General features: G+C 47.2%; 13 protein-coding genes and 3 pseudogenes across 16 annotated transcripts; 7 read left to right on the forward strand and 9 right to left on the reverse strand.

Annotated features, from left to right (window-relative positions):
- The first annotated feature begins 4,743 nt into the window (after positions 1-4,743).
- On the forward strand, positions 4,744-15,757 carry LOC120659131 (annotated as a pseudogene).
- Positions 15,758-16,318: 561 nt separating this feature from the next.
- Positions 16,319-21,493, forward strand: LOC120659994 (dual specificity protein kinase shkD-like). Of its 3 annotated transcripts, none has more exons than XM_039938310.1 (9): positions 16,319-16,604; positions 16,712-16,743; positions 16,838-18,745; positions 18,842-18,919; positions 19,145-19,297; positions 19,794-20,105; positions 20,269-20,391; positions 20,812-20,899; positions 21,124-21,493. In XM_039938310.1, exons 3-9 carry the CDS (start codon positions 17,039-17,041, stop codon positions 21,309-21,311), a joined length of 2,649 nt encoding a protein of 882 aa, XP_039794244.1. In that variant the 5' UTR covers positions 16,319-16,604; positions 16,712-16,743; positions 16,838-17,038; the 3' UTR covers positions 21,312-21,493. The 3 variants fall into 3 exon arrangements, with proteins under 3 accessions (XP_039794244.1, XP_039794251.1, XP_039794259.1); XM_039938317.1 differs by having other exon boundaries at positions 16,846-18,745; XM_039938325.1 differs by lacking the exon at positions 16,712-16,743.
- A 381-nt stretch (positions 21,494-21,874) lies between these two features.
- Positions 21,875-26,214, forward strand: LOC120659987 (phytosulfokine receptor 2-like). Its single transcript, XM_039938300.1, has one exon. It carries the CDS (start codon positions 22,864-22,866, stop codon positions 25,921-25,923), a length of 3,060 nt encoding a protein of 1,019 aa, XP_039794234.1. The 5' UTR covers positions 21,875-22,863; the 3' UTR covers positions 25,924-26,214.
- A 4,384-nt stretch (positions 26,215-30,598) lies between these two features.
- On the forward strand, positions 30,599-33,354 carry LOC120660016 (uncharacterized protein DDB_G0271670-like). Its single transcript, XM_039938334.1, has 3 exons — positions 30,599-30,897; positions 31,267-32,805; positions 32,909-33,354. The coding sequence occupies exons 1-3, from the start codon at positions 30,856-30,858 to the stop codon at positions 32,972-32,974; spliced, it is 1,647 nt and encodes a 548-aa protein (XP_039794268.1). The 5' UTR covers positions 30,599-30,855; the 3' UTR covers positions 32,975-33,354.
- Positions 33,355-33,772: 418 nt separating this feature from the next.
- On the forward strand, positions 33,773-41,049 carry LOC120660023 (DDB1- and CUL4-associated factor 4-like). Its single transcript, XM_039938347.1, has 11 exons — positions 33,773-33,932; positions 34,040-34,308; positions 34,401-34,531; positions 34,884-35,102; positions 35,217-35,383; positions 37,839-37,939; positions 38,347-38,505; positions 39,097-39,146; positions 39,233-39,290; positions 39,671-39,791; positions 40,288-41,049. Exons 1-11 carry the CDS (start codon positions 33,920-33,922, stop codon positions 40,491-40,493), a joined length of 1,494 nt encoding a protein of 497 aa, XP_039794281.1. The 5' UTR covers positions 33,773-33,919; the 3' UTR covers positions 40,494-41,049.
- A 142-nt stretch (positions 41,050-41,191) lies between these two features.
- LOC120660027 lies at positions 41,192-44,615 on the reverse strand (annotated as a pseudogene).
- A 555-nt stretch (positions 44,616-45,170) lies between these two features.
- Positions 45,171-49,899, reverse strand: LOC120660037 (glutamate--glyoxylate aminotransferase 1). The gene is made up of 12 exons (XM_039938364.1): positions 49,406-49,899; positions 49,188-49,305; positions 48,877-48,958; positions 48,703-48,790; positions 48,441-48,599; positions 47,779-47,952; positions 47,401-47,532; positions 46,797-46,862; positions 46,400-46,464; positions 46,175-46,266; positions 45,920-46,076; positions 45,171-45,556 (listed from the first exon to the last, which is right to left on the reverse strand). Exons 1-12 carry the CDS (start codon positions 49,586-49,588, stop codon positions 45,436-45,438), a joined length of 1,437 nt encoding a protein of 478 aa, XP_039794298.1. The 5' UTR covers positions 49,589-49,899; the 3' UTR covers positions 45,171-45,435.
- Positions 49,900-50,222: 323 nt separating this feature from the next.
- LOC120660047 (GTPase activating protein 1-like) lies at positions 50,223-52,309 on the reverse strand. Its single transcript, XM_039938374.1, has 4 exons — positions 51,951-52,309; positions 51,135-51,270; positions 50,925-51,020; positions 50,223-50,835 (listed from the first exon to the last, which is right to left on the reverse strand). Exons 2-4 carry the CDS (start codon positions 51,243-51,245, stop codon positions 50,551-50,553), a joined length of 492 nt encoding a protein of 163 aa, XP_039794308.1. The 5' UTR covers positions 51,246-51,270; positions 51,951-52,309; the 3' UTR covers positions 50,223-50,550.
- A 2,575-nt stretch (positions 52,310-54,884) lies between these two features.
- LOC120660054 (suppressor of RPS4-RLD 1-like) lies at positions 54,885-63,914 on the forward strand. The gene is made up of 23 exons (XM_039938388.1): positions 54,885-55,113; positions 55,201-55,310; positions 55,895-56,496; positions 56,737-56,781; positions 56,862-56,963; positions 57,046-57,126; positions 57,288-57,354; positions 57,509-57,609; positions 58,136-58,243; positions 59,060-59,130; positions 59,210-59,266; positions 59,926-60,034; positions 60,247-60,327; positions 60,728-60,814; positions 60,893-61,099; positions 61,584-61,885; positions 61,959-62,045; positions 62,197-62,296; positions 62,597-62,688; positions 62,793-62,831; positions 62,912-63,002; positions 63,224-63,321; positions 63,397-63,914. The coding sequence occupies exons 1-23, from the start codon at positions 54,998-55,000 to the stop codon at positions 63,683-63,685; spliced, it is 3,042 nt and encodes a 1,013-aa protein (XP_039794322.1). The 5' UTR covers positions 54,885-54,997; the 3' UTR covers positions 63,686-63,914.
- A 91-nt stretch (positions 63,915-64,005) lies between these two features.
- Positions 64,006-66,180, reverse strand: LOC120660059 (pentatricopeptide repeat-containing protein ELI1, chloroplastic-like). The gene has a single exon (XM_039938399.1). It carries the CDS (start codon positions 66,094-66,096, stop codon positions 64,192-64,194), a length of 1,905 nt encoding a protein of 634 aa, XP_039794333.1. The 5' UTR covers positions 66,097-66,180; the 3' UTR covers positions 64,006-64,191.
- A 452-nt stretch (positions 66,181-66,632) lies between these two features.
- LOC120660068 lies at positions 66,633-69,079 on the reverse strand (annotated as a pseudogene).
- A 1,894-nt stretch (positions 69,080-70,973) lies between these two features.
- LOC120660075 (blue copper protein-like) lies at positions 70,974-72,118 on the forward strand. Of its 2 annotated transcripts, XM_039938428.1 has the most exons (3): positions 70,989-71,061; positions 71,155-71,353; positions 71,435-72,118. In XM_039938428.1, the coding sequence occupies exons 2-3, from the start codon at positions 71,179-71,181 to the stop codon at positions 71,869-71,871; spliced, it is 612 nt and encodes a 203-aa protein (XP_039794362.1). In that variant the 5' UTR covers positions 70,989-71,061; positions 71,155-71,178; the 3' UTR covers positions 71,872-72,118. The 2 variants fall into 2 exon arrangements, with proteins under 2 accessions (XP_039794354.1, XP_039794362.1); XM_039938420.1 differs by having other exon boundaries at positions 70,974-71,353.
- A 2,096-nt stretch (positions 72,119-74,214) lies between these two features.
- LOC120659142 (GDSL esterase/lipase At5g03600-like) lies at positions 74,215-77,232 on the reverse strand. The gene is made up of 3 exons (XM_039937194.1): positions 77,159-77,232; positions 74,866-75,340; positions 74,215-74,757 (listed from the first exon to the last, which is right to left on the reverse strand). The coding sequence occupies exons 1-3, from the start codon at positions 77,230-77,232 to the stop codon at positions 74,215-74,217; spliced, it is 1,092 nt and encodes a 363-aa protein (XP_039793128.1).
- Positions 77,233-104,518: 27,286 nt separating this feature from the next.
- Positions 104,519-106,153, reverse strand: LOC120659152. The gene has a single exon (XM_039937202.1). The coding sequence runs from the start codon at positions 106,151-106,153 to the stop codon at positions 104,519-104,521; it is 1,635 nt and encodes a 544-aa protein (XP_039793136.1).
- A 9,970-nt stretch (positions 106,154-116,123) lies between these two features.
- On the reverse strand, positions 116,124-121,545 carry LOC120659162 (heat shock 70 kDa protein BIP5-like). The gene is made up of 5 exons (XM_039937210.1): positions 120,973-121,545; positions 120,796-120,878; positions 120,280-120,284; positions 117,244-117,547; positions 116,124-117,135 (listed from the first exon to the last, which is right to left on the reverse strand). The coding sequence occupies exons 1-5, from the start codon at positions 121,543-121,545 to the stop codon at positions 116,319-116,321; spliced, it is 1,782 nt and encodes a 593-aa protein (XP_039793144.1). The 3' UTR covers positions 116,124-116,318.
- A 611-nt stretch (positions 121,546-122,156) lies between these two features.
- LOC120660086 (probable inactive purple acid phosphatase 2) lies at positions 122,157-125,943 on the reverse strand. Its single transcript, XM_039938434.1, has 2 exons — positions 125,176-125,943; positions 122,157-123,704 (listed from the first exon to the last, which is right to left on the reverse strand). The coding sequence occupies exons 1-2, from the start codon at positions 125,881-125,883 to the stop codon at positions 122,442-122,444; spliced, it is 1,971 nt and encodes a 656-aa protein (XP_039794368.1). The 5' UTR covers positions 125,884-125,943; the 3' UTR covers positions 122,157-122,441.
- Between the last annotated feature and the right edge of the window lie 13,834 nt (positions 125,944-139,777).

Below are 139,777 nucleotides of genomic sequence, written 5' to 3' on the forward strand. Positions count from 1 at the left end.
TAGGTTAAGCATGTCCTTATCATAAATAAAGTTACACAGAGATTCTGGGTTTGAAATTTTTATGTATGATACATATCTAAATAACTTGCCTACTGTGAAATTTTCAGCCCATTTTATGCAGCCTATTAACCACGAAAAATAAAACAAACAGCTACTGCTGGAAACAAAAACTGAATTTTACAGGTAAAACTATGCAAGTAATGGTAATGAAATTTTAACTGAGGGTTTTATACCTAAAGAGAAGCCTTCCATAAATTTTTCACAATTAAACAAGCATTTTACAGGGCATGAAAAATAGCACAAAGTAATGCTGCATCGATCGAAATTAAATTCCATAGGCTGTTATACTAAGTTCCAGAGCCTCATATTTTACCAGTATGGTTATAAACTCAATTTAATCCGCTAGAAAAATTATCAGAATTTTCTATGCAAATAAACTATTTTTCTTGATTTAGTGTAAATATCTATACTATTAATTAGTTGGACTGGTTCCACCCATCTAAAATTTCTCAAAATTATTTTACAGAAACTAAATATCAAGTTAAAGGCACTGTAAAATTTTGAGCTCAGTAAACCAAGTTAAACGGTATGTACCAACAAACTAATTTAAACAAGGCATAAAGCAAGATTTAAATAAACCGATAGCTAGTCATGTCAAAAGTCTATGAAACTTTTACACAAGGTTATACATATAACATGTACCCAACTGACCAAAAATGGATAACAACTCATGCTTGTAACTTGAGATCTAATATAAAGCACATTTTCTTTGTATTTTAAATGAAGTAAAAACTATTGAGCAAAATAAAAAGTGTTTGTAACAAAAGTTGTAGATCTATTTGCAAAGATTTCAGAACAGTTGAGTTTGCATTTTTATGATTTTTCTACGATTTTTAAACGAATTTACTACTTTGCTGTTTTTCAAAACAAAAAGAAAAAGGAAAAGTAAACTAGCATCTAGGCCCCTGGAAGAAGTGTTTTCCTCGCGGACATGCCCTTGGCCGGACTTGGAGCAGGGGAGGCGGCGGGCGGTCCGGTTCCCGGCGGGGGAGCTCGCCGGCGGTGAGGGGAAGTGGGGGAACAGCATGTGGAGAGCGAGAGCAACCTTGGGACGCCCTTGGTTGAGCTCGGGGTGGCTTGTGGAGGGCCGGCCACGGAGCAGTGGCGGTGGCGGCCGGCGGCGGACGGCGGTGGCGCCGCTCCGGCGGTCCGGGGCGGAGGCGAGTGGTCTGGGAGCTTCACGGAGGTGAATAGAAGCTAGCTAGGAGGTCCATTGGAGGCGAGGAAGGGCGGGGAAGGGGGCTCCGCGGTGAGGTGGTGCACGGCGGCGGCTATGGTGGACGCGGCGGCGTTCCAGAGCGCGGGGAGGGGAGTGGGGGCTCGGTTTAGGATGGAACGGAGAGGGGAGGAGCGGGAACACGGGGTGGCGAATCAAAATGGGGAGGAGAGGGGCTGCAGAGGGGAGTTCGGCGGTGGAGCTTAGGCGGCGGCCATGGCGGGCGGCTGTGGCTTTGGGCGCGCGTGTGCGAGGCTCAGCGTGGCCTTTAAGGCGGCCAGGGAGAGGGAAGGGAGTGCGGGGTGTCGGTGGCGCGCCGCATTGAAGGCCGGCCGTGGGCAACGGCGCGGGCAGGTGCGCGGCCGGGCTTGCTTGTCGCAACGGCGGCGTCGCGGAGCGCCATTGATGGCAAGCAGGGGCGCAGCGAGGGGGGAGGGGCGTGCTGCAGCGGTGATGGAATGGGAGGGAGGGTCAGCGGGCGAGCGTGCAGGCGAGCACTCCAGGCCGGGCATCGAGCATGGGGGCAGCGGCGCAGCGAGGCACCGAGGGCGCGGCACGGCAGCGAGCGCACGCGCGCTCAAGTGCCTGCGCGCGCGCAGAGCAGAGAGTCAGCGAGGGAGAGGGAGAGGGGAGAGAGAAGAGAGTGGAGAGAGAAAGGAATTGTCAACGCTTTGACTTGATCCAAACTCAAAATTTTCAGTTGAAACTTGAAAATTTCTGAACACGAAAGTTGTGCAAAATTAAATTTCCTACAACTTTCCTTTCAGACAAAAATTCAATTGAGCGATGGTTTGAGAGTTTCAAATTTGAATTCCTGTTTACTGATCCTGCTTGTTTTTCGGGGTTAATTCAAATTTTCATGTTAGAACTTGAAAAACTTTGAACACGAAAGTTGTTTATTTTGTCAAACCCTACGACTTTCGTTTTGGGCAAAAGTTCATTTGAGCAAAAGTGTGAGAGTTGACTTTTTGGCGTGTTTAAACTGAATTTCGGCTTTGCAGTAATTGAGAAGTTGGGGGAGGGTTCAACGTGTCATTTGATGTTAATGACATGTTTAAAAAGTGCTAAACACCAGAGGTGTTACACCTAAGGGCGTGGCTGGAGCCTGCCTGGCCAGAGCTCCGCCGCCGGGATGGCGGGGGATGTGGCGCGCCGCCGGGAATGGCCGGGGCGGCGGGGCGGGAGAGAGCATTGAGCAGAGGAGGAAAGAGCCAGCGGAGAAGATGAGGAGAGGACAACGCTGGGAAAGGAAAAAAATATTTCATCCATGTCTGATAGGGGTAGTAACGCCTTTTTCCTCTCATTTAATTTAACTGTCATTCTAACAGCGAACTCATGGAATGGCATTGAGGGGATTGTAGTAAAATTTTAGTGGCAATAAAGGAATGGCTTAAATTTTGATAGTATTCAAGAGATTGGCTTAAATTTTGATGCCATTCAACGAATTAACTCTTTATCCGCTACGCTCCGTCCGTCACTAAAAGTCAACGGTCATTACCGATATGCATCGATTCGGCGAGCCAGTATACTGAAACCAGCATGGTGTCTCGAGAAGCAAGGAATCCTGGAGGTTTTTTTATCCCAAGAGATGCTTGCAACTGTTCCCAAAAGCGTGCAACGAATTGTGTCCCACGATCAGAAATGATTGTCTTGGGTACCCCATGCAAGCAAACAATACGATCGAGATAGATCTCAGCATACTTCTTGGCAGTGTAAGTAGTATGTACCGGAATGAAATGTGCCGTCTTGGTGAGTCTATCCACGATAACCCAAATGGAATCATGCCTCTGGGATGTGTTGGGTAATCCAATGATGAAGTCCATACTTATATCTTCCCATTTCCACGACGGGATAGGTAGAGGTTGAAGCAAACCGGCTACTCTCAAGTGGCTGGCTTTGACTCTTTGGCAGGTGTCACATTCCGAGACATATTTAGCAATTTCCCTTTTCATCCTAGTCCACTAGAAATTTTGCCTAAGATCTTGGTACATCTTGGTACTGCCCGGGTGAATAGAAAATTTGGAAAGATGTGCCTCGTCGAGAATTTGCTTCCGAAGATCATGATTTTTCGGAACAACTAAACGACTTTCAAACCATAGGACTCCCTTATGGTCCTGACGAAAACACTTATACTTCCTTTCTCCTTGAGAGAGTTTCTGTTTAATGATCCCCACACCTTTATCATGTAACTGGGCCATAATGATTTGATCATGAAGAGTTGGTTCAATTGCGAGGTGATTTAATGTGCCTTGGGGAATCATTTCCAACTGGAGCTTCCTCATCTCATGACAGAGGGTTTCAGAATAGGATTCCATGGATAGGCAATGGCAATGAGCTTTGCGACTTAATGCATCTGCTACAACATTAGCCTTGCCTGGGTGATAGTGCACCTCAAGATCATAATCCTTGATTAATTCTAGCCACCGTCTTTGTCTCATATTTAGGTCAACGTGTCATTTGATGTTAATGACATGTTTAAAAAGTGCTAAACACCAGAGGTGTTACACCTAAGGGCGTGGCTGGAGCCTGCCTGGCCAGAGCTCCGCCGCCGGGATGGCGGGAGATGTGGCGCGCCGCCGGGAATGGCCGGGACGGCGGGGCGGGAGAGAGCATTGAGCAGAGGAGGAAAGAGCCAGCGGAGAAGATGAGGAGAGGACAACGCTGGGAAAGGAAAAAAATATTTCATCCATGTCTGATAGGGGTAGTAACGCCTTTTTCCTCTCATTTAATTTAACTGTCATTCTAACAGCGAACTCATGGAATGGCATTGAGGGGATTGTAGTAAAATTTTAGTGGCAATAAAGGAATGACTTAAATTTTGATAGTATTCAAGAGATTGGCTTAAATTTTGATGCCATTCAACGAATTAACTCTTTATCCGCTACGCTCCGTCCGTCACTAAAAGTCAACGGTCATTACCGATATGCATCGATTCGGCGAGCCAGTATACTGAAACCAGCATGGTGTCTCGAGAAGCAAGGAATCCTGGAGGTTTTTTTTAGAGGTTAGGACGGGAAAGCATTGGATCGAGGAGGAAGAAGATGGGCCGCGTGTTTTTTTTTTTAAAAAAAAGAAGATGGGCCGCATGAACGGCTAGCTGTTTGCGCTGCTGGACTGCTTTTTCGTCGGAATTGGGCCTCGATTCGATATCGGATGCCCATTTTCTTCTCATTCATTCATAGGGCATCCGATCGACGACCCAAGAAGAGATTTGTAATGAACGAATACGTTATATACCCGTGTTGCTGCGTTTACTCTTCTTACTTGTTGAGTAATCATTCGATTAAGTCTTAACTCTTAAATGAGCCCCTCTAAAGTTTGAGGCAAATGAACGCATTTATATTGCCTACATAATGCACTACTGCATCATGCCTTAATTATTTTCTCCATCAAATCGATCGGTCGAATAGGAAGAAGCAAGCAAGATATATAGCTAAGCTAGCAGCCCCTGCGTGAATGGAATGACGATGGCGATGACATCGATCACGAGTAGCAGCGGCGCCGGCCGGCTCACCCGCGCCGCCGCCGCAGCTCTGAATCTGATGATGGCCACTCTTCTTGTGCTGCAGCTCATGCGTGCTGGCAGCCGCCGCCACCTGCACCTGTTCATGCATGCTCGACATCTACCTGCGCGTCGTCGTCTGATCTCTCATCCATCTCCATCATCTGATGATGAGCGACCGATCGATCGAGACATGCATCCATGGTAATAGTAGTAATGAATTTTGTATGGTCGTGCATGCATGCATGTAATATGCATGCTGTGTGTTAGTTGTTGCATTGCATGCGGAGTAATCATCAGCAGCCACAATAAATAAAACTCGATGTTGCTGTGTCACACGAGTTTATTATTGCATTGATTACTTTTGTTCTCTTTCTCGATCGGGTGCATGTGAGTGAAACAGAAATTAATAATTAAGATTTAAGAAACCAATGATCACTACCGGAGACCACGAGTTCGCCGTGTGACTTCGCCGACGGTGGCCGACGGCAAAGCGCTCTAAACCCGTGTGCCCGAAATAATGCACACGGCGAAGATTCTGGCACACGGCAAAATACCATTTTCCGGTAGTGGATTGACAGATAAACAAATTATCAATCGACTGATGCGGAGACACTTCCGAAAGAAAGAGATCGGCCGGTCGGAGTGCTAGATAATGGTTATACTGACGGCCGGGCCTGCTGCCTGCGTCACGGGCGCAGTAACAGCAGCCTTGCATAGCTAGGAGCACACAAAGGAAGGAGGTGTGGTCGTGCGTGTCGTGGAGCTGGAGCTCATGGTTACGGCTGCTACACACTCTAGTTAGCTAGCCTATGGAGTATATCAAAGCAAAATACCTACTACATGGCAACAGCCAGCACCTACGTGGCTACCTTTTGGGAAAATTGATGAATTGTGTGCGGCGCCTATTCTTATCGCGGGGAACTTGTCCAAAACAATGAACTACTATATATATATACACACTGCAATTAATACAACGAATTCTGCCATGCATTCAGCATATTAAAATCACAAATGTCTAGTCCAATTAAGGTGCAGTGCCCATAATATAAGAAATACCTACAAGACACGTACCATGAGGCCAGTCTCAATGGAAATTTCATGATATTAAATATTATTATTTTTTTTGACATGGCAAAGAGAGAGAATGATGAAGTTTCATCGGACCATGAAACCATCTGGCACAGCTATCTAGTTCTCAATCTAGGTAACTGTGCCCATAAAACTTCCATTGAATTGAATGCTACCTAATGATGCTATGTATATTCTTCTTGTCACCGTTGAAAGATAAGCTAGCTAGGTGTCGTTTTCTCGCTACACATGAGACAGCTGACCTAGCTACATATGGAACTAATATATATCAAGCCCATGCGTATCAAGTATCTCTAGATGTATTTTACTTCCGTTTCAATCGATTTCGACCAGGCATGCCGCACGTGCTACATATAAAATATACATCAAGCTAAGCAGCTTGCATTGAGCCCCAATATATAGGCACCTCCAGTGTGTCCGCTTTTTCGCACCAGCAATCAATTAATGCAAGTAGCGGCTCAAACAAGGACAAGGAGGCTCCTACTATACGACTATTGCTTCAGGTACTGGATGAAATAAGCTAGTACATCTCTTTCTCTGATATATTATTATTCCTGAAATTCATTTCCAATAATAAACATCTATATATATCCTTGCATACAATTATTTACTACTAGCCTTGGCACTTCTACTAACTAGATCTTGTTCGATCAGCAGTCATCATGGACGACAATGCAGCAACAATAACAACAACAACAATAATTGGGCATACATGGCTCGTGTTCACCATCATTTTCCCTATCATCATCATGATCGCAGCACGAGCAAGAACCATTATTATTCCTCCAAAGCGAAAGAGGCAGCCTCCCGTGGCCGTGGGAGTTCCCTTCGTCGGAGTTCTTCCTGCTGTCCTCACCAAGAGCGGAGGCTTACAAACCGTGATCCGCGAGCAGCACATGAAGCTCGGTGTTGACAACTAAAATTGGCATTCGACAATACCGACCGGTCTGACCGGTACGCCCTAGCGGTCTGACCGGTCAGACGCTGTAGTCCGTCCGGCAGCAGCCGACCGGTCTGACCGGTAGGGTCGATCGGTCTGACCGGTCCAAGTGGAATCCGAGTACAACTAGGGATTTTAATAGATTTAGATCTTGTAATAGGATAAGTCCACCCCACCCTATAAATATAAAGGGTCACGGCCGATTAGGTATCCAATCGATCAAATCAATACAACTTTTATCTTTTTACTTTTCTCTTGCCCTAGCTTTTCCAATCTACTATTTGTTGTTCCTCTGTCGTCTCTACGTCGATTGAGGGCGTTCTAGGTGGCCTGCCGACCCTAGAACAACCCTACGTGCGCCTGCCCCGACGGGTCCTTCCCGGGCGACGTTCGTTGGTCTCACCGCCGATCTGCTCGGCGACAACCGGTCTAACCGGTATACCTGACCGGTCTGAGCATCGGCGCTGCATTGTGCCGTCGCTCGCTGCGCGTTCAAGCGTTTTCGTGTGTTGATCCTGAAAGGCGTCAACATACTTTTTGTTCTAGATGGCCTGCCGACCCTAGAACAACCCTACGTGCGCCTGCCCCGACGGGTCCTTCCCGGGCAAAAGAACCATTATTATTCCTCCAAAGCGAAAGAGGCAGCCTCCCGTGGCTGTGGGAGTTCCCTTCGTCGGAGTTCTTCCTGCTGTCCTCACCAAGAGCGGAGGCTTACAAACCGTGATCTGCGAGCAGCACATGAAGCTCGGCAGCGTCTTCACGCTAAGCTCCTTGGGAATCAAGGTCACGTTCCTGGTCGGCCCAAAGGTTTCCGTCCATTTTTTCCACGGCACCGAATCGGAGATCAGCATCAGCGACGTCTACAAGATCACCGTCCCAATCTTTGGCGAAGGCGTCGGCTACGATGTCGACAACGATACCCGGAACGAACAGCACAGGTTCTTCGCCGAGACACTAAGGCCGGCCAAGCTAAGGAGCCATGTCGGCCTCATGGTTCATGAGGTGCAGGAATACTTCGCGAAATGGGGGCAGTGCGGCACGGTTGATCTGAAACAGGAGATCGACAACGTGCTGATGCTAATCGCCAGCCGGTGCCTGCTGGGGAAGGAGGTCCGGGACCACATGCACGGCGAGGTCTCGTCGCTTTTCCACGACCTCATCGGCGGCCTGCACCTCGTCAGCATGTTCCTCCCGCACCTCCCGACCCCGGCTCACCGCCGCCGCGACCGAGCGCGGGCGAGGCTCCAGGAGATATTCTCCGGGATCGCCAGGCAGCGCAAGACCTCCGGCCGCGCCGGCGACGACATGCTGCAGGGCCTCATGGACTCGAGGTACAAGGACGGGCGGCGCGCCACGACGGAGGCCGAGGTCACCGGGCTGCTGGTGGCGCTGCTCTTCGCCGGCCACCACACGAGCTCCACCGTCACCGCCTGGACGGCGGCCCGCCTGCTCCGCCACGCCGAGTGGCTGCGCGCCGCCACGGAGGAGCAGAGGCGCGGCGGCGCCGGCGCCGTCGTCGACTACGACGCCCTGCTGCGGATGGACGTCCTCCACCGCAGCGTCAAGGAGGCGCTGCGCCTCCACCCGGTGACTCCGATGATCCTCCGCCGTGCGGACCGAGGAGGGCGACGAGTACGAGATCCCGGCGGGGCGCATGCTGGCGAGCCCGCTGGTGGTGAACAACATGCTCCCCGGAGTGTACAGGGTGTTATACTTAATCCCGTGCACATTGATCTCATGATGTAAATAGGAAGTTGCATATTAGTTGCATGTTTACTTTACAGTATGTTTAGCTAGCTGCTGAATGCATGTAACGATGGATCAAGCCAGACCCGTGCTGTGTCCACGGGGCGGCCAGGAATCAGTCACCGCCATGCAGCGCAGGAAATGTTCTCGCGCACAAGGCGGGCACGGCACAGCGTGAGCGCGCATGGCGGGGGATCGTGGGTCTCAGACTCTGTAACCATTGTTGAATAAAGAGAAGAAAACGCCACAGAAAAGGCCGTGACTTTCGGGCGGCGGAAAACCAACTCTCTTGTGTTCTCTCGTGTTCCTGAGCGACGTCGTGAGCGAGAGCGAGTTCGCCGGCGCAAGTGCCGATCGCCGTCGGCGCAGCCACTCCGGCAGCCGGCGCCAACAACTGGCATCAGAGCCACTGGTGCATGTTCTACGGCGAATCCGTAAGTCCGCCGCGTCAACCACCTCGCAAGAAGCTCGCTGTTCCACGGAGATCGCCGTCGAGGGAGATGGGCGGCGAGGGATCGTCATCAAGCGGCTCGGCGCACGGAGTTCGGGAGAGCTCACTCATGTGGCCGATGCTCACCCGCTCCAACTACACGGAGTGGGCAATGTTGATGTAGTGCAACTACGAGACTCTGGAGATTTGGGATACAATCGAACCTGGAGGCGAAGGGGTGAAGCGAGCTCGAGATCGGCAAGCCATGGGCGCACTCCTCTGATCTGTGCCGCAGGAGATGTGGCAGATGCTAGGGGCGAAGAAGACCGTCAAGGAGGCGTGGGCAGCGGTGAAAAGCATGCGCGTTGGAGCTGAACGCGTGAAGGAAGCCAATGCCCAGCGCCTGCTCAGGGAGTTCGAGAACATTGCGTTCAAGAACGGTGAGACGGTGGACGACTTCGCCATACGCATCAACGCGCTAGCGGCGGATCTGCGCACATCTGGTGAGAGCATGGAGGAGATCAAGGTGGTGAAGAAGATGTTGCGTGTCCTTCCCGAACGCTACATGCAGATCGCGGTCTCAATTGAGACCCTGCTCGACCTGAAAACGCTGACGATGGAAGACCTCCTCGGCAGACTCAAGATGGCCGAGGATCGCATGGGGGTGGAGACCGTCACTGACAAGACCGGTAAGCTCCTGTTGACTGAGGAGGATTGGGCGGCGAGGAACCGACATCGCCTGCTGCCGGAGTCCTCATCGTCGACAAGGGGTGAACGGAGATCCGGGAAGCCGAAGAGCAGCGGTGGTGGCGGACGTGGTGATCGCGGCGACAAGAAAGATCACGCCCCCAAGTTCACGTCCGAGGGCACTCCAAGGCGGAAGGGGCGGTGCAGGAACTGTGGCATCTATGGCCACTGGAAGGAGGACTGCAAGCGACCACCAAGAAAGGAACGCAAGGAGGAGGCCCATCACGCGCAGGCAGACACCGATCAAGCCGCACTGCTCCTGGCTACGGTGAACGCCGTGCATGTTCAACCGCGTGACGTCGAGCCGCCGGCCAGGTGCATGACACGTCAAGTCGTGCATCTCAACGAGAAGAAGGTACATCCCGGCGACCGCGACGAAGATCGTGATGTCTGGGTCCTCGATACAGGGGCCAGCAATCACATGACGGGGTGTCGTGAGGCGCTCGTGTCACTGGACACGTCGGTGCGCGGCACGGTGCGCTTCGGCGACGGATCACTCGTCGAGATCGAGGGCATCGGATCAGTGATGCTCCAAGCCAAGAATCATGGGCACAAGGTACTTACAGAAGTTTATTTCATTCCTAAACTGAAAAGTAGCATTGTTAGCTTGGGTCAACTTGAGGAGGGTGGCTGCAAGGTCGTGATTGAAAATGGGTTTTGCAATGTGTTTGATGTTGAGCGCTCACTGCTTGCTAGAGCGCCACGAGTTAAGAATCGACTGTACTTGCTTAAAACCCAGCTTGCTGCACCTGTCTGTTTAGTGGCAAAAGTTGATGATGTGGCTTGGCTTTGGCATGGGAGATATGGCCATTTGAATTTTCGGGCTCTTCGGGAGCTCGGCACAAAAGAGATGGTGGATGGCATGCCATTGATTGACAGGGTGGATGAATTCTGTGATGGATGTGCACTTGGCAAACAACATCGCCACCCATTTCCACAAGTGGCGAGTTACAGAGCTGAGAATCAGCTGGATTTGTTCCATGCAGATTTGTGTGGACAGATCAGACCCAAAACACCAGGGGGTAAGAGTTTCTTTCTGCTCATAGTTGATGATTACAGTCGATATATGTGGGTTGAGCTCCTGGCAACAAAAGATGAAGCTTTCAGATGTTTCAAAAGGGTGAAGGCACTAGCTGAAACTGAACGCGGTGGCAAGCTTCGCGCGTTCCGCAGTGACAGAGGTGGGGAATTCAATTCCATCGAGTTCAAAGAGTACTGTGATGAGCATGGTGTCAAGCACTTCACTACCACACCCTATACACCACAGCAAAACGGCGTTGTTGAGAGAAGAAACCGTACTGTGGTGGAGATGGCGAGGTGCTTACTGAAAAGCAAGAATGTTCCAGGAGAATTTTGGGGTGAAGCAGTGTCCACGGCTGTGTATCTGTTGAACCGTGCCCCAACCAAGAGCCTGCAAGGAAGGACACCTTATGAAGCATGGCACAACCGAAAACCCAAGGTGCATCATCTGCGTACTTTTGGTTGTGTTGCTCATGTCAAGAAGGTCGGGCCTGGGATCAGCAAGTTATCTGACAGGTCAACTAAAATGGTGTTCATCGGCTATGAGTCTGGGACAAAGGGCTACAGAGTTTATGATCCAGTAGCCAAGAAACTCCATATATCCAGAGATGTGGTGTTTGAGGAAAGTCGAGCTTGGATGTGGAATGAAGAAGCTCAAGGCGAATCTGCAGTTCCAACCTTTGATGTTGAGTATTTCTCTATTGTCGGAAATGGAACAGCAGCAGAAAGTGCAGAAAATGCAGCAAGCAATTCAGCTGCTCCAGTGTTTCAGGAGCAGGGATCACCCTCCCAAGATCAGTGGGCTGTCAATGATGACTCTAGTGCTGCGTCAAATCATTCAACACCTCCAAGCAGTCCAGCTGTGCAAGAAGTGGAGTTTGCAACACCACTGTAAGGATCACCGGGGTGTCCGACCCTAGAGGGGGAGGGGGTGAATAGGGTCGCTAATCGCTTTTCTATCCTAGGGCTCAATCTAATTGCATAAGATAAACCTAACACGTCCTACACATGCTAGTTATGACTAAGGTTTATCTATGCTACCCTCTACTTACCCCAAAAGACTTGCAACCTAGCCAATCCTAATCAAACTAACTAGAAAAGTAAAGGTAAGCAAGAAAGAGTAAATGCGGAAACGTAATGCGGTAAGTAAAGCGGTAAGGGAGAGGATATGCAAACTCCCGTGAAGACACCAAGACACACGATTTAACGTGGTTCGGTTAGGACACCAAAGTCCCTCCCTACGTCCACGGCCACTTGCTCACAAAGAACAAGTGTGATACCGAGTCTCTTCGCTTGATCACCGTCTTGCCACGCCTCCAAGGCTCCCGACAAGCAAAGGCTAAGTGACACCAAGTCACAAAGACGAGGTCACCGCCACCGTCTATCTCGAAGCGTCACCACGGCACCGTCTTCACTATCTTGGAGCTTTAACACCAAGTAGGGGCCTCCTTCCCCGCACAAAGTGTCGTTGCCACTCCACACCAAGTCGGAGGGTCACACGACGAGTACAAGTGTTTGCTTGCCGCAGCAAGACTTCTCTCAAGGGAGCTCTCGCAAGAACTAATCCCTAATAAAGCACTAAGCACTCTAACAAGTGTGCTTAAGCCTATATGATGTACAATGAAGCTCTATGGTGGTTGGAGATGATCTTTAGCTCTAGTATACTTCTTTGAACTCCAGCACTCTCAAATGACCCGGCCTTGGGGGTGTATATAGGCAGCACAAGCAAATATAGCCGTTGGAGAAAAGCTGCCAGAAAAACGCTTAACGCCGGTTAATCCGATGCTCCCCAAATCGCCATCGTCGGTTTAACCGGTGATACTAAACTGCCCACTGAAAACTAGCCGTTACGTGTACGGGCAATCAACCGACGCAATCGACCGGTGTATGTAATGTTAGCGTCGGTTTAACCGGTGAGTGCAACTGTCCTCTGATCCTTGAAAAACAAACTCTCTGGACAACTGCACCGACGCCATTAACCGGTGCATCATCGGTTCATCTGATGTATGCATTTTCCTTGGTCTGCTTCTGCCATTGCACCGACGTATTCAAACTTCCTATCGTCGGTTCATCCGGTGCCAAACCCTAGCCCGCAGGCCATCTCTGTCATTGCACCGATGAGTACATTTTGCCTTACGTCGGTTCATCCGGTGATACTAAAACTCCCAGACGTGCTCAAGTCAATGCACCAATGCGGAACCCCCGTAGGGGCGGCCCTTCGGGCCTAGCTTCGCCTCTCTTCTCTTTGTCATCACTTGAACCTAAAAGCCTGAGTATATCATCTAAGCAAACACATTAGTTCAAGTGTTGCGTGTGTCATCAATCGCCAAAACATTATATTGAAATATGGCATGAGAGGCCATTTTCGCTACAACCACCTACAGGAGAATCAGTCGATTCAGAAGGAGTGCCATTGAGATACCGAACTCTGAATAATTTGAATGACACTACTGATGTGATCGGTGATTTTGAGTATAGTGGTGTATGCTATCTTACAGCAGAAGAGCCAAGGAGTGTTGAAGCAGCATTGGGAGAACAATGTTGGAGAAAAGCCATGGAAGCCGAGATGGAATCGATTCAGGCAAATAGGACTTGGGAGCTGTCAGCATTACCAACAGGCCATCGAGCCATTGGACTGAAATGGGTTTTCAAAGTAAAGAAAGACCCAGAAGGCAATGTGGTCAAGCACAAGGCTCGTTTGGTGGCAAAAGGGTATGCACAGCGTGAGGGGGTGGACTTTGATGAGGTTTTTGCTCCAGTAGCAAGAATTGAAACTGTGAGACTGTTAATTGCATTGGCTGCACAAAGAGGATGGCAAGTGCATCACATGGATGTTAAGTCGGCTTTCTTGAATGGTGACTTGAAGGAGGAGGTGTATGTTGTACAACCCCCTGGATTTGTTGTCAAGAGTGGCAGTGACAAAGTACTAAAACTGAAGAAAGCTCTATATGGGCTGCGTCAGGCTCCAAGGGCATGGAATGCCAAATTGGACAGTGAACTGTTGAAGCTTGGTTTTGTGAAAAATCCTCTAGAGCATGCTGTCTATAGAAGATCAGATCAAGATAGTTTTCTACTAGTGGGTGTTTATGTGGATGACCTCATAATCACAGGTTCAGATAAGGCAAGCATTGAACTGTTCAAGAAGGAGATGATGGGCAAGTTCAGTATGAGTGACTTAGGACTGCTCAGTTACTATTTGGGAATACAAGTTGATCAGCAGATGGGAAGGACAAAATTGTGTCAGAGCTCATACACTCTGAAGATCCTAGAACAATCAGGCATGAAGGGCTGCAATCCTTGTGCTGTGCCAATGGAGAACAGACTGAAGTTGAGTAAGAATGATAAAAACCATCTGTTGACAAAACCAAATACAGGAGCATAATTGGGAGCCTAAGATACTTGGTCAACACAAGACCAGACATTGCATATGCTGTAGGCATCGTGAGCAGGTACATGGAAGAACCTAAAGCAAGTCACTGGGCAGCTATTAAACAGATATTGAGATATCTCTCTGGTACAGTATATTTTGGCTGTGTTTACAAGAGGCAAAGTTCAGCTGAACTTGTTGGGTTCAGTGATAGTGATTTGGCTGGCGATGTAGATGACAGAAAGAGCACATGTGGTTCAGTATTTCTGTTGGGGACTAGCTTGGTGACTTGGACATCTCAGAAGCAAAGGGTGGTAGCACTATCGTCCTGTGAGGCTGAGTATATAGCAAGTGCCAATGCAGCCTGTCAAGGCATATGGCTTAGCCGGTTGCTCGGTGAGCTACTGGATATTAAGGCACCAAGGGTGAGGCTCCTAGTTGACAACAAATCAGCAATTGCATTGAGCAAGAATCCTGTACACCATGACAGAAGTAAGCATATCGACACAAGGTGCCATTTCATCAGGAGCTGTGTTGATAGAGGAGAGGTCGACATTGATCATGTGAGCATAACTGAACAATTGGCAGACATCCTGACCAAAGCGCTCGGGCGTATCAGGTTTGTGGAGCTCCGTCAGCAGCTGGGTGTCGTTGATGTGCAGCGGAATTAGGGGGTGATCTGTTATACTTAATCCCGTGCACATTGATCTCATGATGTAAATAGGAAGTTGCATATTAGTTGCATGTTTACTTTACAGTATGTTTAGCTAGCTGCTGAATGCATGTAACGATGGATCAAGCCAGACCCGTGCTGTGTCCACGGGGCGGCCAGGAATCAGTCACCGCCATGCAGCACAGGAAACGTTCTCGCGCACAAGGCGGGCACGGCACAGCGTGAGCGCGCATGGCGGGGGATCGTGGGTCTCAGACTCTGTAACCATCGTTGAATAAAGAGAAGAAAACGCCACAGAAAAGGCCGTGACTTTCGGGCGGCGGAAAACCAACTCTCTTGTGTTCTCTCTCGTGTTCCTGAGCGACGTCGTGAGCGAGAGCGAGTTCGCCGGCGCAAGTGCCGATCACCGTCGGCGCAGCCACTCCTGCAGCCGGCGCCAACACAGGGACCCCGACGCGTTCGACCCGGACCGGTTCGCCGCCGGCAGGGAGGAGGGCAGGGCCGCCGGCGAGCTCGCCTACACCTCGTTCGGCGCTGGGAAGCACGCCTGCACGGGGGAGGGCTACGCGTACCTGCAGATCAAAGTGATACTGAGCCATCTTCGGAGGAATTTCGAGCTCGAGCTGGTTTCTCCGTTCCCGGAGACGGAGAATATGATCTCCATGAGGCCCAAAGGTGAAGTCATGGTGAGGTACAACAGACGGCAGCTGTTGCAGCAGTGCACCTGACAAGATCACGCATCAACCAGTGCAAGTAGAGGGTGAGCTTGTACTCTTGTGGAAAATGCCATTGCAATTGTTCTTGGAAGCTGTACCATTCACATTCTAAACATGATGTGCTCGTGCTGGAAAATGCTACATATGTTCACGGTTCCTACAAAACAATCAGCTGAAATTTTGCAAGTTTTTAGTCAACCGCGACGCAAGGATTTTCCTTCTTTGCTACAGGTGGGCTTTTGGTTGGTTTAGAGTAGAGGCCCAACTCGGCCCAGGCCCAGGCCCAGGCCCAGGCGCAACACTACTGCATGCAGCCCAGAGAGAAAAATGCATGCATCATCATTTGCTTCTGTTAGCTGCAAATATATCCAACCGGATGCCTCATCATCATCTGATACAAAACAACTGGGAAGATTGAATAGCAGCAGCGACGAGGTCGACGAGCTGCAGCCGACAACTGGGCAACGGGCGGCCTTACATTATGCTTGCAGAGGAGTCACCGTCACCGGCCAACACGAGCAACGCCGGCCACATCACACAAACCAACAATGACAGACTGAGACCATGCATTATTAAGAGCCGCCCCTTGCCCCCGGTCATGTGCCAATGCCTCCAATAATCCTCTACACCAATCAATCTGCATTCTTGTATTAAAAAGTACTGTATGTCATTGTGTATACAAGCGTAATTGGTGTGGATAAACAACTATTCAGATTACCAGATGCAAGCAATATTTTGCGAAATAGGATGAACTCCAGAGTAATAAACAACCAAAAACTTACAACAGATGGTGGATGGTGTACCTTTATTCAAAACTGTTGCTCTCCCCCGTCGTCATCCAAGTGCGTGACTGAAGGTAGCCATTGCCGACCCAATCAATGAATGAAATGCCCCTCTCTACTTACAGTCACAGCTGAGTCAGGCAACAACTCCCGTCCACTCTTATGCCCAAAACAATCATCCCAAGCTGACTCGGCTCAGCCGTCCATAGTATATCAGCTCGGCTCCAACACAGCTGAAGCAAAACAGTGTCCCCCATTTAAGGTTTGAGCCCTAGTAGCAGCCCGTCAGCTGAAACCCACAGAGCTCAGTCAGGTCAGTTAACCTCTCTTCTGCTTTCTTGTTGCATGCTCGTCTACTCTGATAATTCCAATAATTTTTTCTGTAACGTTTCGTGTTAATCTTGTGCGCCCAACTCCCAGCCTGAAGAAAATACACAAAGAAAGAGGCACTTGTGAGTTGTGATTCTTCTTTTTGCTACCTTTATCTGTTTTAAAATTTGGTCACTTTGTTGCCTCTTTTTGTAGCTCAGTTTTATGACATGACAGGACTCCAGGTTGAAGATCCTGGACCTACAGATTAAAGGTTCAGACTAGTTTTGCCGTCAAACTCCAGATTTCATGGTAATAAGAGTTAAAAGACATGAAGTGAACTATTGGCTTCAATAGTTCAGTCAGCCTGGTGAGGGATTTTCAATTGAAAGCAAACATAGCCAACCCTTCAGTCCCAACTATCTCAAAAGCAGCGATATGGACTGGACAGGACAAGTATTTAACATTTGTGAACAAAAACTGCAAAAGCAGCTGCCAACATATGCCCCATTCAGTGGCACCAACAGCAGCCTAGGATCACATAAGCCAGTCCCTCCAAACCCTTATCAAGTTCAACCAAGGAAGATAAAGTTTATTTGCAACTTTGGCGGCACATTCTTACCAAGGCCAAGTGACGGAGAGCTCCGCTATGTCGGCGGTGAGAGGCATCTGGTTCAGATTAATCAGGACATGTCATGGCATGAGCTGACCTGCAAAACAACAAAGCTAATAAGGCGGGATCACACAATCAAGTACCATCTCCCAGGCGAGCAACTGAACATGCTCATCTCCATCACCTCTGATGATGACCTTCGTAATATGATTGATGAGTGCGTTGTGCTAGAAACAAACAGAGAAAGGCTGACCATGTATCTTTTCTCTGCTAAAGACGATGAGCACAATGTGCACTTCCTTGTTGCACGCTCATCCAATGCAGAAAAAGAAGCACAGTTCATTGCTCTCATCAATGGACTCACCAGACCAACCATGGCATTAAGAATGCAAAGCCTTGGCAGCACCTCAACTAATGATCTAGATCAGGTAATGATTGGTACCAAAGAGGATAGGCTGCCAGCAGGCACGGAAGAGGAAGATTCACTGTACATCAAAGCTAAGTCCTCACAAAGGGTCGTTGTAGAACCAACCAAAACATCAGGTGGATTGCTGGAGAAGACACTTCCAACTCCAAATTTCATAACACGGATGGCCAAGAAAGACAAGGCACAAAACAGAGAAGGCAACCTAATCACCTCTGGTAGAAAGATAAGTGGTGTTCACTTTAGTCCATCTGTGCAATCTGAATCCATACATGCAGCTCAGAGTGGGGGAGGTAGTGATCAGGGTGTCTCAAGGCATCGGCCAGAACTGCAGCGAACTACTACAATCATAATCGAAAAGGGCCATCAAGTTCCAGGAGCTCAGGAAAAAGGACCACCAAGAAAAGAGATGCTGGTACCACTGGAGAACATCAATGTGAATCAATTATGGTCAAATTCAAACAACAATAGTCCAACACCACACACAGGTCGAGCCGCATATGAAGTGCCTGCATCTTTATCAAGGGGTCCCGAGAAAACAGAAAATCAACAAACAGACTCTAACAATAACAAGAAACCAGGAAGGCATAACAGCCAGGAAGAAGCTATGTCTCATTTAGCACAAGAACCATCAATGAAGAACAAGAACTACCAGTTGCAAAATAAGATGGAGATGCCTGCACATGGTTCTGAGTCTGCAACTCCTATGCAATGCCATGATGATATGGGCATCAGTTCAAACCAGCATACTCTTGAGAAGTCGGTCGCAACCAATAGCAGGACGAAGCAACAGCCAGCAGTTCCTCTCAAGGGTGGTCACAATTTAAAGAAAGGTCATCCTTCAAAGCTTTCCAGCAATAGCGAAGAAACAATACTTTCTAGCTCTTTCACATCTTCAGATAAGACAACTGAGCTGAAACCACATACTCTAACTCTAGTGCGTCCGTCAAGCGAGAGACAACAAGAGCGATCCAGCAGTCCAAGGCCAGATGAATCATCAAAAATGATAAAATCTCGGTCAGTCGGTGCTGAAAGAAATAGTCCTCAGATCATAATTTCATCTCAAGAAGTTAAAGATAGCACTGTGCCATTGATCTCAGAGCTTGAAGTACCTCACTGCATCTTGTTTCATAGTTCTTCATACGCTGACTTTAAATTTTTTTTACCTCACAGCATAACTTCTGAATAATCTTTTTTCTGGTAGGAACATGAAACCAAGAACAGTGAACAGGGTCTTCCTGAAACTGTAGCGTTAGGCAGGGGTCTTACAAGTAACGTCCAGGTTTGTGATTGACTTCAGTATTCTGTAACAAAGCTACTTGAAGCTTAAACTGCACTGGCATGAAAAATAACCGATAGAGTAGAAAGAAACAAGTAACAAAGACAATCTATTTGTAAAACTAGACTTAAAATGGGTGTATCGAAAAGAAAGGATTTATCAGCGAATATCCCTATGTTTCTCATTAAATCATGCAGTACTCATCCTATAATCATGAATGTATATCAGATAATAAGCAACGAGGACCTTGAAGATCTCCGTGAGATGGGCTCTGGTGCATTCGGAACAGTTTTCCATGGAAAATGGAAGGGAACAGATGTTGCTATTAAACGGATAAAGAACAGCTGCTTTATGTTACCATCACCTCAAGCAGATAAGCTGGTAAGCCTATATAATTCCACCAGCATTTTTTAAGTCATAACCAAGGTGTTCCTTGTCCATGGTCACCCCAGATGGGACCAATTTCAGTAATTTTTCAGTTTAGGAGGTTTAAGTTATAGCTTTGTACTCTGGGTAACAGAACATCCTCACAATTCTGCTGTGTATCATGTTACCATTAAGAAAAGCCAGTCTCTGATATTTCATATTAACCGAAAAATAAGATCATTCAAGCTCTTGTTCAAACAACCTAAGCTTGCAGATTATTGGCATGATTACACAGGCCAAGCAGTCAGCTGCTATGTTTGGCCCCAGACATAAGTTACTATGGCATCAATGCAACAACCGTAGTCTGCAGCGGCCACAGAATATTATTTCAACAAAGATTTCAGAATCAGATATTCTATATAAAAACTAGTAATCACTCTAAATTAAATAATGATCAAAATAAGGCATGGAATCTTGCATCATTACAAACTCAACACGTGTAAACATGCAGCTTACAGAATTTTGGAGAGAAGCAGCCATTATCTCAAATCTTCACCACCCAAATATTCTGGCACTTTATGGAGTTGTAAATAATGGACCTGGAGCAACATTAGCTACTGTGACAGAATTTATGGTCAATGGATCTCTCAAGAAAGTCCTCCTTCGCAATGACAAATATCTTGATTGGCGCAAACGGATCATGCTTGCAATGGATGCAGCCATTGGCATGGAGTACTTGCACTCCAAGGACATCGTCCATTTTGATTTGAAATGCGATAACCTACTAGTGAATGTTAAGGATCCGTCTCGTCCCATTTGCAAGGTAAGTTGCAATTCATTGCCGCAAATTTTTGTTTCATCTCAAATTCTAGATGCATTGCTGCTAAAAAAAAGAAATTCAAAATGAAGCATGTCGACAAGATGATTTAAAAGCTATAATTTTGCATACAAATGAAGTTGGACATAACAGAAATCAAGTACTGCAGGTTGCTGATTTTGGTTTATCAAAGATGAAACAAGCCACCCTGGTTTCCGGTGGAATGAGAGGAACTCTTCCATGGATGGCCCCGGAGTTGCTGACAATGAGTGGTACTAAAGTATCCGAAAAGGTAGTATTCTGAGTATTCTTAATGATTGCAAGTGTCGCAGTCTTGCATGGTGCCGACGAAATCATGGTTTATATATAACTTTTGATTTCAGAGTTACAGTGATAGACTTTTATCTAAATATTTAATGTCAAAAAGGATGTAGGTTACATTTCATAAATGGGAGATTGATGTACATGGTATTTGCTCTATAATCATCACAATGTGACTTTATCCAAATTATATCATGATGGCAGAGAAATCTAATTTGCACATTGGTAATTACTATAAATATTAATGACTGCATCCTTCAACAGAAAGCTACAGTGTCCTCACAAGCAATTTGTGAAAACTTAAAGTGGTGAATTAAAGCATTACAGCAAGTAATTCGTCACAGAATTATAATTTTCTAGCCTAAATACATCTTCTTTTGTGTTGATACAGATTGATGTCTATTCTTTTGGCATCGTAATGTGGGAAATTCTCACGGGTGAGGATCCATATGATGGCATGCACTATGGAGGAGTCATAGGTATGCAAATATTAGACAAAAAAAATACAATACCACACCTTTTGTGTTGCTGACTAGAAATATGGGGAATCGGTTTATTTGATGCAAATTTCAAAGTATGGAATTTTGAATGTTAAACTTAGAGTCCCAGAAAGAGGGCAAAGAATATCCTCGCATTCTTAACATGATACATGGTACCTTTTTTGTCGATTCCAGTAATAGTGATTGCTGATGGAGATTTGCAGGGGGTATTTTGAGCAACACACTGCGGCCACCAGTTCCAGCTTTGTGTCCCCAAGAGTGGAGGAAACTGATGGAGCAGTGCTGGTCAACTGAGCCTGAGAGACGACCTTCGTTCAATGAAGTTGCATCCCGTCTCCGCGCCATCCTAGAAGCAAGCCAGAGAGAACCGCAAAGTAATGTGCATGAATAACACTCTCCTCTATCTGCACAGCTTACCTGCAGAGCAGGATCCAAGTGTCAGTATGAATAGAATAAGTAAAATTCCAGTCTCCCCGAAGTTAACTATGGGAAGCCTATATGATATGCATAGTAGTGTGGAATCCACAAGTGCTAGAAGTTGGTATAATAATAATGTCGCCTCCATGTTAGATACGCACACAAGTGTTGAGCAGTTGAACCCCGAAATTCCCTGTCTGTCTGCCTGACCGTTGACGAAATTCAGCCAGTAGCTCCAACCAGTTGGAGTGGTGAGTGTGGTGCGAGCAACCTCGCCTCTAGGAAGCAGGAGTAATGGCAAGGCAGCAGAAGGAAGGAGGACGTTTTTAATCGCTTGGCGTCGCCATGCGTCTTGCCATGTATACAGAGATAGAGGCGGAGAATGGATGGAGGGTGGGAGGGGCATCTCGCCTGAGCCCGGCAATTCGTCGAACATGTTGAGGGCGTGGGGAAGGAAGGAGCGCAGCACTGTTGTGGGGTTGGGTGGGGGGTGCCGCGGCGTGGCGTGGCGTGGCATTGAGCTGCAGTGCTGGGCAGCATCTCACGGGACGCGGAGGCTGATGAGTAAAAGGCCGCGGCAGGTGGTGAGAGGCGACTGATTTGGGCCGCGGGCCGGAAGTCGCTCGCTTTTATTTATTTTTTCTTTTCGGAACTTCGAAAGGATGCCTGATTTGGGCCGGGGTATGAGTTTTGCTCCTGCACCAGGTGAGCAGCGCCAAATGGCACATGCTGCTGCAGTAGTCACTAGTGAATCCCTTGCCCACGCGTAGTAAAAGTGGTTCTGCTCTCAACTCGCCCACACAAACGCGCATGCTTTGCTTTGCTCTCCTGGCTCCTGACCCCCTTTTTTCTCACACTTTCTGCCCACTCCCCATCCTTGTCTGAATCTGTCTCAACTTCATGTTTGGCTTCTCTCTTTTTTTGCACCCCTGCTGCTTTTCCCGTGCAGTAGAAAGTGGCATTTACTAACTAGGGTGGTTTAATTTCACAAGGGTGGGACCACTCAGGCTGCCTGCATTTATGGCTACGGCGTCGGCGAGGCGAGAGACGCATGCATCGAACGGAACGGGGCGGAAACGGACAGGGCACGCCAACCGCCTACGCATTCATTCTCTTCTGTCTTCTCCCTCCTTCCTCCACTGCGCCGCACAGACTGCAAGAGAGAGGAGACGAGACTGCCTGGCTGCCTGCCAACTGACGCAAACCTTTTTTCTCTCTCTCTTGCTCAGCAGCAGCCAGCAACGCACGACGAGGCCGAGGAGTGCTGTACTGGAGTGGACTTTGGAGTCTGGAGTCTGGACACACCCCACTCCAGTACTCCAGTCTCCCATCCCCATCCCCATCCCCCATCTCCGCTCGCACGCGCATCATTGCTTCTTCTTCTTCTTCTTCTTCCCTCCCTCCCACCTCCCTCCCCTCCTCAACCATACAATGCTGCTGCTCACGCCGCATTGCCCCGCCCTCTCCACCGCCGCACCCTGCTACTAAATCTCCTCTTCCAAGTTCCAATTGCCGGCCCCAAATCCATGGCCGCCAAATGCGCGCTCCAGCTCCTGCTCCCACTCCTCCTCCTCCTGGCACCGGCCGCCGCCGGGGCCGCGGGCCCCCCCTGCCACCCGGACGACCTCCGCGCGCTGCGGGCCTTCGCCGGGAACCTCACGGCCGCCGCCGCCCTCCGCGCCGCGTGGTCCTCCTCACCCGCCGCCGCCTGCTGCGCCTGGGACGGCGTGGCCTGCGACGCTGCCGGCCGCGTCGCGTCCCTCCGCCTCCCCGCCCGCGGCCTCGCGGGGCCCCTCCCGCCGGCGCCGCTCGCCGGCCTCGCGCGCCTGCGGGACCTCGACCTCAGCCGCAACGCGCTAGCGGGGCCCATCTCCGCGCTCCTCGACGCCGCGTCCCCCGCCCTCCGCGCCGTCAACCTGTCCTCCAACCTGCTCCACGGCCCCCTGCCCGACCTCGCTGCGCTCCCGGCGCTCCAGGCGCTCGACGCCAGCAACAACTCGCTCTCCGGCGCCCTCGCGCCCGACCTCTGCGCCGGCGCGCCGGCCCTGCGCCTGCTCGACCTCTCCGCTAACCGCCTCGTCGGCGCGCTCCCGTCCTCCTCCGACGTCAACGCCGCGCCGCCGCTCTGCGCCGCCACGCTCCGGGACCTCTCCCTCGCCTCCAACGCCTTCACGGGCGCCCTCCCCGACGCGCTCTTCGACCTCGCAGGCCTGCGGACCCTCTCCCTCGCCTCCAATGGGCTCACCGGAAAGATCACCTCTCGCCTCGCCGACCTCAAAAACCTCACCTTTCTGGATTTGTCCGGCAACCGCTTCTCCGGCCACCTCCCGGACGTGTTTGCTGACCTCCCGTCGCTTGAGAATTTGGCCGCGCACTCCAACGGCTTCTCCGGACCGCTGCCGCCGTCGCTGTCGCAGCTGTCGTCTCTCCGTGTGCTCGATCTCCGGAACAATTCCCTGTCCGGCCCAATTGCTAGCGTCAACTTCTCCGGAATGCCGTTCCTTGCTTCCGTTGACCTTGCTACAAACAATCTCAACGGCACACTCCCTGTAAGCCTCGCCGGCTGCCAGGAGCTCAAGTCGCTCAGCCTTGCCAAGAACAGCCTGACCGGCCAATTGCCCCAGGATTACAGCCGCCTCACCTCACTGTCCATGCTCTCGCTCTCCAACAACAGCCTGCACAACATATCAGGGGCGCTCGCCGTGCTCGGTGCCTGCAGGAACCTCGCCACACTGATTCTCACCAAGAATTTCATCGGCGAGGAGCTACCGGATGATGGCGTTAGTGGGTTTGGCAGCATGGAGGTGCTGGCCCTTGGTGATTGTGCTCTCAGGGGAAGGGTTCCGGAATGGCTGACTCGGTGCAAGAAACTGGAGGTGCTTGATCTGTCCTGGAACCAATTGGTTGGCACCATCCCGTCATGGATTGGCGAGTTTGAGTACCTGAGCTACTTGGATCTCTCAAACAATACCTTGGTTGGGGAGATACCCAAGAGCTTGACGCAGCTCAAGAGCCTTGTCGCTTCCAGGCCGTCACCGGGTATGGCGTTTACTAGCATGCCATTGTATGTGAAGCACAACAGGAGCACAAGTGGCCGGCAATACAACCAGCTCTCCAACTTCCCGCCATCATTGTTTCTGAACGACAACGGCCTCAACGGGACTATCTGGCCCGAGTTTGGTAACTTGAGGGAGCTACATGTGCTGGATTTGAGCAACAATTTCATATCTGGGAGCATTCCTGATGCACTGTCCAGGATGGAGAATCTGGAGGTTCTTGACCTTTCATCCAATAATCTCAGTGGATCAATTCCATCGTCCCTGACAGAGCTAACCTTCTTGTCAAAGTTCAACGTGGCTCACAATCACTTGGTGGGGCAGATCCCAAATGGAGGGCAGTTCTTCACCTTCTCCAACTCAAGTTTTGAGGGTAACCCTGGTTTGTGCAGGTCGGGATCTTGCAACCTAAATATGTCTGTCGAAACTCCTCATGATAAGGAGATGCAACCTGCATCAAGTACCAGGAACAGGAAAAACAAAATACTTGGGGTCGCAATCTGCATCGGACTGGCCCTTGCAGTATTTTTAGCTGTTATTTTGGTGAACATGTCAAAGAGGGAGGTCAGCGCTATTGATTATGAAGATACGGAGGGATCCTGTCACGAATTGTATGATTCTTACTTGAAGCCAGTGCTATTCTTTCAGAACTCTGCAGTGAAGGAGCTAACTGTCAGTGACCTCGTCAGATCAACAAACAACTTTGATCAAGCCAACATAATAGGATGTGGTGGGTTTGGTCTGGTGTACAAGGCCTATCTCCCTGATGGAACAAAGGCGGCAGTGAAGAGGCTCTCTGGTGACTACGGGCAGATGGAGAGGGAGTTCCGTGCTGAGGTAGAAGCACTGTCACAAGCTCAGCACAAAAATCTTGTAACTCTCAGGGGGTACTGCCGCTATGGAAATGATAGGCTGCTGATCTACTCTTATATGGAGAATGGTAGCCTGGACTACTGGCTGCATGAGAGGTCAGATGGTGGTTACATGCTGAAATGGGAGTCAAGGCTGAGAATTGCTCAAGGTTCAGCCAGAGGGCTGGCTTACTTGCACAAGGTTTGTGAGCCCAACATCATCCACAGAGATGTGAAGTCCAGCAACATTCTTCTGAATGAAAATTTCGAAGCATGCCTGGCTGATTTCGGGCTTGCAAGGCTAATACAACCCTATGACACTCATGTGACTACCGATCTGGTAGGTACCTTGGGGTACATACCACCAGAGTACAGTCAATCCGTGATTGCCACTCCGAAAGGAGATGTCTTCAGCTTTGGTGTAGTCTTGCTTGAATTGCTTACTGGCAAACGCCCTGTGGATGTGTCCAAGTCCAAGGGATCCAGGGACTTGATCTCTTGGGTTCTTCAGATGAAGTCTGAAAAGAAGGAAGAGCAGATTTTTGACAGACTGATATGGAGCAAAGCGCATGAGAAGCAACTGCTGTCGGTCCTTGAGATCACGTGCAAGTGCATTAGTGCAGATCCTCGGCAGCGGCCATCAATTGAAGAAGTCGTCAGCTGTCTTGACAAAGTGTGATTATAATTATTATTATGTTGTGTTGATTGGTAGTTTCTTCGTTTTTTATCAGATTAAGGCTATGAGTTTTTGACATAAGAGAGAAACAGAGTAGAAAGCAATCTGAGTAAATTTGGATAATGCTGATGCAGGCTATCTAGTGTACATAGGTGTGGTGTCATGGCATTCTATAGTGAACCAGAAAATAACTTGGGTCGTGTTTTCGTTTTCAGTATCTCAGTGTTGTTGCAGCCTTCTGTGAAAATATAAATTCCCATATCAATGTTCTTGCAGCCATCTGATCAGCATTCAGCGATATTGATGTGTCATGTTTTATCATCTGCCGTTCGCCCAGGCCTTTAAAACTATTTTTTTTTCTTCCAAGGCACAAATAGGGTTTAGGGTTTTGGGTGCCCCTCTGGCTGGCTGCACGCTTTGATCTTGTATTTATATTTATAGGCCAAGGGATTGATTCGGTTTCCATCCATATATGCATGCGTACGTCAGCTTGCTTATTTGTATCATGTTCGTCATATCTTTCCAATTGGGTCATAGTAGTTTATATATGTTATTAGAACTAGCGGAGATACGTATTTATTTTTTCTTCCATCAAGCAACGATGCCATTTTTTCTTCTAAAACTAATACACGTCTTTTTTTTCTTCCATAAAATAATGATGTCAATTATTATTATCTTTCCAAAAACAAATAACGATGTGAATTTATGGGTGAGTGCATGTGCAAAGAAAAGTATAGTGTGCACCAAAGGAAAGTAATATACGAGTACAAGAGGTGAATAGATGAATGCTTGCTTGGTGTAAAAAGTATTAGAATTTTAGTGGAAATATTTTTCTTCTATTAATTTCGTGGGTCTACACCCTTTTTCGTCAAATCTTTGGTCTGACAAGTAGGACCTCCGTGAGAGTAGAATTTTGGTGGAAATATTTTTCTTCTATCAATTTCGTGGGTCTACACCCTTTTTCTTCAAACCTTTGGTCTGACAAGTGGGACCTCCGGGAGAGGTACAGTGTGCCTAATTTTGGTGAAAAAAGATTTCGATTGTTTCAACTTTAATAGTATAGATAGATAGATAGATAGATAGATATAGATATAGATACTATTTTTTAATTTCTTTGCATTGCAGGATATATTAATATATATTAACACGGACATTCTTACTGACATTTCAGTTGGAGTTATTGACATGAGAGAGAAACATAAAATGCAGCATTATATATATAGCGAGCCAGAAAGTAACTTGGGTCATGTTTTGTTTTCAGTATGTCCGTGTTGTTACAGCCATCCGATGTTCTGTGAAAATATAAATTCCCATATCAATGTTCTCGCAGCCATCTGATCAGCAATGAGCAATTAATATTTGATATGTCATGTTTTATCATCTACCGTGCGCCCATTACATCGGGTGTCTGGACACCAATTAAGAGTATTAAATATATGCTAATTATAATTAATTATATAAATAAAGATTAATTTATGATATAAATCTACAACAACATAGTTTTTTCCCCAAGCAAGTTAGAGTAGGCTAAATCTATTTAATATAATTAATCTACCATTAATGTATGTTTGCAGGCAAGGGGATCGACTCAGTTTCCATACATATGTCATATGTGCATGCGTACGACAGCTTTGTTTGTTTAATTGCATCGGTTTCCTCCATACATTTGTTCTCCAGCAAGACCTAGACCCCATTTAGTTCCCAAAAGTTTTCTATAGTACCCGTCATATCAAATATTTGGACACATACATAGATCATTAAATGCAGTTGAAATAAATAACTAATTACATAGTATAACTAATTACGACAAGATAAATTTTTTAAGTCTAATTAGTCTATGATTGGACATCAATTGTAAAATAACAACGAAATGTGCTATAGTACCAAAATCAAAACTTTTCGCGAATTAAACACAGCCATATAATGCAGTTGATTCCGACTAATGAACTAAGAAACATCATATTATTTGTTGGGCGAGGTTTTGGATGGGAGACTATATATCACCGGTGGTACAAATTCAGAATCCATCGCCTCAGAGAATTTATTTGAGTGGCTTGGCTCTAATTAAGCCCAACAATCTGATTCGGTCCAAAATTCTTTCGCTTCTCCACGCACATGGAGCTCTCGTTAATTGTTTTCTTGCATGCTTGCGTGCAGCCAACTCGAGGTCTTACGGTGGTTCATTCTCTCTTCGTTTTTTTTCTTTTCTATTCCCTTCTTTTATCTTTGTCGGTACCCTGTAGCAGGGATACCCACTCTTACCGTAGCAAGGCAGGACCCGCGTAGTTATCCGTAACTACGCGTAAGGACTGAGTAGCCAGACCCCACCGGTCAGGCTCTTTCCTCACCAGGCCAACGGCCCCGGACCCGCTCCCCGCCTGGGGTTGGGTCCGGAGACGCCACGTGTCTCTAAGGAAGGGAAGTTCCGAGCTGGCAGCCGAGGTCTCGGACCCCCCCATAGGGGTCCGGGACCTCCTGCGCCATCCGGACCCCCCCTTTTTCCGTGTGGGGGTCCAGAGCCGCCACGTGCCCCGGTGGCACGGGCGCGGGCTCGTGCGCGAGTCCTCCGCAAGGAGACTCGCCCACCCACCGCATTTAATGCGTATGGTTGAGGCGTGCTCTGTCGTGCTCGGCACGCGGGACAGCCTTTGTCAGGCCTCACTGTGCACCGCGTATTACCAAGGTGCATAGTGCGTCCGCCTGTGCCGCGCCAGCGCAGAGCCCGTCTGCGGCATTAAATGGATACGACGGCACGGCACTTTTCCATCATGCCGCCTACGCCGCTCCCTACACAGCCGTTCAGCTACGTGGCAGGTGATGCCACTAGCTACGTCTGGCATTGTCCCGACAAGACGGCGCCTGGACATGATGAACAAGGGACACCAGGAGCAGGCAAGGGACTACAAAAGAGAGATCCCCGTTGCCTGCGACGCCATGATGTATGAACAGTACGTTAGTTTATACTACACCGTTGGGCCCATTTGTCGGGGACCCAACAGCCATGTAAGCGCCTCCTTTGAGATATAAAAGGGAGGCGCTCGCTGCACGCTCTCGTGGAAAGGCAATACAACACACAGTGGACGTAGGGTATTACGCTCCGGCGGCCCGAACCATTCTAAATCTTGTTGTGTTCATCGTGTTCTTGAGTGAAATCTAACTGGGACTAGCTAACCCCCGAGTACACACCCTCTGGGCTAGGGCGGGTGCCTTCCGCCACCCGGCCGTGGTTGCAGCACCACGACAATCTTTTTTATTTTCCAATTTTTTTTCTTTCTTTCTTCTTCCACCATTTGTTTCACTTCTACTTTATTATTTTTTACTTTCCACTTTCTTCCCTTTTCTTTTTTCTTTCTTCCACTTCTTTATTTTATTTTTCATTAATTTAACTTGGCTTTTTCCTTTTTTCCCCTTTTATTTTCTTTTGTATCTTTTTATTTTTCCTTCCTTCACTACCGCAAAAATGAATTTTAAACCGCATTTGCATGGGCGAGTATGGTAACCTCTTCTACTTTTTACTGCTACAATTAGCTGCATCCATCTCTGTAAACCCATTTCCATGGGAGGGTCATGGCCTCACCTGCCCATGTATTTGCTCTCTCTTTTTCTTTCTTTCTTTCCTTTCATTTTACGATTATATTTTTGTTTACTTATTATTTACTTAGTATTGTTTTATCATTTCTTTTCATTTATAGTTATTTATGTTTCCTCTTCTTCTTTTTTTTCTCTTACTCGTACATCTTACAAGATATTTGTGGATATTCTTCGTGATCCAAAACATCAGAACTATATATTCGTGATATTACACGTCCACATCTTACTATGTATATTTGTTCGTGATATTATATTCATTGTACATTATTATTTATTCATTAGATTTATTTTTATTATAAAATTCATTATTTGTTCATGTTGCTATATTATTTATTCTCATAATCTAAAGTTAATTATTTAGTATTAAAAATATTTTAAAAAGATATCATGCAAATCTAGTCAAGTGTGGTTTTATTTTGAAGATCTTATCGTAAGAAAGATAGATTTAAATTGGATGCTCAATTTAATAGTTATAGTTTTTTTTTAATTTCAAATTTGCACGTATGTGAGTGATGTCATGATCATTATCATCTTGTGCATGCATGCAAATTTTTCTCATTTTCTATTGTCAATATACGTTCATGCGATTACATTGGTGGGCCCATGGCCCATTAATACCGTTCCTTCAAGTGGATTGATAGATTAATCACCGGTACCCCTTCAGGTGATGGTTTGGGGAACCATCACCTGAAGCGATTCATAATTGTGCCCAGTCTTGGAGGCGTGTTTTGCTTGTTTCGCTTTCAGCCAAGAATGTTTTTTAACGTAAGTGATTTTGTTTCAGGGATACGATTTCAGGTTATGCTTTTTCGAGTGATGTGTTTTTTACGATGAGCATGTATTTCAGTAAGAGAGCCATTTCGAGTGATGTGACCCAACAACATAGACTTTAGCTGTGTGCCACACAAGTTGGCGCAGCAAAGGAAACAAATTTTGTTCATGCATAGCCATATGCAGAGAATATACAAAGTTGGGAACTTTGCAAACCAAAAAAATGCACTCTTTCTTTAGCTGGGTATTTTTGCCTGGTGTCTGTCCAAAAGAGAGGAGAAGATGCAAATGGGTCGAACTTTCAGGATTCCCCTATCCAAATCCAACAAAGAGAACAAGACTTGGCCCGACCCCCCCAGCCAAGAAGAGAAGCAGAAGCCCGGCCCCCGGCCCGGGAGGAAAAGGAGCTGAGGTGAGGGGCGAGCCGCCGCCGCCGAATCCGTCTCCTTCCGTCGTGTCGCTCAGGGAATCCAATCGATCCATCTCCTTCCACCAGGTTCCCTTCGCCCTCGTTCCTCCTCTCTCTTCTGCGACTGTGCCGCTCCCGTCCAGGTGCCCTGCCGCCGGAGCCCCATGAAGACCAAGGCATCCGCCAGCAAGAACGCCGCCGAGGAGGTAACCACCGCGACCGCGGTCTCCATCTCTCTCCTTTTCCACTCCGGTCCGGTCCGTTTCTTGAGACCTAGCCTGGATTGCCTACCTGCGTTTCTAGATAGCAAAGCCAAATTGCTACTGTACTCTCCAGATAACCAGATTCCCAATTCTTCTCCACACGACAATCCATCCTGCAGTAACTTTTATTTACCTCGTTTAGGATGCCCGTTCGTTCTTCGATAGATTGACAATTAGAGAGGGCACACCCAAAAAGGGAAAAAAATGTTCCTTAAACTGTCAATTTGAGACGCCAATTCTTGAGCTTTGTATGGCTGTATGTTGCCCAAACACCCTACTGCTAACTGAATTTCCCCTCTTTTTTTTTGTTAGGATGAGGTAGAGCCCAAGAAGAGCCGGTCCTCACGCAGTAACCGCCGCCGAAGACACCGCAACCGCTCCTCCTCCGATTCTGAATCCCCGCCGCACAAGCGCTCCAAGAAGCATAGTAAGAGGATCACCAATAAGAAGAGCAAAAGGAGCAAGATTAGCAGCAGCAGCAGCAGTCGACGCCACCGTCGTAGTCATAGCCCAAGCCGTAGCCTCAGTAGCAGCAGCAGCAGCAGCAGCAGCCCTTCCTCGATGTGCAGCAGCAGCGCCTCTGAGAGGTCAGTGAGCCCAGCGCCTAGGAGCAGGTCCAGAGATGTTAGGAAGAAAAAAGGGAGGGGGAGGGACAGAGAGAGGGATCGCAAGAGAAGGAAGGCACGGAGATCGGCCAGTTCCTCAAGCACTTCAGCAAGTAGTGGCAGTAGCCGTAGCAGGAGTAGGAGCAAGAGCAAGCGCAGGAAGCGAAAGACTGTTGCTGGCACCTCAAGTGATAAGATTGAAATAGATTATAACAATCGCCATGACTCCCAGTCTGAGAAGCACATGGCTGAGGATGATGGCACGGATGAAAACAAACTTTCTATTGCCAAGAAAAAAGAACATGATATCGACAGTTACAAGAAGAATTTGGAATTGGATAGCCCACCTCCAAAGAATGCTAATGAAACACAAGAGATGGCACCTGCTGGTGGTGGAAATTCAGATGCTGAGGATCTAGAGCTGATTCTCAGGCAGAAAGCTCTTGAGAACTTCAGAAAGTTCAGGGCAGCAGGGGTTGCGGCAGGCAAAACAGGTACCAATGGAGCTACAGGGAAGGAAGCACTGATAGATGACCCACAGAGTGCTGGTACAGAAATTGCTGAAGCAAGGTCTTCTGCTGTTACCCATTTCCAGAAGCAGGGAAGCAACCTTGTAATGAAAAATCCTGCTAGGCCACCTAGATCAGAGGATTATGGGAATGGTACAAGTCATTCTTGGAAGCAGGAAGGCAGTGCTGGGATGAGTAGTGGGGCTGCATCACCTGGAATACTTGAGGATGGTGATACCGGTGGTCCAACTCAACAGAAGGGAAGAACAGAGGAGGCAACTCATTCAAATTGTCAGTTTAGGTCACCACAGGATGGTAGGAACAGTCTTAGTGTATTGCAAAGGTTGGGGAGTACTCCAGGGAGTTGTGCTAGTGTAAATCAAAGGTTAGGAAGCAATGCAGGGGTGAGTCATGTGAATGGAGCTCCAAGGGTTAGATCAGTTGTGAGCATACCAACCAGGGAAGGTCTAGATGGTAGTACATATACCACACCCCCTAAGCCCAGTGAGAATTCTGCTCCTGTCGAAAGCACTAGCGATGTTGGGCGCCCTCTGATTGACATTAACAAAGCCGAAAGAACCAATGGAGATGACAGAAAGACAAGTGAAGCTTCAGCCTCTAACGGCTATATTTTGCCACCTGCTGAGGGCAAGAGCCAGGCTAGGACTGAGGATAAAGATGGTGCTCAGTTTCAGAAGAAGACTTTCTCTAGAATGCATGATGGAGAGACGGTAGAGGTGAGGAACAGATCTTCACTGCTGCTTCAGGTGCTTGAATTATCATGCTACAAATATGTTCATTCAACCTAATTTGTTTATCCTTCCTTTCTCCATTTTACAGGTCAGCTACAAAGTGTACATACCAAAGAAAACTCCGGCCCTTGCAAGGAGGAAACTGCAGCGCTGAAAACGTCAAGAAAATCATCAATAGTTCTCATTACTTTACTGTCTCCAACATAGCTTTTAGCTGTGTGTAACTATTTTCTTCTAGCACAAGTCCACCACCGTATACTATGCCTTCTGGATATATTTTCCCACACTGAGATGACCCCAAGTTGCAGTTTTGCTGGTCGACAGAAGCCTGGATATTTGTTAAAACAAGATGTATTTGTTGTCGAACTGAATAAAACGGTTGTACTCTGCCGAATCAACATATTGAGCTGTTAGCAGTTTATGTAGGAAAGCTATTTATTTTTTGGTATTGGACCCTTGAAATCTGCAAACATGCTGCTCAGTTGGTTACTTGGTTATTGCTTCTATTAACTATTGTTGTTGCTTTGCTGCAAATTGTTTCCATATAGTACAGTATAGTGGGTTGTTGGATTGCTGCAGGCAGCTGAATGACAAATACTGCAAACATTGGCAATGCACCACCTTTTGTACTTGAAGTGATGGCTAATATTGTACTGATATACTTTGTATGGTGAGCGGGATGTGATGGTTTTTGTTTTTCATATATATACCTGATTGGTTTGGTTATTTGTCTTTACTGGAATCATTGATATGTTTGTTCTCTGCAAACATTTGCTTCTATTTTTGTTAGCTCTTCTGTCAGGAGTTTGTGAACAAAATCAGTGTTCCTTTCATAAGACTGAATAAGTCTTGCATTGCAATAACGAGAATCTATCTAGCTATTTTCAGATTTTTCTCTTAATTAATGAGATGAGAACAATCAGTTAGCTAGATAAAGATGAGAACTACGCTTGGGCCCTGCCTGGCCTGCTAAGACCAAAACGGGCCCACGTAGACCTAGAACGGTGCGGTGTCTCTCTTTCCTCTCGCCGCTTCCCGCAAACCGCTCCGACGCCGCCGCCGTTCCTCAAGCTTCCGTTCCAAAATCCGCGCCGGCGACATGCCGCCCAAAGGTCTGTCCTTTTTTTTTTGTTCTCCTTATTCTCCTTTTGGGGAGGGAGAGGAAGATCCCTCCCCTTTTCCCCCTCTGATGACCTGGAGCGACGGTGCTTGGTTGCAGAGCTGCCGGGGTTCTACTACGACCCGGGGAAGAATCGTTACTTCCCCATCAGGGGCCCAATCCCAGGCGCCGCCACTCGTCGCCCTCCCCCTCCCGCTCCCCCAACGCCGCCGCCCGCTGCCACAGAGGGATGCAGCAGGAAGAGGGCGAGGCGGCCGGAGCTGCTCAGCGCCAGGGAGATGTACGGCGGCGGAGTCATCTTCTCCAACAAGGCCACCAGGTCCACATTCAAGCAGCAGTGCCACTATCTGCAGGCGTCTCAGCCCATGGTGATTGCTGGAGGGCTTCCTTTGATTCTTTTTTTTTTTTACCCTTGTGCGTTGTACTATAATCTTGGGCTGATCATCATGCTGCTTGGCAGATCTGGAAGTACCAAGCCACGACCTTGGTAGCTGATAAGGCGCTGGAACAATTGAACACAATGGTCCAGACACCACAAGGGCTGAGAGAGTCCAGGATGCTACTGACAGGCAGCATGAATGGTTCCATTCGGTAAGGTTCTTTATTAGTTGCCGTCCCCCCCTTTTCTGTCTTCTGAACAATTATGACATTGTTACCATATATCGCCATAATAAATTACTATAGTTTATCACTTGCCATGGCTGTCATGGTATTATCAGTTCATCATGTTGCGATCGCATTGTCTGCTCACACATATTGTCTTGCATCTTAGACCATTGGTCAATCTGAGACAACGCACGATGTTTATCTATATTTTTAGTCTCACAGGTCTTCGTTCTGTTTCACACATCGATATTCTCTAGTTATCTGCAAGGGTATGAGTTTGTGGCCAAACTAGTGTCTAATGTCATGGTATATATTTTTGTATATAACCTTCCAACAGGTTATACGGATTAGGGAGTGCTCTCAATAACTTTGGGAATGAGATAGAGTTTTTGCCCCAACCTGCATGGACTCCCGTGGGGAAGCACAAGTCAGCCGCACTCCCTAGCGTCTGGTCATCTGAAGCACCCTTCTCAAACTTCTCATCCGGTATAACTTGTATAAAAAAGGTTGGACGTCATGCCTCTGATGCACCCAACACCAATGTTCAGCAAGCATTGTATCCTAAATTTGCTGCTGCTTCTATTTTATATATTGTCATAGCTGCCGTAATTGCACATAATTTCCTTTTTGTTTTCTCCTGGAGCTTGGGTCCCTTGACACTATGAAACATGGTGGCTACTCTTGGGTCGGGAGAATCTGGCGGCTCTGTATATATTATGGATCTTTCTGGTACTATTGACTCGGCAATGCGATCATGGACTGCGTGTAAAGTTGCATCACTTGATCATACAGTGTGGACAGCTGATTGTAGTTCTGATGGCACACATGCAGCTTTCGGTAAGTTGATTGAGTCAGGGCTTAATTGTAGTAATTTCCGTAGTGGATAAACATACTTTTTTTGTCCAACTTGTTTGTGTTGCAACTTTGTGTTACATAACACTATTAAGTTGTCTGCACTGAGAATCTGGCAATATTGCTACCAAATCATCATTTGTGGAACTCGTAAAGGATGTAAACTAGTCGGTTGTGCATTGAATCTACTCCCTCCGTCCCAAAATACTAGTCATCCTGGGATTCAAAATTTGTCCCAATAAACAAGTCACCCTACTCTATTTAGAAAGTGCTTGTGCATGCAAGAATCAATTAGTGCCAAATATGGATATAATATAGGGGCAAACATGGTCATTTTACCTTCTTGTTAATTTGTAGGATGGGCACGAAAGAAGGGGAGAAGGACATTTATAGGATGGCTAGTATCCGCGAGCAGAAGACAAGGGACATCAACCAAATCAAATGCATTAAGGATGGGACAGATCGACTGCTAGTGAAGGATGAGGAGATCATGGATAGATGGAGAGAGTACTTCGACAAGTTGTTTAATGGAGAGAGTGAGAGCCCTACCCTTGAGTTAGATGACTCTTTTGACGATACCAACAGACGTTTTGTGAGGAGAATTCAGGAGGTAGAGATCGGGGAGGCTTTGAAGAGGATAAAGAGAGGTAAAGCGATGGGTCCTGATGGTATTCCCATTGAGGTGTGGAGATGCCTAGGAGATAGAGCAATAGTTTGGTTAACTAAGCTTTTTAATCTTATTTTTCGGTCAAACAAGATGCCGGAAGAATGGAGGAGAAGTATATTAGTACCTATCTTCAAAAACAAGGGCGATGTTCAAAGTTGTACTAACTACCGTGGGATTAAGCTGATGAGCCATACGATGAAGCTTTGGGAGAGGGTTATCGAGCATCGCCTAAGAAGAGGGACAAGGGTGACCCAAAACCAATTTGGGTTCATGCCTGGAAGGTCAACCATGGAGGCGATTTTCTTAATACGACAATTGATGGAGAGATATAGGGAGCAGAAGAAGGACTTGCACATGGTCTTCATTGACCTTGAGAAGGCATATGACAAAGTACCGAGAAATGTCATGTGGTGGGCTTTGGAGAAGCACAAAGTCCCAACTAAGTACATTACCCTCATTAAGGATATGTACAAGGATGCGACGACGTTTGTCCGGACATGTGATGGCAACACCACTGACTTTCCTATTAACATAGGCCTACATCAGGGGTCAGCATTGAGCCCTTATTTATTTGCTTTAGTGATGGATGAGGTCACAAGGGATATACAAGGTGAGATCCCTTGGTGTATGCTCTTTGCTGATGATGTGGTGCTAGTTGACGAGAGTAGGGCAGGGGTTAATAGGAAGTTAGAGCTGTGGAGACGCACGTTAGAGTCGAAAGGGTTCAGACTTAGTAGGACCAAGACCGAGTACATGATGTGCGATTTCAGCGCGACTAGGCATGAGGGGGGAGACGTTAGTCTAGATGGGCAAGTGGTGGTCCAGAAGGATACGTTTCGGTATTTAGGATCGGTGCTACAAAAGGATGGCGACATTGATGAAGATGTTAGGCATAGAATTTCAGCTGGCTGGTTGAAATGGCGGCAAGCTTCTGGCATCCTTTGTGACAAGAGGGTGCCACAAAAGCTAAAAGGCAAATTCTATAGGATAGCAATTCGTCCGGCGATGTTATACGGTGCTGAATGTTGGCCTACAAAAAGGCGACATGTGCAGCAACTGAGTGTAGCAGAGATGCGGATGTTGCGGTGGTTTTGCGGGCACACAAGGAGGGATAGAGTCCGGAACGAAGTTATTCGGGATAGGGTCGGGGTGGCACCAATTGAGGAGAAACTTACTCAGCATCGGCTGAGATGGTTTGGACATGTCCAACGAAGGCCTCCTGAGGCGCCGGTGCGTAATGGGGTCCTTGAGCTAGTCGATAATGTAAAGAGGGGTAGAGGTAGACCTAAACTGACGTGGGTTGAGTCGGTTAAGAGAGACCTTAAGGATTGGAACATCTCTAAAGAGATAGCTTTGGATAGGAGCGCTTGGAGACTAGCTATTAATGTGCCTGAACCTTGAACTTATTTCTTTCGGGTTTCATCTCTAGCCTACCCCAACTTGCTTGGGAAAAAAGGCTATGTTGTTGTTGTTGTTGTTGTTGTTAATTTGTCTTAGAATTTCCAGGATGACTAGTATTTTGGGACGGAGGGAGTATGTAGCAAGGCCGTCTTGTTTTGGTACTTTTTTTCCCACCATAAATCTGTTAAGTTTGGTTCTTGTAATGGCATCTGTGCAATCTAGCTGTTGCATCTGTGGAGGAATTACTTCAGTTCTCATTACAAGTTCTACTCATTCTTACAATGTTTGCTGCAAGAGTCTGCTTATGTTATTAGCAAAATGGACTATCTTTGAGCTTGGGATTCGCTTTTCACGTGTTCATCCTATTTTTAGGTATGGACCATGGTGCTGGTCTGCTCGATTTGGAAACAAATGGATTATCATGGCTGTGTCGCTCTAAAAGTGACATTCTCTCCCAGAAATTTGTGCACTCGGTAATAATGTACACATAAACTTCCTTCACTTAGTATAACAAATTCAGTCATCATTTTATGATGTATTTTCATGAGTTATTGGAAACTTTTGCCAATTCCCTGGTCTGTGATTACCTTTCTCCTTTCCTCAACATTATATCTCCACTTTCCAGTTAGCTTAAATTTATTGTGTCCAATGTGTGACTACATACTTCCCAAAGTTCTGAAAGAAAGGTAATATGTTACTGATTTCTATTGTGTGCAAAACTGAGCAATATGCCTTTATGTGTGCTTGTCGGCAGGTATAAGTTCAATGGGTTTTATACTTGCTTGTCGGCCCTGTATGCGTGTTATGGTTAATTCAGAATTTTCTATGACATGCTCTTCATGTTTCTGCTGTGCCCACTGAATTTACTTGCTCTTTTTAGGGAAAGGTAGTGCTATGTGGTCTACGGAATGGGAGTATAGCCCCTGTTGATGTACGGCAAAAGCATCATGATCATCCTACTGGAGTACCTTCAGCTAGTACTGCTAGGAGGACAGTTCCCATGCTGCGCTCAAAGCACCATGGGAGGTTGAGAAACCAGGTGTGCAATACTAGTACACAGCATCCATTAATACCATGCATACTCACATCGTTGAATTAGTTGATTTGTTTGTTTTAGTGGCTATCTAGGGCACAAGACAGGAGAAGCAAATTCTTTTTTAACATTATTAGTTAGGTCGTGACATCTTTATGTTGTACTTGTCTGTTTTATGTGCTTATGTTACAGTGCCCAACAACTAGGGACATATACACAGAGCAAAATTTCTTTAGAGCACTGTGTTCTCCTAAAAGATAATAAGGACTGGAAGAAAGCAAATTTCAAGCATCAAAACTGCAACCTGTGTTTATTATTGACACTGTGATCCGGCACCTCTTAGACTGGTCAGGTTAGGCTCCTCCCAGTTGTAACAGAACTAGAATAAAAATGGTATGCTGTGAAAAATATTTATTTTGAATGCATATTTGCTAGTTTTAGCCTACCCCAACTTGCTTGGAACTTACAGGCTTTATTGTTGCTGCATAATTTGCTAGTTTAGCTCATCAATAATACATTGCTATTGTTTTCTGATGGAAAACGCAATGGATCATCAAGAATATGTGCTATTGTTTTCTGATGGAAAATGTCATGCAGGCTGATAAGGCTTGTTCAGGATATATTTATATGTCGTCAGCGGTTTGCAGGTAGTACTAATGTCCTTTCCATTGTGCTATTATTTTTTGGACAATGTCTATGTTCCTTAATACTGAAAATTGGCATTGTTCCACAGCTTGGTCACACTGTCATCAGATGAGAACTACTTCTTAGGAAGCTCCATGGATGGATGCGTAAGTTATACTTAGACCATTTTTTAGTGTTAGGGCAAGTGTACAAGTACAATTGTACATGCTAATGTGCTCAGCTTCTCCTAGGATTGATTTTCAAAACTGTAATTGTTTGCATATAGTCCACTTCATTGTAGTACCTATATGTTAACTAGAGTTGTACTTGGCCTTTCTCACTTAGCTGTTGTAATGTGCCAGAACTTGAAACTTCACACTGCACACATCTTTCTTAAAGAACCTTACAGATGTTTTGTTCATCTTAAGAATGTCAGTCACATGTCTTCTCTGAAATTTTTGTATGCAAAACATACATGTACCTCTCAGTGATTAAAAGAATTTGAAGTTTAGATGCAATGGCTTAAGTTTTTTTTTTGGGGGTACAGATCAAACTCTTTGATCTCCGTCTCATTCAGAAGGGAGGAATACAATCATATGAGGGGCATGTGAACTCACACACACATTTACCGCTTGTTGTCGACCCATCTGAGACCTTACTTATGTCAGGTTTGTTCATTTTTAGCTCTAAACATTACTATGTGTATTTGGCACCGAGTGTTTTTGTTATCTATTTTTGCTATATGGTGCTAGGAAGGATGATCTTTTTTATTACTCCTTGAAAGTTGAAACATGTGCAATAATTTGTTATATACACTCTAGATGTCACTCGAATTAGTTATCAGATTGATATAAATACACTAGTTTGTTTGCATCCCCACTTGATGGCCTAAATCTATCCACTGCTGTAGTGTAAGGTTCTGTCTTCCTGCATTGTTGCATCAGGAATCCTCTGATTCTTGTGGTCAAATGCTGGGTGATAATATCACCATGGGGAGGTAAATTAATTCCAAGTTAATGGTTAGTTATTGGTTGGCTAGGCTGAATCGTGATTTGTGGCGTGTACTTGCTGGTTCATATCTCAACATAGCAAATGGTTCCATTTGTCAATGCATGTTGTAAGGGTGTCAAATTCTCATTCACAAATCGTCTTTACCATTGCCAGGTGGCGAGGACTGCACTGTTCGCATTTGGAGCATCAAAACAGGCGAACTAATATTTGCTCAGAGTGTGTGTGACACTCCATTTACAGCACTTTGCTGGCCTGAAAGAAGCCGTGACTTGTGCGGTTCTTCGCCGTTTGATGTAAACCATAGCTGGGGAGCTTGGTTGGGATCTCGTAATGGGCTGTTCTATATGCACGGTACTTGAGTGATTCTGCATTGGTACTGACTTGGAGCCCTAGAGCTTGGTGGCTTTATTCTCACAAAAAAAAAAGTGTTGAGAGACCACTGAACTCTTGTTGCACAGAAGTGGTCAAAGCCTCAAAGGAAGTAGCGCTCGGGCTGCAGCAACGACAAGAGTATACTGGGTTGCTGGAGCTGTTTGCTGAATGAAGAAATATCTGGGAGCCAGACGTTTACCTAGGATATCCAAACTTAATAGGATTAGTCATGCTGTTTCCCTTAGTGATAGGTTGCCTGTATAACTAGGAACTGAATTTTCCTTGAGACGAAAGATGGTAGGGCGCCATATGCTATGTTAAGGACTTGATAGTTGCCCATTGTATCATGCAATGAAATAGGGATGATGTTTAAATATACTCTTTTATGCTGTGTGCCGTCGACCTGTGAGCTTGCTTTGGTGGAAAGATTACTAGTCTCACAATAGCTCTATAGTTAGTAGCTTGCTTTGATGTAAAGGTTTCCTGGGGCTGTCTGTAATAAGGTTTCCTGGAACTCTTGATGAAGAACCATCATTAGGGTAAGTTGCTTCTTCTACTATATATTTGACTACTAGTACTATCTAACTGTCGTGTTACAGTATGATCGGTCATGAGCAAAATCAGACCAATCCGGCCGGTATCTGTCGCAAGTTGTCGCTCAAGGTTCAAGTCAACAAGAACTCAAGCCAAAATACATGACATGACCTTTACACAGCATGCCTTCCCCCCAATTCGATCCTCAGCAGACAAAATCGTTCTCCTTGTTGATCATTGTCAGGTCCAACTTGTCCCAGTCGGTTCGCAGGGTGATGAACAGAAGGACGCAGTTCTGGAAGAGGAGGCCGCAGATCTGGCTCATCCACAGCCCCTGGAACAGCCAACAGCAATCAAAATGAGATGACTGGTGAGTAAAACCGCAATTCAATTCAAAGTCTCCCTTTGATTCAGAAATTCAGAAATGTGCATTCAGCAGAAGGGTCTGCTAGCTGCATGTATATACTCCTACCTTGGTCCGGAAGCCAAGCGTGAATCCAAAGAGGACGGCCAGGGGCAGGCCTATGCCGTAGAAGGCCACCAGGTTGGTCCATGCCGCCAGGTGCTGCCACCCGCACCCTCTAGCAACGCCTGACAGCACCCCCTGCGTGGAGTCGAGCACCACCGAGGCGATGAGCAGCGGCACCATGGACGCGAAGGCGCTCACCACCGCCTCGCTGGTGCTGAAGAGCCTCACCCAGAGCTCGTGGCCAAGGCCCAGGAGCAGGAGGAACGCCGCCCCCAGCAGCAGGGACAGCGCCAGGGACACGGCGAGCGCCTTCTTGGCCTTGGCCACGCCCTCGTGGTTGGACACCCTCGTGCTGATGACGGCGGCGAACCCGTAGGTGATCATGTATGAGATGGCTTCAGTGTTCTCGCTGGAAATGAAAATCGATGTTAGAATTTTATGGAGGATTTGATTTGATTTGAAATCATACACGCGCACACACTTAGTCCTAGCTTCTTACCACATTGCAATGATGGAGGTGCTGAGCTGAGATTGCGGCAACAGCCCGGCCAGCAGCACCAGTATCTCGAAGGACCAGTGCTCCAAGCTGCATGCATGCCAATAATTTCAATTTGTTTTTCGATCGATCAGTAACCATGAATTAATTTTTGTATGCATCCCTATTTGATTATATGTTAGATGGGTGATAACTAATAAGTAGGAGTAGTAGCAACTAACCAGACCATTACTGCGGAGGGGATGGCGAGCTTCATGCCGGGCAGGACATGCCGGAACGCGCCTCGGCGGTGAACCCGCCCCAGGTGTCCCTGAACATGTCCGAGAGCATGACGTACGCGGCGAGCATTAGGAAGGAGAGCCAGAGCGAGACGGAGGTGGACATGGCGGCGCCGGTGAAGCCGAGCCCGAGGCAGCTGACTAGGGCGTGGGTGATCCCGACATGGACGGCCAGCGGCAGCAGCGAGAAGGCCACGAGCGGCATCACCACGGACTGCGTCTGCAGGAAGCGGAGCGTGCACTGGATGAGGCCTTAGGCGAACTGCGCCGGGATGGAGTAACGGAGGAACACGGCGGCCAGCCGGGAGACCTCCGGGTCCTGCCGGAGGAGCACCAGCAGCGGCTCCGAGTAGAGCCAGAGGAGGGAGACGAGCATGGAGAAGAGCACCGACGTGATCATGAACGCCTGCAGGTACACGCCCATCATGCGGTACGACTTGGCGCCGTACCCCTGCCCGCACAGCGTCTCCAGGGACCCGCTCAGTCTAGTCTGATGAATTTTAGTACAACAGCCACATCAGAATTTCTTCTGAAATTTGCAATAATGATAACAATGTTGTATTAAGATCTAGAGTCAAATTTGTTAATCAGGATCCAAAATTCAGAGTTGAATAACCATAGAGATATCTTTCTTTTTTCTTAGACAGATAATATATATTGTGCCCTTAAGTTAAGTCCGAATAAGTTTCTTGATCAGGTCTTCAGCTGTGACCATGACCATGTTCCCCATTATTTCACACTGAAGTCTGGGTCGTGCTTTATTTTTAATGTCATCATTTTTTATTGAAAGGGATTCAGGGTATATGTCCACACTCCACATGAGTATCTATAGGACATGACATATGAGCAAGATATGCATGACAATCTTAAATACCCAACCCAGCTCCCAGCAACTATTTTGCCAATTAATCTTAAACAAATTATTGCCTAGCTAGCTGACTATGCACTTTCCGATGATGGAAAAAGAGTTTTGTTTTTTTTTACACAAACACAGCCATCATATCCTTCAAAGAAAATTTGTCCACCCAACCATTCAACAGTAGCAAGTTGGTTGCTTTTGTCAAATGAAAGGCCTAAGGACTAAAGAGACACTTCTAATTTGTTTGGGGCCCAACATGGAAGGGGAATTGATATTTTTGTCTGGTGTAAGATTCTACTTTGATTTTTGTTGGTCAAAATTTTTATATTATGTCTGAATGTCTGATATCATATTCATAAGTCCACTTTGAATTATTGTCGAAGTTTTAGACACAAGACTAATATTATATTTGAAACATTGTTCACAGATAATTTTGTTTAGATGAAACTGCTTGTAACCTGCACATTTTCGCTATCATGGGTAAAGAATTAACCTTGGAACTTGATGGTAAACTATATATTTGAGGATTTCAGTGTTATGTAAATAATGTTATCAATTGTACTCATGGTGCTCTCACAAAAAAAACACTCATGCTACATTTCTACATGATTACATCGCTGTCATCCAGGAAAAAAAAATTCTTTTGTAACTTCTTATTAATTAGTAACCAGCATCCATCAACTCATGTATCTTAAATTCTGAAACATGTATCGTATCGGCAGTGGGAAGTTGAAAACCCACAGAAAAAAAATGCCAACGCAAAGCACTGATAAACGATAATGTAGTATACATTGGAAGAATTTGCTGGGTATGGTATGGAATGAAAGCGAAGAGGAAACTGCAGGTAGAGCGTCGCTAGCTTGACCGGCCAAGGTCTCTAACTAGATGAGATGCATAAGAAGATCGATGGGCAGTGGAAACTTTCAATAATTAATCTGAGTTCGTTAAGCAGGTTCAGAGTTGAGACCAAGCAGTGGATGCTTGGCCTTTGGATTGACAGGGCGTCAGTGCCCACTGCCCAGTGCTGCCGCACGGCACGGCACGGCCATGGCATCCGGATCATGAGAGGTACGGCACGGTATATGGATGATCTGATGGAGGTAATTACCATGAGCGCGATGCCGGTGACGGTGCCCCATGAGTTGCCGAGCGTGGCGGCGGCGAGCTGGAGGTCGCCGAGGCGGCCGGCGTACATGACGGAGACGAGCGGGATAGCGTAGTAGGCCATGCTGGTGGCCACCATGGGCGCGGCGAAGGCCAGCTGCCCCGCCGCCTCCTCCCAGTCCCAGCCCAGCGTCCACCGTCTGTTTGCCGTCGCCGGCAGCTCCTCCTCCTCCTCTTTCCTGTTGGTGCCATCAATATCATCGGCATCTCCGTCTCCATGGAGGTTGATGTTGAGGTGGACGTCGCCCAGCAAAGGCGCAGCTGCCTCCTCACCCATCTACTATCTCTTGTTAATTTCCTGCTATTACAAGCAGCAAGATAGCTAGAATTTTTGCTTGATTAAGCTTGTAGCTAGCTAGCGCGTGTATGGTGCCGTCTGTCTACTTGTACTCTGCCGGCTCACTGATGAACTGCTGGCACGCCAATGCAAGTGCGCTATATAAAGGCAACGATGGAGGGCAGCTGCGACTGCGAGAAGTCTGGTCTGAGGGCCATATATTCAATTCCAATGCTGCCACTAATTTCTTCTTCGCCTGATCGCCTCTAGAGTGAGCTGAGCTCATATATATCCCCATCGTCTCAGTCTGACTGATGACTTTAGGCGCCGGTCGTCTCTTGAAGCGGCGGACTCGTTCACAAAAACAGACCTGACCCAGACCAGCAGGAGGACAGCTGACCAGGTACTGCAGGTACAGGAGCTTGCAATGGCCAGGTCATCAGAAGGAGAGATGACCTCCAATTTTATGCCTGCTCAGTCTCTAGGAAATTTTCGAGGAGACGCTCATCACTTGGGAAACTTGGAATCGAGAGAGCAAACAAAGCTTTGCACGCATATCACTTGTCATAGTAGTATAGCACGCTAGCTGGTCCAACAACGACATACATCTTCCAGCATATATTACACTACAAGATTTTTTATATATATACGATGGTACCAGTAAATAGCGGATATATTTCCCGCAAAACTTTGGTTCCCTATACATATCAAAGGCAGAAATTGTTTCTTTAAGAGAGTTACAACTAATTAACTTTCAATTAATAATGTCCTTGGAAATGCTCGATCACGGTTCAGACTGAAACCAAGAATCTGACAGCCGATGCTTCCTTTTATTATGCACTATGTTCCTCTTCACATCCTGGAGTAGCTCTCGTATTGCTCCATGAATGAGTCGTTGAACTTCTTGAAGCTCGACATGATGGCAGGGAAGTCTTCCTCAGCAGGAAGGATAGTTGTCCGGAGGTGGAACACCCTGTATTAGTTAGAAAACACATAATCCATCACTTCAGTTATATTAGATATATGCAGCATACCAAACTCAGTAATGTCCTTCCAGATTTCCTACTCCGTTGTTACATATCAATTACATCGCAGGAAAACCAAAGTAGGATGTTATAGAAGCTACTGATAGGTACATAAACAGACCACATGAAGAATACAAGCAGCAGATTTTACTATGCTTCATTATTTCTTCTCTTTCAGGGGAAAATAATAATTCATTTCTCTGGTTTCACATTTGTTGTCAATCGTGCTTCATGTTTGGTTGGGAGTTCTAAGATTAATGAAACTTCATACATCACAGACAAGTTGTCAGAACTATAAGTGAAGCACTTACCCTTCCTTCTGACCAAAACCAGAACCCGGAACAGTGGAAATTCCGGTTGCTTCCAGAAGCTTGAGGCAGTAGAAAACATCTGGTACTTTGCCGGCTCTTTTCGCTGCCTCAATCGCTCTTGGTGGCAGGCGTATTTGGGGGAAAGAGTACATAGCTCCTGCAACAACACAATGCAAGATAATTCAGTTATTAAAAATATATAGTTGTAGTAGTTCAATTGTTGCAAACTACTAAAGTTTAGAATTCTGATTTTACCTTCTGTGAAATTACACACGACATTTCGGCAACTGTTGAAACCATCTGTCATCATGCGTGCTCTCCTCCTCATAGACTCTAGGATGGACTTGCTGCAACATCATTTGGAGCCCCATCAAACATTAAGAATGTACAATAACAGACAAATATTCAGTATCCTGCATAGGCTTATTTTTCCATAAAAACTTGACACGGTAAAATATTTTGAGGGATACTATGCTTAACCTTTCAGCAGCAAACTTCAGGTAAGAGATATCACCAGGTTTTGGAGGGTTAACCATCACTCCCATCTGTAAAAGCCAGGGTTATTCAAAACCATTTTATAACTTGGTAAAGCAAAGTAGCATAAATCCACTTCTCACTACTCACCACACAATTATGAGCATAAAAAATAAGAGAACATTAAGAAGTTTTGATCCATTATCATCTACTTTGACTCTTATCCAATCCATTAAAAACTTTAGAATTTGTTTGATGCTCCATAGATTGAATTCAGTCATTAACATATATTGAATTCTGAGGCCACGGGAGGAATGCAAATGTATGTCATTCCAAAACAGAGTACCAGTTTAAAGAAGAGCAAAAGAATAACGAATCAAACAATGAGCACTGTTTCACTTACAAAAATTTGCCCAGGAACATTCGGGCTCAGTGCTATTGATGCAACCTTGTAGATCTCGTCTACTGTCTGCAAGCTCAAATCAGAAGAGCAGTTAGCACCAGACCATGACCATCATATTCAGGAAGCAAACTTTCAAAATGCCTCTTTGTACAATATAATCTAGCATAAGCCTTATTTAAGTACCTAGCTTGTTTAAATTCAAAATCTTAACTGTCAATTATTAAACGTTTTCAGAGCTTGTTCAACACTACTCTACAGTTTAGACTGCACAGAGATAATGGTTGTAAATGTACATCATGGCGGCATAAATATGTAACTCAAGTGGACGCTATTGATTGCTCTACAGTTTCTGAAAGTTTGACAAAGAAGACTCTGGGCCATTGTGCTAAATTGTATTCTGCAAGGTATCTATAATTAAATAAGTCAAAAGGCAGCAGCACAGCCATGTAATTATGATGTGTGTTTTCTTATTGTATTTGCAGCTGGGCATGAATAATGCAATATTTTCAATTTATTCTAATATCTCATTTACATAGTTAGGAACTTGTTTCTGGCCATTTGAGATAAATTAAAAATTCTGATAAATGCTGTAGAGACATTTTACCTTTGGGGGAAGATTTGTCATTTCAAAGTATCCACCACGTTGTCCACATTCTCCCCAGAACCCCTTGGACACAGTGTGGAAAGAAACAAGCTGAACTTCCCTGCTTAGTGGTGGACCCATGTCAAACAAAACCTGGAAAAAATTGAGAAAAGCTGTTTCAGAAATAGTTTTTGAAATGACCAACAAACTTTTAGTGTACCATAGTAGAGAGAGAATCTTGTATGCTAGCTCTTAATATAGTTGTTTGTTTGTGGTGCTAAGGGAAGATTTAGTGAGCTCGCCTAATACTAGAAAATTGTCGGATGAAAACTGTAGTCTTGGGTCAAGTTGCAACCATGAGTTCATGACAAAGCATCATTTGTCAGAAATCAAAAATACCTTTCTTGCGCTTATAAACGGGCGCTCATCTTGATAAATGTTCTGTTGATACACTTCATCTGCAAGCAGAGCTAAGTTTTCATGGTAGCAAAATTGCAGAAGTTCCTTTATATTTGCTTCACTAAGGCATTGGCCAGTGGGATTTCCCGGATTGATGATCACCATTGCTCGAACCTAACACATCATAGGTATGAAAAAAGAACATCAGAGTGGGATACACAAGAAAGGCAACATGACTGCAATGATGTATAAAAGGGAAAGGAACCCAAGAACTGTGAGAAGCTGATGATGTTTATTAGTCAATATAATTATTAAGACCAAAATTCTACATACTACTTGTTAGTTGTTAGTTAACATGAACCAAAGCTCTCCTGCAAGTTTGCTGGATACGACAAGTTATTAATCCAAGGAGCATGCTTCAAAGCCCATGGTACAAAACACTGATGAATAATTCAACTAAGGTAATTCAGGAAATGGCTTGATAAAACTAGAATCAATTAACAATATGTTATCACCGATGTACTTGATATTGCTTTTGGTATGCCATATATGGAACAGTAGATAGGCGCAGGCAAGCTCGTAATGCGACATACACCAATTGCAGGTATTACATAGCAAGAGAATTGAAATTTGACAAGCACAATGACTCATAAAACACTTACAGTGATTCCCTTTGACCGTGCCTCCGCCACTGTCTGTCGGATACTGACAAAGTCAAGGCCCCAGTTAGCCTCTTCTTCCAAGTAGTACGGGACCAGGGAGCCACCAAAGAGGGAAATGGCAGCAGAATAAAGTGGGTATTGAGGAACAGGGACCAAAATCTGCCACGGCAGGTTCATCGATGAAATTAGTCTTTACTCTTTGTTAAAAGTAGCATCACATCTTGGGGAAAGATATGTTTTCATTTTCAAAGAACAATCATACCCCATCTCTCTCGTTTCTGATAATGGCATTCAACATCTGCATCACACCTTTGCTAGCACCATCTGTCAAGTAAATGAGTTCTGGATCACTGCAGTAAGTGGAGCATAGAAGTGTTAGGAACAAAATGATGCGTAATTCTGATGAATATTCGTCAGCAGACTAGTCCAATCTGACCTCGGATATCCATCACGCCTCTGGATGAAGTCAGCAACCTCCTTCCTAATTCCAGGGATACCACGGGAATCACTGTAAGCACCTGATCAGATAAGACCTGTGTAAGAGTACTCGTATGGCTATGAACCAACAGCAACATATACAACACAACTGATAGAAATCGGTTCTTTTCCAGATTAGAAACATCTCGATATTGATATTTTCTGCTTGTTATCAACCTTGCAGGCAGATAAAATTGTGCACGATATTCTAATTGAATGGACAACTGAACAAGAATTAATTTTTCGACAAGAACAGGTATATTATGTTACCTAAACCGCCGGGAGCCAGGGAGAGGTAGTGCTTGGCCCGCGCGATGGCATCCGCCGGGAACAAGAGGCCGACGTTGGGATCATCGAGCAGGAACGGAGCCTGACAGAGAGCCACCACCTGCTCTTGCAGTCACAGGGTTTAGGGTGAGAAAGCGTCAGACATCAGATTCCATGGGGGATGTGAGCCTAGCTAGATGTGATTAAGAAATGATCTTCACCTGGCGGGGGAAGGTGAGCGGCTTCTGTCCGAGGGCGTGCGGGTTGCCGACGTTGGTGAAGATGATCTTCTTGCCCTCCTTCTGGAGCTCGGAGGCGCGGAGGTAGAGCTCCCCGCGCACCGCGTACTGCACCTTCTTGACATTCTCGTTCAGCTGATCGTAGTCCAGCGGCTTCCTCGCCATCTTGTGTCGCTGCCGTCAATACCTCTCCCTCCGCCGCCGCCGCCGCCGCTCCTCCGGTGGTGGCGGGTGAACTCGATGGGTCACGGGGAGAGAAGAGAGGGAAATGGCAGATGGGGAGGAAAACCAGGAAACAGGGGAGCAGGTGAGGATTTGTACTCTACTAGTGTTTGAGATTTGGACTATCGACTTGTCGCATTGCGCGAAGCGAATAATGTGGAAACTGATGGGTGGATGGATTACCATTTTTCTTGGCACGGCTAATTGGCTCGGGAAGCACGCGAATTTTGGTGGGGAGGGATTGCGAGCTGGGGAGGATAAGAGGAGACGCGGATCAATGGCCACTGGTTGGGTTATCGCCTCGCCCAGTCACCCTGCGGTGGAAAAAGCCCGGCCCTCGGGAAGCAACGGCCGACGGCGACCTCAGCCCGCGGCGAACCGTGGCGCGCCACCGCACAAGAATGAACAGCAAAGCTCCGATACACTTTCTTTCCAACTCGCCAGATCATGCCTTGCACTTCATTGACTCATCAAACTCATCCATCAGCATGAAGCAGGACAATCTTGTCCAGGAAAATCAGGCAAGAATCAGAGTAAACATTGCAGCAATAAGCATTTGGACCAATCCAAACAAGGATATGGTTTTGCCAAAACAGGATCCTACCACTTGAGTTCAATTATTTGTCCAAACTTTACAAATTGTAACCCGGATACATTTCGGCAGCGCTTTATTTTCTCCCCTTTTCCCCCTACCAACATTGACTACCCTGATCCCATTGCTTGTTAAGTTACAATCCGACATTCACAACAGGTGAAAATGCGATTGAAATGGAATGCTTCATTTCCCACATAAACACAGGAAGGCATCCCAACATGTCATCAAAATCAAGCCTTTAGTGCTCATCGATCAGAAGATTCCCATGGCAATGGGAGGAAGAGCTATGATTTCCTTTGGAAATAGCGGATTAATTGGCACCAGAAATGTTTACCCATTGCAGCTGGAGCTGTATCTCTCCACTCTCAACGTTCTTCAGCCGGAGAATCATGTCTTGGACAAACCTACCGTTCCTCCAGCAAACATGGCTCTCATCTGCAAGGCAATTCCGGGTGCTTGGTCGGACAGACTTTATGATGGCGCCGTTCCTAATGTCCTCCGGGTTCATATTTACAACTTCCATCAAGGGTGCTACATCGATCTCTGCGTCTCCCATAGGGTCATCTCTGCTGAAAGTGTCCTTGTCAAACACCTCCTGTTGGCATTGAAAGACAAAAAGGGATAAATGCGAGTACTCACAAAAGGAATAACAACATACTAGGACATGAGAAACAATCTACTCACGAGCTTAAGTGGTTCACTGGAATTTGTGACCGTCAAAGTTAGCTCTTCATGCCAGATGGGATTGACAGATCTCTTCTTCACACTTGTCTTCAGTTTCTGCAGAATAAAACAGAACATTGTCTAGATAAGGACAGTTTATCTACAATCAAATTACTAAGGAACAGTGCAAAATGCTAGATAGATGGAAAGAAAGGATGGAACGACACACACCTTCTTGCCAAGTCGTAGGACAACATATGGATCGCTGCCTCTTGCATCGCGGTAGGCTAGGTTGATCCCACGAACCACCCGCACTTTCAAGAGGCCAGCCAATCCGTCCATAATTGAATCAAGTGTTGTTTAGGTCCTGTGGATTGAAAATGAGTACTATATTACAAAAAGAGAGACAATTGTGGGACGAAGAAGTGCCTAATTCAATAAAAGAATTAGGCGACTTCCTGCGTCCCTTGCCTCTTACTAGAGATCTGTGCTCTCTTTCTATCCCTGTTTTCATCAGCTTAAATAGGTGCCATGGAAATCTAAAATGGAGAGAGGCAGGTTTGTGCCTCAACCGTCTAACTCAAGTTTACCATTTATTCTGTGGCCTGCATTGCAACCACCCTAAAGCTTCCATCTTTACTAATTTTGGGGTGACTGGAATTTTTACCCTCTTTTATTTTTGTGCAAACTATATTATGAAACCTATTCTGATTTCTGACGTGCATACAAAGAATGGGGTTCATTAGATTGCACTGCCTATAAGCTAAACCTTTACATTGGAATTAAATGGATGCAGCAAAGAAAAGAAGGAGAAATAAGAGTTGCACAAATTTACTGGGCGACATTTTGGGGGGAATATATGCTTGGTATGTAAATTTAAGTAGCCAGTGATGTTACTATGAACGCGAAAATGATATGTTACTACAATCAACTGATGAGCTCAAACAAAACAATATTGAAGCTAAAAGAGGCACAAATTTTAGGCAGGACAAACGATGTCTACAGCGAAGCAAATTAAGATGCTGAATGCAAGAACAATACTCTTACACTGCTACAGGTAGTAGTGTACCGAAAGCCCCAAGCATCGCGTCCCTCCGCCTCCGGACGTCACCACCGGGGGGCTCATCTCTTCCTGGCACGGCTCCACGGCGGATCGGCGAGGCCTAAGCGTACCTGGACTGGAATGAGGCGGATGCGCGAGGCCGCGAGCTTTTGGTCCTTGCCGTGGGGCCGGGTGGTTGAAGAGCTGGTGCTAGGGCTTGAGGATGAGGAGGGCATGGATTGGTCGAGCCTTGCGCTTGCAGCGGACACAGGACGGCGGCCCTTGGCGACGGCGGCGGCGGCGGCGGCGGGTCGCCGAGACAGGAGAAGGAGCGGCTGCCCATCTTGGAGGACAGGTGGAGAAAAGGGCTTATTTGTTAATCACCAGGTGGATTTTATAAAAATATCGGACCCAATCCAAATCAGGAGGCTATCTCCAATCCAATAATGTGACTCAAACCCAAATTTTAGACACCTAAACAGACTCTGCATTTTGTGTAGAAGGTGAGAGAAGAGGCAAATTTGCGTCTCTCTCTCCTCGACTCAAATGTGCACAAGTGGGGCGGACGACTTGGCAAGGTGGGCTCGTGACGCAACGACAACAGCAAGGCAGAAGACCGAATGAGGACGGCGAGGCGGGCCTGCGACGGGGATCCGTCGACGCGCCCAGGCGAGACCACAACGGAGGAGGAGGTCTGGGGCTTGTGCCGGCCCCGCTCGTGCTTCCTCTGTGCGACGGCGAAGGAGGTCGTGGCATCGATGGATGATTCGGCGGCAGAGGAGGAGTTGGTGGCGCGGCGGTGGATGCAGACGGAGGAGACGGAGAGTGGGGAGGATGACGTGTGCAGCGGCGCGAAGGCGGCGGCGGCGCTTGCACGGAGGTGGGGATTTGGGGCTTGGTTGCTCGGGGGCTGTTGGAGATGATAAGTTTTGGGTCTTCGTGTCTATGAGAATGGGTCTCGTGTTTGCCTTCTGACTGTTGGAGACAGTCTAACGCAAAACTACCACAAGTATTTTATATAAAACCTCCTAATTTGAGTCACGATTAATAATCCCTACATGCCTTCTCACCCTCTCATGGACGCCACCATGGAAGACAAAGACAAGGAGGAGGAAGACGACATGTACGGGCCGTGGAAAGAGAAGTGCTAATGTGTTGGGGTCACGTGCATGGGTGCAATGGATCCGTCGCAGAAATTCCGTTTGTGTCACTACAAGTGGACCCAGCGCCTGTTCATCTTCCTCCTCAGGACATCGGCCGGTTTCAAAGAAGGGGTTGTCGCTTGTCGAGGGCTAGGATTCCATCCAAACATAGAATAAGAGGGGAGAAGAGCAGGAAGCCCCGGTGGTGGTGGCAGGTTGAGAGGCTGGCGCGGTGAGGCGGCGGGAGTCGGCGGTCGCTTGCACAGCCGGTGGTGGTCTCATGACGGGCTTTTTGGGCTTCAAGAGAAGGAAGAATTCGTGTTCCTGTGCTCATTTGATTTGAAGAGGTCTTGGTTGATCTTAAGGTTCGCCTCCAGCGGCGGTAGGCAGAGCCGTGGAGGCTGGCCACCCGGAGGACATGATTACGGTTTTAGAGCTGACATCCATAAGGATATATGAGGCCGCGCAGATGAGATGACAAGCTGCGAAGCTGCATTATTCAGCGCATTAACCATTTGGTAGCATCATTTCAGGCATCTGCGGCCTGACCTACAAAAGGAAAATGGGCAGCTTCATCAGGTAGTAGTAAACCAACAAAAAACCAACGGCATCCAGAGCAAGGTACATACATAGCAAAATCAAGCACGTCGGCGCACAACGTGGTCGGGCTCGGGCACGGGACAACGGCCAGCACGGCGGCGGGGGCGCGGTGCCGGGCACCGGGTTCGGGAGGATGGCGGCCGGAAAGGCCATCAGCGTGGCGCCCCGCGGCGTACAAGGCGTGCTGGGCCGGCGGGTGCTACAGCGCCGACAACCTGCAGATCTGAACATCTTGGCGGCCATGGAGGCAGCGGTGGCGGGCGGCGACCTCGCGGCCTACTTCAAGGACGGCATGGCCGCGGGCGCCTACATCTCCATGGAGAGGGGCGCCTTCGTCGCGTGCTCCGCCAAGAACAAAGAAAAGCTAAGGGGCCGGCCATATGCACTGCACGTTGGCCAACGGCGCGCCGTGGCTCGCCACCACCATCGACCGCGAGTTCCTCGCCTACTTCATCCTCCGACAGCAAGGGCAGGGGCAGGTTCTGCCTGGCCGGCACGCTCATCCCGGAGGTCACCAGCAAGATCGTGATCTGCGACCGCAGCGCCGTGGACCACGTGGCGCAGAAAGGTATCGCCGCCTATTTAGTAGGAAATGAATGGGCCCAGATTGTCTGCATTGAGCTGATGAGGCCTAGCTAGGCCCAACATTTTCTTGTTGCAACTTGCAAGCAAAAGAAAACAAGTGTGTGATGCAAAGAGACAGAGGAGGGACTGCTCGATCTAAAAGCTCTAGCAGTAGCAGGCTTGTCCATGAGCGCTGCAACTAGAGAAGATTAAATTTTTGCTACGCACACACCAATTAAAAAGATGCATTGCATGCAGGCATCAGCAGGATGGGGGTGTTGTGTTGCATTGCATTGCCGGAGAAGCTAGCTAGCTAATAAGGCAAACCTTGTCGGCCGGACCAGCGGCGGGTATCGTCCTATCCATCGTCAATTCATCATGCCTGCCATATACTATATCCTTGCATCTCAAGCAACGAACAAAATTATTAGATTCCGATCCAGAACACTTCACTCACGTGCATCCAGCAAGGAGATCACGTGCTGCAATTTCCCCGTCATAGTGATACCGGGGACCAATCAGCAACGAGGGCACACAAAAAGAAGAAATTGCAGCAGCAAAAGAGAAAGCAGAGCAAAAGAGGCGCAACACAAAATTCAATAAATCCAGGGACCTGCGCGTAAAAGGCGAACAAGTCAGAAGAGAGGCAGAGCAGCAGAGCCCCAAATCGCAAATCCTCCCACCGCTCGCTGCTGGTTCGTTCGTTTACCCACCGCGCCGGCCGCCGGCGACCGATCGCCGCCGCCATGTCCTCCGAGCGCGCCGAGCTCGCGCGCCTCTGCAGCACCCGCAACTGGTCCAAGGCCATCCGCCTCCTCGACTCCATCCTCGCGCGATCCCCCTCCTCCATCCACGACCTCTGGTATGGCACGCTCCTCCCCGATCCGCGGGATCCCCCCTATCTGCTCTAGCGCCTCTGCCTCCCTGACCCCGCCGGATTCGCTCGCAGCAACCGGGCCTTCTGCTACTCCCACCTCGAGCTCCACAAGCACGTCGTCAAGGACTGCGACCGCGCGCTGCAGCTCGACCCCGCCCTGCTCCAGGCCTACGTCCTCAAAGGTTTGCTTCCGCTTCTGTTCCCCTGTTCCTCGCTGTCTTTTCTTCCTCCGCGGCTTGGCTTAGTTCGGTTGGGGCTGCTGAAAAGGGGGATTTATGTTTGGCTCTGCTCTGCACCACTATAATAGATGTACCTTAAGTGTAATTCTGGATTCAATGCGTTGCGTAGGAATTACTGTTTCCAGATACTGTGTAGATTTTTTATTTTATTTTTTGAAAAGGAGGTACGGTGTAGATACACTGGGAATCACATGAGTGCCATTTTTCTTACTCAAACAAGCATTTCCCGTTTTCTTATTAATGAAAACAGCAAGTTGCAGCTTCCAACTCGTGAGTCCCAGACACCTTTGAAAAACACTAGTTCGCTCAAGATCTGGGATCCTTCCTGGGTAGAAATTTCCACATGCTTTTCCAACTTGACGCAAAGATAAGACTGTCCCACCACGTTTTCTTTAAACACCCGGACACCCCCTTTTTTTGGTAATAAAACATGAATCCCTGAATGGTGCTCTCTCCCTGCAATGTGGACATCATTCTGAAGCAAATATTACCTGTAAGTTTTACACTGTTATTTTTTTTATTACCAGGCAAGGCACTGACTGCGTTGGATAAGAAAGAGGATGCTTTACTTGTTTGGAAGCAAGGATATGAAATTGCAGTCCGAGACACAACGGACTTGAAACAGTTGCTTGAGTTGGAAGAATTGGTTTCTTCTGTTAAAATTTGCGAGACAACTGAGTCTTCAGACCATGTCATGGATGCATCTCCTTGTGATACCAAAGTTGTTATCTCAGAAGATCGTGTTGTTGACAAGTCATCCACTGCAACTACTGTGGCTGATACAAAAACTGTTGTCTGTGAAGAGGCCATTGGTAATTCCAAAGTTTCATCAAATGGTGATACCAAGTTGCCGAATCATAATAACAAAGTGGAAAATAATAAAGTTTCTACAAGTCCACTGAAAGACAACACAGGGACTCAAGCGCCCAAGAAGCCTCCCAAGCAAGATAAGAAAAACAAAGCAAAAGCAGTGAAAGAAATAAATGGCCATGCTGAAGGTGCGGCCAACAGAACAAGTTCTGATGAAAGTGAAACCATATCGCTAGAACAAACTCTCTTTGCAACGAAAATTTCAAAGTCATCAAAATCCATAAGCTTGGATTTCCGACTTTCAAGAGGAATTGCACAGGTTTGTTCCAATTATTCAGTATAATGACATCTGTTGTAGCTTCTGAGTGAATTTTACTTTAAAAATATATTGTAGTTAATACCCTCATCAAACATCTAAAAGCTTGTCAAGGCTGTATTTTCAATTCTTGCTTCAAGATGGTTTTATGCCTCTGACAAAATATTCTGGAAGGTGCTGAAAATATACAGAAAGAGATGCTATATTAATATCTTAAATAATGTCTGAATAACATCTTTTCAGGTTAACGAAGGAAGGTATGACCAAGCGATATCCATCTTTGATCAGGTTTGGATCTATTACCATGATTGTTGTTTCATTATGGCTAAGCACAGAGGGAGCCTGACAATTTGCCATTGACCATCTAGATATTGCGAGAAACTCCTACCTATCCTGAGGCACTGATTGGAAGGGGCACAGCTTATGCATTTCAAAGAGAATTGGATTCTGCTATTTCTGATTTCACCAAGGTAGAAATTTAAATATTGAGTACGTCTCCTGTGTCTGATTGTCTGTTGTGTAAATTGTAAAGTGGCATTACTTTGCTTGCAGGCTATACAATCTAACCCATCGGCTGGGGAGGCATGGAAGCGACGGGGACAAGCTCGTGCTGCTTTAGGAGAGTTCAAAGAGGTATACTTTCTCTATTGTCTAAATTTCAGAACTTGCATTGATTGATTCGACAAAATTGAAGCCTATATGTAGCCAGTGAGAAGAAAAAAGACAATACAGATCATCTGGAAACTCATTTTAAAACATGTAGTTAAGTTACATTTGGATCCTTTACTTTTCAGGCCATTGAGGACTTGACCAAAGCATTGGAATTTGAACCAAATTCTCCTGATATTTTACATGAAAGAGGTTATTCACTTACTCTTGTACTCATGATTGAATTCCTATAGTCCTTATGCTCACTTCATGTATTTTTAGTAATAAAACTGTATGGCTATGCTGCTAGAGCATGCCATCTAGGCATCTACACATTATTCTGATAGCATATCCTGCCCTATGATAGGAATTGTGAACTTCAAATTCAAGGACTACAACTCTGCACTTGAAGATCTTTCAACATGTGTGAAGCGTGACAAGAAGAACAGCTCTGCTCACACTTATTTAGTAAGTAAATGTTTTTCCGCTGAGTATTTCTTTTATTATTCCCTAGTTGATTCAATCAGATGGGAATAATTTCACAGTTGCACACACCATTGCCCTTCCAAAAAAGGCCATTTCAGCTAGAATCCTTTTCCTTATAATTCAGTGTCAAAGTATGTTATTTGAGTTATCAAACTGATGAGACCATAGAACAACATCAGCAGCAGTAAAGCCTTTTAGTTAAGTTATCAAATTGTTGAGACCATAGAACAACATCAGCAGCAGCAAAGCCTTTTAGTCTCAAGCAAGTTAGGTAGATTAGAGATGAAGCCCATCAAGAGCTATCGACAAACAGGATGAAAGAGTGAACAAGTTACTAATAACAATAAAAACAATCATTGTAAGTTTTGTTCAAGACCGTGCAAAGAGTACATTTAGTGTTGGATTTTGTTAGTTTTGACTTTTGAGGCAGTTACTAATCTTTCTTTGCTTATGATCTTGTAAATGGTTTGCTACTATCGTGTAGAATAATGTCCTCTTATTATTATAGGGTCTTACCCTTTCAGTACTTGGAGAGTACAAACGTGCTGAAGATGAGCATCTTGTTGGTATAAAGTATGACGAGAGTTTCATGGACTGTTGGGCTCACCTTGCTCAGGTACATTCCGTTTTCTCTCGGAGACTCCACAGTGTGCATTGGCATGTTTTTCCCACTTTGCTCATATTTACTTTCATCACAAACTATATGAAAGCCACACACCAAAAAAAAACGCAGGAACACACAGTTTTTGGTGTTTTTGTTTGCTTGTGTGTTTATTAGTTTTTTTTTGGGGGGGGTGGGTGGGTTTGTTTGTGCTTTTTTTGGGGGGGGGGGTGGGTTTGTTTGTGCTTTTTTTTGGGGGGGGGGATTATTCAGCATCGTTGTTAGTTCAGCTTTTACGAAAATCGCCTGCGTATTTTTTATGTGAAGATCATGGTTTGCATTGCTGTGGTTAAGTTTTCAAACTACTGGGTGTCCATTGGACTGCTGACCTCTGTGGCTTAGTAGATGATTTTGCTCTGTAGACACAAGGATTGATTGAGAATGTAGCAGCTATGTTTTTAAAGCGGTAAGGCGAGGCGAGGCGATCCACCACCGCCTTATCGCCTAGGCGACGCCTAGGCGGGCTAAGGCGAGACCTTAAGCAAGGCGAGCCGCCACCGCCTTGTCACCTAGGCGACGCCTTGAAAACAGAGTGTAGCAGATCTCTTAGGTAAAATCTAGTGAACATCAATATTATTTACTACCCCAGGATGTCTCATGTTTTGAGAAGAGGGGTCACATATTGGTCGTGGTCTATTGGCGCCTTGAATGGGCTTTAGCATAGGTTTATTACCTTGTTTAGACTGTAACGAAGCGTCTGGTTGTACTTTTGTACTACTAAACTTTTCTGGGGCAACTGACTTATTGCCATTGTTGTTTCTCGTGCCACAGCTTTATCTTGATTTGGCTTATCCAGAAAAGTTGCTGAATTGCCTTGAGAAAGCTATTCAAATCGATTCAAGGTAATCTATTGTTTTTGTCATCTGCCCAACTGGATTTTTCTATTTAGTCAATTATTTAATTTATTTGATTATTTCCTAGGTTTGCAAAAGCATATCATCTTCGTGGAATTCTCTACCATGGAATGGGTCGACATAGGTATCCTTTTAGTTTTTGCTGATTCTTATTTCTCGTTTATGTCAATAGAGATGCCTTCTCCGGGCACTAACATGTGCCACTGTTTAAATGATGAAACATATTAAGTTGTTTTACTTCTCTGTGGCCTGTTTACTGTTAGGCCTTTGCTTAATTGGGTATAATTGTATCGGCATTTTTTAGTCATCACATCCTGACGTTCAAAATGGAATCAGATGCCATTGTTTTGCGCACTTATGGTTGCTGGGTGGTACATGATTTTCTATAGGAGTCCTGTTCTCAATGCAACTGCAATGCTTTACTTTCTCTTTTGTGCTGAAACATCTGGTTTTTAGGTATAAGTTACAGGGCACAACACTAGTTAGAGCCCAAGTGGGATCTTGCAACACGGACACCACTATCTTGGGTTCTATACTTGAATACTTCTATGTTATTTACTCTTCGTGATCGGCATCTTGAATTTTTTTTCCGACATGGAGGCTCTAAATTATCTTACAATACATGCCCAAGCTAGCCCTCCCATCCCAGATTGATTCTTCCTTGCTTAGTGTTAATATCTACAGTTTTGCAGTTTTGCTTGTACTAGTATCCAAGCGCTCATCTCATATGCTGAACTGGTACCTTCCTAAGATGATCCTTCACCTTCTTCTTTTTTTTGGCAGGAGTGCTATTAAAGAGCTATCAATTGCTTTGACATATGAGGGTTCAAGTATAGAGTGCCTATACTTGCGTGCCTCATGCCATCATGCAATTGGAGAATATAAAGCTGCGGTATGTCACCATCTGAGTTGGTGAATTACCATATGTTAATACCCTTACTAGAGACGATAAGGATCTATCTAGGATTGTTTGTATTATAGGTTGCACATCTATATCATCATGCTAGTTTTCTCTTGTTTAAAGTTGGCAGCATGTAGCCAATGTTTTCAGTTGACTTTGTTTTGTCATGATGTTCATATATTTATTTTTTCTTTTTTATGAAGATAAAAGATTATGATGATGTACTCGATTTGGAACTTGATTCCATGGATAAATTTGTGTTGCAATGTTTGGCCTTCTATCAGGTATGCAATTTTCCCCCTTTCAATCCTTTTTCTGTGGAGCTTGTTCTTTGTTTCAGAAGTCAAAACATGTATTTATGTGATAAATTTCAAAGCCATTTAAGAACATGCAGAAATAATTGCTTTCTGTCAATGTTACATTGCTAACTGGGTAAAAGATGCCCCAAGCTACAAAACCTTTGCTATTAACCCACAACTTATCATGAATTGTGATCCTGTAGAATTGCTGTATTAGATGCGTATAATATCACACTTGCAGTAGCCATGTTGAGCTTCGTTTGTATGGAGCCAACTTTTTATTTATGTTGATGATTATATTATCTTCTGGGTAGACTTACCTGCTGTTTTATTACAATGACTAGTATGATCAACTATTGACATTTGTACCTGGTTCTTGTTGCAGAAGGAAATGGCTCTGTATATTGCTTCAAAGGCCAATTTAGAATTCTCTCAGTTCAACGTTGATGATGATATTGACCCACTATTTAAGGTTCAAACTATCTTGTATGCCTGTTGCATTTGTTTTGTTATGCTTGAAACTTATACAAAGCTTCTATATGGGCTACAGGAATATTGGTGCAAACGACTACACCCCAAAAATGTGGCTGAAAAGGTTTATCGCCAGCCACCATTGCGGATCTCATTAAGAAGTGGACGCCTTAATAAGCAAGACTTCAAATTCACAAAGCATCAAACAACCCTTCTTCTAGCTGCAGATTCAATTGGGAAGAAGATTCAATACAATTGTCGTGGCTTCTTACCAAATCAACGCCAGGTATGTATACAAAAGAGAAGTATCTTGTGAAGCGTGCCTTACTTTTTTTTTGGTTTATATATGTAAGGAAGTCATTGTGAGTTGTTCTGCTCCGTTAATGTGGGTGATTGTGTAGAACATTTTTTTTGTGGCGCATTTCTTATTTGGACAAGTTTTGATGAATGGCCCTTTACATCTACTATCAGCTGCCTCTCTAGAGTCTAGACATGCAATTCTGGACTGCATAATGGTGGCTAGTGATGCCCATTGCTAAATGCTTCTTTCCCATCATGATATGAATATTAGCGTTTATACGAGAGGGCTCCACAGCTTTGGAATTGTGGAATGTCTGAGTTCCTGTACATTGATTGTTTCAGTTGTTCTTACAATTCCTAGTTGTCATTTTGTGCATTCTATAATATTTTTTATTCTGATACTAATGTCATATTGGTACATTGTGGTTGAAAATTCCCTGCTTTGCTAACATTCTATTTTTCTTTTGTAGTACCGCATGGCCGGGTTGGCTGCTATTGAGATTGCTCAGAAAGTGTCCAAGGCTTGGCGCTTTCTGAGGAATCCAAAGAACATAGCAAAGTTAGTTAGGAAAAGGGATAAGCTTAACATGAGCCAGAACAGGGGAGGTTATTGTAGCACCAGCACTTTGTCTGGATCGCCAACTTCTAGCCCAAATGAAGACAGGGTCTTCTCTGGGATCTCTATCTCCTGGCAGGATGTCTATAACATTGCTGTTAAGTGGAGACAAATTTCTGAACCTTGTGATCCAGTTGTTTGGGTCAATAAGCTAAGGTGAGCTAATTGCTTTTACAGTGAATAAATTGTTTAACAATTTTCTTGCTAAACTTCTTTTCTGTTTTACCAGTGAAGAGTTCAATTCTGGATTTGGTTCTCATACCCCAATGCTTCTTGGTCAAGCAAAAGTTGTTCGGTACTATCCATATTGCCAAAGGTTGTATGATTTTCATCATAAACTCTGCTATTTGGTTATTTATAGTCAGTAATGGTCTACCTACCACAATTTGCTGGGACTAAAAGACTAATTTGTGTCATCGTCATTGTATAGTCACTAATGGCCTTATCTTATTTTCTCTCATATACAGAGTTTTGGAAGCTGCAAAGAACATAATGCTTGACTTGAAGTATGTGAATAATGCAGAGGACCGTGCAATTTTTCTTACAGATATTGAAAAGTTGAAAAAGGTAAGCTGTGCAGCAGTCTGTCGAGTGCCATGAGATCATGACCATAGCAGTCTCCTTCATTTAGGGTGTTCATGTAATTCTGATATGTTGAGATTAGTGATTACTAGAAAAAAAAAAGTAAGATTCAAAACAGATTTGCCACATCAGGGTGGTATAGTATCTGTTTATTTGCTCCATTAGATCTATATCTTTCTGTACCTCAGGGTCTGATTATGTGTTGAGTAAGATGGATTGGAGTTGATTGATTCTCATAGTATTTGTTGTCATAGCTTTTTGTTCTCATGAGAACTACTCCTGCAGATAGAGGTTGCATCGTCATGCTCAGATTTGTACCATATAGTTGGTGAGACCTATTGGGTTGCTACAAGATGCGACAGTATGGCGTTTCAGGGGTAAATATCTCAATTTACCTACATCAGACTACAGCTATAGTACTTGAAAAAACAGTATGCACTATCCTTGTGCTTGGATACTAACATAAAATGTGCTCTTTCAGGAGGCGTCTTGAAGGGACAAGAATTACCACTCAAAACATGCAAGTTGCCTAGACACCTTTTTGTTGCTTTTTCGCTATATTCTGCTGCTAGCCAGCTTACTTGTGTGATGGTATTGCAGGGGTAAGACAGGATTTGACTTTGCAATACGAACACCTTGCACACCATCAAGATGGGAGGAGTATGATGAAGAAATGACTGCAGCCTGGGAGGTACAGTTTTGATTTATTAAAAGTTTTTTATGACCATAAATATTTGCTAAGAATTAGAGAAGGCTTGATGTGATTCTTTCTTTGATCACATTTCTAGTACCTCGAACAGTTGCAGTGGAAAGAGTTTAAGTTGTATCAGACCACACGAATGCTTACACTTGGATAATACTTGTAGTCTATGATAAACCTTAAGACCTTTGTGGCGACCTTGTGATCTGCAGGCCATTTGTGAAGCATATTGCAATGACACAAACCCCACACGTGACCCGGGCACACTTGATGCTGTGAAGGACGCGATTTTGCGAATGACATATTACTGGTAATGATTGCAACTTGTACTCTCCCTCTCTCTTGACTACAAAAAAAATCCAATCCGTGTGGGGCCTCTTTGCAGGTACAACTTTATGCCTCTTTCAAGAGGATCGGCTGTTGTTGGCTACATAGTGCTGCTAGGCTTATTCCTGGCAGCAAATATGGATGTTACTACAAGCATTCCACCCGATGTCCAAATTGATTGGGAGGCAATTCTGTCACCGGATCCTGAAACATTCGTTGACGCAATCAAGCCTTGGTTGTACCCATCCATAAAAATAAGCAGGTGCTTGAAAGATTACACGGATGTCAGTTGCTCTTTCAGTACAACAGGATCCGTTGTGGCAGCACTAACTTCTGTTGACCCATAGGTTACAGAATAAATTTGAGCAAATGTTATAGGTTGCTTCAGTTGTTGTTTGACCATACTTCAGCTTTGCCTAGATTGTCAGACTCTTGTGCGGTTTGCTTTCAGTTTGTATGCTTCAGGGTTGTATACAAGTTTGCTGTAATGTTGTACGTTGTAACTTCTACAAAAATAAGATCATTCATTTTCATTGGAACAATGTTTGTGTAATAAACGCCAATAATATTTCTTGAGACGTTTGCACAAAGAAAGTCTCGGCTTATGTATTGGACGACTTTGTGTTCTTGTACGTGTACTTGGTTCATTTATTTTTGACATTGTCGGTTAATAAACACCAATAATGTATTTGACCCGGAAATCCGTGGTTTAAGAGCTGTTCATGTTAATAATATGCTGTACAAACCGAGTACAACTCTATCTAATCGAATAATCAATGCAGGCTGCAACCAAGTCGATCAACTCCCCAAGCTGCTCATTTCAAAAAAAAAAAAAAACTCCCCAAGCTGCTCCTCACCAGTAATCCCCGCAGCTGCAGGCCCCGTCGACGAAATGGTGGAACCTGTTCCTGTCCCGGAACACGATCTTCCTGCCGGTGATCTTGGACACCAGCTTCAGCACGGCGTGGCAGTCGGCGCAGGCCCGGAGGTTCTTCACGATCTTGATCGCCGCCCCCGGCGGCGAGCTGATGAGCCCGAACGCGACGGCGAGCTTCTCGCTGTGGACTGCGAGCGCCTTCTCCTTGGCGGACTCGTCCAGGTCGTGCAGCACCAGCTCCGTCTGCGGGACGTGCCCGTGCTCCTCCACCAGGCCCTTCATCACCTCCTCCAGCTTGGCGTGGATCTCGTCGGTGCGCGGGTGGCTCGTGTCGCCGGCCACGAACTCGGTCACCTGCCGCCCGATCTCGATGGCGCTGCACCCGGGCTCCTTCTGGATGCCGCTCGCCTTCATCATCGACCGCACCCGCCCCACCTCCTGCCACTTCCCGACCGCCGCGTAGATGTTGGACAGCAGGATGTACATCCCGGAGTTGGCGAGGCCATTGGCCACGAGGTAGTCGGCGATCCGCTGGCCCAGCGCCATGTTCTTGTGAAGCCGGCAGGCGGCGAGGAGCGACACCCACATGACGGCGTCAGGCTTCATCTTCATGCTCTGGACAAGGTCGAATGCCTCTTCTATGAGCCCTGCTCGGCCGAGGAGGTCCACCACGCAACCGTAGTGCTCGATCTTGGGCTCAATGCCGTACTCCTGCTCCATTGACTTGAAGAACTTGCGGCCTTCGTCAACCAGACCGGAATGGCTGCAGGCATTGAGGATGCCGAGGAACGTTATGTCCGTCGGCCACAGGCCCTGTGCCCGCAACTGATCGAACATCTCAATTGCTTTTCTGCTATGCCCGTGCATTGCATAGCCGTTGATCATGGCGTTCCACACGACGATGTCCTTGTCATTCAGGCCATCGAACACTGCAACGGCATCCTCCAAGCTCCCGCACTTGTAGTACATGTCGATGAGCGCCGTGCCGATTCTGGCATTGAGACGAACTCGAGGACTGTTCTTCACGAACGAGTGAAGCCACTTCCCGGACTCTGTCGTGCCGAGCTGCGCCACCGCGGAGAGCGCGAGCACGACTGAGACCTCGTCGGGCTCGACGCCCGACCTCAGCATCCGCCGGAACAGCCGGAGCGCCTCGTTCGGCCTCCCGTGCTGCGTGTACCCGTCGATCATGGCGTTCCAGCAGATGAAGTCCTTCTTGGGCAAGCCGTTGAACAGGCTGCGCGCGTCGTCGACCGCGCCCATCTTGGCGTAGCAGGTGAGCATGGCCGTGACGGACACCAGGTGCGGGTCCGGCTGCATCTCGTCGAACAGCGCGCGCGCCGCCGCGGCGTCCCCCGCCCGCGCGTACATGCCGAGGAGCGCGGTGGCGACGTAGGAGTCGCCGGAGAGCGCCAGCTTGACGGCGTAGCCGTGCAGTGCCCGGCCGACCGCGAGGCCGCCGCGGCCGTTGCAGGCGGGGAGGGAGGCGGAGAGGGTGTGCGTGGTGGGGAGGAGGCCCTGGGACAGCATGTCGGAGAGGAGCGCGAGCGCGGCGAGGTGGAGGCCGCGGGAGGAGTGCGCGTGGATGGTGGAGGTGTAGAAGACGGCGGTCGGGTCCGGCGAACGCCGGAGGAGCGCGACGGCGAGGTCGAGGCGGCCGGACGCGGCGTAGGCGCGCTGGAGGCGGAAGTCGACGGCTTTGTCGCGGTCGACGCCGGCGCGCACCGCCGCGGCGTGGAGCTCGGAGGTGCGGCGCGCGGACGCGCAGCCCGCCAGGAGCGCCGCCGCGCGGTCCGCCGTGAGCGTGGCATGCTGGCCACCGGAGGACGAGTGTCTGGTCGGGGCGGGGGAGGGGAGCACGGCACCGGCGGCGGTGGACATGGGAAGCCGACGCGGCGAAGTGGGAGCTGCTCGCTCGAATTGTATCTTATCTTCAATTCAGTTCAGCACCGAGCGCAGCAGCAGTAAGCGATATTTGTGAAAGGCGCCAAATCCTTCAGTTCTTGAGTTGTTTAGAAGATAAATTATTTTTTCTTCTTACTGAGAATATAAATTTAATAAAAAATTATATGGAGACAAAAAAATCCAAGTTTCCGGATGAACTTTCAGCATGTATTATGTCCTGTCTGAAATTTACAGAACAGAGAATACGAAATGAAAACGCGAGTCACGTATAGTGTCAAAAACATGAGATTCTGTAAGCATGTTGGATCACGCAAAAAATAAAATAATCAGCGTTGAACGGCAAACATTCGGGCTAAAGGCAGTCATATTTCATCGAGTTCTCTACTTCATACGCCTGAACAGAATGGAACTGCCTTGCATCAACGAATGGGCCTGCTTCACCTGCCGGACCAGGCCACTGCACATTTCAGCATAATCAACCCTATAAACAGATATATGGGGGCAAATCTGAATTGAATTGAATAATCCAACCAATCTATAAACTATATCGCAATTCCCATTGATAAGTAAACCAGAGTTGCACCATCCACTCAGTTCAAAAGAATTCTAGAGCTTAACCGGGGATGAAATAAAACTACACATTTTTTTCAAAAAATAAAACCACACATCAACTCAAATGCCTATGTCTATGTATGTAACTCAACTAAGCTTCTCCACACTCAGCAACAGACCGCAAGCATCGCAGGCGAACAACAGGAGTAACGCAGCAGCTTAGTTCTTTCCCCCAATTTCCTTCAGAGCACAGATCTGTTCCTCACCCATGGCGGACATCACAGTCAGGATAATGTCATTTCCATCATCATATCCACTCTTGATCTGCAGGGTAGCATTTAAAGCGACTAAGAGAGTTGGTAAAGAAGCAACAGAGGTGAAAGCTGTTGCGCCATCGACCAAGTTTGAGCTAATGCACTGACCTGGGCTTGCAGATTTTCATCAGTGGGAAGCTTCAGGTCATCCTTAGTGTTGCCACTCTCCATCAAAAGGCTAACCTGTAAAGTGACCTCCCCACTTGTTATAAACAGATAAGCATTGCCAAAAAGACAATTGAATGGAAGAAAGGCTAGGTGTTGGAAACAAACATACGTATCCGTCTTCAGAAATATCAATCAGCTGATACTCAGTGCGGGAAACATGTGGAACCTGTAAGATGCAAAGAGGAAACAAATGGTTAAAACAAATTCTGTGCGTGTGTAACCGAATCAGAATGTGAGATGTGATAGCTTACGTCGCAATTGTGAGATGAAGGAACAATATCCTCTAGCTTCTTTCCATTGAAAATGTCAAATGCCGACAAAGTGGCAACTTGGCATGACCATGCTTCCCAGTCTTGGAAGTGGAGACCTCAACAACCTTTAGAAAAAGGTACACCAAAATTTGAGCAAATACTTGTTGGTGCAAACATGAGCATCATGCTAACAATTGTTAAATCTAAAGAGAGGATATGGATGGCTATTAGATGTACAAGCTATAAAGAAATTCATTAAAATGGCACTCTAGCTATCATCCACAACTCCAGGTAAGCAAAGTTAGGGTAGTAAGAAATACTGATGTCCAGTATAAAAACATGTATAAGCAATCATCAATACACTAATGGCACAAAGTATAATGGCCTATCGACTCATACCATCACGAACAGATAATAAATTCAAACATTACTTCATGTCTTCATCCATGATGGATACTGGAGCAAATAGCAACTCCATATATGGATGGAAAGGCTGGTTCCTTTTTTTTTCGCGACTGTGTGCCCGAGCACGTTTTTCATTAAGAGGGAGAGAAAACAAAGTACAACATACAAGTTGGTTTCGGAGAATAGAAACCAACCTAGTCCGCAAAGGCTGGTTCCTTTTCAAAAAAAAAAGGATGGAAAGGTATTGGGAGCAAAAAGAAGAACTCCTTGGAAATAGTGCCTGGTTGAACAAGCATTGCAGAACTAAACATATTATTCAGAACCGCAGAATAAACAGTGAAGGAATATTAAATTCTTGGAAAACATATGTGAACTCTCTGTTGCTATCTCCAAAGAACCTTGCGGGATTTTGTTGAATCACAGATATGTAACTGAAACATAAACGTGAGGTAAATACATGATATTTTAAGACGGGCATGTTGTTGATCACCAGGGTTTATTTTCCGTTCAACCATTCATCAAATTAAAACCAGAAAAACTGTCTAGATAGACTGAAAGGAGGATATCCAGAACCAAAACGGGGAAATCGTCAGAACCAAAACGGGGAAATCGTCAGGATGCAAGCACCCCCCAAGATCACGTAATTCAGAAAGAAATCATGACAAGTCTTGAACTTTACAAAGCACATGAAAATATGAAAGCTTTCTACTAGTCTACTACACTGCAAAGTCCTCTTACGGGTGAATCTAGTGGATCCATCTAACACTTTGGGAAGCCTCTGAACCCGCAATTAACCTCAAGTTTCAGAGCTCACAAATCAGCACTGCAAAATAAAAATAGATGGCAACAAGATAGCAGTTTGTCCGCAACGGACGGCTCCAAATCGTCAGAGAATAGCAATTTTCAGTAGCCACGAATTCTAGGTCCCAACAAGCGATGGGGTGAGGAACCGGAGGCATTGGCACTGTAGTACCTTGCAGGGGCGGTTCTTGATGACGATGTATCCGTTCTTGCGGATGGTGCCGGCCTGCTGCGGGTAGGTCTTGGAGGCGCCGGCGTCGGCCTTGGACTCGAAGTGATGCTCCTCAGAGTCCGACATGTCCGAGAATCTTGCAGCGGTCCTAGTAACAAAAGAAGAGCAGCAGCAAGAAGAAGAGCACTGGAATATTAGAAAAAACAGAAACAAGCAGAGAATTGAGAAACATGAATAGATGCTCATCGAGGAAAAGGCTGATGCTCACCGGCGGAGAAGTGGGAGAGCAGATGCAGCAGCAGAGACGGACGGGAATGTGGGATCCGCGCGAGACTAGGGCCCTGTTTAGTGCCTTCAAAATTCCAAAATTTTACAAGATTTTTCGTCACATCGAATGTTTCAACGCATGCATGAAATATTAAATATAGCTAAATAAAATAATTAATTACATAGTTTGTCTATAATTTACGAGACGAATCTTTTGAACCTAATTAACTCATAACGAGATAATAATTACTAAATACAAACGAAAGTGTTATAATATTTTACACTAAAAAAATTTACACATCTAAACAAGGCATAGGTAGGATTCTTGTTGCCTTTTCTTGGTCGCCCTTGCAGCCAGACAGATTTTTATTGGATTGGGATTCTCGTACTAGGCCGTATCACGTGATGGGTACAGCCCACGTCAATGAATGCAGGGGGAGTCGAAAATGGGCCTAGAGATATATCGATGATGGGCCGGCCCTTTGAGCCCACAAACGCAGCGATGGATTCCTTTTTTTTTTTTTGCTGAAATTCCGTAAAATATCGATCGATGAGGATGTTGAGTGTGATTGGGTGGTCGAGAGCTTCATGGCTCGACGTCACGTGACCTGCAGCTTCATTTGCGTGCTCAGAGAGACAAGGAACGATAGATGTGTGCGTAAAGGACCTCCCTTTAATTTCCTCGCTGTAAAGGATGACCAACTAATTAAACAGACTGGCTTGGGGAGGGATGACAAATGAAAGAGAGATGGCCTACAGACAAGAAGTTGCTGATGATGATCAGGAAGGAAAGGCAAGGCAAAGCAAAGCAAAGTAGCTCCGTCACATGCCAATGCAACCAGCCAGCCAAGACAAGGAAGTGGGACAAGTTGGAACTAAGCAATATATTATGGAGCGATCATCAAGTGATGAGTACCAATCATATATTATGGAGTTTATATACCTGCTGATTAGTACTAGGCTTCAGTGGCATTGTCGGAAATGAAGGAGCAAAAGGCTCCTCCAACTACTAGTACATATGCCTGTGTTCGGCTGGTGAGCAGCCCACCAGCTCTACAGTTTTTCTTTCTCACGTTCCTCCAGCTCCAGCCTCCAGCTCCAGCCTGCCGAACAGTGTTTTTCTCTCACAGCACTCCAGCTCCAGCCTCCAGCTCCAGCCTGCCGAACACGGTAGTTGGAGGATGGGAATGGGACGTGACAACTACTAGTAGGAAACGTTCGCGCACACACACACAGGTTGTAAATTTCCAAATTGAAATAAAAAATGCATGGGTACGCGTAAGCCGTTGCTTACGAAACACTTCATCGATCACAAAGTTAAATTGAATGCGCAACCCATCGAGCTGTGAGAGTTTTCTTCCGAAGGCCTTGGCCGTACGCACCTAACGAACTAGTCAACCGCCGGGTAGATCGATGGAGCAACTGATTATTGCAAAGCAACTGTTTCAGGTGCTGCATCGTCTCGACTCTTGACTGAGATCGGCGATCAGATGACACCATTATTTACTGTACTACTTCAGGTCTCATTTCACCGTCAGCAGCAGCAGAGGAGCAGAGTGCAGAGACGTGATTTTCACCGTCAGCAGCATAGGATCTGCCGTGCGTGTTACTGACTGACGGATCAACAAGATAAAAAGTGACTGCAGAATATAATACCTATTTATTCTGCATTAAGTTTTTCAAAAAAAAAAATCCACAGTACCCGGCACATCGAATTTTTAGACACATATATGAAGCATTAAATGTAGTTAAAAAAATTAATTATACAGTCTAACTGATTAACACCAGGTGAATCTTTTAAGTCTAATTAGTCCATAATTAGATATTAATTGATAAATAATAATAAAAGTGCTACAATGTTAAAATTCAAAAAATTTCACTAAACAAGGCCTTATAAAAGTTGCAGCAGATCTTTCCCTCTCTAGAGGGTTCTTGGCGTGCGCCACAGATCGAGGTCCGTCTCCAGGGCCAGGCAGCTAGAACAGGGCAACAGGCGGCACCAGCTTAGCTCGTCGTCACTCTCCTCCTCAGTCCTCACCACCCACCTACCACTCCCCTCACTGCTAATAGATAGCTCATCTCAGCTCGTCTTTCCTTGCTCCAGCCAGCTCCATCCACCCAACCAACCATGGAGATGAGGGTGGCGCTGGCCCTGCTCGTGGTCGCCGTGGCGGCGTCGCAGCTGCCGTCGGCGGCGGAGGCGGCCAACTACACGGTGGGCGACGACAAGGGCTGGAACCCCGACGTGGACTACACGGCCTGGGTCAAGAAGCACAAGCCATTCTACAAGGGGGACTGGCTCAGTAAGACCCTATCTTCTTCTTCCTCCTCCTCTGTTCAATCAATTAATTCAATAATGGTGGTGGTGGTGGTGGTGGTGGCAGTCTTCGAGTACCAGACGGGGCGTGCGGACGTGGTGCAGGTGGGCGAGGTGGGGTACGACAAGTGCGACAAGGCCGGCGCCCTCAGCAGCTACAGCAAGGGCACCTCCTACGCCTTCCAGCTCAAGGAGGCCAAAGACTACTACTTCATCTGCAGCTACGGCTACTGCTACACCGGCATGAAGCTCCACCTCACCGCCAAGCCCTCCGGCACCTCCTCCGGCAAGCAGAGCGGCAGCGGCTCCTCCGATGGTTCCTCATCTGATGATGATTCCTCCTCTTCCAATGACTCCTCCGACACGCCCTCGCCATCCTCCAAGAAGGCCAAGCCCAAGTCGTCGTCCAGCGCCGCGCCGCCGTCCATCCTCGCCGCCACCCCCTACGCCGCCATTGCTGCCACAGGCGCCGCCCTGCTCCATCTCCACAGGATTGTTCTGTGACTCTGACTCTGATCCATTCAGAGATCAGGCAGAGGTCGATTGTTCTTGCTTCCATTTTCCTCTCTCTTTTTTCTCTACCTCTCTCTCAACTTATAGTTTTTCTTTTCAAGTGGAGTTTGGTAATGCTGCTACTGTAGTAGTAATCGAGTTGTTAAGATGCGATTTTCAAACCAGGCTAGCATAATGTCAAGTGTGAAGAGCTTCATTTATTTTATTTATTTAGACTGAATTATCAAATCTTTATTTATTTCCCGTCTACAAATTACTCTGGTTTTTGCTCATCTAGCCGCATCCGCATGGCCGGACAAGCAGATCGATGAGATGAGATGCATCCAGCAGCAGTAGCTGCAGGACCATGTCCATGTGGGCAGCCATGTGCGTCCTGTTTTTTCGGGTTTTTCTTTTCATATCATATATTACTCTATACTTTCTGCTTGTTTACAGCTGAGCAGCAACAGCACTGTCTGTACGCTTTTCCTCACTCCTACTCCACTGACTGGTGCCTCCTCCTTAAGGCTTGCTCCAATGGTTCTCTGAAACCGCCCCCCACCGTACTTAGGGGAGTTTGGGGGTAAATTTCTTCCGACAGTTCCCCCAAAACTCTCTTTATATATTTTTATATATAGGGTGAGTTTTAACTCTTTTATATTCTAATCACACCGTTTCTTCACGATATTAATCTTGTTTGAGCCCCGTAACATGATGATAATGCGTATTATAACAGTATAAATACTGTATGATTTTTTTAAAATTCAAAAACAATAAATAAATAGTTAGTTAATGAGTGATGGTATATAGAGGGAATAGATATAGAGGGAATGGTTGGAGAGAAGGAGTTATAGGAGGAGGAATCTTTTGGAGAGATGTAGTAAAATATAGTAAATAGTACGTTTGGGGGGGAGTTGGAGAGGGAGAATGGTTGGAGATAGTCTAGCTGCACGCGCTATGTGCACCGACACCTATCGAACAATTAAAAGATTAATATCCTGATTTTTTTACTCATTTACTACCTTGTCGAATGTCGATCGAAAGGAGTTTTGTTCCCAATGGAAATTTGTCACTGTAGCTCCCCACTACAGTACAATTTAAGTTTTAGCAGCATCATATCCTACTCTATAAATTTATACTTGAAGAAATTCTCTATCGTTGTTTTCCGCGCATTTGATATCTTGCATTTGCATGCCATGTGACATTGGACAAAGATAAAAAAAAAACTATGTGAGTTTGCTAAAAAAACAAAACTAAGACTAAGCTCCTAGCCATTTAAGGCGGCAGAGCTTTGTTACACAAAACACACGGGCATAGTGGAAAACATCAAAAGGTCTTGAGAGGACGGAGATCAATGGACAGTTGAAAATAAAGAATTACTAGTCCATTAGAACAGTGACATTTTAATCTAAAAAAACAGAGAGTAGTGATGACATCTCTATTTGTCGGCTCCTTCCACTACCTGCCTGCACCGACACAGCTGAAGAAGCTCAACAAAAGATGCAAAATATGGGCCTTTTGACTTTGCAGCCCAATTAGAGGCCTAGTGTACGCATAGCCCATAGAGAGGTAGTTGTAGGCCGAGCCTAGCTGGATGGATCGTCTAATCTTTTTGGTGGGCTGGGCTAGTTACAAATCTCACTGTCTGGTAGACTTTGAAGCAACAAAGCTGCAACTCTGGAAGATCAAACACGGTGGGCGGCGAGAGACTGCAAGATTTGGGTCTCAGTTCGTGAGCCTTTCAGAATTTGACCCCTGATTCACATGTCAATAGCTCAGATTGACTCCACATGTCATTGTGATACTGATGGAATGAACTGCAGTTGGACACGAGTTTCTACGACAGTTTGAGGTCACTTAAGTTCGTGCTAAACTTCAAAGGATCGGACAAATGCATACCCATGGCAGGAGAAGCAGATATGAGTTCTCTCTGATAAGAGGTACTGGAAAAATTACCCACACTTGGCAGTTTGGAGAAAAACCTAGCACTTGTGCCCCACCTATCAAGCAAAATCATCGCTTTGCTATATAGACCGGATCTACTTGCAGGGTGCTCTGTATGTAGGCCATTAAGCAGAGTAGCTTCAGTTTTTGGGGTTTGTCACAAATTCAGAAATCGGACTGCATATTATAATTACTGGATCATAATGCAACAAGAAGAAGCTAATTAAGCATGGACGAAGAATTGATTATTCCAAACTAAACAAATAACCACACACCTATTACTACCAAATCCAACTAATTAACTAGCTAGCTAGCTACTCTCTTCATTATTCATTCGTTCATTATTGATTATTTGTTCCAAACCAAACTAATTAACGAGCGAGCGAAGCTGAAGCTGATCAATGACTATCATCAGAAGTGCTCGAGGTTGGAGATGCCGAGGAAGGCCATGATGGGCCCCTGGAGGAGCTGCATGACGGCCCTCCACCCGGCCTGCGTCGGGTGGTCGGTGTCCCAGAAGAAGTACTCCCCGGGTCGGTCGCAGAGCGAGTAGCCGCCGTCGAGGCCGCAGTAGCCCCTGTCGCCGTCGGTGGCCTCGCAGCAGGGCCGGAGGAGCTCCGTGAACCGCGCCGCCAGCGCCGATGGCGACCCTTCCTCTCCCTTGGGCGCCACCAGGCCCGTGATGATGCTGTTCACGTCCAGGAGCATCAGGCCGCCGGCGTCGTCGTCCCCGCCGCCGACGCCCAGCCGGTCCCGGAGCGCCGCGTTGTGCCTGTCGGGGCCGGCGTTGCCGCGGTCGTCGCAGGCGGTGTAGTTGAACTGCCTCGTCAGCCACGGCGAGCACCCGAACGGCGGCACCGTGTTCACCAGCACCTTGCCGACGCCCAGGTCCTGCAGGTCCGACACCACGCTCGCCAGCTCCTCCACCACCGTCTCCATCAGACCGTCGAACGTCTGCAGGCATCCATGTCGATCGATCATATATAGGCAGATTAATTATTAGTTAGATGAAAGAAGAAGACTGATCGATGAAGTGCAAGAATCGAATCCACGCCGCCGTACGTCGTCGTCGGCGTAGGCGTAGTCATTGCCGGAGTAGGCGACGAGCGCCACCGAGTCCCTGAGGTCCCGGCGCTCGACCCGGCCGTCCTTGAGGAGGCGCCTGAGCTGCTGGACCTGCTTGCCGAGCCTGGTGACCCCCGCGGGCGTGTCCAGCGCACCGGAGTCGCCGACGGCGAAGTTGAGGCCGTTGGCGTCGATGCCGTCGGCCCAGTCGTCGTAGGTGTAGGGCGGCGGGGCCTCGCGGCGGCCCATGATCTTGGCCATGAAGTCGGACTGGACGGGGCCGTCGGAGAAGCGGCCGCTGGGGCGCCGGGCGTGGGCCGTGTCCGACGTGCCGAAGGGGTAGCGCCACTCGCGGGAGTTGTAGCCGAGGTCCGGGTCCGACGCGCCGTTGCCGGTGTCGGCGAAGTCGTCGCCGAACACGAACAGCTTCTGCGTCAGATGCTGCTTGCCCTCCGGGGGGCTGCGGCGGCGGCTGCCATCGTCGTCGTCGTCGTCATGGTGGTGGTGGTGACGGTGCCGCCGGGAATCCGCCACACGAGGTGCCCCTGCACATATGTATATGTTGTACAACAGATGGAACGAATTGCAACATGCTAAATATATAGTGCTAATCATCTATCTAGTTTACCGGCGATGAGGAGGATGACGAAGCAGGCGGCCAAGAGATTCATTGTTAGTCGAGCACTCGAGCTAGCTAGCTAGCTAAACGGAATGATGATCGATGAAGCTAGCTAGAGATCGATATCTGATGAGAAACATAAAGGAAAGGAGATGGTGTTTGTTATTTATAACCAACGCAGCAAGGAAGGAAGACAGGGTTTACGCACGGATCGAGAAGATTGCATTCAGATCTTGCAGGCCGTTGCGGCGTATAGGGATGAAAACGGTCGGAAACGGTCGGCGAAAGACTCCACCACTTTTACTTTCACATTTTTTTATCGGAAACGAAAGTGGTACGGTATTTTCGGAAAAGAAAACGGCATCGGTATTCCGGTAATTTCGAAAATGGAAATATACGGTCGAGAACACATCGATAACTGTCGGTGTCCTGACCCGGCGGTCCGGATCCCAACTAGTAATGCTGCGTGTTTCCTCATCCCAGATGTTGATGCAAGAGGCAACACAGTAACACACGGGTTTATCCTGGTTCCGGCCACGGGCCGTACGTCCAGCAAAAGGGGTGTGCGAGGGCACTGTATTATCTTGCACCGGAGGTGCCTGTAGTAGGGGGTACATGTGAGGTGAGAGAGGGAGAGAAGCTCCCAGGTCTCTGCTAGAGGAGAAGTCGGTTGAGGCGGGTGCCAATATCGGATGCTCAGTCGTGCTAAGTGTTGTGTTCTATCGAGTGGTCTGATTGCGTGATGATGATAGCGAACGTCGTTGATGATGGCGTCGTTGATGATGGCGTCCCCCTTGAAAGAAGCCCGCCTCCTACTTTTATAGTCACAAGGAGGGACGGTGTACATGCGCAGGAGATCGTGGAAGTCGTCGTTTTCCCCCGAATCGCGGGGTGCAGTGGTCGAACACTGTATGAAGTATACTGTGGGGCATGGTGTCGGGCGTGGTAGTCGTCCTGGGTATCATCCTTGGTCTTGCGGAGATCGCGCCGGCGTCCTGCCAGCCCCAGCAGGCAGCGTGGTCGTCGCTGTAGGGTGTACAGTCTTCCAAACGTGGCGTGGTGACGTTCCGTGGGCCCTGTAGGTCAGGGTCTTGCGTATATATGTGCACCAGCGGCGATGAGGCGCGTGGCGGTCCCGGACCCCCCTGGACGTAGTGCTGGCGTGTGCACTAAGGAGGTCCGGGCCTCCGGCTGCTAGTGCTGAGCGTCCCTCCTTGAGGGGCACATGGCGACACCGGACCCCTTCCCGAGCAGGAGGTGGGCTCGGGGCCATACGTGTGGTGAGGTGGAGTCCAGACAGCCGGAGTTGGCAGAATAGTAACGGGAGCAGTGCCGAGCCCGTCTCGTCCCGCGTCGCAGGTTCCACAGTGCTGCCACAGCGTCCGGGATGGCCGAGCAGTGACCGGAGTTGGCGGATGTGACTCCGGTCACAGCCACTGTGGGGAATGGCGGCCTGACGCCGTCTGTCCCGGGTGCTGTGGAGGAGTGGTTGGCATTTAATGCCTCCGTACGACAGGCGGGTGAGCGGAAGGGCCGTTTGTCCTTTACGTCGACGGGTGGCCTCGAGCGAGGCGGAGATGATTCGCCCTGCTGGAGGGTAGGTTCGCTACCCTCGAGCGAGGCGGAGACGCGGGGCACAGTCGAGGGTCTCGATGGGAACCCTCCCCTCACGGGGACGGAGCAGAGGTCGCCCACGCCAGTGGCGGGGCGAAGATCGCCCACACCGGTGGCGGGCGGCAGATCATCTACGCCCGCGGCAGAGCGGAGGTCGCCCCTGCCAGCAACGGGCGAGGGGGACCCCACGCCCACGATGTCGACGGGCGGCGATGAGCCCGCGGCGAGCGCGAGGACGCCCGCCCAGATGGCCTCGAGGCCCCAGGCTGGTCCGGGGACGACACCCTCGGATCAGTCGTCGAGGGGCGTCAGCGTGCCGAGGGCCCGAAGGAGTGGCACGGGCAAGCGCAGCATGAGCGCCCGGTCCGGGTAAGTGTTTCTGGTTTTATTTGTTGTGTTCATTTGATCGATCCCCCAGTCCTGCTAACCTTAGCCCTCCTTCCCCAATTCCAGTTCCGGGGCCGTTGCCAAGGACGCAGCCCCGCTCGCGCCGACCAAAGCCCTCAAGACCGGGGCGCGAGCTACGCCGCACTCGGCGCCGCAACCCCCGCCCGTCGTGGATATCGTGGCGGAGGCCGCGAAGCTGCGAGAGGCGATGGCTCGAGGGGCCCAGGTGGCCCAACAAGCTCGGGCGCCGGGGAACGGGGGCGACGCCAGCCAGAGTGGAGCTGAAGCAGCCACTCCGACTGACGCCGTGGGGGAGGCCGGCCGGGGCGGCGCAGATGGCGCCACCCGGCCGGTCGGAGCGACGCGGATAGCTCCGCCCGGCCGGTCACAGAGGAAGGAGCTGGTGGGGATGCGCAGGAGCACCCCACCAGCCAAACGGAGGTGGAGACCCTCGTCCCTGAGCCCCCGAGGGTTGGGGTCGAGGGCGTCGCAGAGGAGGAGTCGGCGCCGAGGGCGCCGGTGGTGGAGGAAACCCACGTCTTGGTGCCCGCAGAGGCCCAGGGCAAGGGCGTCGTTGCGGGGGTGACGGCGCAGGCGGTGACGACGCAGGCGGCGACGGAAAGCGTGATCCCGATGGTGCAGCTGCCAGACAGCAGCGAGGAGTTCAGGGATTCGAGAGACATCGACCCCGCTGCTGCGGCGAGCACCGCCGACAAGATCGCGGAGTTCACGTTGGCCTGCGTGGAGGTGCTTGACGAGGGGACATCCGAGGGGCCCCAGAACGGGGCAATCATCCAGTCCGAGGTTCCCCCGGAGTTTCTCCACGACGAGCAGGAGGAGGAGTCGGTCTGGCAGGCGCAGAACGAGGCAGGTTCTCAGATCCTGAACCACCTCGATCGCGCCCTGGAGCTCCATCGGACGACAGACTACCAGATCAGCCAGGTAAACGGCTCCTTCCCAGGAATCGTGCGTATTTGGCCTTGGTTTCATTGGTTTTACCCACGCCTTTCCTCTTGCAGCGGCTAAGGGACATCTCGCGCAAGAAGAGCGCCGAGATGACCCGGCTGTACTCTCAAGTGCGCTGGCTTGGTGCTTCAGAACATTGACGCCAACACCAAGATGGCGGATCTGGGGGCACGTCAGCATGCGCTTGAGGAGGAGCTGGCGCGGGCCGCCGGTGAGCGTGACGTCTAGAGGGCCGCAGTGGAGCAGAGGGCTCGGGAAGCTGAGGCACAAACCACCGAGCTGCAGCGCACTAGGACAGCGCTCGAGCAGAAGGAAGCTGAACTCCCGCGCAAGGAGGCCGAGCTCCAGCGCGAGAAGGCAACCGTCGCCACGCTCACCTGTACCCTCGAGGAGAAGGGCAAAGCCCTCGAGGAAAGGGAGGAGGCCCTCCAGAATGCGGAGGCCACCCTCAAGGAGAAGGAGAACTCCTTGTCTTCCCTCGAGGAGGCCGCCCGGGTCCAGCGAGAAGAGGCGCAGAAGAACATCGCAGGTGAATGCTCGAAATTTTGATATTGTTCGGTTCTAGTCTTTCGTAGCTTATCTTCGTTTCTTTGATCAGAGCTGAGGCAGCAAGTGACAGACGAGACTGCAGCGAAGGAGGCGGTCAACACCGCGCTCATGGCAGCGCAGGCGGAATACGCTGACCTGGAGCGAACCGCCGTGAGCGTGTGCCAGGAGCTCGAGGGGGAGGGCGCCGTGTCTGGTAGCTCGGTGATCAGCCGCCTGCGAGCGCTAGGTGGCCGGATCACCGAGCATGCCAAGAGCACCTTCCGTCTCGGTGTCTTGCGAGCCCTCGCCGTGGCCTCGACGCACTACATCAGGTATCTCCAGAGGGTGTCGTCGGGGTACGTCGTTCCCAACGACGCTGACGCGGACGCCGCTTCAGCTATTATGGACGACGCCGACACAGCCGCCGAGGAGTTTGCCACTGCCTTAGCCTGGAAGCTCGAAGCTGACATCCCCCAATAGCCGAGTTCGATGCTGTCGCAGATCCACAGAGGGAGGAAGATAACCTTTAGGAAAACTGGGCCTCGGAGCCCATGTAATGGATTAGTACTTGTCGTAGTTGTACTTCATAATTGTATCTATGAATATAAGAAATTCATTATCATTAAATCGACAGTGTGGCCCATGGAGGCCTTGTGCATTCGAGCCTTCGTTTTCTTTACTATACTTCCGTGTTCTCGTATGCAACTTAGATAAACTTCTGCGAGGAATTTCGCGTTCATAAGCGACTTAGGCGTGGGGTGGTGAGGGGGTGCCGTATCTCGGAGGCGTAGGCGGCCCCATGACTCGGCCGGCCCCGTACTGTAGTTGCTTACGCCTCGCGTCCGTTTTTTCCAAGTGTACTAGAAGCTTAGAGACGGGACGGGAATTTTTCGAAAAAACGTTGGCGATTTTTGGGGATGTTCGGGAGTTCCCCCCGTAGTAGCCCCGAGGGAGGCTTGGCTTTGCCGCGGGTAAAGCCAAGCGTACCTCAATGTTCGTGCGCATCCGAGCCCTCGAGGGTCCGGAAGGTTCCCAAAAATAAATAAGTAAAATGTACTTCTTTATTATTTCGGGAAATCGAAAATGCGAGTACAAACGATGTACAAATAGCTCGGAATTCTAAAGATAGAAGCGACGTAGCTGCTGTATGTTCCAAGCGTTGGTGAAGACCTCGCTGTTTTCATTCGCCAGCTTATACGTGCCGGGCTTGAGCACCTCGACGATGATGTATGGGCCTTCCCATGGTGGTGAGAGCTTGTGACGGCCCCTGTTGTCCTGTCGAAGCCTCAACACCGAGTCCCCTTTGTTGAGGTCTCGGCGCCGGACTCTCTGCGCTTGATATCTTCGCAAAGATTGTTGGTAGCGCGCAGAGTGTAGGAGTGCCACGTCTCGAGCCTCGTCCACTTGATCCAGTGAGTCTTCGCGAGCTCGCTAGTTCTGCTGCTCTTGGTATGCCTTGAGCCTTGGCGACCCATACTCCAAGTCCGTGGGGAGTATGGCCTTGGCGCCATAGATGAGGACGAACGGGGTAAAGCCCGTGGCTCTACTTGGGGTCGTCCTCAGGCTCCAAATAACCGAGGGTAACTCTGTGAGCCACCTCCTGCCAAACTTGTTCAGCTTGTTGAAGATTCTTGGTTTCAGTCCTTGGAGGATCATGCCATTAGCACGCTCCACTTGCCCGTTCGTCTGTGGGTGCGCCACAGCCGACCAGTCCACACGTATGTGGAAGCTGTCGCAAAACGCCAAGAACTTCTTGCCTGTGAACTAGATGCCGTTGTCGGTGATGATCGAGTTCGGGACCCCGAACCTGAAGACGATGTCGGTAAAGAACAGAACGGCTTGCTCGGATTTAATCTTGCTGATGGGTCGAGCCTCGATCCACTTGGAGAATTTGTCGACTGCCACCAGCAAGTGGGTGAAGCCCCCCGGGCGCCTTCTGCAGCGGACTGACGAGGTCCAGTCCCCACACGGCAAACGACCACGTGATGGGGATGGTCTGCAGAGTATGTGCCGGGAGATGCGTTTTTCGAGCGTAGAACTGGCAACCCTCGCAGGTCCGCACGACGTCGGTGGCGTCGGCGACCGTGGTGGGCCAGTAAAAACATTGCCGAAACGCGTCACCCACGAGGGTGCGAGGTGCGGCATGATGACCGCAGGTGCCAGCGTGGATGTCACGGATCAGCTCCTTACCCTCGGGGATGGGGATGCATCGCTGCAAGACGCCCGAGGGACTGCGCTTGTATAGCTCGTGGTTGATTAGGACGAAAGACTTGACCCGCCTAGCGAGGCGCCGCGCCTGAGCGCGGTCCGAGGGTAGGACCCCCCGAATCATCCAGTCGAGATACTGGACGCGCCAATCCTGCAAAGTGGGGGGCTTGTCGATCTCCATTGCTTCGGCCTCGTCTGCGGAGGAGGTCCCGAATACAATGTCCATTGGCTCGGCCTCGTCCGCCGGGGAGTTCCCGCCGGAGGGCCCGGCGGTCGAGGGGCCTGGCTCCGCCATCCCTGGAGATCTAATGGGAACAAAAGAGAAAATGTCACGCAGCGTACCCCTACCTAGCGCGCCAACTGTCGGTGTCCTGACCCGGCGGTCCGGATCCCAACTAGTAATGCTGCGTGTTTCCTCGTCCCATTTGTTGATACAAGAGGCAACACAGTAACGCACGGGTTTATCCTGGTTCCGGCCACGGGGCCGTACATCTAGCAAAGGGGGTGTGCGAGAGCACTGTATTATCTTGCACCGGAGGTGCCTGTAGTAGGGGGTACAGACGAGGCAAGAGAGGGAGGGAAGCTCCCAGGTCTCTGCTAGAGGAGAAGTCGGTTGTGGCAGGTGCCAATATCAGATGCTCAGTCGTGCTGAGTGTTGTGTTCTATCGAGTGGTCTGATTGCGTGACGATGATAGCGAACGTCGTTGATGATGGCGTTGTTGATGATGGCGTCCCCCTTGAAAGGAAGCCCGCCTCCTCCTTTTATAGTCACAAGGAGGGACGGTGTACATGCGCAGGGGATCGTGGAAGTCGTCGTTTTCCCCCGAATCGCGGGGGTACAGTGGTCGAACAATGTAGGAAGTATACTGTGGGGCATGGCGTCGGGCATGACAGTCATCCTAGGTATCATCCTTGGTCTTGCGAAGATCGCGCCGGCGTCCTGCCAGCCCCAGCAGGCGGCGAGGTCGTCGCTGTAGGGTGTATAGTCTTCCAAAGGTGGTGTGGTGACATTCCGTGGGCCCTGCAGGTCAGGGTCTTGCGTATATATGTGCACCAGCGGCGATGAGGCGCGTGGCGGTCCCGGACCCCCGTGGACGTAGTGCTGGCGTGTGCACTAAGGAGGTCCGGGGGTCACGTGGAGGTCCCGGACCCCTCGAGGGGGAAGGTCCGGGCCTCCGGCTGCTAGTGCTGAGCGTCCCTCCTTGAGGGGCACGTGGCGACACCGGACCCCTTCCCAAGCAGGAGGCGGGCCCGGGGCCATACGTGTGGTGAGGTGGAGTCCGGACAGCCGGAGTTGGCAGAATAGTAACGGGAGCAGTGTCGAGCCCGTCTCGTCCCGCGTTGCAGGTTCCACAGTGCTGCCACAGCGTCCGGGATGGCCGAGCAGTGACCGGAGTTGGCGGACGGGACTACGGTCACAGCCACTGCGGGGAATGGCGGCCTGACGCCGTCTGTCCCGGGTGCTGTGGAGGAGTGGTTGGCATTTAATGCCTCCGTACGACGGGCGGGTGAACGGAAGGGCCGTTTGTCCTTTACGTCGACTGGTAGCCTCGAGCGAGGCGGAGACGCGGGGCGCAGTCGAGGGTCTCGATGGGAACCCTCGAGCGAGACGGGGATCACCCCGCGAGTCCGAGGGGGTGCGGATGGGCCGCAGGCTGGGCTTCTTTTGAGTCCTTTCCTTTCTTCCAGATTGGAAGGAGGCCGTGGGCCTTCGTGGGCCCAGTTGTCTAATATGTGTTTGTGTTTTTAGGGTGATCTTAGTACCCCGATTAGGGTGTGCCTAATCGTGGTACCCGACAATAATAGTCGAAACCCATCAAAACGGTATTTAAAAAATGATAAACATATCAAACAATAGAGCATAACATTAACAATATGACTTGACACATCTCATATTTAAGTAGTGAAGATTCGATTAAGATATTAATCCAAATATCGAACCATGATAACTGACACATAGTAGTATGCACGATAGTATGACACAAAGTTGCACACAGCATACGTGACATAGTCATACATGATCATTAAATAAATTCAATTAGAGACTTAAACATATATTAGCATGTCATTAAGAATAGTACTAGTGCAGGGCCGCAGGCTGCCTATACCTACAGCTGAACCTCAGGCATATCATCATCATCACCTGCCACATAATCATCATTGACCAGTTCTAAAAATTCATCCTATAAATATAAAAATATATTAGTACTCATATTATCATACCAAAGTACAAAACCAATAGTCAATAATGGAATGAGAAGAACCAACCTCACGGAGGTCACTGCCTCACTGGGTCAGAAAGTGGGGAGTGGGGGATTTTGAGGCTAGGGTTAACCTGAAAGGCTGGGCCAGCAGGGAAGCCCGCGAGCTATTGGGCCGAGAAAATATGTGTTGGGCTGGACTTCAAATACGGTAGGATCCCTAAAATACGGTAATACCGGCGGTAAATTACCGCATAAATACGGTAATTTTCGAAAACGGTCGGTAGAGGCTGAAATCATTTTCGCTTTTAGTTTCGGATAAAAATATCATTTTTGTTTCTGTATTTTCGGTAGCCGTTTTTATTTTCATTTACACCAGAATTTTGGTAAAATCTCGAAAACGGTTCCCGGTAATCAAAAATTTTAGTTTTTGTTTTCAACCCTAGCGGCGTATCTACCAGCGTCGGCCCTTTGCTCCGATCCAATCCCTGTTACCAAGATTAATAAGCCTATACCCCTCATGGCATCCCCACCTATCAGGCCTTCAACCCTGAGGGCCCACGGTGGACCTATAGAAATTGAAAGATGCAAAATAAATCTCCCCAAACCAAATATTTTGTCACCTCCCCCCCCCCCCGCCCCCCCCCCCCCCCCCCCCCCCCGCGTACCCACTTTGTTGTTTTTGGCAGGTTCCAATTACTTGTTTACAGCGTCAATCAACTTTGCCTGCCTGCCTGGTCAGTCACGACGTCTACCGCGTCTACCGCCTTGGTCAATTTGCTAAATCGGCAGAAGTATTTTGCAGCCTACAAGTTTTTCTTCTCCCGTGAAACTTTCGGTCTCCTTGGACCTGTCAGGTGGGACTGGTGCGAGGGGTATAGGGATGTTTTTTTTGGTGAGAAGCGTTTTCAATTCTTTTGGTCATTTATAGAGTACATACACCGTGGCTGCTGTGTTTTTTTTAAGTCGTTGCTGCTGTTTTTTTTAATTAAGCGCGTGCGGTGAACGAATGGTTTTTACTAGGAGTATATATAGGTCTGTTTATTTTTCAATGCCTTGACATTATACTGTTGATGCTCTTTTTTTATTCCCTTTTGGACCTTGAGATCACGACCCAAACTGATTTCTAAAGTTAAAATATATAGTAAGTATTGGTTACTATGAAAATCTGCAAATTCTCCTAAACATATAGAAATGCTTCGAGCGAGTTACGAACCACCTATGCTTGAATAAATCTTAGGTGAATCAAATAGCCACCTTTTTTTAGAGGGGAGGAAATCCTCCCGAAAGCTTAACTTATGATAGAGTTTTACAGACGCCGTTCGGCAAATCGAGAAACCACAGATGCACGAATGAATCTCATGTGTATCAAAGCCGCCCAGGAACAAAACAAGGGCATGTATAGTTGGCCATTCATGTCGGGCCGGGCTGTACCACGGGCCGAGATCTCAGCCCAGGCATGGCACGAAAGCCTGTTACCCGTACCGGACAGGCTTGATACACATTCGGGCTCTACGTGTCGTGCCAGCCCGTGGCCCGTGTAGCTATGAACCACTTCCTCAATCTAGAATTGGCTTAAAGTTTCAAATTTGATAAGAAATGTACTGAAATCTTAACACAGTCTACATTCAAACACTGTCATTCACACATACACATTCAAATACACATATGCACATCCAAAGATGAAACATTCACACGTACATATTCACAAATTTGAAAAGTACAACATATTATAACTTGAGCTGTTTTATTTGCTGCTTCGTTAAAAACCTTAGGGGTAAAACCTCACACCTCTTGAGAAAAAAACCTTACAAAGAAAAAAAGTACAATCAGCACTAAATTGTTCAAATACATCAATTAGCTCTCAGGCCCTTGAGCCATGAGCCTGAGCAGGCGGCCCTGAGGAAGTCCTTGGACTTGTGGATCGAGGTTGATGGCCGCACTGCTGCCAAACAAGTCTCGGTATCGGCATTCATGTCTTCGTCATCATCTCCGCGAAGACCCATTACCTGCGACTCATAGTTGTGGGACGTAGGTTTGTCGGCCATCGCCGGCCTCCGATCCCTCAACGGTCTGTGCAAGAAACAAGTGAACAAAGAATCAAGAAATAAAAAGTGCAAGAAAAGAACTAGGGTTGTATGAGAGTTACCTTTGACCGGAGCACTGGAGTTGCCATGATGACCTCACCGGAGTTACCTTGGGCATTCCATAGTCCACATAGACTCGGAGAAGAAGGAGAGGGAGATTGGAGAAGAGGAAGGCGAAGATGGTCGAAAAGCAACAAAACAAAGGAGGGGGAGCAGATATGAGGCCAGGCGGTGAGCACAAGAGGCTGTTAACCTATTGGCCTCCCCCGCCTTCCTAGTCTTCAATCCCCATCGCCGGCAACAAGAGAGGAAGGAGAAGGGATGCCAGCGTCGGATCAGGCCGAGCCGCAGCTCAGGAGGCGAGGAGAACCGCCGAGGAGCTAGACTTGACAAGCAGATGGGAGGAGAAGGGACGGGGACACCTGATCTAGGCGACGAGAGGAGGAGGAGCGAGGAGAGTGGCGGATCTGCACCGATGACGGTGGCGAGGCTAGGGTTTGTGGAGGGCAGGCGAGGTGCGCGAGGGGAGCAGAAAAGGCGGTTCACTGGCGAGTCGAGTGGTGAATGACGAAGATAGGATTTAGGAGCTGAGCGTCACTCGTTATATACGAGGAGATGCTCGGGCTCCCAGGCCTCGCGTGCCTCCCGTGCTCGGGCAGCCCACCATACAAGGTCAACCCACGTGCCGTGATGTCGGCCCAACCACGACACGACGCCTGTGCCAATCAGGCGTGATTAAAATCCGAGCCAAAAAGCCGTGTTGTGGGCCGGCCCATAGGCCTCGGGTAGTATGGAAAACTACATGGGCATGCCATTGGTAATTTTTTATGTTAACTTATAAAACATCCAAATTTTATATCCTAAACAAGAGTATTCAGTTAATCAAATGCCCATAAGAAAATAAAAAAAATTAATTTCCACAGAATTCGGAAAATTAATAGGATTATATATATGCCACATAGAAATATGGTGAAGTTGTTATGTTTTAGCAAACCTACAATTAGGAATTACTCCCTCCTTCCCTGTTTATAAGGCATACACGTATATCAAGATTCAAACTTTGTCATCTTTGACCAATAATTTGACTATTAAATTTTTATTTTTATAATGCAAATTTCATATGATTGGATTCATAATCAAATATATTTTACAATGATTATAAGTTTATAATCAAAAGTGATATAATATATGATAAATAAATGGTCAAAGTGTTGTTTAGAAGACCGTGTCATGTTCCACCATGCCTTATAAACGGGGAAGGAGGGAGTAGGAGCTTGCAGAAAATTTCCATCTTCCAAATAGATACAAGCAACCGCCTTTGAGTTTGGGTTGTCTTTTTCGGGAACGGAACGGAACGGAGGCCCAAGCAAAAGGCGGCTCGTTTCTTTCTTTCCGCATCCATCCCATCGCATCCCATCTCTAAAATTCTAAACCCTCAAGGCTCAACCCCACCGCCGCCGCCGCCATGGACGGCGCCGTCCCCGTCTCCATCCGCCTCCGCCGCTCCACGCCCTCCCACGACGCCTACACCGTCCGCGTCTACGACAGCCGCTTCGCCGCCCTCGCCACCGTGCGCCCCGCCGACGCGCGCCGCTGGGTCGCCACCACGCGCTGGCTCCACGGGGGCCTCCACCACGCGGGCCGCCTCGTCGTCGGCCTCGGTGTCCAGTGGACCCCGACCCGCCTCCCGCTCCACGGCGCGCCCCCGGTGCCCTCCACGCTCCAGCTCTGCGTCGGCCACCGCTGCCTCCTCTTCCACCTCGCCCACGCCGACGCCGTCCCGGAGGCGCTGCGCCGGTTCCTCGCCGACCCCAGGGTCACCTTCGTCGGCTCCGGCTCCGCCAACGACCGCCGCATGCTCTGGGAGCACTACGGCCTCCACGTGGAGCGGGGGCGCGAGCTGCGCGCCGTCGCGGGCATGGGGAACGCCTCCCTCGAGGACATGGCCGACCGATTCCTCGGCTACCCCGGGATCCACAAGCCCAGGGAAGTCGCCATGAGCGCCTGGCACGCGCCGCGCCTCTCGCCGGACCAGGTCCAGTACGCCTGCGTCGACGCCTACCTCGCCTTCCGCCTCGGCCTCGTCCTCTGCCCCGCCGCCGAGCTGCCTCGCCACCCCGCTGTTCTCCCCCGCGCGCCACCTCCCGCCCAACGCCAGCAGCGCGCTCCCGTCCATGCCCGCGCGGCGGCACCTGTCGTCCAGCAGCGCGCTCCCGTCCATGTCCAGCGCGCCCCAGTGGTATTCGAGTGGTGTCCTCGAGCGTTCTTTTCAGGTTCAGTGCCAGATGTGGTGGGTGTCGACGCGGCCATCCGCAGCAACGAGGTAGCCGGCCTCACTGAATCGGACACGGACTATGACGACGACGACGTGGGCGGCACTGCTACTCATGGTCTGCCCATTCGAGCATACGCTTCAGACTCGGACGATGTTACCGGCTCCTCGTATTGGTTCGAGCGCGTCAGGATTGGAGCGTTCACGGATGATGAGGAAGACGAGGATGATAGCTATGTGACCTACAGGGGGACCGGATCTCTTTGTGCTACAGACATCGACAGCAATGGGGATGATCAGGAGGATGAGGAAGGCAGCAACGGGGATGATGAGGAGGATGAGGAAGGCAGCAATGGGGATGATCAGGAGGATGAGGAAGGCAGCAATGGGGATGATCAGGAGGATGAAGAAGGCTACGAGGAGTACACTGGGACCGGAATTTCCACTGATGATAACAAAATGGATTGTTATGGAGAGTTTGTCAGCAACTGGGTGGCACCTGCCAACGTCGATGATGGTGGTGGGCATCAAGCATACGAGTACCTGGGCCACAGCGAGGTGGTGCTCGACAACGGGGAGTATGCACTTGCACAGGATGATGATTGGTATGGTGAGGTGGTCGACTATGGGTGTGATCAGGAGGTCGACTATGGGTGTGATCAAGATGACGAAGATGAGTACGGAGAGTTCTACTTGCTGTGATCTCTGATGCTGATGATCAAGGAGTAATGGTAAACGGTGTTGGCCTAGCTTAATCAGTGGTTGCAAATATACCTTCAATTTTATCTACGTCCTTTTATGGAACTTGCTTTGAATTCGTGCTGAAGACAATGTATTGGATATTTAGGTGCTCTTCCTTCGTGTTTTTTTTCCATGTTTGATATACTAATTACTACTATCTGCGCGCCTGTCTGTTCTTGCATTATACGTTGAATTTCAGAGATAACACTACACGCAGGATAGCAGATAGTAGTAATTAGTATCTACTACATCATGCCTAGCTATGTGATGAATTTGTGAAATTGCGACGATGAAATTTGCTTGGCTGAGTCTGAGTGCCCCAGTGTTCATGTATGATCAAAGTTTAGTTGGGATCCTGCTACTCGTATTTCTAGATTGGAAGTTTGGTCATATCTTTGCATCAGGGCACCATGTGCATGGGCCAAATGTGCTCAAGTAAGACATGTCTGTTTTCATCTATGCATTGAATCATTATTGATGCATGATCAGTAGTAGTAATGCTGTTGGCCAAGTTCCTTCTGATTCATCATTGCACAGTGACGTTTCTGGAATTTCACTTCTTTTCCTCTGTAAATTTGCCTGTGTGTGTATCATATCTGTGACTTTCTTTGCATTTGGCACTGGTGAGTAGGTGTTGTTCATCCATGCCGATTTTTGGGGCGGCTGGGACGCTTGATATGTGACGACGAATCACTCTGTTATTTGGTGGCAGATTTGGATGGAAGAGATTAACAATGCAGGGCAGCTGGTTACCAGCTATTGTAACAGACAGTGGACCTCGATCTGACGACGAACTTGTTCTGGGATCGAATTTGGGGGTCATTCTGATGTGCTACGGTTAGATGATATGATGGGGGGACGGTTTGGTTTGTGAGCACGATTTGCATGGTTGCTCGCTAATAAACTGTTCATTAGTATTTAGCACTACACGAATATCTTGATGGTGGGAAGCAGTGGCGAAGCCAGGAATGGAAGGCAGAGGGGCTGGTGACCCTTCTTCTTCCTTCTCCCTCCCTTCCTTCATCAATAGTCTCCAAAATTTTAGGGTGGCTCCATGGAGTTTTGGGCAGTAGGGGGCTGGAGCCCCCTCAGCCCCCTGGTCGGAAGTTAACCACCAAATAAACAGGATGCTTTGTGATGGGCACGGTTTGCAAAGCATGCATGGATCGTGGGTCCCACCATGATCCAGGGTTAGTGGATGTAGTGGGCTAGTAATTCGGGATTAGTGCAGGTAATTAGTAATATTAATTAGTCCGGTCACAGATGAATTGTGTGGCGTGGACACTTGTCCTCTCAATACATTCCCAAATACTACTAGTACTGTTGTGCCGGTATTTATGTTTAGAAGTAGCACCAAAATATTTTTACTACTACTACAACTTTGCTATTACTCCATCAGTAAAATCGAGAGCAGATAAGGGAAACTGATAGGAAAGGAATTTATTTTTGGGTGAAACGACAAGGAAGAGGACTTGAACCAATACAGATACAGGATTTTGATTTGCGTTAAACAAGTGAAGCTGACGCCAAAATAAGCCATACCAAACGGATTTTAGATCTGACGAATTTTTTTGGCCTCGATCAGGATTACACCAGTCGAAAAAAAAGCTCAGTTAATTTATGGCATAAAAATCGTGCCTAGTCCCTTCTCAAGTTCAGACCGATCGATATCCCTCCCGTAACCTGTTGAATGTGCTCCAGCACAAATCTTGCACAATGCATCTTATAAGCAAATAAATACATGTAGTTCTTAGTTTCATTTTTACGTTAACTTATAAAACGATCAAATTTTATGTCCTAAATAAGAGTATTCAGGTAATCGGATGCACATACGATAGAATTCAGAAAATTCAAATCTGAAGCTGTCATGTTTTTTTTTTTTTGAAATGGCTTGGGATGGATAGTGGAAGTAGCAGTAGTATACATGCTACCGCCTCCGCCGCTCCACGCCCTCCCACGACGCCTACACCGTCGGCGTCTACGACAGCCGCTTCGCCGCCCTCGTCAGCGCGCGCCCCGCAGACGCGCGCCGCTGGGTCGCCACCACGCGCTGGCTCCACGGGGGCCTCCACCACGCGGGCCGCCTCGTCGTCGGCCTCGGCGTCCAGTGGACCGCCACCGGCCTCCCGCTCCACGGCGCGCCCCCGTCCCCCGCCACGCTCCAGCTCTGCGTCGGCCACCGCTGCCTCGTCTTCCACCTCGCCCATGCCGACGCCGTCCCGGAGAAGCTGCGCCGGTTCCTCGCCGACCCCAGGGTCACCTTCGTCGGCTCCGGCTCCGCCTACGACTGCCGCATCCTCCGGGACCACTGCGGCCTCCACGTGGCGAGGGCGACCGAGCTGCGCGCCGTCGCGGGCATGGGGAACGCCTCCCTCGAGGACATGGCCGACCGCTTCCTCGGCTACCCCGGGATCCACAAGCCCAGGGATGTCGCCATGAGCGCCTGGCACGCGCCGCGCCTCTCGCCGGACCAGGTCGAATACGCTTGCGTCGACGCCTACCTCGCCTTCCGCCTCGGCCTCGTCCTCTGCCCCGACGCCCACGAACCGTCTCGCCACCCCCCCAGTACTCAGCACATTACCTACTCTTCATATGGGTTCGATGAGGAAGATGAGGAGGGTGATGGCTATATGAGCTACAGCGGGACGGGATCTCTTGGTGCTGCTGCAGACATCGACGACATCGATGGGGATTATTATCAGGAAGGCTGCGATGGGGATTATGATCAGGAGGATGAGGAAGGCTGCATTAATGGGGATTATCAGGAGGATGAGGCGGGCTACAATGGGGATGATATGGAGGATGAGGAAGGCTACAATGGGGATGATATGGAGTATGATGAAGGCTACGAGGAGTACACTACTGGGACTGGAATCTTCACTGATGACAGCAAAATGGATGGCTTTGGAGAGTTTGCCGGCAACGCCGACAACGGTGGTGGCTATCAAGCATGCGAGTACCTGGGCCACAGCGAGGTGGTGCTCGACAATGGGGAGGATGCACTTGCACAGGATGATGATTGGTATGATGAGGAGGTCGACTATGGGTGTGATCAAGATGGCGAATGAGTACTCTCTGATGCTGATGATCAAGGAGTAATGGTGTTGGCCGAGCTCAATCGGTGGTTGCAAATATACCTTTAATTTATTCTACGTCCTTTTTATGGAACTTGCTTTGAATTCGTGCTGAAGACAATGTATCGGGTATTTAGGTGCTTTTCGCTCGTGCTGTTTTTCCACGCTTGATATGCTAATTACTACTATCTGCCTGTCTGTTCTTGGATGACACATCGAATTTCAGAGATAAGACTACATGTAGGATAGCATATAGACATCATGCCTAGCTAGCTATGTATTGAATTTGTGAAATTGTGACGACGAAATTTGCTTGGCTGAGTCTGAGTGCCCTATGATCAAAGTTTAGTTGGGATCTTGCTGCTCGTATTTCAAGATTGGAAGTTTGGTTAGGATGCTGTCCTGTTCTTTGATGATATCTTTGCATCATGTGCATGGGCCAAATGTGCTCAAGTAAGACATGTCTGTTTTCATCTATGCATTGAATCATTATTGAGGCTTGATAAGTAGTAGTAGTGCTGCTGGCCAAATTCCTTTTGATTCATCATTGCACGGCGACGTACCTGTAATTCCGCTTCTTTTCCTGTGTGTAAATTTGCCTGTGTGTTTTTCTGTAACTTGCTTTGCGTTTAGCACTGGGGTGGGTAGGTGTTCTTCATCCATGCCGATTTTTGGGGCTGCTATGGGCTTGATATGTCTAACATCACTCTGTTGCTGGGCGATGGATTTGGATGGAAGGGATGAACAATGCAACTATGCAAGGTTACCTGGTACTGTGACAGACATTGCCCCTCGATCTGACGACGTGCTTGTTCAGTGATCAAATTTGGGGGTCTTTCTGATGCACATATATATGGCACCGACTTTCCTGATCATTTATCTTGACGCCTTAACGGAGCTACGGTTAGATGATGGGGTGCGGGCGGTTTTCGTTTGGCTTGGTTTGTGAGCACGATTTGCATGGTCTTGTGATCTTGTCTTGCGATGCTTGACTCTCTTGTTGGATACGAGAGAGGGTCTGTCAGTTTGGTCACTACTGTCTCCTGCTAACACAAATATCTTGATGTTGGGAAGTTAACTAGGATGCTTTGTGATGGGCACGATTTGTAAAGCATGCATGGATCGTGGGCCCCACCATGATTCGGGTTTAGTGGAGGTAGTGGGCTAGTAATTCGGGATTAGCGCAGGTAACTAGTAATATTAATTAGTGGGCTGTTACTCCATCATTAAATAAATGTACTTGGGAAAAATCGGGAGCAGATAAGGGAAACTGAAAGGAAAGGAATTTATTTTGAGGACTTGAAGCACAATACAGATACAGGACTCGTCCTTCTTTGCTTTGCCTATAAATACAAGGCGATCCAAGGCTCGCTCTCTCGTTTCTTCTATCTCCTCTTCTCCAATCGTCCCGATCTCCTTCCGTCTACTACTACACAAGCTGCCTCGCGGACGAACTCGCCGCATCATTCCGAGAGCCCTAACAGAGTAACAGGTGACGAGGTGTCGCCGGAGCCGGAGGCAGAGTATGAGCACGGCAATTCGTTGGATACCTGGAGCGAGTGAGCGATGACGACCGGTATGGGGAGGCAGCAGTCGTCGACGATCAACTGTATGACAGTATGTGCTCTTCTTTGTCCTACTGATGCATAGAAGACGATGGCGGTTCATCTTTTATTTGGTTTGGGTGTCTTTTGTGTCCATGGAATTTGATTTTGCTATCTGCTCGATCATATCATACTCCCTGGACGGAGGCGACTTTGTAATAATCACTGGTTGTTTCATTGCGATGAAGAAATGTATGTATCGAAAATGCCCCTGGATGATGTTTGTGTGCTTCATCAGCTAGTAGGAGACTAGGGAGTAATTCGACGAAGGCGAAACCATTTATTTGAGCCAAGAAAGAGTGCGCGCGACCTGCTTGTACAGTTGGCGAGGATGATGACTCTCAATCTACGCCTGAGGCACAATTTCTGCTTCATTTTTGTTCCTTTTTCTCAAACAGTTTTTGCTCAAACAGCTTCCAGCACAAGCTTATTATTATTACCGACGGAACGCAAGCGTATACATGGACGGAAACCCGACGAGGCCCTGTAGAATTTCTCGGTTTAGGTCCAGAAATGGATGGTAGAAATTGCATTGCATAGCCCAATGCAAATAACCTTGCCGGCCAGCCTAATTAAGAGGAGTTGGATGTGTGTCAGTGTGTGGGTGGTTCGTTGCACTGTTCAGCTGCGAGGGCGGCGAGCGGCTGCACGGTGTTTTTTTTCCCCCACCAGAAAAAAAATTATTTCAATGATTAACTTACTTTCTATGTACCTTTTTCTTCAGGATGTTAATTTTAAATTTGATAGAAATATAAACTCGAGCTTGGTGAACCAGCTTCCTCCCCAAGTAGAAGGAATAGTGCTTATTTTAGAATTCAAATGCCGGAGAAAAAAGCTCATGTAGCCTAGAAGTTGTACACGATAATTAACCGATGACCAAGTGGCAAGAGTAGAACAAGGATAAAAATGTAATAGTAGAAGGTGTTACTGTAAATAAATTGCTAATGTTTGCTTGATAAGTTGGCACATGGTCTCTATCTAACTTGACCATTGTTTTTATGCTATTTTGGTATTTTTCTCTTTTAAGTTCTGATCATTCTATGCAACTTATATATCTCTCTGATACAAGACATATAACTCTACATAATTAGTTAGTACAAAGTCTCTACATAAGTTGACACGTGCCTTACATAAATGGCTACATGATCTCCACCTAAATTAATTAATGCCAGACATATAGCATAAAGCCCATATACTGTTTGAAGAACATAAGTCGCTGTTAAGCGTGTACAACATATGATGCTTGAATATAAAACAACTCTTATTAACTATAGGAGTTATTTTGAGGATCTTATTATAATGATGAAAACAACAATGCACAAGGAATCAAAAATAGATAGGAGATGAGAAATAATGATTATTCAAAGCAATTGAAACATATTTAATATTCAAAGATGAGAACATATATTTGAATAAGTTGTAAACTATAAAACAACCACAAAATATATGCAATATTGATCTTGTTTCGTTGAGTTCGTCATAACGAATACAACGGTGCAAATGGATTCAAAAATTGGTGCCGGACGAGAGAGAGCAATAGCCATTCAAAATTTGTAGTTTCAAGTAAATATGTTCACATCATTGCTGATGTCATTTTGAAAGCGGCACATGTAATACAGGCAGGGGTCGTCGCCGTCCATGCATCCACGCAGGTGATGATGACGTGATGTCTGTACTAGCAAGCACTCACGAACTCAAAAGATTCTTGACTGTAAAACGTGCCCTTTGTATAGTTCCCGGTCAAAAATTTACGGGAGAACAAGGTCGTAGTATCTGGACAATTAATTAATCCACCCGTCGACAGGCGATCCGGCCGGGACAAGACAAAAACGTAGGGCCCGATTGGTTTTTTTGAAAGGAACAGGAGGAGCAAAGCTCCTACTGGTTATATATATTAAAAAGGAAAAGCCCGATCAGTAAAAGATTCAGGATGGTTCAACTAGATCCGCTGCGTGAGTCACTCTGCAGCGTGAGCTCTACACCTAATTGAAAACCATTCCTTAAAGGATCTATGTGAAACATGGCAATTCTATGTGGACAATGCATGCTTTGGGTAGGAGGTTGGATTTGCTCGTAACGTGTGGTTGTATACTTGTATGTACGTACACTTGGATCAAAGTTTATGGAATATATAATGTAAAGCTTGACTCTTAAGAAATTCATTGTTTGACTTCCATATTTTTACTCATTAAACTTTCCCATCCCAATGCTCATCTTTCTTGAGCTCTAAGGCGTTCTCCAACGCCTCCCTGTAAACCGCCCCCCACCCCACGTAGGGGGGGCTTTGGGGGGAGCGAGCCCTCCAACGGCTCCCCCCACAGCTCCCCCTATATAGAGGGGGAGTTGAAACTCCCCCCACGTATGGGGTGAGTTTCAACTCCCCCTATATCTCTAATCACACCGTTTTTTCACGATATTAATCTCGTTTGAGCCCCGTAACACGATGATAATACGTATTATGACAGTACAAATACTGTATGATTTTTTTAAAATTTAAAAATGTTAAATAAATAGTTAGTTAATGAGTGATAGTATATAGGGGGAATAGATATGGGGAGAATGGTTGGAGAGAAGGAGTTATAGGGGGAGGAATCTTTTGGAGGGAGGTAGTAAAATATAGTAAATAGTACGTTTGGGGGGAGTTGGATGGAGGGAATGGTTGGAGAAAGCCTAAAAGAAACAAGAGCATTTGTACGAGACTTCCTTGAATCTTGAAGAAATTGACTTTATTTCGGCTCAGAAGACCAAAACTAGAAAACTGCCAGTGGAATCATTATGTGAGTGTCAGCTGACATGCAAAGCACGAAGAAGCGTGAAGATGCATAAATGATACTCTCTTTTTTTTTGGTTGGGATTGTCAAACGAAACGAGTGAGGGATATCCAGAGTGGAGTGTAACACCCAAGTGTAATCCACTAGTTAATTAAATTAATCACGGTCATTAGTTCCAAACCATGCGACAAACCACCAAAAGGTTTCTGTCAGCCTGGGCCAGTTCAGCCCAGACCGGTCTGACCGGTATGGGCGACCGGTCTAGCCCGAGTTGGTCGGGTTGGGCCCCACAACATTTAAATCTCTCTCTCACTCTCTCACCAGAACACACACCCTCACCCTGCTCGGTTTGAGCCCGAGCTCTCCCCTCCCGTGTTCTCCTCCAAACCCTAGAACCCAAAATCTCCCCCTCCATTTGATTCCAAGGACTAGAACGGATCAAACCGGCGTGGGGAAGCTTCATCCCCTTGATTCTTCCCTTGGGGGCTGTGGATTCAAGCTCTCCACGGGGGAAAGCTCCATTCAAGGTATTTTGTTGGATATGAATCGATCTCCTTTTCTAGAAGGTTTAGGTGATATCCCCAGGTCAAAAGCATCCGTATGAACCCCCCGAACTAGATCCTAGATGGTATTTGGAGTTGGTGGGCGATTTTCGCCGCGCCAAGGAATCCTAGGTTTTCACTGGGTAGGACCGGTCTGACCGGTCGGAGGGACCGGTCTGACCGGTGTTACGGTAGGTTCAGTAGGACCGGTCTGACCGGTCTAAAGGACCGGTCTGACCGGTGGGGTGTGGGCTGAGAAGGTGAAAGTCGGCGAGGATAGCAGCGAACAAGGCGAACCACCGCCCGCGCATGGCGTACGCGGCGAAGGCGGCGAACGGCATGGGTGCAGCAGGAAGAGCGGCAAAGCAAGCGTTGGTGTCCGGCGAAAAGGAACCGGCGACAGCACGCGAAGGCATGGAGATGGCGGCGAGGAGGACACCGGCGCATGATTGCTTACTGATGAGGACATGACCAATACGCATATGACCAAGGCCCAAGCAAAGATAGAGTTCAAAGCCCAATCCACATTGAAGTCCGATTTATTCGCGAGTCCGGTTCGGACTGCAGGAGCAGGCCTCACGAAAACGGACGCCCAGGCCACATACGGGATCCGTTTTGGGCGTTCTATATATCGTTGGAAAGATAAGGAGATAAGCTTTCCAACCCAACTGATCCCATATCAAAATACGCTCGGAGTCGATGGGTATAGTCGAAACAACATGACGACCAGAATCTGCCTGGATGCAGCGACGCCAGTTTTTGGGCCCGAAGGCCTTGTATTCCCTAGGGTTGCCCGGCCACCCCCTTGGCCGCCCCCTAGCCTCTCTCTTCTATATACACAGCAGCCGCCATTAGGTTACTGGGGTTTTGCTTAGATTATTCTGTCGAGAACAGTTCCGCCGCCGTGTCGGTTTGTGAGACCCCAACTTCGAGATTAATCTTTCATCTGCAGAGTCACTTCAATTGAGCTGCGTTCTTTCGAGTTCTTGCTTGTGTTCTTCGTTGCGTTTGCAGGGATTAGCCTTCTTGGCGAGGTCAACCGGGTTGTGACACGGTTGATAACCAGAGGAGTTGTGGTGCTAAGATTGCTGGATTCGGGTCTTAGGATCTGAAGCCGGATCGGTGTGTCTCGCTCCGCCTACAACGAGAGTTATCCAAAACCTGACGGAAGATCGGGAACCCACGTCCCCATTATTTGGTATTCAGAGACTTAGGTTTACTGTCAGGTTTCACATCTATCTTTAGTTTCATCAATTTCGCCATTGTCCCACAGTCCACCAAAAAGCCCTAGAAAATTTTGTGTTCGTGCTGTTTTCCCATCCCATTAGCCCTTTTAAGCCATTGCATATTTTGATATTGGAGTCCGCATCATTGAGTTTGTGTCCATAGTCGTGGTCTTGTTGCTGGTTTAGATCGAGTTCTTAGATTGGTTTGAGTTTTGCATCGTGTCACCGTGTCCTTTTCCATTCCGTCATCACGTCCGGTTCGGACTTGTCTCTGTCCAGTTCGGTATTTTGTTGATATCTCTCGCATACGAACTCGGATTTTTGTCTTATAGTACTTTATGGAAAGCTTGTGAAATTATCTAAAACTTTATAAATTGTGAGAATTCCAGAAAACGTAGTTATCTGCGCCTAATCTGTATTGGAAGTCAATCTGTTAGTGACCCAGAAATTTCTGAGTAGTCTGTGTTTCGGGGTCAATATCTTCTACTTCCTTTATCCAAAAGAGACTTTCCATATATTGCAAAGAAAGAGAAAAGGAGGATCTACAACTTTCGTGTTGTAAGTTTTCGTGGTTGAGGTCTCTAAATTTGTCAAACAGCCTGTATAAGTTTGTGTAGCAAATCTGTAATTTACAGACAACAATTTTGTCATAGTGTGGAGTTGTCTCTTGCTCTTGTGGCACTTTTGAATAGAAAAAGAAAGAAAGAAAAAAGGCAAGTGCATAAAAAAAGCCGCACAAAAAAAAGAAAAAAAAATCAGAAGTGCTTACATCCTTTTGTGTCCTTTGTGCTTGGTATATGTCGCTTGCTTGCTTGAACTAGTTCTAGGAACACGTTTAGGCCAGCAACATTGATAAGTACTTTGGATATTTATTCAACTTTTGCTATCTGATTTTCAATTGTGCTAATCCTTGCTACTAAATAAAGCCCCCCGAAGCTCCACATATTACTTCAGATCAGTACACCCAAATGATCTTGCAATCTTGGTACCACTTCCTCACAGGTATCACGAACCAGCCACCGGTTGTACCATCCTCTGCTTTGTATTGGTAAGAACACTTGTAAGAGCTTGGTAAGACGTGCGAGATTGTGTTTCCACCATCCACATCCACATATAGTAGTTGATAGGGATAACCTTTTGTGTTTTCTCTTGTCTACTTACTAACAATGTCAGGAAGCACTGAGATTGCTCAACGAGTGTTGAGTTCTCAAATGGAGAAAGTGGAGCAAAATCAATTCAACAATTTGTTCCAGACTTTTTTTTGCCGTGATAGAACGACGTTGCCGAGTCATCATTGATGGTGAGACTTGCAACAACCTTGCAAGTTTAGAGCTGGTCGAGAAGCTTGGTCTGACCACAAAGCCACATCCAAATCCATACTACATGCAATGGGTAAATTCTTACGAAAAGATTAAGGTAACTGAATTTGCACATATTGAATTTAGCATTGGTTTTTACAAGAGTAGTGCTGATTTTGATATAGTACCCATGCAAGCATGTCATTTATTGCTAGGAACGCCATGGATTAATATAAATGATGTGGTACATAAAAAGGTTGCAAATAGATATTCTTTCAACTACAATGGAAGAAAAATTACACTATCTATGACCGCAACTGAAATTTTAGAAGCCGATCTTGAAAGAGCAGAGAGAAGAAAGAATGAGCCTTTTAGAAAAGAATGGATTATTTCAGATGTTACAGTACTTTCCTCTAAATCTGATTTTGTACAAATTAAAGATATCGTTTTGTCTTCTGTTGGACCTAATATTTTGCAGCATGTATCTAAAACAGAAGACAAGGTGATAGAGAATGAACAGATAATTGTCTCAGGTAAGAGCTCTCTTAATGTGCTGAAATTATCAACCACTCATGCTATAATAGAGCAACATTTAGTGGACACCAAATCTGAATTGACTTTGTCACATGATAAATATTCTACTGAATTTTGTGATAAAGAAGAGTTGTGTGATAGTTCTATGTTTATCCCTGTGCCACAACTTGTGAAGGAAACTGATCCTTTTGTTTTGGAACCAAAGACTTATGCTAAAAATAAACATTTGATTCCAATTGGTATAGAAAAGGATGAAAGGACATTGTTGTCTTCTTTAAATACTTTGGGTTATATAGAGTTTGATACTTTGTGTGCACTTAGTAGTTTGGAGGAGAAATTTAAATGTGTTGGATTGCCATGGTTATCTCGATGTACATATCACTTTATTGGTAATTATAATTGTAAAGGAGATTACATGGTGCATCGTGTTTATATATGTTCAAATCTGAAATCTCCTTTTGCTGTGCAACAATTTGATGAAAGAGAGGGCTATTTTAAGACTCATCCTATCACGCAGCGTTCCTCTTGTTCTTCTTTGTTTGTTTTGTCACAACAGGTTCAATTTCAAGAAGGGGAGCAACGCAGGATCATGTCAAGAATGGGAACAACTACTTCCGCAAGCATCAGCGACTTTGAGTCGAGGACGACTCAAAGCCAAGAAGGGGAGAATGATGAGGACATGACCAATACGCATATGACCAAGGCCCAAGCAAAGATAGAGTTCAAAGCCCAATCCACATTGAAGTCCGATTTATTCGCGAGTCCGGTTCGGACTGCAGGAGCAGGCCTCACGAAAACGGACGCCCAGGCCACATACGGGCTCTGTTTTGGGCGTTCTATATATCGTTGGAAAGATAAGGAGATAAGCTTTCCAACCCAACTGGTCCCATATCAAAATACGCTCGGAGTCGATGGGTATAGTCGAAACAACATGACGACCAGAATCTGCCTGGATGCAGCGACGCCAGTTTTTGGGCCCGAAGGCCTTGTATTCCCTAGGGTTGCCCGGCCACCCCCTTGGCCGCCCCCTAGCCTCTCTCTTCTATATACACAGCAGCCGCCATTAGGTTACTGGGGTTTTGCTTAGATTATTCTGTCGAGAACAGTTTCGCCGCCGTGTCGGTTTGTGAGACCCCAACTTCGAGATTAATCTTTCATCTGCAGAGTCACTTCAATTGAGCTGCGTTCTTTCGAGTTCTTGCTTGTGTTCTTCGTTGCGTTTGCAGGGATTAGCCTTCTTGGCGAGGTCAACCGGGTTGTGACACGGTTGATAACCAGAGGAGTTGTGGTGCTAAGATTGCTGGATTCGGGTCTTAGGATCTGAAGCCGGATCGGTGTGTCTCGCTCCGCTACAACGAGAGTTATCAGTTGGTATCACGAGACAGGTTGCTCACGGTACTCTGCTAATTTTTGGTGATGAATTACTCTTTTGACGTATACCTTGAGTTTTTACCGATGTTGTGTGCAACAACATCTCCTTCAGAATACTATGAGTGGGAGGATGCTATAATAAATTGTTATTCTATTGGTGAATTGCCGTTAAACCAGCTGGCTAATTTGGCAAAACGAAGCTTCTCTATTTCTGTGTCATTATGGTTCCGAAGAATGCAGCTGGAACATGGTGATGACTATTGCACTTCTTGGTATGCAATGAAGGAGGCGTTGCGCCGACGCTTTGCTCCTCCTTTTGAGCCAGAGAAGAATATATTATCAAGTAGTGGGAGTTCTGATTTGGTTGCTTCTGAATTTTCTTCTGCTACACCGTTTGAGAAGAATAATTCTACTAACCAGCCGGCTATCATGGGATTGCCTAGTGATATTCCTACAGCTACATCCATTGTTGGAGAAGATGTCCCATTGAATACTAGCATTTCAGATATTTCTTCTCCACTTGAGCAGCAGGCTGGAGTGCCTGAGCAAATCTCTATTGATGAGAGGGTGGATCTTTCTTTAGCATCAGGGCTGCATGCTACTGATTCTTCTTGTGATACTCAGCCTGACATTAAAATTGATGATAATGATGTTGCATCAAATGGGTTATCTATGATGGCACGGGAAGTTCACAGTGATGGTACAACTATTGATGTAAGAGGGCAGCATTCCAATATTTTTCAGTAACAGTGCATAGTCCAAGACAAGGTATGCAAATTAATTATTGATGGTGATAGCTTCACTAATGTTATTAGCTCAGATTTAGTACATGCCTTGTCATTATCTACATGGAGGCTTACTACGCCTCGTTACATGCAATGGATGAATCAAAGTGGCACGCTGAAAATTACTCACAGAGCGAGAGTAAAATTTTCTATTGGAAATTATATGGATACAGTAGATTGTGATGTTGCGCCGATGAGTGCATGTCATTTGTTGTTGGGAAGACCATGGCAGTTTGATGTTGATGCAACACATGGTGGTCGTTCCAATAATTATTCTTTTGTGCACAAGGGAGTTCATCATGTGCTGAAACCAATGCCGGAGAGTGCTATTAAGGCTGAGGTATTTGCTACTTCAAAAGTAAAGAAAAAGGTTGCTGCAATAACCCCAAAGCCGAGGACGGCTTTGCTTCAAGAGGGAGAGAATGATATGGATATGAGTTCCCAGATTATTGCTTCGTCTTCACATGACACTTCATCTGCTCTAAAGAATGTTAAGATGCAGGTTGCTTCAGCTGATAATGAACCATTGAGTGAACTCTCAAAGCCACGAACAGTTCTATTTGAAGCTGACAATGATGCTGTGGCAGTCAGGCCTATAACTGCGTCTTCAGAAAATTTCTGTACTCCTCAGAATATTTTGGGCAGTGATGTTTTGATTCCTCATATGAATCAGCTGGAATCTAATGTTATTGGTACAAAGGATAAGATCAAAGTTCTTGCAAAAGAAGCTCCTAAATATATTCCAAAGCCGAGGACGGTTTTGTTTCAAGGGAGCGAGGATGATGAGCCCATGGCTCCTCAAATTATTCATGCATGCAAGTCCGGTATTATATCAAATATGATAACTGGTGTTCCGTTGGATTTATCTCGTCTCAAATTTGGAGCTATTAATTTTGATGAGAAGTATAGCAAGAATATGGACAAAATTACTAGAGCTGATCTATCATCAAATATAATTTTTAGTGGAGTTAATTGTCACAAGAAAAGAGAAGAAAAGAAGGAGAGGAAATATATTTTTATTGGGGCTATGCAAGTGTACGTTGATGATGAGCTACCAATTTAATTATGAGCAACAGTTTTGTCCTTACTAGAAGAAGAACGTGACAGGCAAAGCTTCTGGAATAATTAATACGTGTCCAGGTTAGTTACCTGATAGTCAAAATGCTTTGTTAGATATGTCAAGTTGGAGCCAACTGTCCATTATAATATTTTAATGTCTGGTCTCGTTAGTTTGGGTCCTGGTCACGTTGTTTAGTGGGTCATGGGCCTCGGATCAGGAGTCCATGTGTTAGAGTCCTACGCCTGCATGCGTATAAAGGGCTGTTAATCAGCCGTGTATGAGATTAGATTAGATTGGATTTTATTTGTGTCTCATGTCTAGGGTTTCTCCTACGAACAGCGAGACGCCGTCCGATCTCATCTACCTTGCCGATTCTTCTGGATCGTGATTGGGAGCGTGATTAGGATTGTTTCTTGAGTGCGCTGCTCCGGATTCTTCAGTGGATCCCTACCTTCTGATCGTGGTTCGTCGTGGCCGGAGGGAAGCAGAGGAGGAGCACACGAAAGGAAACGAAAGGGAGTATTTATAAGCGCCTCCGCCTCGCTGCGCGTCCGACAGGCCTGCGCTGCGCGCGCGGTGAACCCCAGGCAAGAGGCTTCCAGAAGCGTGCAGCTGAACCCTGCCGCGTTGACAAACGTGCCAGTCTTATATAATAGGTGCTACTAAGAATGGCTAGCAACGTTTGGAAGCAAACCCGACAGTTGCATATATAATAGGTGCTACTAAATTAATGCCAGACATATAGCATAAAGCCCATATACTGTTTGAAGAACATAAGTCGCTGTTAAGCGTGTACAACATATGATGCTTGAATATAAAACAACTCTTATTAACTATAGGAGTTATTTTGAGGATCTTATTATAATGATGAAAACAACAATGCACAAGGAATCAAAAATAGATAGGAGATGAGAAATAATGATTATTCAAAGCAATTGAAACATATATAATATTCACACAAAATATATGCAATATTGATCTTGTTTCGTTGAGTTCGTCATAACGAATACAGCGGTGCAAACGGATTCAAAAATTGGTGCCGGACGAGAGAGCAATAGTCATTCAAAATTTGTAGTTTCAAGTAAATATGTTCACATCATTGCTGATGTCATTTTGAAAGCGGCACATGCTAATACAGGCAAGGGTCGTCGCCGTCCATGCATCCACGCAGGTGATGAACCTCCAATGGTGTGGCCACCGTAAAGGTGGAACTCAGTGACAAACCTCTGATTGTAGCACGTCGACTAGTCGACGTTTATGGTTGAGACAGTGGGCAGGGATCGAATCATCTCTTCTGAACACGAACGAGAACGACGCGGCAGATTGACTGGTTATCACAAAGGAAGATCTTCGCAGCGTTGACAAACGTGCCAGTCTTGTTTTTCGTTTTATTTTGAATGTGAACTTAAAGCCTTTCCATATGATTTTCTGCAGTCAATTCTCCCTATAAACCCGGAGGAATTTCAGAAGCTTAGATGCAAGGTAGCTTCATACCGTAATATGTTTATTTCTGATTTTCTTGTGTGGTTTCTTAATAGGATGTAAATTGCTAATGGAAGTTGCTGCATCCAGAGGATGGATGATATGTGTGGAGATTCTTTTGCCTGTAACAATTTCTTTGGAGAAATTTGCAAGCTTGAGCATTCCTCAAATGTTTAAACAAGAAATGTGCATTCCTGCTCTCCAATTTTTATTTGATTCTATTGCTGGATTTGATTGTTGAAATAGTAGGGCACGCATCGCCCGCCGAATGTTCTAGTACTCAAACATCCGCTGGCCCGACGGCTGCGGTGCCGTGACGACCAACATAGAACGCGCGCGTCCTGCGCACCAGTAGCACGGACACGAAAGCGCCAAGCACGGTCACGCCGGCGATGATGCTGAAGGATTCTTGGAAGCACCGCACGCCGATGCAGTTCTGGTCCGGCCGGGCTTGCCGCCGCACCTCAGTGTCGTAGAGGTGCCCCGTGACGAGCACGTTGAGGACGTAACATCCGACGGGGGTCGCCAGCGTGGCCCAGTTGCAGAGGGCCGAAAAGTGTCTTCTCCCAAACACCTCGGAGACGATGGTGAAGAGCACCGTCCACTGCGCTCCGAAGCAGAAGCCGATGATGAGCGCCGCGGCGTAGAGCCCGTCGCGCACGCCCAGGGCGATGAGCAGGTACCCCACGGCAGCGAGGAGGAGCGTTATGGTGAGCGCCAATGGGCGTGGCAGCTTGTAACGCTCGACCACGAGATCGGAGCCCAAGCCTGCCACCACGCGACCGGCGTAGTTGGACAGGCTCACCAGCGACGCAAACATGGAGACGGTGTCCTGCTTGTACCCCAGCGCCTGCCCGATCAGGCCCATGTTGTCGATCACCGTTAGCATGCCGCCGATGCCGCAGCCGGCGGCGATGAAGAGCAGCAGCATGTCTGCACTGAAAAGGGCCTGCAGGATGGTGTAGTCCTGGCCCCTCGCCGGCGGCCTGAACACGTCCTGAAAGAAGGACGACGGCGGGTTGGTGTTGACGATGCCGGCCGCCGGTGCCTCGCGAGGCGCCGAGGCAGATGTTGGAGCCGCCGTCGGCTGCACGTAGCTCCGCCGCGCTTGCACTAAGACGACGGCGAGCAGACAGAAAACGAGGATGGCGACGAGCACCAGCATGGCCGTGATGTAGGACGCGGACCGAGGCAACAGAGGCACCTTCAGCTCGACGACGTTCAAGACCACGAGGTAGAGGGCAACGACGACGGAGACGCCGAGGAAACCCCAGATCCCTCGGCGTTCCCCGCGCGTCCGCCCGTCGCCGCTCCCCGCTATCATTATGTGGATGCTCAAGATGAAGAGGAGCACGACGGCGGTGGGGAGCGACGTCAGGAGGAGCAGGAGCGCGGCGCCGTCCTCCGCGCCGGCGAAGGCGCGGTGGAGATGCGTCAAGATGGCGCCGCTCAGCCCAGCAAAACCCATGAGGAGGCCGATCACGACCCCGCGGTCGTCGGGGAAGTTGATCACCGTGGTGACGAGGGCGCCAGTGCTGGCGAACGACTGCGAGTTGGCGGCGACGGCGATGTAGAAGCACATGAGCCCCGCTGGCGGACGAGCCGTGCGGCCGGATACGGAGAGGTACGCCATGAGGTAGCCCAGCAGGTTCGTGGCGGCGCCGACCGCCTGCACGACCCACGCCGGGGCGACCTCGTGGAGGATGCCCGGAAGCACGCCGAGGCTTGCGCCGAGATTCTTGAAGAAGGCAATATCCCTGAGCGTCTTTTGGTCGTAGCCCAACGACGTCTTCATGGCGTTGGAGTAGACGGCGAAGACGTAGGCGCCTCCGCCCACTGCCATGGCGAGGATAGCGGCGAACAAGGCGAACCACCGCCCGCGCATGGCGTACACGGCGAAGGCGGCGAACGGCATGGGTGCAGCAGGAAGAGCGGCAAAGCAAGCGTTGGTGTCCGGCGAAAAGGAACCGGCGAAGCAGAGGAGGAGCACGGGAAAGGGAAGGGGTTTGGGGGAGCCTATTTATAAGCAGGGCCTCGCTTCGTGTGGTTTTGGGATGGCAGCGACGGCAATTTTACTGATTTATTGTGGCCTAGGAGAGGAAAGGCAGCGATTGGCCACGTTGGTTGGCCATGGCACGTGGATGAAGGAAGCAGGAGTTTGATGATGACCATCTCGTCTTTTATGCAGCGCAGTTCATATCCATCTGCAGTCATCGCCTAACGGACGCGGCAAGATTAGCCGGACGCGGCAAGATTAGCACATCACTATCAGTTCCGGAACACAACACCATCCCGTCAATAAACAAACGGTTAGCGGTCAGGAATAAAAGATAGAGAATGATACTCGAAGGAAGGGTGGAAGGACAATGTGTAAATAAAAATCTAACACACGATCAACATAGGAGTAGCAATTCTAAGAGAAAAAACAGATTTGATCCACTAAGATTAACCAGAACCAACTAAGTAAGATCTTGACAGCAACACATCAAATTGATTAAGTACCGATTTTGAGACCAGAAGAGAGAGAGCATGCATGCATGCGAGGTATGAATGCACATATCGTCTCCTCACATCGTGAGCACGCCTTAACGTTCTAGCACTCACTTACGACCCGAAACAACTGCATGTGCTCGCCGGGGTTCCGTTTTCGCCGGGGTTCCGTGTACACACCTAATGGAGAAAATTTTCCCTATGTGATCATTGTACAAAATATATGCTGGGTGTTGCCTGTTGAGCTGGATTTCCTCTTGTCTTGAGGCTCTTGTCCTATACTGGAAAGGGACCCACAACATGAGGGTAACAATAATCGTATCATTAAAGCTTCGAAATGACGATGATATTTAGATTTGTCCTAAGTCCGAGGAGGAGCACGGGAAAGGGAAGGGGTTTGGCGCCTTATTTATAATCAGGAGCAGGCCTCGCTGCGCGTCCGAAGATTCGCTGAATCCGAGGGGCAGGGGGCGTGGAGACATCGGACATTCTATTTCTACAGTCGCGCGCTACATTCGATTGGCCATCCCCGGATCAATCCACATAGCACCAACCATCACATTGCAGCAGCCGTTGATCTTGCGATCTGCGCTCCAAGCCAGCGAATGCTTAGAGAGTGGAAAGGAAACTCCGCCATCACCATCACATAATGATCTGAAGAGAGGTACCCCCGTGTGTGTGATTGCTTACCCCCGAGCGGTACCCCCACATAATGATCTGAAGAGAGGTACCCCCGTGTGGTTTTTGGTGCAGATGGTGCAGATGGCGCTACTCGTGCGCTACTGTTGATGATGACGTCCTTTGATGATGACGGTGTGTTGTAGAAGTCAGACTTGAATCTCTTGTGCTTTGCTAATCTCTCGCGAGAGGTGTACACCGCACGAGAGGTGTACACCGCCAAAACGGAACCCCGGCGAGCACGCGCATCTCCTCGGCCCTTTTACCCTTCGTTTCCGGCTCCGCCGGCACCAGACCGCCGCGGTGGTCTGGTTTACAGAATCTGATTAAAAGATACAACCTGGTGAAGAGCAAGTACATGAGGAGGCTTTACAGAAACAGGGAGCGATGGGCAAAGCCGTATTTTATGAGCATTTTCTATGCCAGCATGACAAGCACACAACGAAGCGAAAGCGCAAACCATATGCTTAAGCGGTACATACAAAGGGCTGCGCCAATGCATCAATTTGTCAGCAAATTTAACTGAGTTCCTTGCTGACAGAATAAGCAGTGAAGGACACGAACAGCACGCGACTAAGATGGTACGGTCGTAATAGTGTAGTTTAATATTCAACCAAAAAAAGCAAACAAAGCACTCGTATGGATTTCCCAATTAAAAGAAAGTTTAGATTACTATGACAAAATATTACACCTTAAATAATTGATGTCCACAGGTCAATAGAAAGCTGTGCGTTGGGGTTCCAATAGAAGAACATGCACACAGCGTGTACACAAGAGTAATGTATGAGAAGTTCTACGAGGAGCTCTTTGAATCCGGAAAGCTCTCAATAACTGTCACACCTTGAAATTTTTGGATTTCAGGATGTGATTAAAATTAAAAATAAAACAACAATTTTCTCATAATTTTAAAATTTTCGCAATATTTAATTTTCTTTACAGGGAATTTAGTAAGAATAAATAAAATTGGTTGTTTTCTAAATCTAAATGAGGTTGTTTGTTTGCATTCATGCAGCTTTGTATTATTTTATTGTTTGCGGTTTGATTTGAATTTGAATTCGTGAAGTTTAAATTCAAATCAAATTTGTTGAATCTTTTTGCAAAAAAAAAGAAAATAGAAAAAAAAATTCAGCCCAAACCAGCAGCCCGCCCCATTTCTTTCCTTGACGTCCAAGCCAAAAACTCTCCACCATCCCTATATAAGCATCGCCCTCTCCCCCTAATTCCCCTACGCGTGCGCTGCCTGCCAAGATTCGCCCCCCTGCCGCCGGCCCTAGGCCTGCCGTGCGCACGCCCCCCCTGCGCCGATCTGCTCTGCCCAGGAGCGGAGCGCCGTCCAGCCTGCCGCCCTCCTCCTCCCTGCGCTGTTGCCTCCAGGCCGCTGGCCCCCATGCGCTTCTCCTCTGTGCCGAGCCAGGTCTGCTCTGCCCTGCTTGCTTTTCCCTGTGTCTGCACTGCTGCCCCCTGCAGACATGCCTTCCTTCTTGATGCACGAGCCCAAGCCCCAAGGGACGAGCCCAGTGCTGCATGCGCCCCTTGCCTGCTCTGCCGCTGGACAGGAGCACTGCTGGTCAGTGCTGCGTGGCCGCTGCTGTTCCTTCCGGTTTCAATTCCCACCGCTACGATTCATCCCTGATGAGCGGTAAAACAGTTTCCCTCGATCTCACCGTTTTGACTCGTTCTTGTTGCGTTAGTTTTGTTTTAGCGTAATTTATTGTTTAGTAGTGCTTTTATATCGTAGTTCTTGTTTTAAAAATAAATATAAAATTAATTTGATTAATTTTCTCTTATCTTGTGTTTTCAATTAAAATTCAATTAAGTTTTTACTCCAATTTTTATAATTGGTGTTAACTTGACTAATATCAACTCAAATGTGTTTATAATATAATTTGTTAGTTCCACACGAATCAAATAAAGTTGTGCGTTTAGATGCTCTCACATGTCTGTTCTCTAATTAATTGTTCAATTAGTGTAATTTCTACATAGACAATTAAATATAAAATTTGACTAAGTTCTACTTCGCCTTTACAAATACAAATATAATGTGAGTTAATTTAATCAAGAATTTTTTTTCTTTAAAATGTCCTTTTCATGTGGTTTCTAACTAATACCAATGAAGCTCATAGTTTCTTTGTTAACACAAATCTTTCGATAGTTGTATCTCTTCAACCGTAGCTCCGTTTTCCGTGTTTCTTGCGCCTCCGTAACCATAGCAACGAGCCCTATCCTTTAGTGCGTTCTTTTAAAGCCTTTCTTTGTTTTGGTGTATTGTTCTTAGATGTATCTTGTTGTTTGCTTTGTATGTTTGCCCGATGATTGTTCCGAGTAGAAGGATCATTGTTCGAAGATTGAAGAATCAAGATTTCCAAGTGAGCCAAAACTGAAGAGCAGTGAAGAGCAGTAAGAGTAGCTTTTCGTTGGAGAAAGGCAAGTGACCCTAACCATACTTCTATCTATGCTTTATTTACAAGAGTACTATGATTTAATTGGAACATGGAGAACTACCCAAGAAAACAGTACAACCACAATACTATATGGCTCTGATCTTGGCTAAGTAACTAGATGATCTATATGTCGTGCTGGGGCGGTGATTGGTGGATTTTTCGGGTTATCGTGCTTTGAGGAGCGGGTGAAGGAAGCTTCGTCTTCTGAGGCACCGCAGAAAAAGGGACCAGTGCGTACATATAGTGATTCTTTGGAAAGGCCTCGTAGCGTCCCTATGCAATCACACATCGGAAGTGTGGTATTGTGCCTAGCTAGCACATTGCGTGGTTGGGTTCAAAGTTCTTCGGAACTTTTACGCGAATTGTGGTGAAAGTGTACAACCTCTGCAGAGTTAAAACTAACCGGTTAGCCGTGCTCACGGTCAAGAGCGGCTTGGACCCTCACATGATTAATAAACTTAAAGATGGATGTAAATCATTTTCTGGTTATTTCTTGTGGCCTTACTGAGTACCAACCATAAGTGTACTCACCCTTGCTTACTGCTGCTCAGAAGGAAAAGTTGCTGTGAAGTCTTTTGAAGATGATGCTGTGTTCTAGGCGTACGCAACCCCCAGTCGATTGCCTGTGAAGTTTGGAGCCTTCGTTTCCAGGATAAGCTGTATAACTCTGATAGTCTTTTAATTGTTTTAGTTTCTCTTTTACGTGATACTGTTACTGATTATTCACTTATGATGTCTCTATATGTATGAAACTTGATCCTGGCATACATATAGTTATGTATTCGATTTTGTCCTTAAAACCGGGTGTGACAGAAGTGGTATCAGAGCTGTATCGACTGTAGGACGTAAGCCTAGATAGCAATGGCTGTGTTCTAAGGTTTCTTTTGATATCAAATCTATTCCTACTTGTTCTTTGACCCCCTCCATTGAATATTCTCTCTCCTTAACTATTATCTTCCGTCAGTCAGCATTGATAACTCACCTTCCTCACCTGACTCTCTTTTCATTTGCTCATCATTATTTTGCAAATGTTAGATCTTCAATCCTTGTCTATTTATTTCCTGTATCAATTCTTGATTTTGATCATACCTCCATCTTGATGTATGATTTTCCAATTTCATCCAGCTCACCTATTTTTGATGTGCTGGTGAAAGGGGCTCCTTGAAATTCTTTTTTTTACTTACCTTTTTGGATCTATCTTTCCTTTACTTTATTCACAATGTGCTTAGTGCCTCTCCTTTCTTTCCAAATAAATACCGCTCTGGATTCATCCTTTAATTTCTAATTCCAAAGTACCTCTTCTGATTCAAAAATACTTAGATGAACCACGCCATGTATACTAATGCCTGTCCAAGTCATCTGAGATCCAAGTCATCTTAAGAATAGAGCTGCTAGTTCATCATAAGGAGTCGAGTTGAATTGGAAATAATACCACCTGCTCACCTTCCTTCCCATGTTGGATGGAAAATTCAAAGCACTACCAAAGAATCAAGCTTGAGCCACATGGTGACGCTATCACTACTACTGCAATCACGATGGTGAAGTCAACGCTGGACAAGTTGAAGGAGACACGTGTCATCCATGACGAAGCTGGAAGATATAATCAAGCTTAGGAGTACCCCTTCTAACTCTATTAACAACGTGTAGCATCGCTCCTTGACTATATGTTGTCTGGTGAAATTTTGTGTTTGCATGATGATGTTTGTCTTTATGACCTTGTCTGGTTCGCTTCTTTGTAATGATTGTTGGTGTATTGTGGGTCTTCTACCTACAATAATATCAGTTGTCTAGCTGGGTTCTTTTGTACCTCCCACCTCCTTGTTATCCTCCGTCATTCTACCCAATCTTTTAGAGGATGTCCAGAAAGGAGTTCATGGCAACACTCGTCTACAATGATCAACAAATGCAAGAAGCTGAAGATGGTGAGTCCCAACAGAAATCGAGAAGATAGGGCCAATAAAGGAGACCTCAACATCCTAGCACAAACTCAAGGACAGCAAGGAATGGTTCCAACCATGGTCGATACCCAAAAACATGTTACAGAGCATGCCTTATTCCCAGAGAACCGCAACCATATCACTAGTGACAACCATCAGATCTCAACAACTCTGCCACCGATGGATGAAGAGAAGTTAATAACTATGCAAGCTCAAGTCTTACAAAGAAGGATGCAGTCCAATACGGTACCACCTCATCGCATGGTGTTAACCAAAGCAGAGATCCCTACCGGACCAGTGAAGAGGCAAGTCGCCGAAGCACAGAAGCCAGTGATAGAGGAGCAACATGAGATTAGTAAGACTCCGAGAACGTGCCAATGTTGTGAGCATTATGGTCGTCTATGTCTTCAAGAAGATAGCTTAATGACAGCAGAAGCAAGACAACGTTACCATTTAGAGATCAACAGAAAGTTATCTGCCCAGGATCTAGTCCTAGAAGAAGTCATCCAAGGTAGAGATAGTAATCAGACTATAAACCTAGACGATTGGACTATCTCTTTGAAAGAGTTTCAGCCTAAAAGAAGCAAGCAGTCCAAGAAACAAATTAGTAAAGCAAGTCAAGGGAAGGTGGAGTTACCACAACCGTTGGCAGATAGAAGTGTTCAACCCAGTTCCAACCAACTACAGCCTGAAGTGGTTCAACCTCCATTTGACAACTCTATCGAGAAGAATCCTGACGCACAAGCCATTCCACAAAGAGTGGAGATGGAGCAGAAAGAAAGTCGGGATGGACGTGTTAAAAGAGTAGTGTGCTTTAAATGTGGTGAAAAGGGTCACTATGCTAGCAGATGTTCCACAAAGCGAGGAAGCCAGGATGAGTATGCTAAGAGAATGTGTTCTGTAGGTAGTAAAGAAGGCCACTATGCTAATAGATGTCCAACAAAGTATAAGAAGACTAGATCCCGTGATCTCGGACTATATTGCCTCAAGTGTGGAGAAGACGGACATCTTGATAGTTGGTGTCCCAATAGCCCCGCACTCGGTCAGACATCATTAGATGGCCCCCTTGCCAGGACGGATGATCAAGATACTTCAGCCAGATAAGGATGCCATCAATCCCCAATGCTCAATTCTCATGCCACCTCGAGTCGCCAAGATACTAAAGCAGGACAAGCATGTTTCTACAAAACAGCGGATGCCTAAGGATATTTGGGAAGATTGGAATTTTATGGGTGGCTTAATTTCGTCACTTGGAGGTTAAGGGATGTTTATGAGGACCTGGGAGATGATACAAGACACCCAAGCCAGAAAGAAGCAATCCAGCTCTACTCAAATCACGTTATCAAGGAATGAAGGAACTTCTCCAAAAGATGGGTTAGCGAAGCCGAGGAAAGAGTTGACTGTTAAGGGTGGAATTATACTGAGTATACGTGAAGTGTTTTGTGAGTTACCAAGAATCAAGAAGTATGCTTGAGGAGATATTGTAAGAAAGTATGTGTTGGATGCTACCTACATAAACCTTTATCCCTTGCTAGCCTTGTGAATCTCGGGACGAGATTTCTTTTAAGGGGGTAGTTCTGTCACACCTTGAAATTTTTGGATTTCAGGATGTGATTAAAATTAAAAATAAAACAACAATTTTCTCATAATTTTAAAATTTTCGCAATATTTAATTTTCTTTACAGGGAATTTAGTAAGAATAAATAAAATTGGTTGTTTTCTAAATCTAAATGAGGTTGTTTGTTTGCATTCATGCAGCTTTGTATTATTTTATTGTTTGCGGTTTGATTTGAATTTGAATTCGTGAAGTTTAAATTCAAATCAAATTTGTTGAATCTTTTTGCAAAAAAAAAGAAAATAGAAAAAAAAATTTCAGCCCAAACCAGCAGCCCGCCCCATTTCTTTCCTTGACGTCCAAGCCAAAAACTCTCCACCATCCCTATATAAGCATCGCCCTCTCCCCCTAATTCCCCTACGCGTGCGCTGCCTGCCAAGATTCGCCCCCCTGCCGCCGGCCCTAGGCCTGCCGTGCGCACGCCCCCCCTGCGCCGATCTGCTCTGCCCAGGAGCGGAGCGCCGTCCAGCCTGCCGCCCTCCTCCTCCCTGCGCTGTTGCCTCCAGGCCGCTGGCCCCCATGCGCTTCTCCTCTGTGCCGAGCCAGGTCTGCTCTGCCCTGCTTGCTTTTCCCTGTGTCTGCACTGCTGCCCCCTGCAGACATGCCTTCCTTCTTGATGCACGAGCCCAAGCCCCAAGGGACGAGCCCAGTGCTGCATGCGCCCCTTGCCTGCTCTGCCGCTGGACAGGAGCACTGCTGGTCAGTGCTGCGTGGCCGCTGCTGTTCCTTCCGGTTTCAATTCCCACCGCTACGATTCATCCCTGATGAGCGGTAAAACAGTTTCCCTCGATCTCACCGTTTTGACTCGTTCTTGTTGCGTTAGTTTTGTTTTAGCGTAATTTATTGTTTAGTAGTGCTTTTATATCGTAGTTCTTGTTTTAAAAATAAATATAAAATTAATTTGATTAATTTTCTCTTATCTTGTGTTTTCAATTAAAATTCAATTAAGTTTTTACTCCAATTTTTATAATTGGTGTTAACTTGACTAATATCAACTCAAATGTGTTTATAATATAATTTGTTAGTTCCACACGAATCAAATAAAGTTGTGCGTTTAGATGCTCTCACATGTCTGTTCTCTAATTAATTGTTCAATTAGTGTAATTTCTACATAGACAATTAAATATAAAATTTGACTAAGTTCTACTTCGCCTTTACAAATACAAATATAATGTGAGTTAATTTAATCAAGAATTTTTTTTCTTTAAAATGTCCTTTTCATGTGGTTTCTAACTAATACCAATGAAGCTCATAGTTTCTTTGTTAACACAAATCTTTCGATAGTTGTATCTCTTCAACCGTAGCTCCGTTTTCCGTGTTTCTTGCGCCTCCGTAACCATAGCAACGAGCCCTATCCTTTAGTGCGTTCTTTTAAAGCCTTTCTTTGTTTTGGTGTATTGTTCTTAGATGTATCTTGTTGTTTGCTTTGTATGTTTGCCCGATGATTGTTCCGAGTAGAAGGATCATTGTTCGAAGATTGAAGAATCAAGATTTCCAAGTGAGCCAAAACTGAAGAGCAGTGAAGAGCAGTAAGAGTAGCTTTTCGTTGGAGAAAGGCAAGTGACCCTAACCATACTTCTATCTATGCTTTATTTGCAAGAGTACTATGATTTAATTGGAACATGGAGAACCACCCAAGAAAACAGTACAACCACAATACTATATGGCTCTGGTCTTGGCTAAGTAACTAGATGATCTATATGTCGTGCTGGGGCGGTGATTGGTGGATTTTTCGGGTTATCGTGCTTTGAGGAGCGGGTGAAGGAAGCTTCGTCTTCTGAGGCACCGCAGAAAAAGGGACCAGTGCGTACATATAGTGATTCTTTGGGAAGGCCTCGTAGCGTCCCTATGCAATCACACCTCGGAAGTGTGGTATTGTACCTAGCTAGCACATTGCGTGGTTGGGTTCAAAGTTCTTCGGAACTTTTACGCGAATTGTGGTGAAAGTATACAACCTCTGCAGAGTTAAAACTAACCGGTTAGCCGTGCTCACGGTCAAGAGCGGCTTGGACCCTCACATGATTAATAAACTTAAAGATGGATGTAAATCATTTTCTGGTTATTTCTTGTGGCCTTGCTGAGTACCAACCATAAGTGTACTCACCCTTGCTTACTGCTGCTCAGAAGGAAAAGTTGCTGTGAAGTCTTTTGAAGATGATGCTGTGTTCTAGGCGTACGCAACCCCCAGTCGATTGCCTGTGAAGTTTGGAGCATTCGTTTCCAGGATAAGCTGTATAACTCTGATAGTCTTTTAATTGTTTTAGTTTCTCTTTTACGTGATACTGTTACTGATTATTCACTTATGATGTCTCTATATGTATGAAACTTGATCCTGGCATACATATAGTTATGTATTCGGTTTTGTCCTTAAAACCGGGTGTGACAATAACTCAGCAAAACAACAACGGGAGGTACATAGTCAGACAAAGATCCTCATCTGACGAGCCATGGGACCGAGAGTTCACTGTCATCTTTGACCCGATGTGGAAGAATCAGTTATGGATTGGCCCGATGAGGAAAATCCACCACTGAAGAAGACCAAGCGAGTGAGCGAAATAAAGCAGTAAAAGCTCACACAGATTTGTGGCTCCGATCGAGTGGTAGTACTTTTATATTTTAATTAAAGGACCTGTATGATCATAACGATTTGACTTTTGTGATCATCAAGGTTTATTACAATCGTGTTGTAACAAACCTTGTGAAGGAACCTAATTGGCCACTTCATGCTATGAAATGAACGACAAGAGGATCCAACATGTTGTAAGCAGATTTAGCATCATTCTGATCCATAAAAAACGGACAGACATTGACAAACATCATAATTGAATATTATCCATCTAATGCCATTGAGCAGGATACATAGAATAAGAAAGTAGCAAAATTATGACAACTGTCGGTCACCATCTTCCAGGTAGCAAATCATAGAACAACCTCATCGATCACCAGCTCATCACTGTCCATGTAATAATCTCGAGCTTGCGACACCGCCTTATCCACCAGCTCCACAACTTTGAGGAACAGATCATGGTTCAGCTCCTCAAACTCGGCCCGGGTCAGCGGCTCCGCCAGATCCACGCCGTCGACGAGCGATTCGACGGTGACCCGGGCGTCGTCCTGGTGGCTCAGTGTCTTCTTGGCACGCTCGCACGCCGTCCTCAGCTTATCCATGGCGGCGCCGTCGTTGCTGATGTCCTTTCCGTGCTTGTTCCTGACGAGCCCGACGAAGTGGTCCACGATCCTCCGGTCCAAGTCCTGCCCTCCGAAGAACGGGTCGTATTCCAGTCCCAGGGCCTCGTACGCGCCGTCGACGAGCGTCAGGACGCTCGCCTCGGCCGTGCCGCCGCCGACGTGCAGGACGACGACGTTGCCCTCCTCGCGCAGATGCTCGTCGACGGCGTAGGCGTTGGCTGCCGCGGCGGGCTCGCTGAGCACTCTCATGGCCTCCAAGCCGGCAAGCCTCCCGGCGAAGAACGCCGCGTCCCTGGACGCGTAGTCGCTGAACGCCTGCGGGAGGGTGAGGATGGCGGCCTCGACGCGGTGGCCGAGGTACGCCTCCGCCGTCTCCTTGAGCTTGGCGACCACCATGGCCGTGAGCTTCTCGACGCCCAAGAGCCTGACCGCGCCGTCCGAAGTCGTCACCTGGATGTGAGGCCACACGTCCTTGTCCACATCAATCTTGTACGGCAGATTCTCCTTGACTCTCTCAGCGAACTCCCGCTCAAAAACGCGTGTCAATCTGCATAGCAATTGAAGATCATCAGTGATCTAGTAGCATGCAGAATCGTCTCTGGATATTAGATTACATTCAGAAAAAAAATAAAGCTAGAGGTTTATTATTAGTTACCTTTTGCCGAGGAGGCGCTTGAAGCCGGAGATGGCGGCTTGGGGATTGACGGCGGCGTGGTTCCTGGCGTCCTCGCCGACGAGGACGGCGCCGTCGTCGGCGAAGGCGACCCAGGATGGGATGCAGAGCTGGAACATGGTCTGGGTTTGGCCGCCGCCCCCGTAGCCGGCGACGCAGGAGTTGGTGTTGCCGAGGTCGACGGCGATGACTCTCCCCGGCGGGTAATACGTCGCCGGATCGGGAGGCCACTCCAGGTCGAGGAACAGCGCACCTGCCTTGCCGAGCGCTGCAAGTGCCAGGAGCCCTAACCAGGGCGAGATCTTGACGAGCCATGTTTCAACTCAACACAAGATGGCTGCTGCCTGCTAGTCGATCGCAGCGAGATTATTTATTTATTGGTAGTTGCCCAGAGTGTCTGCCCATCGAGTCCATATCTGACTCCGTTTGCATTGCACTGATTAAGCGTCTCCAGAAGTTCATAAAAAATACTCCCCAAATCTTGTTGTTTGCTAACTCCAAAAATAGGTATGGGTAGGCAAACAAAAAAAGTTTATCTCCAATAGTTTCCTATTTTTACTCCTAAAAATAAGAAAATTGTGGCCCCACAAGAAAAATTCCGTGAGAAACATCGTGGAGGAGGGCGATCGGAAGCCGCAAGGGGTGCATATTTTTACGCACAAGAGAGCACAATTTACCAATTGTAGGAGATGGATAACTAGGATTATTGGAGAGTATTTTTTTGTCTTTTTTAAAAAAAATAAGGATGGAGAAGAAAAATAGAGAATTTTTGGAGATGCAGTGGAACACGAATATTTGCATATCAAACCTGGAGTAGCTAATATTAATGATCGTCTGTTTAATTATCTAATGTTGTATGTAAATTTTAATTAATTTGCTTTTCGCGATCACCAGCCTCGATGTCGACAGCTCTCGGCGGTTGGCATGGGGAAGGCGGCGGCCACGGCTCGCTGCAGTTGGCGTGGGGGAAGGTGGCGATCGTGCTGGGTACCTGCTGGTAGGGATGAAAGTAGGAACAGAAAAATCTCGTACCAATCTGCATCGTTTTCGATGTCCTGTATAACCGATTTCATTTTCCTGACCGAGCTCTCCTAATTTCGTTTATGTTCCTGAATAAAAATATAAGAGTAAAATGCATGGAGGGTACCTAAACTTGTTTTGTTGTGTCATCGCGGTCCCCAAACTCCAAAAAATATGATTCTGAGTCCCCAAAGTTGTTAATTCGTTCACGTGAGGTCCAAATCATATTTATCCTTGCTAAACGTTGATCTGAAATATGGGGCCCACATGTCAGATCCACCCCAGCGTGCGCCGCCGCTCGCCGGAAGCCGCCGCACCGCGTGCGCGCCGCGGCCGCACAGCGCGCGCCCCGCCGCTGCTTGCCGGAAGTCGCCGCGCCGTAGCTACTCGGACCTACTCGCCACGCAGCCGTGTTCGTCGCGCATGGATCCGGCCGGCGGGCTGGAGCAGCCGGCAGGGCGCCGCCGCGCCACAGCCTTCGCCGCGCGCGGATCCGGCGTGGTGCGGGCCTCTGCCGAGACAGGGAGCGCGCCGGGAGGGGTGGAGGAGGGCGAGGGGGGGCGGGGGGCGGCGTAGCGCTGACGGAGGTGGGCGGCGACTGAGGGAGCAGCGGAGGGCACCGGGGAGGAGGGCGTAATGGCGGAGGGAGCGCAGAGCTCGAGGCCACCGAGCTGGACGGCGGACCTTGGCCGTTGCTCGACGGCGCAGGGGAGGGAGGGAGGACGGGCGCCGGCGGCCGAGCTCGAGCTCGAGCGCGTCGACGGAGGGAGCAGGAGCCTCCACCGCCGCCGCACCCCGCACGCGCAGCTGCTCGCCGGAAGTCGCCGCACCGCGCCATAGCCTCCACCGCGCGCAGATCCGGCACGGTGCGGCCTCCTCCGAGACCGGGAGCGCGCCGGGGAGGGAGGAGGGCGCAGAGGGGGGCGGCGTGGCGGCGGCGGAGGTGGCCGACGTCCGAGGGAGCAGCGGAGTGCGCTGGGGAGGAGGGGCACAGTGGCGGAGGGAGAGAGTTGCGAGGGAGGCCGGAGGTGGGGCGCACCGGCGAGGGAGCTCGAGCTCGAGCCGGCCCGCTCGCCATGGCCGGATCTCGAGGGCCGCGTGCCATAGCCGGCACGGGGAGATAGGAGGGCCGCGCGGCGGCCGATGCGGGGAGGGAGGAGAGCCGTGTGGCGGCCGGCGCTGGGAGGGAGGAGGGCCACGCCGCAAGCAGCTCGGCTCGCTGTGGCAGGTAGAGGAAGGAGGAAGGTGAATCTGACATGTGGGCCCCACATGCCATGTCCATGTTTAACAAGGGTAATTGTGATTTGGACCTTACGGGAACCAATTAACAACTTTGGGGACTCAGAATCGCATTTTTGGGAGTTTGGGGACCGCGATAACACAGCAAGACAAATTTAGGGACCCGCTATGCATTTTACTCAAAATATAAAAATGAAAGTGGTTAGAAGGTTTTTCTAATCCTTTCCGAACACTTTCATCCCTACCTACTGGACCGGCACGACTATAATCGCGCGCGCGATAGATCGGCATCTTTTGCTGGGGGGGGGGGGGGGGGGTAGTGTATTTCGGCCAGGTATGATGAGGTATTTAGCCCATGAGAAGTTTGCTGTCCACGAGTAGGATTCAGCCCACATGATTCAGCCCACGTTTTTCTTTTAGATTCTACCCACCAAGATACTAACCAGCCCAATTTTGCACATGCTATTTATTCTTATACTTTTATTTTAAACTCCTTTAGTACTAATAATATATATTTAATTTGTGAAGAACATTATTGATAGTATATACAAACTAAAAGAACAGAAAAAAGCTAATATAATTACCTCAAATACTTTATAAATAAATAATAAGGAATTTACAACATTAGAAGTTTAAACCTAAATTGTAATATAACATTATCCCGACAAATGCTTCTTAGGTAACATTCTAACACCTAAATTGTAAAGGAAAATAAACAGTAAAATTAGAAGTTTAAACCTAGAAATCTAAGTATCTAACAGAGTCTGATAGTCACAAAGTAACAGATTATTAGATTAGTTATAGTTACTCACCGACGATTTACTATTGCTGATTGCAAAAGGTTGCTGCGGTGTGGAGGGGATGAGTCAATGCGTCACGATTCAAGGCAGGCCGGCAGCAGGCGATCACCGGACAGCCAGACATCAGCGTCGCTGGACGGTCGGACGGACGCCGGGCGGGCGGGCGGCGGCAGCCAAAAAAGGCAGGAGCACGAAGTCTGCGATGCGAAGCGACACGACGACGGATGGATGACTCGACGCTTCAATTCTTTTCCGTATGCCGAGCCAAGTAATCTGCAGCCAGTTGCTGTTGGGCCTATACTCATGTGTATCGATGTTGTATAGTACATATTTGATCCTGGCCCCACCTCGGCCGTGGGCCCTAGGCGGTCGCCCCTCCCACCTAGGCCCAGAGCCGGGCCTGTCCATCGATCGCGATCATAAAAGGCGCAGTGTGCTGTCACAACTAATAAACTAGGTTCGTGTTCAGGCTCACCCCGAGCAGTAGATGATGGCGTCGGCGACGACGACGAAGCCGTCGGAGAAGACCACCCGCCCGTCCTCGCACAAGCAATCGATCTGCGCAGTAGTGGCAGTTCAGGCAAGTTTGATGACCATAAAATTCTTGCCGGATGAACGAATGGATCATTATATATATGATACAGTTACCTACCTCGGGGTGCAGGTGAAGGTTGATGGTCGGGAGCCTTGGCTGCGTGTACTGGCCGACGGCGACGACGACGGCGTCGAACACCTCCTCCGTCGTCGTTACCACCTCGCCACAATCACCTTGCTTGACGCACCTCACCACCCACCGCAGGACGATGCCGCCGTCGCGCGGCGCCGGGCCGACGTGCAGGACCCTGGTGCTGAGTCTGACGGCGTCCATGAACCCGAACGCGTCGCAGAAGTCCCTGATGTACCTCAGGAACTCGCCGTGTCCCGGGTAGCGCCGGGCATCGCCGCCGCCGTTGTCCTTGGGATAGAAGGGGAAGCCCGAGAAGCCGACGACCTCCCTGGGGGTGTTGAGCCGGAGGGAGGCGTAGATGCTGCTGTGCGCGCCGGCCGTGCCGAGGGGGTCGCCGGCGTCGGTCGCGGGGTCGTACAGCCACTGCCCGCCGACGCCGGCGCTCTGCTCCATGACCGTCACGTCGTGGCCCTCTTGGAGCAGCTCGCGGGCAGCTGCCAACCCCGCAACGCCGGCGCCGACCACGCACACCTTCTTGGAGTTGGACGACACCACCATGGCACCGCGCACCTCGCTCTGACCAAATCTTAGGTCCTCGTCAATACCTAACGCTGTTGCGAAGCAAGATGATGTTAAATATCCCTTTGTTATATATATATATATATATATATATATATATATGATGCTGCAGAGATGCTTTTGCATTATCAATGGAGTGGAGTGGAGGAGTCATCTTTGCATTGTATATATATGTATATCATAAAGAAACATAACAAGGACATGAGGGACTGAGATGCTTGCTGGGCATGTGAATCCGGATCGAGTTGCTCAGTTGAATGCCATTTGCACGAGTGATTATCATTTGATCCAACTTCACAACGCCGTTGGTAAACGAGGTGATGTCAGATTATTAGCAGCACATAATCTGTAGAGTGATGCAGACAGAGATGCTTGCGAATTACTCCTGGTTCCAAGAGGTATCTATCTATCTATCTTGTTGACCCTGAACCTCCATGACGATGCTTGGCATGTGCAAACAAAAGCAGGCAAATGATACAGAAAGAATGCTCGTGTGTATTCGTCCTGCAAAATCGCTGGATCGTTTCATTGTTGCACAGATCAAACAGTTATATTTGTATCACAAATAACGGGATCATTGCACACCTCAGTTGAATGCTAGACAATGATTCAGCAAATCTTATTGCATTATGGTACAGGTTAAGCACTCGACTGAACCAATACACCGTGAACATCATGTCACTTATTAAGTGCATATACATTGGACAATCACGATCTAAACACCATTGCCCAAGACTATCACATACAAAGGCTCCATCTTACAAAACTATACACTCGTGTGACAAAGATACAGAGCCCCCAAAATCACAAAAAAATGACTTCACCGTGTTGGGGTCTATTCCAGTAAATAGGTCCAAGTTTTGATTCAGCACCACTTAAGATTCCTCATTCTTTACCGGAGTCCACTGTGCAGCTTCTTTCTTTCTCCTGACAAGAATTCCAAAACCAAATCCTACCAGCAGCGCAAACATCACACTGCCTCCGATTTCCAAGTACAAAGGAGGAATTTTTCGCACGGTGCTGACTCCTGTGCCGAGTTTTGTCCCATCCACCGCCTCATCAACACTGCTGTTAATGGATACTTGGCCAGAAAATATCTCCACCATATCATGGACTTGCCCATCATGGTTCCCCACATACGTTAGTGTTAGCTTCTCCCTTGTAGCCACAAGTCTTGTGTATCCAAACACACCTCCACGGTACATAGACCTCTCGGGCTGCGGAAAGATGGGAACATCAGGGTGATCAGGCCTTGGTTGCCATATAGGTTGCCAGTCTTGACCACCCATCCCGATCACAAGATGCACAGGGGCGCCAGGGTATTGGAAGCTTGACGAAGTGTTAACACATTGGAAGTTCTTCATGGGGCAGAACCTCTCATACCTGTGGACATGTCCCCAGAGTGCAAGGGTCACATTATATGTCACCAGCAGTGGTTCCAAATTCTGGAGCATCTGCTGTTTCAAAGCAGCATCCCTGGTTTCATCACTTGAGGTGTACATGGGACGGTGGCCCTGAAAAACAACAAATGGTGTTCTAGTTCGGTTCACCTTCTCAAGGTCCCCTTTTAAGAAGTTGTACTGGTCACTGCCCTGAAGAAAATTAGTTTCTGTGGACATGTACACGAAATGCACCACACCTGAATCAAATGAGTAATAAAGATTCCTGGTGTCTGGACCACCATTACCAGTAGGTAGAACTGAATTGCCAGGCATTCTGAACTTGACGCTGTATGGTATTCCACATTCACCCCCACCGTCCTTTCCATAGGTAGCCCACCATGGTTTCCAAGGTTGTGATGGCCAATCATACTCATGATTTCCTATACAGACATGGTAGGGGGTATTGGCAGCAATAGGCTCAATCTGGCTGAAGAAATGATCCCATACCCAAGAATAACCTCTAGCATAGCTGATGTCCCCAATGTGTGAAATAAAGGCGGGTTTATCTCCAAGGGCTTCAATATCACGGAGGATCCACTTTACTGTGGATAAGCTCTCGGCTTGTGTGCGAATGTAGGTGTTATAAGGCACATATGTTCCCATGTCACCAAAAAGAAACGCGTTGGTCTCATTGGCTTCACTGTCACGTGAAATAAAACTGTAGGTTTCACTCCATCCTCCTGTGTCACTACCGACCTGCCAAAATGGTTAGTTGATTAAATTTAAGAAATAAAAGAAGAGAATGCTCATAAGGGGAAAAGGCTAGTGGTGTTTAACTCCCCACAACTGGATTCTAGTTCTAGTATTCAGAACAAAAGTTTAATTTTAAATATTATGTTATGATTCCAAATTGAAGATCTACTGCTCAAATTCTGAACAAAGGTTTGCTTAGTGCCTACTGAGCCTTCTAGCAACCTATGAAATTCTCAGATAACTTTCCCTCATCTGTATACTAACTTCAGTCCTTCAATGGAATGCTCACATATAATGCTTCAACTGGTGGTGCTCGCAAGTCGCAACACCAATATAGTTGTTGAATTGAATCCTAATTGTGATTTTGTAGTGCAAGTCAATGCTGAACACTTAATAATTAGTCCAATTATAAGCACACGATCAACTTCCAGATTATAGATACCCCTTATGGAGAACAACATGCTAACATGTCAGTTGAACAGCATTGTCTTATGGATCAGAGAAAAAACTGACAGTAAAGTAACATTGCTCTACCTTTTCATGACCTCACCACATGCATATGTTCAATATATAAATCAAAAGCTTACTAAGTCACATATGAGGAATCTACAAAATCCCATCTTTGCAGCACAATAATCCATCCGGTTCACTCCAAAGCTCAAATCCAAAATTCAACAGACCTACACTAACTTGATTGCAACTTCAGGCTGCAGCTTATATGACTCAAAAGAAGCTAGCCCTTTTTCCCCGAGACAAATTGATAAAAAGTAAAATCTTGATTTTTTTTAAAACAAATCGATACAGAGATTAACTGGTATCCAGAATTAGAAAAATAAATAAATCATACAGAGCTTCTTCAAATGTAAAGCCACAGGCTATGAATAGGTCCCTTGAGCAAAGCTATTCAAACTTTAAAGGCTTGTAATGCTTGAGCAAAGCCACAGATTCGGTATACAAAGCTTGTAATGCTTATATTACTACAGCAACTTCAGTTCCTGAAGATACTAATAAACAATGCGTATTTTCAAAGATTTCAGATAGCTCGTTTACAAATTGTAGCTTGTGCATCATAACCAGCGCACACGCTGAATACAAAATTCAACCATTTCCCTGAACCCTCCCTCCCAATGAATAGCTTTACTAGTTCAGATATATCGATGAGGAACTTTAAATTATGAACAAAATTCTATCTATGCCACCAATGCTGAATCGACACAACTAAATCTTTGAAACAGAATGATCAACAATCCAGCGTACTCTAAAGCACAATTCCAAACCTACTGGACCTGAAGTAACCCAACTGCAGCATACTGTATATGACTTGAAATAAGCTATGTGTTCTGTTCCGAGACAAACTGGTAGAAGTAAATATTTGTTTTTTTAATTAAATGAATGGTACAGACCTAAATTTCTAACCAAAACCAGAAGATTGCATTATCCCAAGTTACATCAGTGCACGATTTATATATAGTACCTTGTAAAAGTACTTCCTTCCGGGCTCCAATCCCTTGATGAGGCCGTCGAAGACGAATCCCGGATCCCTCCAGGCGACGCTGCTGTTCGCCGGCCAATCGCACATGTGCTTCCGCTCGTACGTCCTCACCTCCGTGCCCACCTCCTTCCACCCTTTCTCGTCATCTTTCTGCAGCCCGTACCTGACGACCCTCCTCCCGCCGTCGCCGCACAGGAACATGACCCGCATCTCGTCGACGGCGTCCGCGAAGGCGAGGTGCACCTGCTCGGGGCGGGCGGGGTCGCCGACGGAGACCTCGGCGGAGACGGCGACGCGGTGCTTGCCGTGGGGGAGCGGGTTCCCGTCGTGGTCGATGTGGTGGTAGGAGTACTCATTGGCGGGCCAGCGGAAGAGGCGGAACTGGTAGGGCGCGCGGAGGGTGGGGAGGCGCGGGAGGGAGAGCTCCCCGTGGCCGTCGCGCCAGGAGGCGGAGCCGTTGAGGAAGAGGTAGCCGAGGAAGTCGCGGTCGCGGGAGGACGGCGGCGAGTACATGGCGACGTAGTCGAGGCCGTCCGGGGCCGGGAGGCCCGACCAGCGGATCTTGATCCGGTGGTCCGACGGGGAGAGGTTCGCGGCGAAGGTGGTGCCCGCGGCGGCCGCCGTGCCGGCGGCGAGGGCCGCGACGGCGAGGAAGAGGAAGGGGAGGTGGTGGGGGTTTTCGGGGTGCATTTTGCCGGGGACGCCGTGGAGAAGTGGCTCGTGACGTGTCCTGAGAATTTAGATGAGCCCACGTTGCGGGGCCCATCTGTCAGTGTAGCGAATCCAGAATGGAGTGGTGGAATATCCCGTTCACCCTCCGCCGCGTCGCGTGGGTGGGTGGTGAACGGCGGCACGCATCTAACTAAATCTGCAGTAGAGGCGATTTGGGGAATTTGCATCAAAACAAGCAGCTCGTTGGGGATGGAATTTCAGGAACCGTCTGCAGTAACGGTGGCTTTAAGCAGAGTTCAGAGTCTTTCAACTTGTTAGGTCCGTAACCGTAACTAGCGTTGAACTAGCGTATGCTAAGCAGCCTGTGTGCCTATTGTGGACCATCATTTGTGATGGGTCGATACCAGATTTTCCGTAATCTAAAAAAGTAAGCAGCTTGTTGGGGAATCTAGGGAGGAGACAAGAAAATTGGCGGGCCATTGGCGCACACACATGTGCTTTGCTATTAAATTATGTATTATGCAGAATGTATACCTGAATTGTTAGGTTATCATTGTTGTGCCATGCAACAAGCCTATATTTTAAAACGGATGGAGTACAGAGAATAAAACTTAGCATATAGAATGTATCTGCTTAAGTGTACATTATTCATAGAATAGCTTAAGTGTACTGGCACCATCTCATCCTCTATATATTTGCAAAATCGTGGAATGGTAATTAATATTATTATACTAATCTATCTTTATGTATAGTGCGAATATATTGTATGCATTGGCCAATTTGATTCGACGCGTTCGTCGGCTTCCCCCACCGAGATCCTCACATCCGTACGCAATCCCATCTGAAATCGAAGAAGCCGGAGTGAGGCACCCAGCTGATGGATGGGCCAGTCCTTTGAGATCTCCTTGCTGTTACTCTCTGAGAACAATAGTTCACGTAGTGTTTCCAGAACTTTACAAACGAACCCCACACGTCATAGAGACAAATTTCTTCTTCCTCCCCTTTCTCACCTCATCATCATCTTCTCTCTCACACACACACATCGGGGCTAGCGGTGCAGAACAGGGAGTCCGTGATAGGGTGGGACTCGCTGCGCGGCGGCGGCTCAAGCTCGCGATGCGCGGTGTATGGGGCTCACAACGGCGGCAGATGGGAGGCGCAGGGGCGCCGGCGAGGAGCGCGGAGGGGCGAGGAAGCAGTGTCCTTGGCCGTCTCCGGCGGCAGCATCGTGGGCGATGAGTACGACTAGAACGACACTTGTTAGCTGTCTTCGACGACACTGTTCGTCATGAAGGTCGGCGGCTATGACACTTTCTTTTTTGAGGGGTATGACACTTTCTTCTGGGAGAGGCAGGCCAGCCCATGCGCCTCCGCAACTTCGAGGGCCGACCGCCATGCTATCGAGCCGAGCCGCATCGTCCACCCGTGTCCCCTCGCGGCTCCGTAAATCTCACCAAACGTTAATTCTAAACCGTCTTGGACCTTTAACTCAACGTAAAAATGTAAAATAATAATTAATATAATATACAGTATCTGTACGTGCAATTGAGTGTAGTAAATTTTGACAGCAGAGATGTTGGATCAGGGATCTGGCTTGGGGCGACAGGAGATATATATACACTCCTACTGGGCGGAAATCAAGTGCGCTGTCAAATCAGATCGCCACGTAAATGTCAGACAGAGAAACATCCAACTGTACTATACTGAGCGGACGAGCGGTAATAATTATTATAATTAGTTGGGACGACAGAATTGAAATCCGCGGTAAAAAAAAAAGAATCTTACTTTCTTTCTTTTTTGTGCTCTTTCACTCACATCAGAATCTTCCACCCAGCTTTATTTCTTTCCAATCACAGAGCTTACTTCAGCAGGCAGCGACAACGACCCACCGCTCCAAAAAAATTTAGTAAATGGGGAATTATAAAAGTGCGTCGGTGTCAATAACAGTTCTGCTGTTACTAGCTACTAAGAACTAATATTTTTGATATAGTGTATGCTTTATTCGTTATTATTAGAACTGATCCTGACTTTAATGGGGCAATACGTAATTATATTTGATCCTTATTGCATATTTTAAGAGGAAAGTCGCTTTGTTTAGCTAACATCCAAATAAGGAAATTTGGTCACCCGTCCCGTGCGTGCTTTCGATTTGAGGTGACTGGATTCATGTAAAACTAATTAACATATTTTATATTTATTGACTGATGCAAACGATCGAGAGGGACATGCATGGAAATACATATTTAATTTGCCGTTTATTTATTAGTCCAATAATCCAACCCGTCCCCTGCGTGAGATGTAGAGTACTCCTATTCGACACAAATGGCACAACTTTTGTCGCACGCACAGGGGAGACGCAGAAAAGGGACTTTATAAGGCATTGTGTTGTGATCATATATATAGAACCTGGGTACAGGGTAGATGACACGTTACCACAATGTTTAGGTACATTGCAAATTAATGTCACAGAAAATTCAGATTAACTGACAACATCCCTATAACCCTGGTATTTGTGTAATTCATTGGAATAGTAAATTATATGGTTAACTTACCACAAAATTGATCAATCAATGTTACGGTAACAACTGAATGGTGGGTGTATTTTTTCTAGGTATGCTGTATGAGAAATAAAGTTATTCATAACTAATTAACATGATTACAGTAACCTAAAATTCATAATGTGATAAATTATATGGTTATTTCCATGGACCTAAAAGATCAACTAAATTACTATTGTACCTTGCCAGTTGCATTGTCCGCTACACTCGCATTGACGCACTGTTTCTTGGTGACAGGTCGCCTCGGCAGGGGTTCCATGAAGTCATCATCATCACACTGAGGAAGATCCCTGGCACTGCTTGATTCGGCAAGAGATCGTTGAACAATCTTGGCTGGTGGTTTGCAACTGATCTTAACCACGTTAGCATTGCGGGCATCAGGCGGTTGAGGGGCTGCTGATGATGGTTGTGTCCGTGCATCGACACCTGCAGATGGTTGCGCAGCTGCCCCGGTGATTGTACTGACATCGAAGTTCCATTCACCTTGTGTGGTCTGGACTGAGAATGCTTTTAATCTCCCCTGAATTTTCCTCATAGCCTATTTGAAAAGTAGTGTATTATATTTTGTATTACGAACACTGGTAGAATTGAAGAAAATGAAACCAGGGGCCATGAATGCACCACATAATTAATCGTCAAAATTATATAACACAGACGATGATTGACGTAAATTTCATACTACAACCAAGCTCCTAATTATAAGGTCATTTAATCAGTTATCACTGTGCAAGGTCAGTGAATCCATAATAAAAGTTACAAGAAGTATGCCCTAAGCAGCTTGGTGTTTTACTATAAGATCAATCAAAATAATTGCCTGCAAAAAAATATATGCAACCGGGGACCATATGCAACCTACGGGTATCTAGCTTCAAGAATCAAACAAAACTGTGGAGACTTCCATGCGGTCAATTTTATGAAGAATCGTTCCCTGATTTAATTAAGCTTGTACACATGATGCTTACCTTGATCTCTTCGATGGCCTGGATGGGGATTGGCGATTCACCCAATCGCAAGGGGCTTCACGCACGCTGGGGTCAATCTCAGCAGAGGGAGCACAGGTGGGCTGCTGGGTACCGATTCAACTATGGGGCTAAGGGCGGAGCAGGCCAGGGTCGTCGCCAGAGAGTTGGGACTTCTCCGGCAGGGGAGAAGTGGCCTTCCTGTAGCGAGTTGGGGCTGGGGGATGAAGCAGAGGATCGGTGATTTTGACGAGCGTATGCGGAAGCTGCGGCAACCAAGAGAATCTCTTCCTGCGATTCCAGAACGGCATCACCGCCGGTGATTTTGTGCATCTCTCCCTGCTCGGCGAGAGAATCAGGAGATTTACCGCTCGGCAATTGAATCATGAGATTTGGTGGTGTTTTCGCTTGAGGCATTGAAAACGAGAGCAATTTTAGGGATCAATAATTTGTTGGCGTAATGAATTATTGCACTGGAGGATGCTCGATGAGCCGAGTGGAGCCGCACGACCGAAGAGCCGGGTCGAGCTGTCGAGCCTGGCGAAAAGAACCTGGCTATAGAATTAGTTATTCTATAGCCGGCCACAAACAAGCATGTATATATATATATATATATATATATATATATATATATATATATATATATATATATATGTATATATATATATGTATATATATATATATGTATATATATATATGTATATATATATATATATATATATATATATATATATATATATATATATATATATATCCGTGAAATAACTCAACGAGGCTATAGGCTTATTATTAGGCGTCCCCCTGGATCTTATTATTAATGCTAGTGACAAAAATACTAAACTTTAGCATTAGCCACATTCTGCTCCGGCAAGAAATAGATATGATAGAGTTCAATGCACTAATTATTCTAAAACCAGCGCAGCAAAACAAATCAAACATAATATTACCCCCTTATTCTTGTTTTTTTAATTACACAGTACAACTCAGACGCTTACAATGCACGCACACCGGTCCCTTTGAACGCACGGACGTGTACCCTACCCCTACCCCTACGAGCATCTTCGAAGACTGAGCCGACAAATTCTTAGAATTGACCAAGTCACCACATGCGCTTCGCCGTCGCCTAGCTATCAACAAGTTGCATCGGTTCGTGAGTAGTGTTGTAAATAATTTCAAATATATAGTATATATAGTTATTAGGTTACAATAATGCATATACAACCTGGCCCATGGACGATCGACATCCTGCGCGTACTGTGCGGCAGCACAATTTACAGTGTACTTTCCTAACAGGGCGGGCGCATATATATGCAGCTTGTTATGAGCCATGAATCTGGCATTAATATTAGCAGGGGCGGGCCCGTACGTGCAGGACACGATCGATCGCCCACTTGTAAATTTAATTTAATTTGTACGTGCAGCAGCAGCCTGCCATTTGCATAATTATATTGATCAACACGTACCAACAGTACGTACGGGCTTAGCTTCTAGTACTGCATGTACTAGTACGTATATACATATATGCTGTGTACAAGCATGTGCATGAATGCATTATATTATTCATGCTGGCTAGGCTAGATTTATCCATGCAGCGCATGCATAGCATGCATGCTGCTTATATATTATATATCTTTAATTTAATTTATTGCAGTGCTCTTTAATTAATCAGTTTTGTAGTCGGTCATGGAATTATTAGTATATATTAAGGGCACTAATAATAATTAAATATGCTAAGGCCAGTTTCAGTGGGAGTTTCATGTCATCAAATATCATCAATTTTGCTGACGTGGCAAGGAGATAGAAGGATGGAGTTTCATGGGATGTGAGAAGAGTTTTATCACCATGAAACTCATCTGACACGGTTACCTAGTTCTCAGTCTAGATATCTATCTGTGTTCATGAAATCTTCACTGAGACTGGCCTGATGACAGCAGCAAGCTTGTAATGTGCTGCTAGCTGCTGCAGGCTGCAGCAAGAGCACGTACTCGTACCAGTGCTAGCTAGCTTGGCAATAAGAATAATATATATATGAACGCTAGCTGTCGACCCATGCATGCATGCATGCATTAATCTGCACGCATATATGGTAAAAATTTAAATAATAATTAATAATTCTTGTAAATATACACACGTACGTACTATTGGTTAATTTGTGTTATCTGATGGACACATATTAATTTCGTGGCAATGACTAACTTACGGCAGGTCGTAATATAGGTCTATGTTTCGGCTGCTCCTTTATTGGAAAGGGGGAAGTCCCCATGTGCCATCTTTTTTTTGGCAAAAAATTAGCACACGTCAAGAATAAAGTCCTACTAGAACCAAACCTGCACTACCGCTTCCTCCTATTTTGCCTGCTTCCGAATGATTATATCCTCTTAATATTAGTAATTTACTCAATATTTATATTAAAAACCAACTCTTGGGGACATGACCGGCAAAGCTTCAAAAAGATGTAAGCAAATTTGAACATATACAATAGTATTTTCAGCATTCTTGGGAACGGAGCATGCATTTTTTCCAGAATGTACATATGATTACAAGACAAGATTCTAAACTACAAGAAGATCATAAACCTAGCAACTTGGTTTTATAATATGCTATTTACACAAACAGATTTGCCTCCCATCCTCCCCTAAAATAAAGAACATCAGAGGGAAAACTAGCTATTCAGGACTCATACAATCAGAAATGCATGTTTCTATGCTTCATACTTGCATAACTGGTAAGTACCTTTCGTGACCTGCAATGCGACAACACAAAAAAAAGGACCAAATCAGTTAGCATGCAACACATAACAAATATTATTTTGCCTAACTAATAACAATAATTTGCTTAGACTCAACTTGCTTAGACTTGATTGCCTATGAGCTTGAATTATTCTACCTTACCAATAACATATTGTTGCCTAATGGTAAAAATAAACAAGAAAAACTTATAGAACATGTCCTAGTTTTAGCCACAAAGACACTCATTAATCAAAAAGACATGTCGATGGCTTGAAGCTAAAACAAATCTTCAATCATCTTTGGACCGAAACTTTATCTTCACTGGGGCATATAATTGATCAAAATTTAAAAATTAAAACTAAAGAAATGACATCAATTCAAGCAAAAAAGAAACACCCCTAAACATTGGGGCACTGATTAGAAGCATGAATGATTAATTCCAGCAAATACTAAGTCAAGCATTGAGTTTTCATATACCATAACAGAAATAATGTCATATGAATTAAAGCTGTGCGAACTGAGGTGGGGGGGGGGGGGAAGAGATTGCTTCAACTTGTTGGCCTTCTCTGAAGCGTCCCCTCATAAGAGAGAACTTAAATGTGATACAAACATCAGTCCCAGGAGGCTGATGCCACATTTATTACATCAGATGGTTCATAACCGTACAAACCTTGGAGGACACTCGATACAGATAATAATAACTAGTAACCAAGCTACAACATAACACCAAACCGCAACCCACATGGGGTCTAGCTCAGGCTCAGAGTACCGCGTCAGCGAAAGCATCTCTAACAGGGCCAGTTCCACAGGCAAGATTGGGTGCAGAACGATAACCCTACTCAGCGTCGTCAGGTACGAAGTCTGGGTCTTCTTCTGTAAAAAGTAAGAGTGGGGTGAGTACAAACGTACTCAGCAAGTCCAACCACACCCACGGAGGGGTTATATCAGAATAATATGCATAGGTAAATCAAGGATAAGGTTACGGTTTAATTTGCAGAAAAACGATATTTTATGCAGGGGTTTATTTAACAGAAAACCTTTTAGAAAACAGTTTTTGTAGTAACACGGAGTTCAAATTTTAAATCTGCTACCGGACTCCCCATCCATCGTAGCACACGGTACATCTGCCGGACACAATTCCAAAACAACTCACGCCAGCCCATCCCAATGAAACACTAGTTATGTGACCACACCGTAACTCGCCCAATACCGTGGGCACGGACTATTCGAATAGATTCTTAACTCTGCAGAGGTGTGCAACTTTACCCACAAGCGGGTACCACAACACGAGCACCGAAGTGTCGGTGTAGATCCCGACATAGCCATTACCCACCTTAGCTAGACTTGACTAGCCATCACGGGATGCACCAAGGGGTCATCGACCGTACACTTAGGTATAACCGGGCATAAGTCACTCGGGGCTTATCCCTTCTCTTTAGTCACCCGTTGCTCTCAGCTCTCCTGATGGCTATCAAATTAACTAGTGGGATTTATGCTAAGCCGTTGCCCATTCAACGGTCGAGTGATTTGCACGATAGTGGAGTTAGGTGAGATGACACATCAACTCGGTCCTTAGACACGACAAGATGGATATCTCCCTTCTTTGCCCTGCCACATTGGCACGAGCACACCAAATGGCAAATCCGTAGAAATGCCATCCATCCCGTCTAAACTTCCTTTACAAAAACACAACACTTATCCCATCCCACAAACACACACATTTTCTTTATAAAATAAATCGTATTATGAGTAAAGTCCTAAGTATTCTAGTATCAATTAACGTCCAAGCAAAAACAGACGTTAATCTAGGTGGTCAAGGAATGGTCATCACAAATCAAGGGGTGGCTATCCAACCGTGTTTTCATGCAAGCAAAACATATGCAATGTTATAAAGCAGGCTATTGGGTTGTGTTTTAAAAAAAATTAGGACAGAACATGCATCAAAGGATGGGATTGAACTTGCCGTCTTCGTAGCCTTCGGGGGGGTCCTGTCCTTCGGGCTCGGGGTCGCGGAACGGGTCCTCGTTCACCTGCTCACAGCACTGCTCGCTGACGGGCTCTCCTTTGTTCACTCCGTGGTCTACAGCGTACACAAACAAGCACCCAATCAATACACAGAAAATAAAGATCTATCATTGAGCTCGAATCGGAAACATATAAAATTTGGAGTACGGAGTGATATTTTTGGGTGGATTCCTAATGGCATGGCCGAAGCTAGGTTAGAAAAGGCGTGGTAGAGTTTTGGGTTGATCAGAGTTTGATTGGTGCATGAAATGATAGGTTAATCAAAGGTTTAGTGGTTAAATAAAGGTCCAGGGGCCTATTTGTAATTAAATTTAAGAGGGCAGGGGCTTGGTTTGTATTTTAGAAATTATTTGGGTTACTCTAAAAGAGTCAGGGGTTTATTTATAATTACGTTTATATGGAAGGAGGGTTTATTTCGAAATAAGGTAAAGGGCAGGGTTTACTTTGCAAATTGGTTAAAGAGGGGGAGGACTCTTAACCAAATAAGAGGAAAAAGGGGGGGCTTGGGGCAAATTTGCCCCCTTCTTCCTCCTCCCTCCACGGGAAACAGAGGAAGAGCCGAGCGGCGTCGGCGGCGGCCCGATTCGGGCGCTCTGGGCCTCGGCGGTGGCTCGGGGTAGAGGGGAAAGAGAGAGTGGGCCCTGCGGGGTCGATCCCCGGCCGCAACTCGGCCCGAGGCGGCCTGAGATGGCCCGGCCACAGCGGCCGGCGGCGGCGGGCGGTGGTGGCCCTGGATTGGTAATCCAGAGGGGCGGCGGCGGTCAAGAGGAGGGGGAGGAGCACCAGTGGGCCTCGGTGGTGCCCAATCCTACCTTGATTCGAGCCGAGGGGCAGTGGAGAGGGGGCTCTGCGGTGGCCGGCGGCTGCAAAGGCGAGCGGCGGCGCTGCAAGCTAGGAGAGGGAGGCTGGAGGTAGCAGTGGGGTGCTGGGGCTCGGAAGAAGCTGTGCGGCGGTGGCGGTGGAGCTCAGGGAGGGCTCTTTATAGGCGAGCAAGGCGACACCGTCTCGGCGGGACGCGGGCGGAGGTCGGCGGCCGAGTTAATGGCGGTGGGGGCCGGCACGACGCTGTGCGGGCGTCCACGGCGAGCTGAGGCGAGGTGTGCGCCGGTGATGGGATGGCTCGATAGGCGGCGCTGTGCGTCATCAACGGCGCCAGTGGGCGGCGAGGTGACGCGAGGTGGCGACCGTCGCAGGCGGCGCTGTGCCATGGTCGCCGGTGCTGTGCGCCAGGGCGACGGCGTGCGCGTGCGGATCAGCGATGCGGCCGGCGATGTGACGCGTCGAGGGCAGAGGCGAGTGGGACTGGACGGCGTGGTGCTGCGCGCACGGCCGCAGCCAGGCGGCCATGGCGTGGCGTGGGCGCGCGTATGGGCTGGGCAGGCGGGGCGCACGGCCGAGCGGAGCAGGGGCGAGGGGGGGAGACGCCGGGTCGGGCAGCGCTTGGGAGCGGGGGGGGGGGGAGCGGGCCGGGAGTGGGGAGGGGCGGCATGGTTGGGCCGCGCGGCAGAGGAGGGAGGAAGGGGAGAAAGAAAAAAAGGGGAAAAAGGAAAAAGAAAAAGAAGAAGGAAGAAATGGAAAAGAGGAAAAAAAGAAAAGGAAAGAAAGGAGAGAGAGAAGGAGAGAAGGAGAGAGCGGGATTCGCGGCGTCACCGACGCTCGGTCGGCCACGCGCATCGCCTGGGCGCGCGTGAACGCGTCGCGCGGGTCGAGGGAGGAACAGGGTGCTGGATACGGGTGTCGGGTCAGGTCCTTCGGGGATCGGTAGATCGGAACAGGGAGGTTCCCGGAAGGTTGGGGTTAGGGTTTTAAGGAGGGGTCGAGCTCAACGACGAAAAGCAACTTTAGCGCACAATTTATTTTAGTAAATTTTTGGGATGTTACATTCTCAGCATCAAAGATGCAGAGGGCGTACAAGTACTTGAAGCAGCGCACCTTGAACTTGACAACATACTTGCTCCTCTTGATCTTCATAGAATGGGCAATCTTCCCACTCGCGTTGAGAAGGAAGTCCTTGATCTCGTGGATCTGCTTCGGCTGCAGTCAGATTTGTTTCACAAAACTATTAGACAAAGCATAGACATAAGATGACACTACTGACTAGAGAGCAAAAGACTTTTTGCAACTAGAAACCACAGACTCCCGTATACATGTTATTTCAATGGTGGCTTACTTATTGCCTAGATAAATACACTGAATTGCCTTTATTCTTAACATATTATTGCCTAAATAAATGCATTGAGTTGTGTATATAAAATTAGAAGAACTACCTAGATAAATGCTCTGAGTTACCTTTGTTCTTAACACATTATTGCCTCGTGAAATAAATATTGTTGCCTAGAAAAATGAAGACAGTACAAATTCCTTCCTGATAGAGAAACAATGCCAAAAAGCACTAAAGATAGCACTAAAGATAGTACAAGTATAAACTGTAGCTACATTTTTTTTCTCTAACATTTAATAACTAGATAAATAATATCGTCTTGTTCATTTCGTCTATAAACTAAAGTCTATGCTGTGACTTCCTAAGAGATGAGATAATTAAATGTTTACCCAAATGACTATTGAATCGGGCAAAATTTGAAGGTTTGAGACCCAAGACTGATATCAGCTACAGTATGTGCATTTTAGAAAAAAAAATACTATGGCAATCTCCATAGAAAGATTTGGAAATTGCTTAGTTAATGCTGCTTAACGACGAAATGCTTGTTGTGCTACAGGTTTGCAGAAGACAAAACAACAATTGCATAGAGAATGTGCCCTCTCCCCAGCACAGCCTGAAAAAAATCCTACTACCCACAGATAATTCCGAACTAGCGTAGAGCTACCATAAGTAAAAAATACTATCAGCCATTTTCATTCAAGCTAAATTGTGGAAACAAGCAAAAGATTCTGTCTAAATGTTGTCCCGTAACACTGAATGATAGACCTCAATGTAAATCAAACCAAAAATAGTATTGATAAGTGAAAGATTGTTTCTAAATTCTTTCCGGTTAACTCTATATGATAGACCCAAGTGTAAATTAAACTGAATAATGTTGTGATCATCCATCAACTGTAGTTGCATTTATAGGTTTGCAAAAAGACAAATGAAAACCCATTCCAAATTTTTAACTATATTTCCAATTCAGTTGAACACCATCATGAAAGTAATTCTTCTGCTGCAGTAACTTTGTAAAGTGATATTCTTGCCCAAATGGCATAATCCCAGCATACCTGAAGGTCAGGGCACTCCTCCCGAGCAAGCAACTGTAGAAATGCGGGGGAGCACTCCAGCCGCTGCTGCCGTGCCGCACCTCTTCGCCATCGCGCTGCCGCGGCCGCAGTTGCGGATGCCGACTATGATGTCAACGCGTCGTCACCGCCCTCGCCTCATGCATATCAAGACTTACTACCTGAGAAATTTCCGAAAATTGTACACCACTAACCCGTGGTTGAATGGACCTAACCCGAATCTGCAAGTAGAAACAATTGAGATGTTATTTCAAAAGAGAATGGTTCCACCTCGAAGCCAGCTTCAAGATTCAACCAACCATAACTGAAGTTTATGTTTGTTTTTATTCAGGATTCAAGGTGCCATGTTCCTCTGGCCTTCGGATGCAACTTACAGTAAATCATTTTTTTTTCATTCTGCAAGAAGGGTGAAGATACAATGGAGCTCTTTGCTCACGTGGAATAGAAATTGGATAACAAAATTTCTTAACAAAATGTACTATTATGCCTAGATAGAACAATATTATTGCTTATTGGAACCACTATTATTACCTCTATAGAATAATTTTAGGGGAAACCAACATTGCTGCATATACAGGATAACATTATTACCTAATTCTCCTATATTCACCCTATAACTCACCTATGGATGATTTTGTGTAGCGGGAATGGACTGAGAGGTTCAAGTTTATCTTCACCCTCTACCAAAAAACCAATAAAATGAGCACCAGAATCAAATCGATTCCAGTCATAATCGCAGAGAGAGAGAGAGAGAGAGAAGGAGAGGGGCGCAGGGGGCAATCGCTCACCTAATTCTGACATGCTTTCACCTAATCAGATCCAATACAACCACGAGTTACTGATGGTTACGCTTCCAATCGTCCTCTGAAGAATTCCAGATGCGCTCATGGATGAGATCCACCAAAATAAATTGCAACATGTCGAAAAAAATCCTGTCAAAATCTAGTCACAGTCATGAGGGAGAGAGAGGGAGAGGGGCGCAGGGAGCAATAACTCGCCTGATTCTAACCCTAAGCTTTGAACATATCGGATCCAATAGAGCCATGAGTTCCTAATGGTTGTGCTTCCAACCATCCCCTGAAGAATTTCAGATGCGCTCATGGATGAGCACCACCAAACAAACTGCAAAAATAAACCGAAAATCAATTGATTGCGGGGGAGAAATGGATGTGGCGCAAGAGGGGAACACTCACTCAAGTCTGATCTACGCTTCAACCCCCAAAAATGTCGTGCATGAGACGAGATTGCGCGCCGCCGGTGGGGGATTGGAGCATACTGACGGAGAAGAGAGAGAGGAACCCTAGGATGAGAGGGTGAGGAGATGAAATGAACGGCCGCCGCTGGCTCTTCAGTTCCTGATATGTAGTATATGTGGGACCGGTCAGTCAGCTGCACGTAGTCGGGCCGGACATATCATCTCGATGGATACAGGCGAGACGGATGGGAGCGGCCATTGGAATAAAATACGGCCGGCTGTAGAAGAGTCTTTACCCTATAATAATCTCTCCAGGCCTAGGGGAAAAGGCATGCAAAAAGCTAAGGGAAAACACATGCTTTCTTAGGTTACTAATGCGAGGAAAATATTGTATATTTTGGGAGAAATGTTTGGACTCTATTTGGGTGGGGACAGGGACAGGTCAGGGAGTGCGAGGTTTCGTGATGGGCAAGTTAGCAGGTTACCAAAAGATTCGTGGTGGGCCCCGCGGACACCGTCCGGCCGGGCCTCCTCGATCATCTGTCAATCTCGTCAATCACTACACGCCGTCCTTTTCTACTCATCCTCTTTTTTTTATTAATAGAATAAAAAAATTGCTCCAATATTCTAAATAAGATGCATGCACCATGTCGGGCCTATTTGATTAATTCATCAATCCAAAATAAGATGTTAAACAAATCGGAAACTAGCTAATCACCGCTGCTAGCTGGGGTCGCCATGTGCCTCACTCTAGCTAGGAGTTCGTAACTGTACTAGACGTACTACTAGCCACTCCAATAGAGTGACAGGAAATATATTAATTATTTTCTTCAATAACTAGGATTAGTGATCAATTTATTAATTAGTTTTATTATATCATTGGGCGGTTACTAATTACCCGAAAGGGCCACCCCAAAGAGACCAATTCCGAAGAGGCCATACCGAAGAGGCATGTCCCTTCGGCCTCCTTGGTCTTATATATAAACTGTAATCACTATCAATCAATCAATAAAACAATCATTCATTCCCTCGATCCTTTCTCTCTTTTAATTCTATTCTCAACACATTGTACATGTACATTTTTTGAGGAAGCCAGGCCAGTCTCCTTTGTACATTGCATGTTAGCACATTATTAGCTACTCCAAATTATAACTAACACTACAGAATTGTAATTTAATTAATTTAATTTAATGCGGTCGCTAACTTGCCGCGTTG

This window comes from Panicum virgatum, chromosome 2K (assembly GCF_016808335.1).
Source record: "Panicum virgatum strain AP13 chromosome 2K, P.virgatum_v5, whole genome shotgun sequence".
Lineage (NCBI taxonomy): Eukaryota > Viridiplantae > Streptophyta > Magnoliopsida > Poales > Poaceae > Panicum > Panicum virgatum.

Bases quoted from the DNA above. Each gene is read 5' to 3' on its own strand.
- LOC120659994 (XM_039938310.1), top strand. From the start codon at position 17,039: ATGGACTGGACAGGACAAGTATTTAACATTTGTGAACAAAAACTGCAA. The intron at 20,392-20,811 runs GTAGTATTCTGA...GTGTTGATACAG, and splicing joins GTACTAAAGTATCCGAAAAG to ATTGATGTCTATTCTTTTGG. The intron at 20,900-21,123 runs GTATGCAAATAT...GGAGATTTGCAG, and splicing joins GCACTATGGAGGAGTCATAG to GGGGTATTTTGAGCAACACA.
- LOC120659987 (XM_039938300.1), top strand. From the start codon at position 22,864: ATGGCCGCCAAATGCGCGCTCCAGCTCCTGCTCCCACTCCTCCTCCTC.
- LOC120660016 (XM_039938334.1), top strand. From the start codon at position 30,856: ATGAAGACCAAGGCATCCGCCAGCAAGAACGCCGCCGAGGAG. The intron at 30,898-31,266 runs GTAACCACCGCG...TTTTTTTGTTAG, and splicing joins GCAAGAACGCCGCCGAGGAG to GATGAGGTAGAGCCCAAGAA. The intron at 32,806-32,908 runs GTGAGGAACAGA...TCCATTTTACAG, and splicing joins ATGATGGAGAGACGGTAGAG to GTCAGCTACAAAGTGTACAT.
- LOC120660023 (XM_039938347.1), top strand. The intron at 35,103-35,216 runs GTATCCTAAATT...ACTATGAAACAT, and splicing joins ACCAATGTTCAGCAAGCATT to GGTGGCTACTCTTGGGTCGG. The intron at 39,147-39,232 runs GTAGTACTAATG...ATTGTTCCACAG, and splicing joins ATGTCGTCAGCGGTTTGCAG to CTTGGTCACACTGTCATCAG.
- LOC120660037 (XM_039938364.1), bottom strand. From the start codon at position 49,588: ATGGCGAGGAAGCCGCTGGACTACGATCAGCTGAACGAGAATGTCAAG. The intron at 47,533-47,778 runs GTATTTTTGATT...AATTTTTTCCAG, and splicing joins CGTTTATAAGCGCAAGAAAG to GTTTTGTTTGACATGGGTCC. The intron at 46,077-46,174 runs GTAAAATCAGAA...GTGTTGTTGCAG, and splicing joins CGTGTGTAATTTCACAGAAG to GAGCTATGTACTCTTTCCCC.
- LOC120660047 (XM_039938374.1), bottom strand. From the start codon at position 51,245: ATGGACGGATTGGCTGGCCTCTTGAAAGTGCGGGTGGTTCGTGGGATC. The intron at 51,021-51,134 runs GTGTGTGTCGTT...TTTATTCTGCAG, and splicing joins TCCTACGACTTGGCAAGAAG to AAACTGAAGACAAGTGTGAA. The intron at 50,836-50,924 runs GTGAGTAGATTG...CAATGCCAACAG, and splicing joins CCAGTGAACCACTTAAGCTC to GAGGTGTTTGACAAGGACAC.
- LOC120660054 (XM_039938388.1), top strand. From the start codon at position 54,998: ATGTCCTCCGAGCGCGCCGAGCTCGCGCGCCTCTGCAGCACCCGCAAC. The intron at 56,782-56,861 runs GTTTGGATCTAT...TTGACCATCTAG, and splicing joins CGATATCCATCTTTGATCAG to ATATTGCGAGAAACTCCTAC. The intron at 60,328-60,727 runs GTATGCAATTTT...TTCTTGTTGCAG, and splicing joins AATGTTTGGCCTTCTATCAG to AAGGAAATGGCTCTGTATAT.
- LOC120660059 (XM_039938399.1), bottom strand. From the start codon at position 66,096: ATGTCCACCGCCGCCGGTGCCGTGCTCCCCTCCCCCGCCCCGACCAGA.
- LOC120660075 (XM_039938420.1), top strand. From the start codon at position 71,179: ATGGAGATGAGGGTGGCGCTGGCCCTGCTCGTGGTCGCCGTGGCGGCG. The intron at 71,354-71,434 runs GTAAGACCCTAT...TGGTGGTGGCAG, and splicing joins CTACAAGGGGGACTGGCTCA to TCTTCGAGTACCAGACGGGG.
- LOC120659142 (XM_039937194.1), bottom strand. From the start codon at position 77,232: ATGATCTGCCGCCCGCCACCGGTGTGGGCGATCTTCGCCCCGCCACTG. The intron at 75,341-77,158 runs GTGAGGGGAGGG...CGACGATGGCAG, and splicing joins GCGACCTCTGCTCCGTCCCC to CCGCCGCCGCAGCCCCCCGG. The intron at 74,758-74,865 runs GTACGGCGGCGT...GGATGCCTGCAG, and splicing joins ACGCCTACGCCGACGACGAC to ACGTTCGACGGTCTGATGGA.
- LOC120659152 (XM_039937202.1), bottom strand. From the start codon at position 106,153: ATGCCGTTCGCCGCCTTCGCCGTGTACGCCATGCGCGGGCGGTGGTTC.
- LOC120659162 (XM_039937210.1), bottom strand. From the start codon at position 121,545: ATGGTGGTGTCGTCCAACTCCAAGAAGGTGTGCGTGGTCGGCGCCGGC. The intron at 120,879-120,972 runs GTAGGTAACTGT...ACTACTGCGCAG, and splicing joins ACCTTCACCTGCACCCCGAG to ATCGATTGCTTGTGCGAGGA. The intron at 117,136-117,243 runs GTAACTAATAAT...ATTGCTATGCAG, and splicing joins AAGCGCCTCCTCGGCAAAAG to ATTGACACGCGTTTTTGAGC.
- LOC120660086 (XM_039938434.1), bottom strand. From the start codon at position 125,883: ATGCACCCCGAAAACCCCCACCACCTCCCCTTCCTCTTCCTCGCCGTC. The intron at 123,705-125,175 runs GTACTATATATA...CCATTTTGGCAG, and splicing joins GAAGGAAGTACTTTTACAAG to GTCGGTAGTGACACAGGAGG.